The sequence below is a fragment of the Pinus tabuliformis genome, chromosome 2_2 (genome assembly GCF_031772625.1).
Source record: "Pinus tabuliformis cultivar Carrire ecotype Pingquan chromosome 2_2, CPIR1, whole genome shotgun sequence".
NCBI lineage: Eukaryota > Viridiplantae > Streptophyta > Pinopsida > Pinales > Pinaceae > Pinus > Pinus tabuliformis.
The window spans coordinates 680,908,748-681,052,926 of record NC_142300.1 but is presented as its reverse complement, the minus strand read 5'-3'; positions in this window follow the sequence as shown (position 1 = coordinate 681,052,926).

The following is a 144,179-nucleotide window of genomic DNA, read 5'->3' as shown; positions in this document are numbered from 1 at the left end:
ACAAGTTTTCTAATTATGTATTTTTTTATTTTTCATATATATCGTCTCAAAACTAACAGTAAAATTTTCAAAATGCAGATGTTGGTCCACAGCGTCCAGCCAACCTCCGGCCTTTTGATAGACTACATCCAGCTGCACCGGTACCGGCCCCACAGGACGCGGCTGCAGAAGTACTAGCTGAGTTGGAGCATGATCTAGAGCGTCTCACGGCAGATATACCTGAGACTACTATGGATGACATTCCTACCCGGCTTCAGCGCTTCGTAGTCGCGGTCCCTGGACCGTTTAGGAGATTTTTGCGTAAGGTAGCCCGCGCAGTGGTGTCATACAGAGAGCACCACCAGTGATTGACTAGTCACTTTTGTAGTCACATGTGACATTTTGACTTTTTGTACTATCATTTTGCCGATCATAAGGTGTTTTCAACCTATGATCGAAGACGATGTATATATTTTTTGACACACTTCTATATATATCACTATTACCGGCTTATCTTGTTTAACATATGTGATGAAATGTTTTTAAATTTACTTGCATGATTATCGTAAATGTCTGTCCAACATTCGAGAAGCAATTGCATCTGCTAATGTATTCAAAGACCTTGGAATATGTTGATATTCAATGTAATCAAATTCACGTTCCAAGAGACGCACTCTCAAAAACAACCTTAATAACACAGGATTCCTAATGGCATAAACTCTATTAAGCTGTAATACAACAAGTTCAGAATCTAACCTCACTATCAAACGTCGAATTCCAAATGAAATAGATTCGGATAATAATTCAATCACTGCACTGTATTCTGCAATGTTGTTCGTTGTTTGACCGAGGCTTACCCCATGCATAGAAACTAACTCGTCAGAGGGCGAATAGATAACCCAAGCTGCGGAAGAGATGTTCCGTGTACTACGACAAGCACCATCAGCAAATCCAATGTATGTTTGGAGAGGCGTCGACATCTGCAATATCAAGAGTAAAACCAAGATAAGCCAGAATAACGACGAAAAACCACACTCTCTAAGCTAAGCACACTGACTAAACTAACACACTTGCTAGCTAGAAAGAAAATCTAACCTATCTAAAAATTTCTCCATACCCATCATTTAAGCATAATACCTCTTTAGGTAAAGTCCATTTCTGGGTTTACCCAAAGAGTCCCCATCAAAGTCAACTAGCTCATAAGCCCCTTTTGCTAGCTTTCGCTTTACAATGTAGGGCCCATGCCACATGGGAACGAATTTTCCGGCACCTAGCTTATCGTTAGCTTGATCATATAATAGTACTAGGTCTCCTTCCGAAAAACTTCGAGGGGTTACATTTCTATCATACTGAGCTTTCATTCGTTTCGCGTGAGTCTCGATTGCCAATGTAGCGTCACGTCGAGTCTCATCTAATTTAGCCAAGTACAATAAACGTTTCTCCTCTTCGGAAGTAGCTGGAAGTAATTCGACAGCCATTTGAAGTGATGGGATTTCGCATTCAATGGGTAACACAGCTTCTAAGCCATAAACTAGCTGGAAAGGAGTGAACCCTGTTGAATTTTTCACTGAGGTTCGGTATGCCCATAGCGCTGAAAATAACATGTTGTGCCAATTCGACCGATGAACACCAATGGTTCGTCGGATCATGATAACTAGAACTTTGTTGATAGACTCAACCAAACCGTTGGCTTGCGGATAATAAGGAGTAGAGCTATCGTGGCGCAAACCAAGCTGGCTTGTAAGCTCAGTCATCATGACGTTTCGAAAATGGCTCCCATGGTCAGTAATGATTGCTTGTGGGACACCAAACCTAGTTATGATATGATTGAATACGAAAACTGCAGCTGTTTTGCCGCTTGCGTCGAATGTAGGCATCGCCTCGGCCCACTTAGTAAAATAATCAACCGCAAGGATGATATACGCATGCCCCCCGGCCGAGTGAGGGTTACAAGTAATAAAGTCGATACCCCATTTGGCGAATGGACCAACGGCAATTATAGGGTGGAGAGGAGCAGGTGGAGCGCGCATCTTGCGATCAAACACTTGACAGTTGTGGCACTTCCTGACTGCAATGATACAATCTTTAAACATAGACGGCCAGAAATAGCCAGCGCGCAACACCTTCTGAGCTGTGGCATACCCAGACATATGACCGCCACATGCTCCAGAGTGACAATCATTCAAAACCCTCTCAGCCTCTTCGTGAGTTAAACAACGTCGAAAAACTAAGTCTGCCCCCCGGCGATAAAGTGTATCTCCAATAATTTTGTATGGCTGGGATTGAAACCGAATTTTTCGACGTTCCGCTTTGGAAGCTTCAGGCCGAAAGGTTTGGGTTTGGAGATAAATGATTATATCCCCGTACCACGGATCTACAGTACTGATAAGAAACAAAGATTCGTCCGCAATGGACTCCTCTGCCACAGTCTCTGTGTCAGCACTCGGGAAATCACACATCAATTCCGCAAAAACTAAGGATTTCTTAGACTTGGACTTCTCGAACTCCAAGTCGAACTCTTGCAGGATGACAATCCATTTAGAGTACTTGCCCCCTAGCAGTTGTTTTGTCAAAATATAAATCATAGGGTTGCAATCCGAAATAACTGTAGTTTTGCGGAGAAGAATGTAGTGACGAAAACGCTGGACAGCTTGAACGGCTGCCAGGGCCAATTTCTCCACATGCGAATATTTTAGCTCAGTGGGATTCAAGGTCCTACTAAGATAATATATCACATGCTCCGCTCCGAATTCATCTTCTTGAACTAACACCATTCCAATGGTGGAATGCGAAGCTGCGAGGTATAAGAAGTAGTCTTGGTTGTAGTTGGGAGGATGCAATAACGGTGCATGGGTCAACGCGTGTTTAAGTGCATCAAAAGATTGTTGGGCAATCTCGTCCCAAAAGAATTGTGCATTCTGTTTCAACAACCGTGTAAAACCTTTAGTGACCTCGGCGTAGTTTGGGATGAATCGGCGTAAAAAGTTCGCTTTCCCTTGCAAACTTTGGAGTTGGCGCAAACTCGAAGGAGGAGGCAATTTGATGATAGCCTCGACTTTCGAGGGATCGACGCGAATGCCGGCTTTTGAAACAACAAATCCCAGCAATCGACCTGTTTCTATACAGAAAACACACTTGTGGGGATTCAACCGAATTCGATAATGCCTACACCTCATAAAGATTGCTCGTAGGTGGACAAGGTGATCAGCTCGATGTAAAGAATGAGCAGGCAAATCATCGAGATAGGGTTGCACAATGTGCTTGATGTCATGAAATGCATAAGACATCGCCCGTTGAAAAGTGGCCCCGGCATTCTTAAGCCCAAAAGGTAACTTGCAATAAGCAAATGTCCCCCATGGACAAATGAATGCCGTTTTTGGTTGGTCGGCAGGTAGAATATTGATTTGATTATAGCCCGAGAAACCATCCATGAAGGAAAACATTTCACTTCCGGCACAATCATCAATAATTTGATCGATATAAGGCGTAGGATAGTTGTCTTTTGGACAAGCTCGATTTATATCCCTATAGTCGATACAGATTCTTATTGTTCCTTGTTTCTTATTGACCGGAACAATATTCGATACCCAATCCGTTAACGGGATCGGATAAATGAAACCTGCTTTCAACAGCTTTTCGACTTCTGCTTTAATCGCAGCCGCTTTTCGAGGGTGAATTTGACGCAACCGTTGCCGGACGGGTTTAGCATCCGGGTAGGTCTTTATTTCATGAACAACAATGGCAGGATCAATTCCCGGCATTTCCTCGTAAGACCAGGCAAACACGTCGCGGAATTCTTGGAATAGGGCCTTGTAAGTTTGGATTTCTTCTTCAGTACATGCGGCACCTATATGAATGTTTTCCTCGATTCCGGGCTTCACTGAAATATCAATGGGAATAGTACGAGAAATATTCCCTAAATTCAACTCTGAATCAGAATGTTTCGTTGGATCCTGAGCGTCTTTGACATATTCAGCGGTAAAGATAGATGAAAAATCATTTTCAAATGCATCATCCTTAGGTAAAAACGAAGATCTGTGATGGAGATCCTCCCATGGTAGATCATCTACACTTAGGATTTCGCGAAGTTGTTCGTCAGATGACACGACTTCGGGAAACGTTATCCGTTCTAAGGGTGAGGTGAAAAGTGACTCTTCACTGACCACATTCATTTGGTCGACTTCGGTTGAATGAAAGTCAGTAAAAGACATGAGAGCTTCATAAGCAATTTCATATGGACTCAAAGGCATAACATCACCGAGTGAGTCTATCTCAGAGTCAGATGGGACGAACCAAGGATCATCATAAATAATGTTTTCTGATGTAATCATATGAATGGTTGCAAACGAAGGATCTGCGCTGAGTGGAGGGAGAGGAAAAGTTCCCAGTAAACCGGAATCCTTAACTAAACCTACACCAACGTCCCTATAAGGGATTGTCGTCTTACCAACATGCTGGATACTCTCTGAAGAGGCTGGGTCGGATGAAAAGTATGTCAGCTGATCAATAGTCACGATCTTACCGTTATGTGGAAACTTAATTACTCTGAAGACCGATGAAACGACCGCTGTCATAGCATATGACCAACTTCGACCCAAAAGAAGGTTGTAGTCTAGAGGGGCATCAACCACTTCCACATCCAGACTAACGGTTTTACCTTCAACCCCTATAGGCAATTCTTGTAGAATACCAAACGGACGGAACCCACGGCCATCAAAGGCCTTAAGGATGGTGGGGGATTGGTTCAACGAAGGAGAACCAAGCGATCTCCAACATTGAATCGACATAATACACGTAGAAGCTCCCTCATCAATCACAGTCCGATGAATAGGCCTGTTTTTGACTATCACTGGAATTTGGAAAGCCATTTGATGGGGGAGACGTGGCGTACTATTTTCTAGATCAAAGATCATTAGGTTCGGGTCCTGAACATCGACAGCTCCGATAGCCGACAAAAGCAATTTCCGTTGTGCTGGGCATGATTGCAGCACTTCGAGTGCCGACATTGCTGAAGGTGAAACAGCTAAGTCCTCAACAATGTTGTAATTCTGGGCTGCTCTCGCATGTGGATTGAAAGCAGACCTTCGAAGTACACCCTTGGCGGGCGGCTTAATCACTAAGTCTGGGTTAGGTTTTTCGATCTGTAGTGGATCGGAACCAGGAGCTGAGGTTGATGGGTTAGAGTGAGAAGATTCTGCTTCCTTGCCATCAACAGGAGCCTTACTACCATAATCTTGCGATCGAGTCGCAATCCTCACATGAGACATCATCAAAATGGGTTCTTCACTGGCATTCGAAGAAGAACCTATCATCTTATTCTCCTGCTCTGGAAATGGATTCTTTAACACAGCAGGAGTGGGAGAACCTTTGACTATTTTTACAACCTCGGCCCGATGAGGGCAATCTCTCGTAAAATGATCCTCTTCACAAATAAGACAAGGATATCGAGGTTTGCTTTTTTCGTCATTGGTTTCCGACTTTTCATTTTTCTCCTTTGGAGCCTTGTCTGCTTTAGCCTTCTTCTTTCCTTTCTTCTTTCCACCGTTTTTTGGTTTGGCCGTAGATGACTCTACAGCGTGAATGTCGGCGGTGAGTTCAGGAGAAGACTCTCCTGTCGGAGAATCAGGCAAAGTGATAATTGGAGTAGTTGAAGCCTTGGAAGACTTCTTCTTGCTCTTCGTAGTCACGATACCAATCATACCATCAGCGGCATGAGATCCCGAAGGAGCAGCAGCGATTTGATTCGACTTTGGAAGATCCGGAATCTTCTCGTGTAACGTACCCGACTGAGTGTAAACTAAGTCAAGGTATTGTGCCTGAGCAATGACTTGCTCCTCAGTAACTACTCCGGCCTTAGCTACATCTTCAGTAATCTTCGGTAATAATGATTTGACAAACCATTCAGCTAAGATTTGGTCCGGGATAAAAACTTTCACTAATCTCCTTCGACGTCTCCACTCATGAATGTGATCAGAAATATACGTGGACGTCGATTGTTTTAGTGAAGTTAATAACTCCGTGCCGTTATCGTATCTGACCGGCAACTGAAAGTGAGTTAAGAACGAGGTAGCTAACTGGCTAAAGTTGTAAAAAGAGGCCCGTGGTAACTCAATGTACCACTTGGCCGCGAGACCAATGAGTGTACGCTGGAAAAGACGTAAGCGGATGGAATCATCTGAGATAGAATTCGAAGCACACCAGAGGTGGTAAGTCATCACATGATTGGACGGATCCTCTCCAGACTTACCTTCGAACTTGGGTATATCGCTGGGCAACTTATTTGGCATTGGCGGCCAGAACTGAAGATATTGAATTGGATCGTTCGTTAGGCGCGTCAAGTCGGGTAAATCCAAAGTTGCAATAAACGGTAACTGCCGGTTAGGATCTCTAAAACTCTGGGTCACAATACCAGCCCCAGGAGGAGGATATCCAGGATAACTAGGAACAGGAGTCGCATTTGGGATATTATATCCTCCTGGAAAACCAGGATTAACCGGACCGTACTGGGGTTGTTGAGGTTGTTGATAAGTGTACCCAGGATACGGTTGATACTGGTAAACCGGTTGTTGGACAGCTTGCCCAGGTTGGTACTGTCCCTGGTACGGAGGTTGAAAAAATTGAGGTTGAGTAGTCACAACCGTACTTGTACCAGGCTGACCTACAGGCATCTGGACCGTGGTTTGAATCGTAGATCCAGACAACGGTAAAGATGTCTGAGGTGTGGTAACAGGGACAGTAGAAACTGGAGCCGTCGATACTCCAGAAGTAAGTATGGTAGATGTAGCGGTAGTTGCAGCAGCCGTTTGAGATGGAGTACTAGGTGCAATTGACGGCTGAGTAACTACCGAAGCTACAGAAGTTTGAACATTTGGCTGGACAGGTTGCGGTTGCTGGGTTGGACCAGAAACTACGGGTTGTCCAGCTTGAGGAATCATCTGTACACTTGGCTGCAACACCTGTTGACCCTGTGATGGATCCCACACTAACATTCCAGGGTACTGACCCGTAACAGGTTGAGGGTACTGAGATCCATAACCAGATTGAGGGTAGGATTGATAATTGTAAGGTGCAGTTCCCATACTTGGAACATATGACTGACCTTGAGGCGGTTGATAACCTTGACTTGAGTATTGACCTTGAGGTTGATAACCTTGAGGTAAATACTGATACTGGGGTTGACCTTGACCTTGAGGTTGGTACCCTTGAGGTTGATAACTTTGGGGTTGATACCCTTGAGGTTGCCATCCTTGAGGTTGCCATCCTTGAGGTTGATATTGATACTGAGGTTGACCTTGGGGTACATATTGAGGCTGAGGTTGACCTTGAGGCAAGTATTACACGATAGGTACATACTGACTTTGAGGTTGCCCCCTAGACACGATTTGTGTACCTTGAGGTTGCCCCCCAGGCGTTAACTGCGGTTGCCCCCCAGGCGGTAATTGGCCACCTTGAGGTTGGGAAACGGGAACTGAACCTGACATCATGTAAATGTCTCCTACACCCAATGGTATATTACCACTGTTTCCAGCAAATAACCCATGATCAACGGGTTGAGGAGATGCCCCCGCAAAGGTACCAGAAAGTGACTGATACCCAGTGGGAACAGAAGGACCGCCGTGTAAAAAAGATTCAGGACTTTGTGTAAACACGGACGACTGACCAGACATATTTACAGGAGTATGAATACCTCCAGGTGGAAAAGGAGTACGAGGTGTAGAAAAACCGACTGAGTTGTCTAAAAAATTGGTTAACGCAAGGTACCAAGAAGTACTTCTAGGAGGACTGTAAAAGATGGATTCACGCTCCCTTAGATCAATAGTAAGTTGACCTTCAAGGTGAGAGACACCTATATCTTCTTCTGGAGCAAGTTCTTCTATAGCAATCAAACCAGAAGGTAGATTTTCGGTGATAATTCTTTCTATTCTCGGTGAATCAGGGACACTAGAAGTTGGAGTAACAGGTTCGGAAATTTCAGGTTCTTCGCCTGTTTCACTGGCAGATGAAAAACTACCAGCAAGCTCGGAAACTGTAATAGTTTCGGGATTGTAACCTGTTTCTAAACTTTGGTAATCTGGATGGACTACCAAGGAAGATTCTCCTTCTTCAGGTGAACCTACTCTACTGTCACTAGGAGGAGTTACAAGGACCTTTAAACCTTCTAAATTACCCGGGTCGTCTCGAGGAGGTGATCCCCTAAGTCTACGGGATCTTCTCAACAATTCGGCCACAGAAACAACTTCAGGAGACTGGCCCCGAAGTCTACGGGACTGTCTCGGTAATTCCGCCACAATTAAAGATTTTTAACTACAACACACGAAAACAAAGTAAAAATTTCAAATCAAACCACCTAAATTCTTCTAAAGAAGCAAACAAATTTGAAGCACATGCCTAAAGAATCTAGAGCGTCAAACCAAACACAAACAGTAGTCTTCTGGACCAAAAGCGCTAGTTGGTGATTAGGCCCAACCTCGCAGGATTCAGTACAGAAATGGCGGGTGGAACAGTTACCCCGGCAACCTGCTTAATGAATAGACCGGCACAAGTTCCTCCACTTTAACCGTCTCGAAGTGAAGTGAACCCCCCGGAAAATCCAAGTGAGTATAACCGACGTCTGCTCCAGGTACAGTGGGACCTTCCCTCCACCGTCACCTCGGTAGAACCCTAAAGATTATGGTCACTAAAGTTACCAATCACAACAATTACACCTGGGGGAACAGTCTAAACTCCGACAGCACGCAAGGGCAGAGTAACAAGCTCAATCCCCTTACCAGCTCCTTGACAATAATCCAAGGTTTACCGATAAGTGACCCCTGGCTCCTCGACAATGGTTAATCCGAGGTTTACCGTTTGTAATACGTACTGTCTGGCGTCGTTCCCAACGAGGGGGGAATGATCCCCTCACTGGTTCGGACACGAGCTCGTGCTTCTCCTTTAAGAGGAGATTTCCCAGAGTATAACTGAAACAATTGGATTTAATCTACTCAAGATAAACTATCTGTTCGGTTTTGTAGTCTTGGAGAGTTAAGTACTCACCTACTCCAAGACCCTAGCCTAAGCTATGTTGGTGTTTCAGAGCCCTAGAAAAATAAAAATTACTAGATTGATTTTAATTTAAGCGTTACTTTTAAGGTTGTTTCTTAAGTCAAAAGGTGATGGAAGTGAAACCAGTGGTGTGTTGACTCGACTCGAAACCACTACAAAATGCACCTAGGATGATTTACCCACTACTTTACTTTTTCGATGAATTGCTTAACTAAAAAGTTGAGAGAATGCAATCTTTATAAAAGCAACTTCTTAATTGAAGACAATCAAAGAAACAATTCGTTTGTCTTTTCCAAGCATAAAAAACATGACCGCTCTTTACATGCACGAAAAAACTCGTTTTCTCTTTCAAAAACAAAAAGCTACTTGAAACAAGACTTTTAAAGAAGATGTTTTTGTATTTTTCTTTTAATAAAGCAAATAAATCTAATATAACCAAAAATCAATCTTAACAACTATTAAAATCTACAAAAATTCACTCATAAGCAAACTAAAAGGTAAATTTACTCTAAGCAATCTTAACGAGGCCAAAACCAACAATGATTATTCTAAGGTGTTTTACTTGATCACAATCAAATCAAGGACTAGCTTATTGCAGAACCAAAAACTAGCCAAAACAAAACTCTAATCTTTTTGTTCTTTTGTAAAATGGAAATCAACACTTTATAAACAAGTAATTCGAAATTTGACCCAAAACAACTCAAATGGCAAGCTGCTCACACAAGGAGACTTTACGACAGGCCCGAATTCTAAGAAGGCTGACTAACCAGAGAGATCTAAGGCTGGACAACTTTCTACCGTCAAAGTCACTACAGGACCTATTGAAAAATCAAACCCTAGGCCTAAACTTCGTTGAAATCCACTAAAACACTCAAAGCTCACAAAACAAGTTCAGGTGAAAATTTTTGACAGGGTACTAAAGGATCTGGGCAGAAAACACTAAGAAAAATCAAAATCTAAAAGCAATTAAAGCAAAAAAATGGAATTTTCCTAAATTTTACAGGAAGACGCAGGCAACCCGTTATAACAGGTGCGGGCCCGCTCTGTGCAAACGGCAACAGCGCGTCCAAAGACGCACTGTGCAGTACTCATAGGGTGCGTCCTTCTGGAAAAGTTAAGAAAAACCAAATCTAACTAAATCTAAAGCTAAGCCACCCAAATACTAATTCTCACAGTCAAAAACCAGAAAATAAAAATGATTTTCACAGAGCAAAGTTCACACAAAGGAAAAGACTTTCTCATTAATGGATTCCCCAGCGGAGTCGCCAATTTGTCGTGGAGGAAAAAGTCGTTTGTGCGGACACAACTGACCTCCCTAGGAGTCTAAACTCTCTAGCGACAAACAAGACAAAATGGAGTGATCTTTCTCTAAATATACCTTTTAAAACATGAAAACTACAAGTGTTTAGGCTTACCGTATTCCAAAACGCTGTTGTTGTAGTCCGTCCTTGCCGATCCGGATGAGCTCCTCCTTCAAGTCAATTCCTGCAACCACAAACAATCAAACAATTACCAAGCACTTGCATTTCATATAATAAAACATATATTCAACATGCAGACTAAGGAACACATGAAATAACTCATTAACACAAGCTATTGAGAAAAATAAACTAGTTTGTATTAATAACGAAACAAAGAAACTCTTACAACCTGGCCTTGGTGTTGTGCAAGTTCCTCCCAGGGTCCATCAAGGGTTTTCCTCTACTTTGACAAAGCTCACCCACTTCCAAGGAGAATCAAGCAAAGACAATCTCTCCTCACAAGGTTCTAAATGGGAGTCCTAATTCCTGCAGCATTTACCCAAAGAAAATGTATAGCTCCAACCTCCACTCCCTTTGGCTCAATGTCTTTATTTATAGTGCTGTAAAGAGGTTATTCAGGTCCACCATCAATGGGATAATCCCCCTCTTTGGGTGGGATAGCTCCCTTATTGATGGGATAAGTTCCTCCTTAATAGGGATACATGAACCAACTGGAGGCGTATCCATTTCATCAAACCGACCTCTAGAAAGTTCTAGAAGTAACCACAAGTAACTTTTTTAAGATGAAACTCGCGCATTTTGCCTTTTACAGAAGGACGCACCTGTCCCTTAACATACAGAGCGTCCAAGGACGCAACTTTTGTGAACATTGTGAGCGTCCCCGCAGGTAAGGCTAGAGAGAACCTGCGACCCCAGAGATAAACACATTTTTGACAAGACTTTCTCTCTTCTTTGAGTTTGAGATGGATAGAAGAGGCATAAGACTTGCCTAAGAGGGTAGCATGACTGTTGATTTGAGCCATACTAACTGTAAGTAGTCATGGTGACATTTTTTAGTGTAACAACCCGGACTTATCATAACCATAACAAGCACCAAATCCTTGTCATGGTTAAAGAAGTGATTCTTGGAAATAGTAATTGTTGTGGAACCTAACGTGACATCAGGAAGACCATATTGGGACTTGAAGAGGGAGTTGTGGTCGACCCATATATTAGTGGAAGCCATTACAGATATACCATCTCTGTCCTGTGGTTCTTTCAATTGCACGCTGCCATTTCCCTCCAACACCTGAACATTGCCCATCGTGTTGGGCATGCAATTACTAATTTTCAAGCCATCAATAATAACATTGTTCATATTGTCAATGCATATGCAGGGCCCATTACCGCTATCCTGCAAATGCCTGGGCCAATATCAAAGGCTCGATGGGTTCTTTGTGGTAGCAGAATGATTGGCAAGATGGCAGGGCATTGTAATGACAAAGTTTATGTTGAGCTTATTGCTATATCGACATTGGCATGAGAGGGAAGAACACAGTTGTCATTGAAATGATAATACTTATCAGATTCCTTAGTCGTGATGCGCTTCAACCATTTCACTTTTGGCATCTAAACAATTAACATCCGCGTTTAACTGAAGTAATAACCCATATGCGTCATAGCAAGCCAAGGAACAAAATCCTTATACAAGTCAATAGCTAATACAATTCGATCCCCATGAATGGAGGGTTCAATTATAGGCAAAGAGAATGTGAATGCAGTCCAAGAATCCTTCGGAGTGAAAGTAGGTAAATGGTGCAAGAATCCATTGCATGGTGCAGGTAGGTAAATACAAGTTCAAAGGTTGTATAAGACATGATCGAATTAATATTTATACTTGCAAATACAAACATTAATTAATTATGTTTTAATCATGTTAAAACGAGGAAGGTAACAAATATTCACAATAGTTAATCATTTAACCGAACAACAACATGAGAGAAATGAATGAAAATAAGAAAAATTGGAAGACCAACATCCCCCCATGCTAACCATCTTGCATGTACTCATGCATGGAAATATGGTACTGTCACTTCCTCGCAAAAAACAAAATTAGAAACATTTATAGGTATTCAAAATGAGGTTCCTACAATTTTGTGTGATCACACTTCCTCGGCTATTTAAATCTTGCTCTAAAAACAAAGTGTCTGTTGGAATCTTTATTTTCTTAGATTGATTTCAAAAAAACCTAAAATGAAAACTGCCATAGAAAACTAAATTTCACGGATGGTGTCATTACTTGAATAAAATAGCTAACCTTTAAAATTTCCAAAAGAATATCTCGGAGGCATCCCTTATCAAAAGTTTCACTTTTAATATCCTTGTTCTAAATATGAGTGACCTGATTTAAAAAAAAAACAATAGTGTTAAAAGTGTACATAGAAATACCTTCCCATAGTGATCATTTTACCATTATCCATGTATAGTTGAAGCTCCTATGACTTGGGCATAGTGAATTACCTGTACTAAGGGTCCCACGTCCATAAAAATTATTCCAAAAAGATAGAACTCCAAGGCATAGCAGTAGAAGGATTTTAAATTAATTCTCAAAGAGATTGATAATGAGTTAAGGGAAAGCAAAAACAACCAAGTAAATCATAGTCTAAAATTAACTTTAATACCACAGGCATGGCCCTGTTGCCAGCAGGTGTCCATAGCCTCGACAGGGGTATCTTTCAACCTTATGAAATGCTTTTGTCGCACCTATTAGATATAGATTAAGAGTCGTTTACAAAAATTTTACTTTTTCTCTTTTTAGAATTTAATTGAAGGCAGTTGTCCTAGCTTGGTAACTGGCTATCGACAATGCCATTCATGAGAACTAACAAGAATGAACAAGCCATCTCACGATGAGACCTCGCGTCTTCTAGTTTTTCAACTGAAAGCCATTTAACCAAATAGAAACATCAGAGAAATGAATGAAAATAAGACAAATTGGAAGCCCAACATCCCCCCATGCTGACCATCTTGCATGTCCTCATGCAAGGAAATATGGTACCGTCGCTTCCTCACAAAAAACAAAATTAGAAACATTTATAGGTATTGAAAATGATGTTCCTGCAATTTTGCGTGATCACACTTCCTCCGCTAGTTAAATCTTTCTCTAAAAACAGAGTGTCTGTTGGACTCCTTATTTGCTTAGACTAATTTCAAGAAAACCTAAAATGAAAACTTCCATAGAAAACTAAATTGCACGAATGGTGTTATTACTTGAATAAAATAGCTAACTTTTAAAATTTCCAAAAGAATATCTTGGAGGCATCCCTTATCAAAAGTTTCACTTTTGATATCCTTGTTGTAAATATGAGTGACCTGATTTAAAAAAAAAAAAAAACATAGTGTTAAAAGCGGACATAGAAATACCTTCCCACAGTGATCATTTTACCATTATCCATGTATAGTTGAAGCTCCTCTGAGTTGGGCACAGTGAATTACCTGTACTAAGGGTCCCACGTCCATAAAAATTATTCCAAAAAGATAGAACTCCAAGGCATAGTAGCAGAAGGATTTTAATGTCATTCTCAAAGAGATTGATAATGAGTCATGGGAAAGCAAAACCAACCAAGTAAATCATAGTCTAAAATTAACTTTAATACCACAGGCATGGCCCTGCTGCCAGTAGGTGTCCATAGCCTCGACAGGGGTACCTTTCAACCTTATGAAATGCTTTTGTCACACCTATTAGATATAGATTAAGAGTCATTTACAAACGTTTTACTTTTTCTCTTTTTAGAAGTTAATTGAAGGTCGTTGTCCTAGCCTGGTAACCGACTATCGACAATGCCATTCATGAGAACTAACAAGAATGAACAAGTCAGCTTGCGATGAGACCTCTTGTCTTCTAGTTTTTCAACTGAAAGCCATTTAACCAAATAGCAACATGAGAGAAATGAATGAAAATAAGACAAATTGGAAGCCCAACATCCCCCCATGCTGACCATCTTGCATGTCCTCATGCAAGGAAAATGGTACCATTGCTTCCTCACAAAAAACAAAATTAGAAACATTTATAGGTATTCAAAATGATGTTCCTGCAATTTTGTGTGATCACACTTCTTCTGCTAGTTAAATCTTTCTCTAAAAACAGAGTGTCTTTTGGACTTCTTATTTGCTTAAACTGATTTCAAGAAAACCTAAAATGAAAACGGCCATAGAAAACTAAATTGCACAGATGGTGTTATTACTTGAATAAAATAGCTAACTTTTAAAATTTCCAAAAGAATATCTTGGAGGCATCCCTTATCAAAAGTTTATCTTTTGATATCCTTGTTGTAAATATGAGTGACCTGATTTAAAAAAAAAAAAACATAGTGTTAAAAGTGGACATAGAAATACCTTCCCACAGTGATCATTTTACCATTATCCATGTATAGTTGAAGCTCCTCTGACCCAGGCATATTGAATTACCTGTACTAAGGGTCCCACGTCCATAAAAATTATTCCAAAAAGAAAGAACTCCAAAGCATAGCAACAAAAGGATTTTAAAGACATTCTCAAAGAGATTGATAATGTGTTATGAAACCAGCTCAAGAAAAGATAGAAAAGATAGATCAATGCCTTAGAATTTAGCCTCTTTGGGGGGGAAACCTCCTTTACATTGCATAAATGAACAATTCTTGGATCATACAAATGAAAAGACCTCCTTTATATATATAGGAGTCGAAGGGGTCATAGCATAATCAGAGCCGACATAATAATAATAATGTAAGGGCACAATAATAACAATAGTGGGCTTCTACGGGGCACAATAGTAACAATATGGGCACTACATGGGTACATCAATATAATAAGTGGGTTGTACTAATAATAATAAGGGGTTACACTAGTAGTATAGGGGCCTAACATGCCCCTCTCCTTCAAAAAGCGTTGTCCTCAACGCTTGAGTAATTCTTGATGCTTCCATATAAAATTCTCGTCCTCCCATGTGGAATGTTCAATGAGTAAGTTCTTCCACTTGATGAGATACTCTGAAATTGATCGATTTCGTAGCTGTTGGGTTCTTGTTTCTGTGACTGCTCCAGGTTCCAATATGATTTTTCCTTCCTCTTCAATTTTTGGCAATATTGTTTGAATTAGGATCTTTTGCAATTTTTGAATAAGTGGCCATAATTCTTCATCTTTCCTCCATTCATCGCTTGCTTCATTTATCCAATCTAGTTGGATAATAGAAATAACACAAAACAATGCTTCCACATCCTCATCCTTGAAGAGTCTTCCCATTCGGTAAGGTCGCCATTTTTTAAGTGCATGTAGTATTGCCAACATTTCCTTCTCATAAATAGATTTCTTTAGATGTAGCAGTAAAAATACCCCATCACCTACATCAAAACATTTTTCACTATGATGCTGATCTACCTGTTGTCTCATTTGATTTTGCACCAAAGTGGTGTTATCCTTTAAAAGCTGGAGAACTTGTTGTTGATGCTCAATGTGATCTTTCACTTCTTGAACTTTTTCCTTCTTGATATGTCCTTCTATATTTAGAGTTTGAGGAGTGGTAATTTCTTCCAATCCTTTACAAGATCGGATTCATTTCTTGATGTTCGATGTGATCTTTCACTTCTTGAACATTTTTCTTCTTGATATGTCCTTCTAGCTTGATAGTTTGAGGAGTGGTAATTCTGACAAATGAGTTATAAGATATGGTTGGATTCATTTCTTCTTTCTTGATGTGATCTTTCACTTCTTTCACCTTTTTCTTCTTGATATGTCCTTCTATCTTGAGAGTTTTAGGAGTGGTCATTCTTGCTAATAGTTTACAAGATATGGTCTGATTCATTTCTTCTTTCACTGGGGTTGAGTCCTGCCATATATCCTCTTCTTTCAATGTTTCTTGATCCTTTTCTTCCTCCTCTTCATACTCTATGTAAAATAATTTCTTCTCAGCACACTTATGACCTTTAGTGCATTTTCTATCGCAATTGTAACAAAGCCCTTTTTCTCTTTTTTCTTCCAATTGTTGTGGTGTAACCCTTGTAGGTTGTGGAAGGCTAGGAGAAATAACACTTCCATCTTTATAGTTGTGAGGGGTAGACTTCCTTGTTTCCATAATTTTACTTTCCAATATGTCACAAAGCCCTTTTACTCTTTCCAATTGTTGTGGTGTTGCTCTAAAGAAGGTGTTTCTCTTTGTATCCTCATAATGTGCTATCATTTCCTCCGTGAGAATTGACCACGTAACAAGTTGTTTACGAGAAAAAAGCCCTTTATACCATAAAAATTGATCTGGTTCTAAATATGAAGATGCAATACATACCTTTTGTAACAGTGGTACACCATGTAGATCAAAATATTGTTCCATCTGAAGTATCCAATTTACCGGATCCTTGCCATCAAACTTGAACCTCATCTTGCTTTTTCTTGATTTTAAGACCTCGATATTGAAACGAATGTAACTCTGTAATTGTAGATATTTAAGTTCTGAAATTGCTATCTTTAGTAGCCCTCTGTGTCCTCTTTCCAATGCCACCAGTCTGATCCAAATTGGGTTCTCCAAGAACGCGTTATGCACAATCTCCCAAGATGACCTGATTATAAACTTTTCCAAAAGAGCAAACTTGTATGAAGTTCCACGTGTAAACTTCTCGATCTTTGGTTCTGAAAAATATATACAAGAAACTATAGTTTGTCATCTTTCTGTACCTTCTTACAAAATTTTAATCTGATCCCCAGAGAGAAAGTTATGACGATTTTTCCCAGGTCACTTGTTTTGAATGTAATTCAGGAGTCTGCAAAAATACCAACTTCCTCAGATCATATCTCCACAAATATCACGCGAAAAGCTCTGAAATTTGGACCCACGATTCAGAACAATTTCTTCTCAAATGGGTTTTTTTTGTGACTTCTGAAACATAACAGAAAAAATGTTATAGTGAAAATTCCACGATGACCTGTTTGGAGCAGCGAAACCCTAGAATCCAAAGCTCTGATACCAAATGTTATGGAACCAGCTTAAGAAAAGATAGAAAAGACGGATCAACACCTTAGAATTCAGCCTCTTCGAGGGGGAAACCTCCTTTACATTACATAAATGAACAATTCTTGGATCATACAAATGAAAAGACCTCCTTTCTGTATATAGGAGTCTAACGGGTCATAGCATAATCAGAGATGACATAATAATAATAATGTAAGGGCACAATAATAACAATCATGGGCTTCTACGGGGCACAATAGTAACAATATGGGCACTACATGGGTACATCAATATAATAAGTGGGTTTTACTAATAATAATAAGGGGTTACACTAGTAGTATAGGGGCCTAACAAATGAGTTTAGGGAAAGCAAAAACAACCAATTAAATCATAGTCTAAAATTAACTTTAATATCACAGGCATGGCCCTGCTGCCAGCAGGCATCCATAGCCTCTACAGGGGTACCTATTAATCTTATGAATTGCTTTTGTCGCACCTATGAGATATAGATTAAGAGTCATTTACAAAAATTTTACTTTTTCTCTTTTTAGAAGTTAATTGAAGGTCGTTGTCCTAGCTTGGTAACTAGCTATCAACAGTGCCATTCACGAGAACTAACAAGAATGAACAATATGTCTCGCGATGAGACCTCTCGTCTTCCAGTTTTTCAACTAAAATCCATTTAAGAAAATAACAACATGAGAGAAATGAATGAAAATAAGACAAATTAGAAGCCTAACATCCCCCCATGCTGATCATCTTGGATGTCCTCATGCAAGGAAATATGGTACTGTCGCTTCCTCGCAGAAAACAAAATTAGAAACATTTATAGGTATTCAAAATGATGTTCCTGAAATTTTGTGTGATCACACTTCCTCCGCTAGTTAAATCTTGCTCTAAAAACAGAGCGTCTGTTGTACTTTTTATTTGCTTAGACTGATTTCGAGAAAACCTAAAATGAAAACTGCCATAGAAAACTAAATTGCACAGATGGTGTTATTACTTGAATAAAATAGCTAACTTTTAAAATTTCCAAAAGAATATCTCGAAGGCATCCCTTGTCAAAAGTTTCACTTTTAATATCCTTGTTGTAAATATGAGTGACCTGATTTTACAAAAAAAAAAAAAAAAAAAAAAACCGTAGTTTTAAAGGTGGACATATAAATACCTTCCCATGGTGATCATTTTACAATTATCCATGTATAGTTGAAGCTCCTCTGACCTCGACACAGTGAATTACCTGTATTAAGGGTCCCACATCCATAAAAGCTATTCCAAAAATATAGAACTCCAAGGCATAGAAATAGAAGGATTTTAAAGTCATTCTCAAAGAGATTGATAATGAGTTCAGGGAAAGCAAAAACAACCAAGTAAATCATAGTATTAAATATACTTTAATACCATAGGCATGGCCATGCTGCCAGCAGGCATCCATAGCCTCGACAGGGATACCTTTTAACCTTATGAAATGATTTTGTCACACCTATTAGATAAAGATTAGGAGTCGTTTACAAACATTTCACTTTTTCTCTTTTTGGAAGTTAATTGAAGGTCATTGTCCTATCTTGGTAATCGGCTATCGACAGTGCCATTCATGAGAACTAACAAGAATGAACAAGCTGGCTCGTGATGAGACCTCTCATCTTCCAGTTTTTCAACTGAAAGCCATTACCCTGGCTTGGTGACCAACACGGTAATGTCATTCTCCTTAGGACCCATGATCATAGTAGGTTGGCTCGCAATGAGACCTCCTATCCCTCAATTAATTAGTTTATCTTTTTAGAAAAAAACTCTGATTATTATTAACCTTAGATGGGTTACTTAATAGGTGGGGAAGAAAAATACTCCTTAAGAGTGCAAGATGGCATGAAAAGTTTTTAATTACTATTATTTACTGGTTGGTCATGCTACCCTAAGAACTTATTTAGAAAACATTTTGGATAATGACTAAAAATATTCCTTTAGTTGATCATGCCAGGGTTCTTTATGAAAGCTTATTATAGTTTTGTAGGCGTGGTCGATCATGGGAGGTTTTTCATTGATCCCTTCGAATAGGACTTAAAAAAATGTTATGAATAATAGTTTCTAAGGATAAGAGAAAAGTATTACATGTAACTTATAACAATATCCTTGACTGACATGTTAATCCATAATAAAGGTCACTTTAAAATATGAGGTATTAAGTGTAAGTTCTTCTGACAAGTCTTACCATGAGAGTGCATGATAATATAAATTTCGAAAGTTGTGCTTTTAGGGAATCACAAGTTCAAGAATGTTGTTATGCATCTTTATTCATTATTATGCTATTATCCTAACCTATTTTTAAAGAAAGAAATATCACCTTTAAGTGAAGGCATACTTCTAATGAAGCCATGTGTGTAACAAAACGCTGATTATACTGACACTTAGTTTTAAAGAATAGACTTCAAGACATACTAAAGCATGAGAAACCAATTGCTTCAGTTCACATGGTACTAAGGGTTTCCGAAGGATGAGGAAATAAGATGGCTTGATGACTACTCGAAACCACGATTCAATGCAATCCACATATTTATGATTCTCCAACTGATGCAAGTCTTCCACAATTTGACAGTCACTTTCCTGGAGGCACAAAGAATTTGGTGAAAGGCAGAAGATAAATTCCTCAAATTCAAGGTAAAATATTTGATTTTCAGATTGACAAGAATGTTTAAGAGAGATTCTAGGATTTTGAGTTTCAACAACATTTTCAGAACAAGTTCCAATGGAAGATTGCTCCTTTGCTGGTCTTTGAATTATATCTTCTCAGGGTGAATGCTTTATAGTAATGGGGGAAGTTTCCAAATTCATTATCTTTCCAAACTTGGAAGATGTATCATTTTGTTCAATGTGAAGAATAGGTGTTTGAAACTGTTGTTCAACTTGATGGTTTAGATTAGGGTTTATGATATGGTTTGGGCTAGGGTTTTCGTCAATGCATGGAGTAAGCTTTGGATTTGGATTGGGTTTAGGGTTTGGGCTAGAGTTAGTTCTAGGTTTTGAATTAGAGCTAAGGTTAGGTCTAGGGTATGGACTAGGACTAGGGTATGGATTAGGGTTTGAATGAGAGCTAGGGTATGGGTAAGGATAAGGATTTGGGTAAGGATTAGGATAAGGGGTAGGGTATGGATTAAGGCTAGGGTAAGGTTTCACATGTGGTTAGGACCATGGAGGAGGATAACTTAATAGTGCATTGGAAAGAAATTGTGGTTGTTGTTGGTGCTCAAATGATTGAATATGCATGGGAGATTTCCCTAGAGATAAGTATCCAAATGATTCTTGAGGCCATGGAGATATATGGCTCGAGGATGAAGGCCAAGGAAAGGGCCACTACGACCATGAAGTAGGATATTCGATTGGAGGAGGATTAAAAGTTTTCCATGAAATTGTAGGATTATAAACATGTTGAGAAACATCCTCAAGAAAATAAGCATTATTCCAAGTATCAAATTATAAGGGGTTTTGAGTTATACCCAGTAGTCGATTTGATTCCTTACTTGATTTCCTGAGTACCTATAGTAATCTTGGTAGTGATGGGAAACATTCTGTTAGATGATCCTCTTCACAAATTTTTCAAAATTTTAGGCTATTAAGTGGACACTTTCCAAGGAAGTGTTTCTTTCTACATTTGATGCAAAAGATAAGTGGTGGGCTTTCATCCTGCTCGTGTTCTTCTTACAAATAATCGAATTTCGAAATCAAAGATTTAATAATATCATTCTTATGTTCAATCAAAATATTAAAGTTTTCAATTGTTAATTCTTCATTAGATGAATTATATGTCTCTGTAGCAGCGTAAAAATTCCTCAGTAGATGATTCCTCAAAATACCATTTTCCTGTTTTTAGCAAGCCAACGGGTACATTCTTTAGCACATGAATTGTGTGTGTGTGTGTATATATATATAGGGTGGGACGTTCTTACAACATTATAAAAAATGAGAAACCTGAAAGCAACAGTACAGGAACAAAATAAATTCAAAGAGCATAAAATTGCAAGAGAAACTAGGTGAAGGATAAAAATAAATGCATTAGGTCACCAAGGTCAATCCCCTAAGCACCTACCCAAAAACGATGTCAAAATGTTGGGCACAGTATAGGGTCTATAAATGTACCAACATTTAATTTGTCAATCCATATATTTTGTGAATTTCGAGAGGCAGCATTAGTAATGCCAAAGAGAGCCCTTGGCAACTTGCAAAAATAATTCTAGTCTATCTTTTGCATTAATCTCGAAAATAAATGAAATCCTGCACTAAAAGAGAATTTGAGAAAACATCAATCCAGGAAATAAAAATCATGTGGGAAATAAAAGGTGATCATGTATTATTTAACAATGCGAAAGGAAATTATAAGTACGAGCAACCAGAAGGGAAATTAGAACTGGAAACCTAGCATGCTGGCACAATATCAAGAAGACTATAAATGCTTGAATAAATTCAAGATGAAATCAGAAACCATTTTTCCTACACTAATTCTACTGCATCTACCTCTATGTAAAATTAACCTGAAAGCATAACAAATAAATTTACTGTGTAAATAACTTATGAAAGAAATTATAGATTCTCTCGCCTTCCTTGTCCTTAAAGAATAAATCTTGCAAAACTATCTAGAAGTTTAAATGAAATAAACATGATCATTTGCAACATAATGCAGCTTCCTTTTCATGAATTTCGGCTCTATGGTATACAAGAATCACAACTTTAGATAACATAAATTATATGTGATTGCTACTTCCTGAGTGATACTCGGGTTGTGCAACATAGTTGATTAAAATTTAAATACATTCGATGGCTATGATCTCACCATTCCATAATCATTCAAATCCATTAGGTGAAACCGATTACGGTCCAGAGCACAAAACCTGTTAGATATTAGACCAAAGCAAAGGATTCAAATTTCATATTAAAACTTGTAGAGCCATAGTGTTATAACACAAGTCGATCTTATAAATTAAAATGTTCTAAAGGGACACAATCCTTATTTTATATAAATAAATATTTCAAATGCGAGAACAATTTCTAAGGCAGAAAACGAAATCAATGTTGCAGTCGAAAGGAAAACATTACAGCAAATTAAATCACATCAGTTTGGAGGAGGAAAGAGGCTGAAAATAATTAATTAAACTTACACAATAAATAATAATCTAAATGCTAATTAATTTAAGAAACAAAGAGTGGTGGAGAGCTAATCTGGCAGCCAACCCTACCAATTCACACCCTCGATTAACCTAGTTCACACAGCAGTCAAAATCATTAGATGCAGTAAATAAAAAGATAGAACATAGATGAAAATTGTTTCAATTAATTCGTGAAAACATTGTCTTTTACATCAAGCAGAAAACATTCAACTCTAGAAATACAAGAGGAGCGATCCACTTGTGATAAATTCGTGATGCTACATTGGGACAACTCCTCTTCCCTTATGTGCGCTCCCTTCGTGCGCACTGCCTCTAGCTCGATTGATTTCCTAATTCCTGTCTGTCTAATTTATGTTTGATCCACTCGATTTCTTATATAGACATCAAATTAGAAACTGGGCCTTCTAATTCAGCCAGTTAAAATATAGAAGATTATTATTTTTAACAATTTACTGGAATAAGAATTAGGTTTGCAACTAAATATTGAAAGAGGGAATGATTCTGGTGAATCGTTCCTCTTTTCCTAGAGTAGATGTTGAAGTGTGATTTTTCTTAATCAATTTCCTCATTGCATGAGATGCTCACAAGTTGGCATCATAGATTCGGCACATATCTCCTTCGATCTAATTCATATTGACCCGGACTTATCATAACCATAATGAGCATCGAATTCTTGTCATGGTTAAAGAAGTGATTAGTGGAAATAGTAACTGTTGTGGAACCTAGTATGACATCAAGAAGACCATCTTGGAACTTGAAGAGGGAGTTGTGGTCGACCCATATATTAGTTGAAGCCGTTACAGATCTACCATCTTCATCTTGTGGTTCCATCAATTGCACACCACCATTACCCTCCGACACTTGAACATTGCCCGCTACGTTGAGCACACAATTATTAATTTTCAAGCCATGAATAACAATGTTGTTCACTCCCCCTTTTTCATCAAGGGCAAAGGGTTATGCTCCCCCTGAGTACATGCTGAATTATTTGATCTGCTAAAGGGAGTTGTCTATGCTCCCCCTAACTGTAAGTAAGGTCTGCAAAAAGATGTTCTACAAGAAGAACATGACTCTATACATCATAAATGACCTTCCTATCACCAAAGATTCATACATACATCCATCTCCCAACCAAGTGGGGATATACCAAGATTGAATCATCCACCCAACCAAGTGGGGATATACCAAAAGAGATAACATTACATCATTCATCCCATGCATAGTGGGGAAACCAAAATAGGTCGTTACATGACCGTGATAATAAAAGATATACATGACATAGAGACAAAATATCTAAACAAGACTATGATAGTCATCAATAACTATCATCAACAGCATCTATCAATCATCATCCGAACATCATCAGGACCAGCAACCATGATCTCCTTCTGCATATGTTCCACCTGAAACAAAAACTGTTGTGAAAGTTTACCAAGATCTTTTAAGATAATGACAACTATGCATTATTAGAAGTATATGCTCCCCGTGAACCTGTTCTATATGGTCTCTATCAGACTCATATCAGACTCTTTTCATCTTGAGTTTGGCCCACTATTTTTCTTCAAACCAACATATATGCGTCTGTATCCACAGAAACTAGCGTACAACCACTTTTCTCTGAAATAGATAAGTGTCAATAGCAAGATGATGCATCAACTATTCCCTACTTCTATTTGAGGTATTCAAATGTATCCCTTGGCAGTGGTTTGGTGAATATATTAGCAACCTGTTCCTTGGAGGGAACATACTCCAATTTGACCTTTTGTTCAAGCACTTGTTCCCGGAGAAAATAATATTTGATAAGTATGTGCTTGGTCTTTGAATGCATGACTAGATTCTTTGAAATATTGATTGCACTTGTATTATCACATAAAAAGGAGATTGGTGGAGTACAAGTGATTTGAATGTCTTGCAATGTTTGCATCATCCAAAGGAACTTTGTTTCTTGCTGTAGATAATGCAATTGAACTTTGTTTCTTGCTGAACCAAGATACTAATCTGGAACCCATAAAGAATGCACCACCACTCATGCTTTTTCTGTCATCCATGCTTCTTGCCCAATTTGCCTCTATATATGCATGAAGTGTGAGATCTGTATCTGTAGAATAGCATAAGCCATAGTTTTGTGTTCCTTGAAGATATTTGAAAATCCTTTTAACTGCCTGAAGTTGTGCTTCTTTTGGATTTTTCTGGAACCTTCCAACTATTCCCACTGAATGCATGATGTCTGGTTGGGTACCTGTCAGATAGAGCAGACTACCAATCATGGATCTATAGGTTGGTTGATGTACTAATACTGATTCATCATTTTCACTGAGGCTGCATCCTGTTACCATAGGGGTACATACTAGTTTCGAATCTTCCATGACATATTTTTTCAAGATATGCTTGAGGTACTTGGTTTGTGATAAAAAGATACCGTATTTGTCTTGTTGGACTTGTAAACCAAGAAAATATGTGAGCTCACCAAGTAGGGACATTTCAAATTCTTTCTGCATCACTAAAGCAAAGTTTTGACTCATGGCTTCTTCGTTGCTACCAAAGATGATATCATCAACAAACATAACAACTATTAGCAATTTATCATTGTGAATGTTTCTGTATAGATTGCTATCTGTTGATCCTTTTGAAAAACCTTGCTAATGGAAGTATTTTTCCAAACGATAATACCAAGCCCTTGGAGCCTGTTTAAGACCATAGAGAGCCTTTCTGAGTCTGCATACAAGTTTTGGATCATTTCCAAGGATAAATCCATCTAGTTGCTCAATATACACTTCTTCTTCTAAGTCTCCATTTAGAAAGGCAGATTTCACATCCATTTGATATACTTTGAACTTTTGAAAGCTAGAAATAGCAAGGAACATTCTTATGTCTTCAAGTTTGGCAACCGATGCAAAAGTTTCTTCAAAGTCTATACCTTCTTATTGAGCATACCCTTTACAAACAAGTCTAGCCTTGTTTCTAATAACATCTCCATTTTCATTCAGATTGTTTTTTAATATCCATTTGGTCCCTATGACATTCTTATCATTAGGTCTAGGAAACAATTCCCAAGTGTTATTCTTTTCAATCTTCTCAAGTTCTTCATTCATGGCCTTGACCCAACATTCATCTTTGCATGCTTCACTTATATTTCATGGCTCGAAAGAGGAGAGTAATGCTAGATAGCTTGAAGCTTCTGTAAGAGTTCTTCTTGATTGTACACCTACCTCTTTCTGCCCCAAAATTTGAGTCTCTAGATGGTTCTTTTGGACGTACCTAGATGGAGTCTTTTCTTCTACCCTTATCTGTTCTTCTGGTGCCTCATAAGTTTCTACTTCAGCATTAGTTTGATTTGATGTTGAAGTATAGTCCTCATCATCTTCAAATTCTTCAGTTTTTATTTGCCTTGGATTGTTTCCTGCTTCAGCAACCACCACATCAGTACTTTCAAAAAAAATTCCAAGTCTTTTATTGTAACAGTTATATCCTTTACTTCGAGAAGATTAACCAAGGAGAATTCCTTCATATGCTCTAGGTTCAAACTTGCCAAGCTTTTCATCAGTCCTTTTGATGTAACATTTGCTTCCAAAAACTTTGAAGTATTTTATAGTAGAGTCGTACCATACCAAAGTTCATGAGGAATTTGAGTGTTGTTGAGAATAGTAATGGCAGCAAATGCAGCTTCACCCCAGAAGGTTGTAGGAGTTCCAGACTCATCAAGCATAGCATGAGCCATTTGTTGAACCATTCTATTCATCCTTTCTACCACTCCATTTTGCTGAGGTGTCCTTGCAGTGGAGAATTCCCTTATTATTCCATGTTCTTCACAAAAATTGAAAAATTCATCCGAGGTAAATTCCCCTCCTCGATCAGACCTAAGGCATTTGATTTTGTGATCTGATTCATTTTCTACCAAGGCTTTGAAATATTTGAACTTTTCGAAAGCTTCGTCTTTATGCTTCAGAAGTCCTATCCAACACATCCTGGAAAAGTCGTCAATGAAAAATATAAAGTATTCTTCTCCATGAGGTGAATTTTTCCTTAATGGACCATATAAATTAGTATGGAAAAGTTCAAGTGGCTTACTAGCTAATCCTTCCTTCTCAGGAAAATGTGTTCTAGTTTGCTTACCAAACTGACATGATTTGCATATTGTATTGTCTGGAATTCTGATGTCAAGAAGATCGTGAACATCCTGATATTTGCATGCTTTCCTTATTTGAGGGAAGCTTAGATGCCCCAATCTTCTGTGCCATAGGAAATTTTCATCATTTTTTCTTAGATAGCGTTATTGTTGTCCTCCCTTGAGTACGTATAAATTATTTTGAGTTCTTATGCTTTTGATCACTGTTTCTCCTATATGAAGCTCACTAACAATACATCTATTTGATCGAAATACTACCTCATTTCCTTGATCACACATTTGACTAACACTCAATAGATTATTCTTTAATCCATCAACATACATAACATTTCTAGCTTGGACCTTTTCTTTTAAAAGAACAAAGCCTTTACCTTTTATGAGTGCAGGAGTGCCATTTCCAAATGAGACCTTATTTTCCTTTTCTAAGGCACTATATGACTGAAGTTTTTCTTTATGTTTTGAGCATCCACTGTCGATGTACCACTGATTTTCCTATCGTTTCGCATATAAGGCTATACCACATATTTTTGTTTGTGGTTCTTTCTTTCTCCATGTTTTGGGACCCAATGAAGCTTGCTCCTTTTGTCAAAACTTACTTTTTCATTCATAATCTTCATGATCGAAGTTGTTACAAATAGAGCATTCTATTTCATTTTCAAGAGCATAAAATTTATTATAGGTCCTCTTCATGATTCCAGTCACACTCCTTTGATTCTGTGCTTCTCTAGTCATGATGGTCTTATAGGCAACACATTGAGCAGCTTTGTGTCCAAAGTTATGACATGAGAAACATTGTCCATTAAAGAAATTCCTGCAATTATCAAATCTACCAACCAGGTGATTGAAGTTTCCATTGACATTCATTCTTGAGGCAAATTGAGAATGATTTACTTGCAGTTGGTTGTAGCTTCTATTCATCCTTGAAGTAGATTGACCCTGATTTACTTGGTGATCCGCTTTATACCTTTGCTGATTATTGTCAACCTGTTCACTTCTCCTTGTTGCATCAAGATAACTTTTGGAGGTGGATGCCTTCTGTCCTTGAGATGCTTGTTCAGTATATCCAAGACTTGTCTTGATTAGGGGAGAACATTGTACTTTGATAATCTCATCTAAAGTTTCAGATCCTTTAGCAAATCTAAGATTAAGAACTTTTGTTTTCTCAATATATTTTCTAAGTCCCACAATTTCACATTCTAAGTTTTCATTATGTTTTTCCCTTTCAGTAAGTTGGAATGTCAGAGTATCTACAATCATACTCTTCTCTTCTAAACAGATTTTAAGTTTAGAAATTTCTTCATAGATACCATCTTCATCTATAGCATCCAAGAAATCATCATCTTCAAAAGCCATCAAAAGTCTATAATCATTACCATGTTCATCTTCATCACTATTTGAAAATCCATCGTTGTCTTCATGTGTATAATAGCTCTTCTTACTTACGTTCTATTTTCTGTTCCATTTAACTGGTTCCTTACCTTTATTAAACTTATCTTTATGAGGACATTTGGCTGCATAGTGAACAACTCTTCCACAAGCAAAGCATTTGAATGGTAGCTTACCTCTGAATCCTCCAAAACCACGTTGAAGGTTCTTGACAAAGTTTGATTCTTCCTCTTCTTCTGACGTATGTCCTGACTCATTATATTCTCCTTTTTCTAAAGCTTTGAATGCAACTTCTCTCATATCTGATGGACACCCTTTTATCATTTCAAAAGCAGTTAGGATTCTGTGTAGCTGTGACATAGTAATACTTTGAAGATTCTACTTTTCTTCTATGGCAGAAACTTTTGATTCAAACTTAGAAGAAAAAGATCTTAGAACCTTTTCAACTAAAGTAACTTCTTTTATCTCTTCACCCAAGTTTTTCATGCGATTAACAATCTCATCTATATGTAAGAAATAATTAGCCACACTTTCATCATTGTGCATTTTGAGAGTTACATATTGAATTCTGAGAGATTGTAGTTTTGCACGATTTACCTGATCGTCTCCTTCATAGCTTAGAATGATCTTGTCACATATTTCTTTGGCAGTTTTGAGCTGCATCACCTTGATGAATTCTGATTGTGATAGATTCCCCAATAGAGTATTGACAGCCTTTGCATTTGTTTCATATTGCTTTTTACCAACCATATATATAGGAGTTGCTGATGGAAATGTGTATCCTCCTTCCATGATATCCCAAACTTTTGTACCAAGAGATTGAAAGCAGGTTTTGGTTCTTACCTTCCAATAGAAAAAGTTGCTCCCATCAAAGATTGGTGGCCTGATGGATGCCTCTTTTTCGTAGTTGCTCATGATAATAGATCTTCCTTCAAGCGATCAAACTTCTTCTGAAGGATCGGCTCTAATACCAATTGCTGGAAATAATACTGAGAGGGGGGGTGGATCAGTATTATCAATTTAACAATCTTTCATTTCCATAAACAAAATTATATATGCTACTTCTGTTAATTCAACTTGCATATATACGCAACCATGTTTAGAGAAAACTGCATATATCTTGCAGACTTCTAATTTAGTTAGCTGATCTTAATCTGTGTATCAGAACCATAAAAACAGTAATCAAGTGTAGTAAATAGTATAGGAAATCACACACATGAACACAAGATATAAGGTGGAAACCGGATGTGGGTGAAAACCACCTGCTGCAATTCGTCTCTATCTTCTTTTAATAAGAAACTTCCTTTTACAATATTTTTGTACTAGTGCAGTCTTATACCAGTACACAAGCTTCTACCTACATAAGGCTGCAACCTTCTCTCATCTCTAGCTTCTCCTGGAAGGGAGATACAACTCCCTTAGCTCTTGTACTAGTTTATGTACTAGTACGTAGGTGCTGACCTACAGAAAGGCTACAACCTTCTCTTTTCTTCCAGGGACCACGTTTCATAAATTTTCAGACTAGATCCATCAATAACATCAATCAAACATCAAATATATCTGAATCAACCAATCTCCTTTGTACCAATCAAATACTGAATCAAACAATCACTTCTCTGAATGCTGTAATCAGAATACAGTAACAATAACTAGAAACCAATCCTGAACCTAGAACGCTGCAGCAATAAATAGAAGTAACTAAAACATATTTTATGAGATGTATGCTACTTCAATATGTAGAAACTGCATGCATACACTTCTATATTAAGGAAAACCTACGTATACGCTGATTTTGAATTATTGAACAAGCGTGTATACGCGTCGTTGCTATGGTGAACCTGCATACAGATCTGTAAAAGATAATTTACCCTTTTCAACTATTCAGACATCAATTATACCTAGATCATCAGATTTACAGATCAAGTCATGCACCAAATATAAAAGATCAAAATCACACAAAGATACTTCTCTTCAAGCCTTAAGATTTTGACCCATCATTCCTATCCTTCTTTTAGCGCTCAGGTTCTTCCTTGATTCAAATCCAGCTATGCACCATAACCCAATGACCATTATTGTAGATCTTGATCTTCATAAGATATTCAATCCTTTAGTGCCTTTGCCTAATGATCTCCTTCCCCTTTTATAGTCTTAGGCCTTGCTCAATACCATGGTCTAAAACCACTTAGAACCAATACCTGGGTCTAAATACCTGGGTTCAACACTTCAGACAAGATACCATGGTCCAAAACCATGGGTCCAAATACCAAGTTTTCCAAATTATATGTGCTTTTCTGTGCTTGAAAGTGCGTGTATACTCATACACGCCTTTTGGTCTGTGAATCTGCGTGTATACACGGCTTGGTCAACGGGAACCTACGTATATATCTTTTTCCTTCATTCAGAGAGCCTGAACTATGATCTGTCATCTAAGTGAGTTGCCATCAAGGACAACACCTGTGTCATAGTGTCAAACCTGTGTCATAATGCCAACAGTTCACATTTTCGATGCATATCCAGGGCCCATTACCGCTATCGTGCAAATGCCTGGGCCAATATGAAAGGATCAATGGGTTCTTTGTGGTAGCATAATCTATTGGCAAGGTGGCAGGGTGTTGTGATGATAGATTTTATGTTGAGCTTATTTTTGGATTGACATCGACATGAGAAGGAAGAACACAATTGTCATTGAAATGATAATACTTATCAGATTCCTTATTCATGACCACGATGCTCTTTAGCCATTTAACCATTGGCATCCAAACAATTAACATTTGCGTCTGACTAAGGTAATAGCCCATATGCGCCATAGAAAGCTAGGGGAAAAAATCCTTATACAAGTCAACAAATGATACAATTCAATCCTCGTGAATTGAGGGTTTGAGTATAGGCACATAGAATGTGAATGCAATCTAGGAATCCTTCGGAGTGTAAGCAGGTAAATGGTGCAGGTATCCATTGCATGGTTCAGGGAGGTAAGTGCAATGGTGCAGGTAGGTAAATACAGGTTCAGAGGTAGTATAAGACATGATCGAATTAATGTTTATAACTACAACGTACAAACCTTAATTACTAATGTTTTAATCATGTTAAAACAAGGAAGGTAACAAATTTTTGCAATAGTTAATCATTTAACCAAACAACAACATGAGAGAAATGAATGAAAATAAGACAAATTGGAAGCCCAACACTCATCCACTCAAATACCTCTTATCATCTCATCCACTCAAAGTCCAATGGCAGGACAAAAACCACGAGTACAACCATGGAATAATCTCGATGCTGTAACAATGGTAGCTCCTCTTCACTTTCTTCCCAAGCATCCTGAAAGATGGTTGCCAAAATTTTATCCTAACGATGGACTACCAGTTGTGGAACATATTCATAATTATATGATGGCCACAAATTTAAATGGATTTAATGAAGATTGTGTAGTCATATTATTTCCATATACACTTACAAGATCAAGTGGATCCTGGTATTTTTTGTTACCCTCTCGCTCCATAACTAGCTGGGATATGTTCGAAGAATAATTCCTTGCTAAGTTTGGAGATGATAGAGCTATTGCATCACTCATCAATGAATTGTCCAATCTAATGGTTAGGAAAGAGGAAAAGGTTAAATATTTTAACTCCAAATTCAACGAACTACTCAATAAAATTCCAACTATGTCAGCTCGTGTTTTTGATGTTCAAACTGAGTAGTACATATCTTCCCCTCCTTCCAATATAGTAATCTTTGTAGATAGAACAAATTTGGCCACATTAGCCAAGAACATGAAGGAAACTTTGTTTGTAGAGAAACACATAATTTCTCTTGAAAATAAGACCTCTCAGGAAGATAAAAAATCTAGAAAAGTTACTTTCAGAGATGACTCTAAAAAGAAAGCCCCAAAATATCCTTTTCATCTTGAAGGCCTTCAGAAAGTACTAAAAAAGGGGGGGGGGGTGGGCGCCCTTGTCCCTACCCCCTAGGGGGTGTTAGGTTCCTATACCAATAGGTGTCATTTTTCATGATTGACTGTGGAAATGCCAAATATGTCATCCTTTCCGTGTTGCAAAGGTTCCATATTTCCAAGAAAATAAAAAATTTAAAAAATGTAAAGAGGGTATGCCCTAAAATAAAAATCAAAGGGCAAAAAGAAGAATGAATTGGCCAAGAGAAAAATAAAAGAAATGAACCCCAATCAAAAGGCTAGGAAAGTGTGCTAGCTCAAATGCCACTACTATTCCATTTTTGAAGAATTTCAAGTCATGCAAATCAGTAATTTTGTCACAGTTAAGGGAAGGCCAAACAGCTTAATCTTGGCCTCTCTAGGTTTAAATTTCTTGTTTTAGAGATAGAGAATAAAAATATGTCCAAACTATTTAATCTTGGAAGATCACTAGATAGGTAGAGAAACAAGGGTGCTCAATTGCTTAATCTGAGCCCCTGGAAGAAATAAGGATAGATTTAGATAGGAGGACAGCCAAAAGAAAAGAAGAAAATCAGGGTTTGCTAGTCCAAATGCACCCAAGAATAAAGAAGAAAAATGTTAGGCAAAGTAGGTAGGGTAGGCAATTTTGATGTTGCAGGATGATGACCTGTGATAAATTTTGTCTCTCAAAGTGTTGAATTTACTACCATGACAAGTGCAAAACAGATTCCCTTGGAGCGGCTCAAGCGAGGCATGACTAACTCCCCTTCATCCTTTCCCCAAATCATTTACTAATTTCCCCCAGAGATATTAAGATCTGCTTAATATCACTGAATTACTCATCTCATTCCATAAACATTTGCCTAATTAAGAATCTGTTTTACTTAGGGGCTAGCCATCTTTCTTTTATAAACTCTTTTTTCCCTTTAAAGCCTAAGTTTCCTAAACATTATACTTAGTGCTTTCCTTTCAAAATTCATATTAACTTCTAACTTTATTATATAAATCCCCCTTTATTTTCCTCCCCGTATTAAAAATATGACAAAAATCCCATATTTAATATATCCCCGCCTTGGTTAAAATATAACCATAAGTGTGTTTTTCAGGAATTACTAAGTTTATTTGAAACTTAGTAAGAACCCTCCTCCGATCCGATATCACTCCATTTAACCCTCCTCTGATCCGATATAACTCCATTTAACCCTCATCCGATCCGATATCGCTCAATTTAACATTTCCCGATGTGATATCGCAATCAGAAATTGCAAGTGTTGGCCTTCCTCTGTTTTTCTTGTCCCGATGAATTCCCCCGATCCGATCCCCCGATGCGATATCGCTATCGCATCATCGCATCATCGCTTCGCCGCTTTATCGCATATCGCTTGTCCCTTCGCCGATGCAATATCGCGATTGCCCTATCCACTATCTGATTAACCCCCACATCCAACGATTTATATTGATATCGCATCGCCCCATTATCACAATCGCATATATCGCTGTTTCATATTGCAATCGCTTATCGCGCAAAGTTAAGCCTTCGTCCCTTACCATCACAAAGTCTTCCCTAATGTGATATCGCTATCGCTTCATCGCAAAGTCACCTATCACATATGATCCTAACCCCTTACCCTTCGCCGATGCGATATTGCGACTTCTCCTCAGCCGTCTGATCCGCCCTTGCATGATCCAACGGCCCTCATTCATCCATTTCTATTTTATCCAACAGGATCGCTCCCGCCCTTCTAGTCATGAATCTCCCACCTAGAGTCACTTTTTCCCATTAAAGGGCTAAAAACGTTATTTTCTTATATTTCCACTCAGCGCCCGCGCGCGCTCCATGCGCAAAGGAACCAAGTCGCTTCTTCATCCTTTTTGACTGCCTCTGACCAGAAAAGCTCCAGACAATGAGCTCGCAGCCTCAGCACAAGTTACCATTGTACAGTCCTCCGCCATTATACAGTCCTCCTCCTCCTTTTTGATAGTATTCGAGCCAGCGCCGAAAGACTTCCTAGCCCACAGAAAAAGAAGCAAAGAGGACACGATAGCGGCCCTATTTTTGCCATACAGTAGTAAGCAAGGGCGTGTTACACTAAAAAATGTCACCTTGACTACTTACAGTTGGTATGGCTCAAAATCAACAGTCATGCTACCCTCTTAGGCAAGTCTTATGCCTCTGTTATCCATCTCAAACTCAAAGAAGAGAGAAAGTCTTGTAAAAACTATGTTTATCTCTGGGGTCGCAGGCTCTCTCTAGCCTTACCTGCGGGGACGCAGGCCATGTTCACAAAACCTGCGTCCATGGACGCTCTGTATGTTAAAGGACAGGTGCGTCCTCCTGTAAAAGGCAAAATGCGCAAGTTTTATCTTGAGAAAGTTACTTGTGGTTACTTCTAGAACATTCTAGAGGTCGGTTTGATGGAATGGATACGCCTCCAGTTGGTTCATGTATCTCTATTAAGAGGGGACTTATCCCATCAATAAGGGAACTATCCCACCCATAGAGGGGAATGATCCCATTGATAGTGGACCTGAATAACCTCTTTACAGCACTATAAATGAAGGCATTGAGCCGGAAGGAGGAGAGGTTGGAGCTATACATTTTCTTTGGGTAAATGCTGCAGGATTTAGGTCTTCCATTAGAACCTTTGTAAGGAGAGATTGTCTTTACATGATTCTACTTGGAAGTGGGTGAGCTTTGTCAAGGTAGAGGAAAACACTTGATGGACCCTGGGAGGAACTTGCACAACACCAAGGCCAGGTTGTAAGAGTTTCTTTGTTTCGTTATTAATACAAACTGGTTTATTTTTCTCAATAGCTTGTGTTAATGAGTTATTTCATGTGTTCCTTGGTCTGCATGTTGAATGTATGTTTTATTATATGAAATACAGGTGCTCGGTAATTGTTTGATTGTTTGTGGTTGCAGGAATTGACTTGAAGGAGGAGCTCATCCGAATTGGCAAAGACGAACTACAACAACAGCGTTTTGGAATAAGGTAAGCCTAAACACTTGTACTTTTCATGTCATAAAAGGTATATTTAGAGAAAGATCATTCCATTTTGTCTTGTTTGTCGCTAGAGAGTGTAAACTCCTAGGGAGGTCAGTTGTGTCAGCCCAAATGACTTTTTCCGCCACGACAAATTGGCGACTCCATTAATGGATAAGTCTTTTCCTTTATATGAACTTTGCTTTGTGAAAATCATTTTTATTTTCTGATTTTTGATTGTGAGAAATAGTATTTGGGTGGTTTAGCTGTAGATTTAGTTGGCTTTAGTTTTTCTTCCTTTTTCCAGAAGGACGCAGTCTCTGTGTGCTGCACAGTGCGTCCTTGGACGCGTTGTTGTCGACTGCACAGTGCGGGGCCGCACCTGTGACAATGGGTGGCCTGCATCTTCCTGTAAAAGTTAAGAAAATTCCATTTTGCTTTAAATTACTTTTAGATTTTGTTTTTTCTTAGTATTTTCTACCCAGATCCTTTAGTACCCTGTCAAGAATTCTCACCTGAACTGGTTTTGTGAGCTTTGAGTGTTTTAGTGGATTTCAACGAAGTTTAGACCTAGGGTTTGATTTTTGAATAGGTTCTGTAGTGACTTTGAGCTTAGAAAGTTGTCCAGCCTTAGATATCTCTGGTTAGTCAACCTTCTTAGAAGTCGAGCCTATCGTAAAGTCTCCTTGTTTGAGCAACTTGTCATTTGAGTTGTTTTGGGTCAAATTTCGCATTGCTTGTTTTTAAAGTATTGATTTCCATTTTCAAAAAAGAACAAAAAGATTAGAATTTTGTTTTGACTAGTTTTTGGTTCTGCGATAAGCTAGTCCTTGATTCGTTCATAATCAAGTAAAACACCTTAGAATAATCATTGTTAGTTTTGGCCTTGTTAGAATTGCTTAGAATAAATTTATTTTTAGTTTGCTTATGAGTACATTTTCATAGATTTTGATAGTTGTCAAAGATTGCTTTTTGGTTATATTAGTTCTATTTGCTTTATTAAAAGAAAAATACAAAAACATCTTCTTTAAAAGTCTTGTTTCAAGTAGCTTTTTGTTTTTCAAAGAAGAAAAGAGTTTTTTCGTGCATGTAAAGAGAAGTTATGTTTTTATGCTTGGAAAAGAAAATCGAATAGTTTCTTTGATTGTCTTCAATTAAGAAGTTGCTTTTATAAAGATTGCATTCTCTCAACTTTTTAGTTAAAACAATTCATCGAAAAAGCAAAAGTAGTGGATAAATCATCCTAGGTGCATTTTGTAGTGGTTTCGAGTCGAGTCAACACACCACTAGTTTCACTTCCATCACCTTTTGACTTAAAGAACAACCTTAAAAGTAACGCTTAAATTAAAATTTATCTAGTAACTTTTATTTTCTAGGGTCTTGGAGTAGGTGAGTACTTAACTCTCCAAGACTACAAAACCAAACAGTTAGTCTATCTTGAGTAGAACAAATCCAATTGTTTCAGTTACATTCTGGGAAAGCTCCTCTTAAAGGAGAAGCACGAGCTCGTGTCCGAACCAGTGAGGGGATCATTCCTCCCTCGTTCGGAACGACGCCAGGCAGTACATATTAAAAACGGTAAACCTCAGATTAACCATTTTCGAGGAGCCAGGGGTCACTTATCGGTAAACCTTGGATTACTGTCAAGGAGCCGGTAAGGGGATTGGAGCTTGTTACTCTGCCCTTGCATGCTGTCGGAGTTTAGACTGTTCCCCCAGGTGTAATTGTTGTTATTGGTAACCTTAGTGGCCATAATATCTAGGATTCTACCCAAGGTGACGGTGGAGGGAAGGTCCCACTGTACCTGGAGCAGACGTCGGCTATACTCACTTGGATTTTCTGGGGGGTACGCTTCACTTCGAGACGGTTAAAGTGGAGGTACTTGGTCCAGTCTATTCATTAAGCAGGTTGTCGGCGTAACTGTTCCACCCGCCATTTCTGTACTGAATCCTGCGAGGTTGGGCCTAATCACCAACTAGCGCTTTTGGTCCGGAAGATACTGTTTGTGTGTGCTTTGACACTCTAGATTATTTAGGCGTATGCTTCAAATTTGTTTGGTTCTTTAGAAGACTTAGGTGGTTTGATTTGCAATTTTTTACTTTGTTTTCGTGTGTTGTAGTTAAAATCATTAATTGTGGCGGAATTACCGAGACGGTCCCGTCGCATTGCGGGCCAGTCTCCTGAAGTTGTTTCTGTGGCCGACTTGTTGAGAAGATCCCGTGAACTTCGGGGTTCACCTCCTCGAGACGACCCCAGTGTTTTAGAAGGTTTAAAGGTCCTTGTATCACCTAGTGGCAGTAAAGTAGGTTCACCAGAAGAAGGCGAGTTTGCCTTGGTAGTCCATCCAGATTACCAAAGTTTAGAAACAGGTTACAATCCCGAAGCTGTTACAGTTTCCGAGCTTACTGGTAGTTTTTCATCTGCCAGTGAAACAGGCGAAGAACCTGAAATTTCCGAACCTGTTACTCCAACTCCTAGTGTCCCTGGTTCACCAAAAATAGAAAGAATTATCACCGAAAATCTTCCTGTTGGGTTAATTGCTATAGAAGAACTTGTTCCAGAGGAAGAAATAGGCGTTTCTGATTCTGAAGATCTAATTACCCTTGATTTGAGGGAGCGTGAATCCATCTTTTACAGTCCTCCTAGAAGTGAACCTTGGTACCTTGCTTTAACCCATTTTTTAGACAACGCAGTAGGTTTTTCCACACCTCGTACTCCTTCTCCACCCGGAGGCATACATAATCCTGTAAATATGTCTGGTCCGTCATCTGTGTTTACGCAAAGTCCTGAATCATTTTTACATGGTGGTCCTTCTGTTCCTGCTGGGTATCAATCAGTTTCTGGTACTTTTTCAGGAGCATCTCCTCGACCCATTGAGCATGGGTTATTCGTTGGAAACAGTGGTAATGTTCCATTGGGTGTAGGTGAAGTTTATATGATGTCAGGTTCAACTCCCGTTAACCAACCTCAAGGTGGCCAATTACCGCCTGGGGGGCAACCTTCGTTAATGCCTGGGGGGCAACCTCAAGGTACTTCATTCGCGTCTGGGGGGCAACCTCAAGGGTATCAACCCCAAGGGTATCAACCCCAGCCTCAATATGTACCCCAAAGTCAACCTCAGTATCAATATCAACCTCAAGGATGGCAACCTCAAGGATGGCAACCTCAAGGATGGCAACCTCAAGGGTATCAACCCCATGAGTATCAACCTCAAGGATGGCAACCTCAAGGTCAAGGTCAACCCCAGTACTCGTATTTACCTCAAGGTTATCAACCTGCGGGTCAATACCCTGGTCAAAGTTATCAACCACCTCAAGGGCAATCATATGGGACTGCACCTTACAGTTATCAACCCTATCCTCAATACGGCTATGGATCTCAGTATCCTCAATCTGTTACGAGTCAGTACCCTGGATTGTTAACCTGGGATCCTTCACAGGGTCAACAGATGTTGCAGCCAAGTATACAGTCGGCACCTCAAGCAGGACAACCTGCAGTTCCTGGTCCATCCCAGCAACCGCAACCTGTCCAGTCAAGTGTTCAGACCCCTGTAACTTCGGTAGTTACTCAGCCGCCAATTGCACCTAGTACTCCACCTCACACGGCTGCAGCAACTACCGCTACATCTACCATGGTTACTTCTGGAGTATCGGCAGCTCCGGTTTCTACAGTCCCTGTAACCACTCCTCAGACATCTGTACCGTTGTCTGGATCTACGGTCCAAACCACAGTCCAGATGCCTGTAGGACCGCCTGGTACAAGTACGGTTGTTACTTCTCAACCTCAATTTGTTCAACCTCCGTACCAGGGACCGTATCGACCTGGGCCAGCTGCCCAACAACCGGCTTACCAGTATCAACCGTATCCTGGGTACACTTATCATCAACCTCAACAACCCCAGTACGGTCCGGTTAATCCTGGTTTTCCAGGAGGATATAATATCCCAAATGCAATTCCTGTTCCTAGTTATCCTGGATATCCTCCTCCTGGGGCTGGTCTTGTGACTCAGAATTTTAGAGATCCTAACCGTCAGTTACCGTTTATTGCAACTTTAGATTTACCCGACTTGACGCGCCTAACAAATGATCCAATTCAATATCAACCGTTCTGGCCGCCAATGCCAAATAAGTTGCCCAGCGATATACCCAAGTTCGAAGGTAAGTCTGGAGAGGATCCATCCAATCACGTGATGACTTACCACCTCTGGTGTGCATCAAACTCCATCTCAGATGATTCCACCCGCTTACGTCTTTTCCAGCGTACACTCATTGGTCTCGCGGCCAAGTGGTACATTGAGTTGCCACGGGCCTCTTTTTACAACTTTAGCCAGTTAGCTACCTCGTTCTTAACTCATTTTCAGTTACCAGTCAGATATGATAATGGTACGGAATTATTAACTTCGCTAAAACAATCGACATCCACCTACATTTCTGATCACATCCATGAGTGGAGACGTCGAAGAAGATTAGTAAAAGTTTTTATCCCGGACCAAATCTTAGCTGAATGGTTTGTAAAATCATTACTACCACGAATTACTGAAGATGTAGCTAAGGCCGGAGTAGTTACTGAGGAGCAAGTCATTGCTCAAGCACAGTACCTTGACTTAGTTTATACTCAGTCGGGTACGTTACACGAGAAAATACCGGATCTTCCCAAGTCAAACCAAATCGCTGCTGCTCCTTCGGGATCTCATGCCGTTGATGGTATGATTGGTATCGTGACTACGAAGAGCAAGAAGAAGTCTTCCAAGGCTTCAACTACTCCAATTATCACTTTGCCTGATTCTCCGACAGGAGAGTCTTCTCCCGAACTGACTGCCGACATTCACGCCGTAGAGTCATCTACGGCCAAACCAAAAAACGGTGGAAAGAAGAAAGGAAAGAAGAAGACCAAAGCAGATAAGGCTCCAAAGGAGAAAGTAGAAAAATCGGAAACCAATGACGAAAAACGCAAACCTCGTTATCCTTGTCTCATTTGTGAAGAAGATCATTTTACGAGAGACTGCCCTCATCGGGCCGAGGTAGTGAAAATCGTTAAAGGTTCTTCCACTCCTGCTGTGTTAAAGAATCCATTTCCCGAGCAGGAAAATAAGATGATAGGTTCTTCTTCAAATGCCAGTGAAGAACCCATTTTGATGATGTCTCATGTCAGGATTGCGACTCGATCGCAAGATTATGGTAGTAAGGCTCCTGTTGATGGTAAAGAAGCAGAATCTTCTCACTCTAACCCATCAACCTCAACTCCTGGTTCCGATCCACTACAGATCGAGAAACCTAACCCAGACTTAGTGATTAAGCCGCCCGCCAAGGGTGTACTTCGAAGGTCTGCTTTCAATCCACATGCGAGAGCAGCCCAGAATTACAATATTGTTGAAGACTTAGCTGTTTCACCTTCAGCAATGTCGGCACTCGAAGTGCTGCAATCATGTCCAGCACAACGAAAATTGCTTTTGTCGGCTATTGGAGCTGTCGATGTTCAGGACCCGAACCTAATGATCTTTGATCTAGAAAATAGTACACCGCGTCTCCCCCATCAAATGGCTTTCCAAATCCCAGTGATAGTCAAAAACAGGCCTATTCATCGGACTGTGATTGATGAGGGAGCTTCTACGTGTATTATGTCAATTCAATGTTGGAGATCGCTTGGTTCTCCTTCATTGAACCAATCCCCCACCATCCTTAAGGCCTTTGATGGCCGTGGGTTCCGTCCGTTTGGTATTCTACAAGAATTGCCTATAGGGGTCGAAGGTAAAACCGTTAATCTGGATGTGGAAGTGGTTGATGCCCCTCTAGATTACAACCTTCTTTTGGGTCGAAGTTGGTCATATGCTATGACAGCGGTCGTTTCATCGGTCTTCAGAGTCATTAAATTTCCACATAACGGTAAGATCGTGACTATTGATCAGCTGACATACTTTTCATCCGACCCATCCTCTTCAGAAACTATCCAACATGTTGGTAAAATGACAATCCCTTACAAGGACATTGGTGTAGGTTTAGTCAAAGATTCCGGTTTGCTGGGAACTTTTCCTCTCCCTCCACTCAATGTAGATCCTTCATTTGCAACGATTCATATGATCACGTCAGAAAACATTATTCACAATGATCCTTGGTATGTTCCCTCTGACTCTGAGCTAGATTCACTCGGTGATGTTATGCCGTTGAGTCCGTATGAAATTGCTTATGAAGCTCTTATGTCTTTTACTGATTTTCATTCAACCGAACCCGACCAAATGAATGTGGTCAGTGAAGAGTCACTTTTCACCTCACCTTTAGAACGGATAACGTTTCCCGAAGAAGTCTCATCTGACGAACGACTTCGCGAAATCCTAAGTGTAGATGATCTACCATGGGGAGATCTCCATCACAGATCTTCGTTTTTACCTAAGGGTGATGCATTTGAAAATGATTTTTCATCTATCTTTACCGCTGATTATGTCAAAGACGCTCAGGATCCAACGAAACATTCTGATTCAGAGCTGAATTTAGGGAATATTTCTCGTACTGTTCCCATTGATATATCAGTGAAGCCCGGAATTGAGGAGAACATTCATATAGGTGCCGCTTGTACTGAAGAAGAAATCCAAACTTACAAGGCCCTATTCCAAGAATTCCGCGACGTGTTTGCCTGGTCCTACGAAGAAATGCCAGGAATCGATCCTGCCATTGTTGTTCATGAAATAAAAACCTACCCGGATGCTAAACCCATTCGGCAACGGTTGCGTCAGATTCACCCTCGAAAAGCAGCTGCAATCAAAGCAGAAGTCGAAAAGCTGTTGAAAGCAGGTTTCATTTATCCGATCCCGTTAACGGATTGGGTATCGAATATTGTTCCCGTCAATAAAAAACAAGGAACAATAAGAATCTGTATCGATTATAGGGATATCAATCGAGCTTGTCCAAAAGACAACTATCCTACGCCTTATATCGATCAAATAATTGATGATTGTGCCGGAAGTGAGATGTTTTCCTTCATGGATGGTTTCTCCGGTTATAATCAAATCAATATTCTACCTGCCGATCAACCAAAAACGGCATTCATTTGTCCATGGGGGACATTTGCTTATTGCAAATTACCTTTTGGCCTTAAGAATGCTGGCGCTACTTTTCAAAGGGCCATGTCTTATGCGTTTCATGACATCAAGCACATTGTGCAACCCTATCTCGATGATTTTCCTGCTCATTCTTTACGTCGAGCTGATCACCTTGTCCATTTACGAGCAATCTTTATGAGGTGTAGGCATTATCGAATTCGGTTGAATCCCCACAAGTGTGTTTTCTGTATAGAAACAGGTCGATTGTTGGGGTTTGTTGTTTCCAAAACCGGCATTCGCGTCGATCCCTCGAAAGTCGAGGCTATCATCCAATTGCCTCCTCCTTCGAGTTTGCGCCAACTCCAAAGTTTGCAAGGGAAAGCGAACTTTTTACGCCGATTCATCCCTAACTACGCCGAGGTCACTAAAGGTTTTACACGGTTGTTGAAACAGAACGTACAATTCTTTTGGGACGAGATTGCCCAACAATCTTTTGATGCACTGAAACACGCGTTGACCCATGCACCGTTATTGCATCCTCCCAACTACAACCAGGACTACTTCTTATACCTCGCCGCTTCGCATTCCACCATTGGAATGGTGTTAGTTCAAGAAGATGAATTCAAGGCAGAGCATGTGATATATTATCTTAGCAGAACCTTAAATCCAACTGAGTTAAAATATTCACATGTGGAGAAATTGGCCCTGGCAGCCGTTCAAGCTGTCCAGCGTTTCCGTCACTACATTCTTCTCCGCAAAACTACTGTTGTTTCAGATTGCAACCCTATGATTTATATATTGACAAAACAACTGCTAGGGGGCAAGTACTCTAAATGGATTGTCATCCTGCAAGAGTTCGACTTGGAATTTGAAAAGTCCAAGTCTAAGAAATCTTTAGTCTTTGCGGAATTGATGTGTGATTTCCCAAGTGCTGACACAGAGACTGTGGCAGAGGAGTCCATTGCGGACGAATCTTTGTTTCTTATTAGCACTGTAGATCCGTGGTATGGGGATATAATCATCTATCTCCAAACCTAAACCTTTCGGCCTGAAGCTTCCAAGGAAGACCGTCGAAAAATTCGGTTTCAATCCCAGCAATACAGAATTATTGGAGATACACTTTATCGCCTGGGGGCAGACTTAGTTTTTCGACGTTGTTTAACTCACGAAGAGGCTGAGAGAGTTTTGAATGATTGTCACTCTGGAGCATGTGGCGGTCATATGTCTGGGTATGCCACAGCTCAGAAGGTGTTGCGCGCTGGCTATTTCTGGCCGTCTATGTTTAAAGATTGTATCCTTGCCGTCAGAAAATGCCACAACTGTCAAGTGTTTGATCGCAAGATGCGCGCTCCACCTGCTCCTCTCCACCCTATAATTGTCGTTGGTCCATTCGCCAAATGGGGCATTGACTTTATTACTTGTAACCCTCACTCGGCCGGGGGGCATGCGTATATCATCCTTGCGGTTGATTATTTTACTAAGTGGGCCGAGGCGATGCCTACATTCGACGCAAGCGGCAAGACAGCTGCACTTTTCGTATTCAATCATATCATAACTAGGTTCGGTGTCCCACAAGCAATCATTACTGACCATGGGAGCCACTTTCGAAACGTCATGATGACTGAGCTTACAAGCCAGCTTGGTTTGCGCCACGATAGCTCTACACCTTATTATCCGCAAGCCAACGGTTTGGTTGAATCAATCAACAAAGTTCTAGTCGTCATGATTCGACGGATCATTGGTATCCATCGAACGAATTGGCATAACATGTTATTTTCAGCGCTATGGGCATATCGAACTTCAGTGAAAAATTCAACAGGTTTCACCCCTTTTCAGCTAGTTTATGGCTTAGAAGCTGTGTTACCTATTGAATGCGAAATCCCATCACTTCAAATGGCTGTCGAATTACTTCCAGCTACTTCCGAAGAGGAGAAACGGTTGTTATACTTGGCTAAATTAGATGAGACTCGGCGTGACGCTACTTTAGCTATCGAGACTCACGCAAAACGAATGAAAGCCCAGTACGATAAAAATGTAACTCCTAGAAGTTTTTCAGAAGGAGACCTAGTACTATTATATGATCAAGCAAACGATAAGCTAGGTGCTGGAAAATTCGTTCCCATGTGGCATGGGCCCTACATTGTAAAGCGAAAGCTAGCAAAAGGGGCTTATGAGTTAGTTGATTTTGATGGGGACTCTTTGGGCAAACCCAGAAATGGACTTTACCTAAAGAGGTATTATGCTTAAAATGATGGATGGAGAAATTTTTAGATAGGTTAGATTTCCTTTCTAGCTAGCAAGTGTGTTAGTTTAGTCAGTGTGCTTAGTTTAGCGAGTGTGGTTTTCGTCATTATCCTGGCTCATCTTGGTTTTACTCTTGATATTGTAGATGTCGACGCCTCTCCAAACATACATTGGATTTGCTGATGGTGCTTGTCGTAGTACACGGAATATCTCTTCCGCAGCTTGGGTTATCTATTCACCCTCTGACGAGTTAGTTTCTATGCATGGGGTAAGCCTCGGTCAAACAACAAATAACATTGCAGAATACAGTGCAGTGGTTGAATTATTATCCGAATCTATTTCATTTGGAATTCGACGTTTGATTGTGAGGTTAGATTCTGAACTTGTTGTATTACAGCTTAATAGAATTTATGCCATTAGAAATCCTGTGTTGTTAAGGTTGTTTTTGAGAGTGCGTCTCTTGGAACGTGAATTTGATTACATTGAATATCAACATATTCCAAGGTCCCTGAATACATTAGCAGATGCAATTGCTTCTCGAGTGTTGGACAGACATTTATAATAATCATGCAAGTAAATTTAAAGACATTTCATCATACATGTTAAACAAGATAAGCCGGTAATAGTGATATATAGATATAAATAGAAGTGTGTCCAAAAATATATACATCGTCTTCGATCATAGGTTTAACACACCTTATGATCGGCAAAATGATAGTACAAAAAGTCAAAAATGTCACATGTGACTACAAAAAGTGACTAGTCAATCACTGGTGGTGCTCTCCATACGATATCACTGCGCGGGCTACCTTGCGCAGAAATCTCCTAAACGGTCCAGGAACCGCGACTACAAAACGTTGAAGCCTGATAGGAATGTCGTCCATAGAAGTCTCAGGTATGTCTACCGTAAGACGATCTAGGTCATGCTCCAACTCAGCTAGTACGTCCGCAGCCGCGTCCTGTGGGGCCGGTGCCGGTGCAGCTGGATGTCGTCTGTCGTAAGGCCGGAGATTGGCTGGACGCTGTGGTCCAACATCTGCATTTTTAAAATTTTACTGTTAGTTTGAGACGATATATATATGAAAAATAAAAAATACATAATTAGAAAACTTGTGAAAATAAAAGTACCTCTGTCGTCCCATTGTTCTCCCTGTGGAAGAACCATGTCCGGATCACCTCTGAAATCCATTCCGGCATATGGAAAGTCTTGTATCACAAAAAGCTGGCCCTCTAGCCAGTCGAAGTAACTGTCCGAGAATCGAACCACTGCAGCACCCTCGTCAGGATGCCGGGCCATCACCGCAACCCATCGAACAAGCTTTGGCTCCTGAGGACCCAAGTCATCAACAGTGAGTTGCTGAGGGATCAACATAGGAACTCTCTCCAAGGCAAAGCTCACAACTATAGGCCCATATCCAAAAGTCTTTAGTCGTCCGTTCTTTGCCTTGGTCAGTTGGCTCTTCATATGAGCCGACACAGCTTCGTACCAGTTGAAGATGGTGCCTTGGTAACAGTCAACTGCCATCCGCATTTGGGATCCGGAGGCAATGTGCAAGGCGGCCGCACCACAAATCCTGGTGACCGTAAATGCAATAACTCTAAGTTCCGCCAGAGCGATGTGCTTTATCTCCACACCTTTTTTATGGCGAGTCCCTGGTGGCAAGCCAGTGAGAAAGTATACATCAGAGGGCTCTATCTCGAGTTGGTGCCCTCCAATGTAAAAACATTGATCCTGAACGTTCCATCGCTCAACCAGCCATTCCAAAAATCTTACCTGGCCCCTCATGCCCGGTATGGTCCAATATTTGTACAATCCACATGTTCTTAGGGCATCCAGAGAGGGTTGGTGGTTAATCGCAGCTTCATCGTCCTCTACGTGCTCTCTCTCTCTCCAGTCTAACATGTTTAAGGCCCTGCACATCAAAAGAATCAATTAGAAATTAATTTGAGCAAATTTGGTGGTTTTTTGAGAGAGTTGGGGTTTTGAAATGCGCCCTTTGCGGAGGACGCACCCCGGCTTTGTAGCACAGGGCGTCCGGACGCAGCTTGCCTGAAGGTGGGCTGCGTCCCCCGACCTTTTTCCCGTGTGAGAAAAAGTCGGGGGACGCAGGTCACCCGAAGGGCACCTGCGTCCGCCGAGGGGCGCATTTTGAACCTAAAACCCCCCCAAAAAATGAAACAGGGACCAAAACCAAAAAACTAAACGGATAGAAATGAAGAGTGGGATGTGTAAAATACCTCGGTGAAGCGGCGTTCGATTCCGACGGTCAGATTTTCCGCAGCAGCCACGGGAAGTTTCTTGTCAAAAGCTCCTTTTTCAACCTCCAAAGTCAAACGGTAAAAATGATATGGTAAAAGGTCTTTTTATAGGTTTTTTGGGTGAATTAGTTCATTTTTTACCATGAAAAGATGTTTTTCGATGAATTTTTGCCTATTTTAAGCAGGTATGAGTAATGTGTCGCTTTTGTGCAGGACAAAGGGATTTTGAGGGAAATTGTAATTTTCACGAATAAAAATATCAGAGTCATCTTTTAAGCCCTTTTCTGACTCCTTAAACATGAAAAGATCGCCGAGTGTTTCTTTTTCACTCGTTAAAATGGAATTAAAAGACGGTCCCCTTTAGCTCTTTTCTGACCGTAAAATCAAGAAAAGATTGCCGGGTTTTTGTCGTTTCAAACTCGATAAGGAACTAAAACGACGTGTCTTTGATCGCTTTTTACTTTTCAGGTCAACGACACTATTATGAAAGTACTCCTTGGTCGCAAGATCAAGCGGTTCCCCCAGGTATTATTTTATACTTTTTCGGGCTTGAGGGACACAAACTTACGAAAAAGTTCAACGTGGAGTCTCCTTAAGTTTTTCAGACTCTCTAAAATTGAAGAACGCCGAGTTTCTCCTATACTGGACTCGTTAAACTTTTACAGTAAAGGACCTGTTCAATTACAAACGGGAACGAACCACTCCTTCCTAGGGTTCGAATTTAAACTAGGTTGGACTCGTCCGAAGGATGAGCTTATAATCAAGCATATGTTATCCTCCTCAAGCTTGTTAAAAAATAAAGAGGTACTTGCCAGAAATGGTGGGGGAAAAGAGAGAAGAATGAACCTATTTGTCACCTTTTGTCTCAAACGAAACTTTATCACCACTCTTGGACACGACACTTTTTACATTTCATCTGGGTTGGGAAATCTTTTACCTCACAGTTGACTAAATCACTTTGAAAATCTTTAACCGGGTTCAGGGGTTAACTTTGAGTTATTCGTCACCAAACCATTTGTCGTGTCGTTATGTGTTCAAGAGGTCTGCAAACAAAACTTTCATCTGCAAAATACTTATCATCCATTTGACCATCCCTGAGTCAATCCTTACAGCAACATTTCTTCAACTTGAACAATGATTTCGTGTTGCGGGCTTGCCTGCAACGAGTCGCTTTCTATCGACATCGACACATTATCTAGAAAGATGACTTAGGAATCAACAGTACCTTGGAGTCTGCATGCATCAATGGCAGGTTTCTCGCCTTTGACGACAGTTTACATCATTGACTTTCGATCAAAGGATTCCGTGAAGTGTTCGACATCAAAACATCTATTCACATTTCACGGGTTGTGCTTGGTACTTTGAGAACCATTGACATTACTGGTGGTCTCTCTCATGCTTGTTAACAGTTTACATCATCGACTGGTAATCAAGTGGTTTCTAACATGTTCGACATCGAATCATTTTAATCACATGTTTAGAATCGTACCAATTCGGGAAGTAGAAGTGAAGACCCTGGATCTAGTTTCTACCATCCAGGCTGCGAGGAGTTTTGTATTCATTATCTATGTAGACTAATCATAAACAGATGGCTGCGTCCATACTGTGTCTACAAGAAGTCTATAAAAATGATGTACTGCAAGATCATTCCTGTATCAGAATAGTTAGTCCATTAGTTAAAGTTTTGAATCTGAGTATGGGAATGCCTACCTCAGTGATGATATAATCTTATACATGTATTTTGTGTTGAAAATTGCAGGTTCCAACCAGGGCATCCACAAGTCAATCCTTGAAATGATAAAGCGCTTCACCCTTCCTAGAATTATAAAACACCAATCTATTCCAGGCTTCACACTTTAGGGGGCAATCTGTTACACTAAAAAATGTCACCTTGACTACTTACAGTTGGTATGGCTCAAAATCAACAGTCATGCTACCCTCTTAGGCAAGTCTTATGCCTCTGTTATCCATCTCAAACTTAAAGAAGAGAGAAAGTCTTGTAAAAACTATGTTTATCTCTGGGGTCGCAGGCTCTCTCTAGCCTTACCTGCGGGGACGCAGGCCATGTTCACAAAACCTGCGTCCATGGACGCTCTGTATGTTAAAGGACAGGTGCGTCCTCCTGTAAAAGGCAAAATGCGCAAGTTTTATCTTGAGAAAGTTACTTGTGGTTACTTCTAGAACATTCTAGAGGTCGGTTTGATGGAATGGATACGCCTCCAGTTGGTTCATGTATCTCTATTAAGAGGGGACTTATCCCATCAATAAGGGAACTATCCCACCCATAGAGGGGAATGATCCCATTGATAGTGGACCTGAATAACCTCTTTACAGCACTATAAATGAAGGCATTGAGCCAGAAGGAGGAGAGGTTGGAGCTATACATTTTCTTTGGGTAAATGCTGCAGGATTTAGGTCTTCCATTAGAACCTTTGTAAGGAGAGATTGTCTTTACATGATTCTACTTGGAAGTGGGTGAGCTTTGTCAAGGTAGAGGAAAACACTTGATGGACCCTGGGAGGAACTTGCACAACACCAAGGCCAGGTTGTAAGAGTTTCTTTGTTTCGTTATTAATACAAACTGGTTTATTTTTCTCAATAGCTTGTGTTAAAGAGTTATTTCATGTGTTCCTTGGTCTGCATGTTGAATGTATGTTTTATTATATGAAATACAGGTGCTCGGTAATTGTTTGATTGTTTGTGGTTGCAGGAATTGACTTGAAGGAGGAGCTCATCCGAATTGGCAAAGACGAACTACAACAACAGCGTTTTGGAATAAGGTAAGCCTAAACACTTGTACTTTTCATGTCATAAAAGGTATATTTAGAGAAAGATCATTCCATTTTGTCTTGTTTGTCGCTAGAGAGTGTAAACTCCTAGGGAGGTCAGTTGTGTCAGCCCAAATGACTTTTTCCACCACGACAGGGCGGTTCAACGAAAAAGAGTATCAGTGGAGAATTAAAAGCCAAAACAGTGGAGCATTAAAGAGGATCCAAACAAGTCAAACAGTATCAGTGGAGAATTAAAAGCTATTAAAATCTAAATCAAATCAGAGTTAATGAACAACAGAGCCGACTAAGAGGAGCAGATCAAAGATAAAGGTGCAGTTATTACAGACAGTCGGCACAAAGCTATGAAGGACGCCTATAAGCTAAATTTTGAAGGAGCTGCCTCCAGCGCAGCATAAGCTATATATTTTTTCCTTGCTTGTAAATTACTTTAGGTTAGCTTAGATATCATCTCGAATCTTTTATGAGATATTGTTGGTACATGTTTTGTCTTATAAATACCTCCCCGAGCATGTATTAAGGGTTGGTTGGTTTATATTTCATTTTGGACTTGCGCTGTAAATTTTGAGAACTTTTCTGAATAAAGTTTGCTGGAATGCTTTGCTGATGAACTGGCTGGTTGTGGATTTGATGGCAGAAGAACATATTACAAAATTCTCGCATTACCTTATGGATCAATAAGTGTTTCCAACTCTTGTGTTAATACTTTTGTGTTTTTATATCATCTAAGTATCATATTCTAAATTGCAGGAAAAAAGAATAGCCTAGAATTTACTTCGTTGTACTCTGTGCTCAATTTCTGTGATTTTTTATGTTTTCTTCAGGACTAGCATAGGCAAGAATTCTTGATTGCTCTTGTCTCCCTGGTTCTTGCACTCTGAATGTTGTTTAGGAATTCTTAATTGCTCCTAGATAATATTCATTCACTTTCCCTCTGTTAGCATAATGAAATATTCTTAGTTGCCTTTCATTCCCTGACCCCATTCCATCTGACTTTAGTTTACAAATTGTTCCATGTTTAGCTATCTTGCTCTGTAGTTCCCTCTTTACCAAAGAAATCACACCCAGCAATTCATATTCATTGACTCCATTAACCCAATGGTCTGAAACTTCTCACACTCTGCATGCCACCTCTATTTGAAGACATCATCCAACCAAACCAAAACTTAAAACAAAACTCTGCACTTCATAACTAGCCTAAAATTTCACCAAAACAAAGCTAAACTATAAAGAGAGAGCCCTCTTTGGATAGAGGTAGGCTAGGACCTGCATCTAAAAGATTGGTTAGTGGTTACCTCGGCCGTATCCCTTATGAGCCAGGGGACAACCTGAGTGATAACATCATTAGAGACTTCATTGGGGAAGAACGAATTTTTCCAATCCTCAGAAAATTCCAAAAAACAAGTTCAGAAGCTGGCTCCAAAGAAGAAAACTCGTTACACCAGATCTAATCCAGATCTAGACCCACTAGCTGTTTTTGAAAATCCCAATTTAATCCCAAAGATCCTTAGGAAATAGGAGAAACAAGAAGATATTGCTGATTCAAGTCCTGAAACAATTCAGCAAAGATATATTCCAACCCCCGCTAAAGTTTCATTCCATCCTCATATTGTTCCAACTTCTCCTAGTTCTTCATCCACTTCTCAAAGCACCTTTTCTACACCTCCATCCATTACACATACTCCTACTATTATCTCCATTGTTCCCATCTTTCCATTTTTTCTTGTTGTTCCATTTATCCCTGTAAATATGGCGAATCGCTATGCCCCTTTACAGCTTCCTGCAAATCCAGGGGCTATGCCTCAAGATTATCAAACCAAAATCACATATTTTGATGGTTCTGGCTCTTACACAGCCCTGCAACACACTAAGAAAATGCAGGACTATTTTGAGAATTATGAAATAGATGATGATGATGTAAGAATGAAGATTTGTGTCCAAAGTTTAACAGGTGATGTAAGGCCTTGGTTTAGAGCTCTCCCTGCAAATTCCATAGTTGATCCAAATGCCCTTTACCAAACATTTCTCAACAGATGGGGAAAAAAGAAAGATCCACTACATATTTTATCTGAATATGACACTATAAAAAGAGGCCCACAAGAAGTTGTCCTAGACTATTGTGCTAAATTCAACAATGTTTACAATGCCATCCCGCAAAACCTTAGACCTCCACTAGATCTAGCTTTGATCAAATTCCCTGATGGATTTGATTCTGACATGGCATATCAATTGAGGGAAAGAGCCCCTCAAACCTTAGTAGACATGCAGAATATAGTTGTCAGTGTAGAGGCAAACCTGATTGCTAAGAGAAATAGAGCAAGACCTGAAAGAAGAACTACTTTTAAAGAAGAACCTTCAACATTGGAAAAAAAATTGGATGAAATCATCAAGGGCATGCACAAACTTGGAGATAGAGTGGAAACTGTTGAAAGAAAATCATCATGGGAAGGACAACAAAGTAATACTATCAGAAACCCAAACTTTAGAAAAAATCAAAACCCAAATGTTGGAAGGGTTGGCCCCGACCAGGATATTAGACCTCGCTTTCAAGAAAACTATGCGGAAGCATCAACATCTAGTGAACCAACGGATGACTCTCACATCAACTTGATGGATTTAAACAGTGAGCAACAAATTTTGCTGACCCAAGAAGACCAAGATGATCATGATATCAATCAATTCCAAACCAAATCCGGAGAGTCATTTGACTTTAGAGAAGGCTATGATGTAGCAGCATATGAGGTTCACAAGAAATACAAATTGAGAAGTAGAACCATAGATATTCCTGAACCTATCAAACTGAAAGATACTAAACAACCAAAGAAGATAAAAGACAAAGTTGTTCTCACAGAACCTTATGACAAAATAGATCCAAAACTAAAAGAAGTTACTGTGGAAGACGTATCAGACATGCAGACCTTTAAGAATTGGTCATTTATATCCTCTTCCTTAAAAGAGAATTTAAACAACGCCCCTCAAAATACTTCCGAAACAGAAATACCTCAAGATAACATTCAAGATCAAGAGATAATTACTGAAAATGCAATTGAAAAGGAAAAATATGCTAGTCACAACACAAAAACTCAATCGGAAAAACCGTTCGATTTAGAAGCAGAATTTGGTAAGTTGAAAATATCTATTCCTCTCTCTGAGCTTGATAAACATGATGTATATAGACAGCAAATCAAAAGGTCACTGCAAATGCCAGAGAATAGGGATGTTTTTAATGTCTTAGATGATCAACCTGAATTACTTTTTGGTCCTGAAGTCAATGGTAAAACAACAAATGGAGGGGTTCTACCATTTTATGTCAGTTTAAACATCCATGACAAAGTGTTACACAATGCAATGTTTGATTCAGGAGCTTCCCACAACCTAATACCAAAGTTTGTAATGGAAAAACTAAACCTAGATATCACTAGACCCTACAAAGATTTGTTTTCATTTGATTCCAGCCAAGTCAGGTGTCTAGGCCTAATCAAAGATTTATGTGTGTCGTTGGTCCAGTACCCAACCAAAACAATTTTGATGGATGTGGTGGTAGTTGATATTCCACCCAAGTATGGTATGCTTTTATCAAGATCTTGGGGAGCCAAAGTCCAAGGATCTTTGCAATTAGACCTATCCTATGCCACTATTTCAGTCTTTGGGCAACCAAAGAGATTGTACTGAGAAACACTGATGAAATATGTGGTAAGAAGTCAGGAAAAGCCCCAAAAATTTCCTATCTATTATATCCATTCTGATATGGATTCATTCATCTTGTTTAATGCTGATATGTGTTCTCCGACTAATGATAAACCTTTGGCTTTAGAGCAAAAAATCAGCATAAATGAAGAATCGGTTGCCCAAAACCTAGGAACTATTGAAATAATTGATGTAACCGCATACAAGGCGAACTACGTGAAACAGAAAATTCAAATATGCCCACTAAGAAAATGATTACAACTCCCAGTACTGACCACAAGCAAGAAATCTTATGGTACTTAGAATTTGATGGGTCAGTGAACAAACTAGGAGCAGGGGCAGGGGTATGGATACACAACACACAAAATGACCATGCTGAGGGTCATGCATATAGGTTAAATTTCAGATGTACAAACAATATGGCAGAGTATGAAGCCCTTCTGTTAGGTCTCAAACTCATCGGAGGTCTAGGGGCAACAAAAGTTTAAATTCTAGGAGACTCAGATTTGATTATACAACAAATGAAGGGAAATTTTGTCACAAATGATAATAGGTTGAGAGCTTATAGAGGGGCAGCCATTGAAATACTCAATACCTTCTCAGAATCTCAACTTACCAAAATCTCAAGAAAACACAATTTACATGCACATAGTTTGGCAACTTTTGCCAGCACTTGCAAGCTACCATTCGAGCCCAATCACCACTTCACTGCCGAAATCAAACACAGGCCTGTAGTCCCAGATAACATCAAAAATTGGCAAGTCTTCGAAAATGACACACAGATCAACAATTTCCTCACTTTGAAAGAGGAATTCTCAGATATAAACATTGATACAAGCACCATGGATGAACAACAAAAAATGGACAAAAGTGAGCAAAGTATATCAGCTGAAACAACAAATCTGATTTTGCACCCAACCACTTTTGATAACAAAAATGTACAAGAGCTCAAACAAATGAATTTTGATGAAAGTGCTGAAGCAGAAGCTGAAGTAATTGAGCTAAAAGACAATTTTCTACCCACAGGCTTAACTCCATTGGAAGACATATTTGAGTCAAATGATATCCCTAGAAAGCCAAAGATGCAACCCTTAAATGCTGCGATTGAAGACCGTAATATTGGAACCACTGAAAACCCCAAAATGATAAAATTGTCCAAAACTTTGCCACCCAATAAGAAGCCAAAATACATTGACTTGTTTAAAGAGTTCCAAGATGTTTTTGCCTGGAGTTATGAGGACCTCAAATCCCATGATACTTCGGCCATCCAACATACTATACCTTTGAAACCAAATCAAAAGCCTTTGAAACAAAAATTAAGAAGAATCAATCCTATGCTTCTCCCCTTGATTGAGAAAGAAGTGAAGAGAATTTTTGAAGCAGGAATTATTTCACCCATCAGATTTTCAGAATGGGTATCCAACTTAGTGCCCACAAGGAAGAAAACAGGTGAGATTACATTGTGTGTTGACTTAAGAAATTTGAACAAAGTCTCTCTCAAAGACCATTACCCTTTACCCAAGATGAACCATATTTTACAAAGGGTAGTGGGGTCTTCCAGAATTTCACTGTTAGATGGCTTCTCAGGATTTAATTAGATCTTAGTTCACCTGGATGATCAAGACAAGATTGCCTTTACAACACCGTGGGGAACCTTTAAATATGTCAAAATGCCTTTTGGACTCAAAAATGCAGGGGCTACATTTCAGAGAGCAATGGACATAGCCTTTGCCAAAGAAATCCATGATTTCTTAGTATTTTATCTTGATGATCTTACTCCTTTTTCAAAATCTGACCAAGAACATTTAAAACATCTGAGGCAAGTGTTCTTAACTTGCAGAAAATACGACATACCTTTGAACCCCAAGAAATCATTGTTTGGCCTAGAGGAAGGCAAACTTCTAGGTCACATCATTTCAAAAGATGGCATTAGGATTGACCCGGACAGAATTCAAGCTATCCTCCAAGTCCCTCGTCTAAGAAACATCAAAGAACTGCAAGCTTTTCTAGGGAAGATCAATTTCTTGAGAAGATTCATTCCCAACTTAGCTGAGCTCATAAGATTGTTAAACAATATGCTGAAGAAATATTCTAAAGTTAAATGGACCATGGAAGCCAAACAAGCCTTTGAGGACATCAAAACAGCCCTAACAAAAACACCAGTCCTCACTAGCCCGAAATTTGATAGAGATTTCATTGTTTTTTCCTTTGCTTCTGAACATACAATTGTTGGTGTCCTATTGCAAAAAGATGACAAAGGATGTGAAAAGCCCATTGCTTTCTTCAGTAGAGCCCTTAGAGATGCTCCCTTAAAGTATCAAATCATGGAAAAACAAGCATATGCCCTTGTAAAAGCCATCAAAGATTTCAAAGTTTACATTTTATACTCCCATGTGATAGCTTATGTACCAAACACTGTTGTTAAAGATATTTTAACTCAAGAAGGAATTGAAGGCAAAAGGGGCAAATGGATTGCCAACACTCTAGAGTATGACATTGAAATCAAGCCCACTAAACTGATAAAAGGACAAGGATTAGCCAAATTGATGACTAAAACCAATTTTCAAGCCCTTGACATTAATGAACTGGACAATGAACAGGAGATGGCGACTCCACAGATCAATCAAGCCTTTTTACAATCACCCTGGTATGCTGATATATGTTTTGTATTGTTAAACCTGCATGCTCCTCCAGAGTTGTCTATGACAAAAAAGAGATTTTTAAAAATGAAAGCATCAAAGTTTTGTATTTTAGACAGTGCCCTGTTTTGGAAAAATCATGAAGGAATTTTGCTTAATTATCTAACATTGAATGAAACTGATAATGTTATGAAGGAGTTTCATGCAGGGGACTGTGGTGGACACTTGTATTGGAAATCAACTGTTGACAAGATTTTAAGGGCTGGATTCTATTGGCCCACCCTCTTTGCTGATGTGAAGAAATTTGTTGTTTCATGCCACAAGTGCCAAATCTTTAAAGGCAAAAGAAAGCTGTTGCCCTTACCCCTTAAACCTATTTCAACTGAAACATCATTTCAACAATGGGGTTTAGACTTCATTAGTGAAATCCATCCCTCCTCTTCCGGCCAGCACAAATGGATTTTGACTGCCACATACTACTTTACATGTGGATAGAAGCCATACCTTGTAGGTGAGCCAATGACTCAATCATCATGCAATTCCTAGAAACCAACATCTTGTCTAGATTTGGCTGTCCCGAAAAAATTATCACAGACAATGTTGCCGCCTTTAAATCCAAGAGAATGATCAATTTTTTCCACAAATACCACATTACCTTAGGTCATTCCACAGCCTATTACCCTCAAGGTAATGGCCTAGCTGAGTCATCCAACAAAAGTTTGATCAATATCATCAAGAAAGTCTTGGAGGAGAATAAAAATAATTGGCACAAAAAGCTCGTAAATGCGCTATGGGAAAACAGATTGACCACCAAAAGATCCATTGGAACAAGTCCATATGAATTAGTTTATGGCATGGAGGCAAGATTCCCTTCATCTTTGGGAATCCCAGTGATCAAGCTACTGCAAGAAATACAAGAAGAACCTAATGATATTCAGAGAAGGATCAATCAAACTATTCACTTGCAGCAGACAAGAGAGGATGTATATCAGAGAACTCAGATTTTACAAGAAAAACTGAAGAAGATGTTTGATAAAAGAACCAAAGCAGAGGATTTATTCATTGGGGATAAAGTGTTAAAATGGGATTCTATAAGAGAGGATAAAGGGAAACATGGCAAATTTGAGTTCCTATGGAAAGGGCCATTTATCATTCAAGTTGTACAAGGCAATAACACCTATTTTCTGAAGAGTTTGGATGGCACAGAAGCTGAAGATGGCCTTGTCAATGGGAGAATTCTCAAACACTATTTTGATCCCTTTTGATGAATATAACACAACTGTATATTGTATTATACATTAATATTTGTATTTTCAGCATTTTTATTTTGCAGCAGTTAGATAAGGAAACAATGCAGCAAATTTTGAAGGAAGAACCGAAGGGATGCACCATCCTGATCTCTTTTTTGAATTTATCTCAAAGGAAGTGCTTGATAAAATATGAAGATGTTGGTAAGCACTCAGAAAGAACCAGAAAGAAGCAGAGTTGTAATTTCATAGCAACTCAGCTCAAAAAGGTGTTGCATACAAGTTGCAAAGATTTAGATCAATGGTCTCTGAAACAAGATTTTTTCAGATTACAGCAAAAGTTAAAAAATAAGGCGATCTCACCTGCTGTTCTTGGCTTTTCATTTGGAAAAGCCATCCCCAAGTGGAGCCACTGTTAGGTTCCTATACCAATAGGTGTCATTTTTCATGATTGACAGTGGAAATGCCAAATATGTCATCCTTTCCATGTTGCAAAGGTTCCATATTTCCAAGAAAATAAAAAATTTAAAAAATGTAAAGAGGGTATGCCCTAAAAGAAAAATCAAAGGGCAAAAAGAAGAATGAATTGGCCAAGAGAAAAATAAAAGAAATGAACCCCAATCAAAAGGCCAGGAAAGTGTGCTAGCTCAAATGCCACTACTATTCCATTTTTGAAGAATTTCAAGTCATGCAAATCAGTAATTTTGACACAGTTAAGGGAAGGCCAAACAACTTAATCTTGGCCTCTCTAGGTTTAAATTTCTTGTTTTAGAGATAGAGAATAAAAATCTGTCCAAACTGTTTAATCTTGGCAGTTCACTAGATAGGTAGAGCAACAAGGGTGCTCAACTGCTTAATCTGAGCCCTTGGAAGAAATAAGGATAGATTTAGATAGGAGGACAGCCAAAAGAAAAGAAGAAAATTAGGGTTTGCTAGTCCAAATGCACCCAAGAAGAAAGAAGAAAAAATGTTACGCAAAGTAGGTAGGGAAGGCAGTTTTGATGTTGCAGAATGATGACTTGTGATAAATTTTGTCTCTCAAAGTGTTGAATTTACTACCATCACAAGTGTAAAATAGATTCCCTTGGAGCAGCTCAAGCGAGGCATGACTAAATCCCCTTCATCCTTTCCCCAAATCATTTACTAATTTCCCCCAGAGATATTAAGATCTGCTTAATATCACCGAATTACTCATCTCATTCCATAAACATTTGCCTAAGTAAGAATATATTTACTTAGGGGCTGACCATTTTTCTTTTATAAACTCTTTTTTCCCTTTAAAGCCTCAGTTTCCTAAACATTATACTTAGCTCTTTCCTTTCAAAATTCATATTAACTTCTAACTTTATTATATAAATCCCGCTTTATTTTCCTCCCCGTATTAAAAATATGACAAAAATCCCATATTTAATATATCCCCGCCTTGGTTAAAATATAACCATAAGTGTGTTTTTCGGGAATTACTAAGTTTATTTGAAGCTTAGTAAGAACCCTCCTTCGATCCGATATCGCTCCATTTAACCCTCCTCCGATTCGATATCACTCCATTTAACATTCCCCGATGCAATATCGCAATCGGAAATCGCAAGTGTTGGCCTTCCTCTGTTTTTCTTGTCCCGATGAATTCCCCCGATCCGATCCCCCGATGCGATATCGCTATCGCATCATTGCATCATCGCTTCGCCACTTTATCACATATCGCTTGTCCCTTTGCCAACGCGATATTGCGATTGCCACCCACCGTCCGATTAACCCCCGCATCCAACAGTTTATATTGATATCGCATCACCCCATTATCGCATCAACCCAATATCACAATCGCATATATCGTTGTTTCATATCACAATCGCTTATTACGCAGAGTTAAGCCTTCGTCCCTTACCATCGCAAAGTCTTCCCCGATGCGATATCGTTATCGCTTCATCGCAAAGTCACCTATCACATATTCTCCTAACCCCTTGCCCTTCGCCGATGCGATATTGCAACTTCTCCTCAACCGTCCAATCTGCCCTTGCATGATCCAATAGCGCTCATTCATCCATTTCTATTTTATCCAACAGGATCTATCCCGCCCTTCAATTCATGAATCTCCCGCCTAAAGTCACTTTTTCCCATTAAAGGGGTAAAAAGGTTATTTTCTTATATTTCCACTCAGCGGCCGCGCGCGCTCTAGGTGCAAAGGAACCAAGTCGCTTCTTCATCCTTTTCGACCGCCTCTGACCAGAAAAGCTCCGGACAGCGAGCTCGCAGCCTCAGCACAAGTTACCATTGTACAGTCCTCCGCCATTGTACAGTACTCCTCCTCCTTTTTGACATTATTCGAGCCAGTGCCAAAATACTTCCTAGCCCACAGAAAAAGAAGCAAAGAGGACACAATAGCAATCCTATTTTTGCCATACATTAGTAAGCAAGGGCAGTTCAGTGAAAAAGAGTATCAGTGGAGAATTAAAAGCCAAATTAGTGGAGAATTAAAAGCCAAATCGGTGGAGCATTAAAGAGTATCCAAACAAGTCAAAGAGTATCAGTGGAAAATTAAAAGCTATTAAAAGCTAAATCAAATCAAATTTAATGAACAGCGGAGCCGACTAAGAGGAGAAGATCAAATATCAAGGGGAAGTTATTACAGACAGTCGGCACAGAGCTATGAAGGACGCCTATAAGCTAATTTTTGAAGGATCTGCCTCCAGCATAGCATAAGCTAGATATTTTTTCCTTGCTTGTAAATTACGTTAGGTTAGCTTAGATATTATCTCAGATCTTTTATGAGATATTGTTGGTACACATTTTGTCGTATAAATACCTCCTTGAGCGATGTATTAAGGGTTGGTTGGTTGATATATCATTCTGGACTTGCGCTGTAAATTTTGAGAACTTTTCTGAATAAAGTTTGCTGGAATGCTTTGTTGATGAACTGGCTGGTTGTTGATTTGATGAGAGAAGAACATATTATAGAATTCTCGCGTTACCTCATGGATCAATAAGTGTTTCCAACTCTTGTGTTATTACTTCTATGTTTTTATATCATCTAAGTATCATATTCTAAATTGCAGGAAAAAAGAATAGCCCAGAATTTACTTTGCTGTACTCTGTGCTCAATTTCTGTGATTTTTTATGTTTTCTTCAGGACTAGCATAGGCAAGAATTCTTGATTGCTCTTGTCTCCCTGGTTCTTGCACTGTGAATGCTGTTTAGGAATTCTTAACTGCTCCTAGATAATATTCATTCACTTTCCCTCTGTTAGCATAATTAAAGATACTTAGTTTCCTTTCATTCCCTGACCCCATTCCATCTGACTTCAACTTACAGATTGTTCCATGTTTAGCTATCCTGCTCTGTAGTTCCCTCTTTACCAAAGAAATCACACCCAACAATTCACATTCATTGACTCCATTAACCCAATGGTCTGAAACTTCTCACACTCTGCATGCCACCCCTATTTAAAGAGATCATCCAACCAAACCAAAACTTAAAACAAAACTCTGCACTTCATAACTAGCCTAAAATTTCACCAAAACAAAGCTAAACTATAAAGAGAGAGCCCTCTCTGGATGTAGGTAGGCTAGGACCTGCATCTAAAAGATTGGTTAGTGGTTACCTCGGTCATATCCCTTAGGAGCCAGGGGACAACCTGAGTGATAACAGGGGGTTCGGTGGGGTGTTAGAAAAATATATATTACGGAGCAATGGAACACATAAAATATTGCAGAAATATAAACACAGAAAATGCACAAAACAAGAGAGACATAGATATACATGGTTCACCCAGTTTGGGCTACGTCCACCCCGAACAGCCAGTCCTTCCTTTTCTATTATCCAGCAAAATGAAGAGACACAACCTACAGCAAAACCGCTGTAATATCCTCTGTTTTCTCTCACAGTCTCACCTCTCTGTTTCTCGCTCACAGAATACACATCTATCTCACAGCCTCAAATACACTACCCTCATACAAGGAGAGGGGTTTCCTTCTAGGGCAAAAAACCCTAAACTAAACATAAGTTCTACCGTCAGATCATCTGCCTAATGAATGGCCTAGATTGACTAGAAATTACTATACTTTTACAAGGCAATTTTACAGTTGTTTTTAGCTTCGGGGGCGCTGCCCCCGAAACCCCCCGCCAGGGGGGGGCTCCGAAAAGTTGTTGCCGCCCCCCCCGGACCCCCCTTGCAGCGAATATTTTACGGGTGGTGTTGCCGCCCCATTTTGAACTTGGGTCCAATGTGGCGGTACTATAGAAGATAATCAGGCTCCACACCCAACAATCTCCCACTTGGAGACTGATTGTAGCAACTCCACCGCTGCTCCATTTGCTGGACAATGACTCCTCTTTGGACCTGGCTGTTTCTCATCTTCATCGTCATCCTTGAAGACCAACTAAAACTGAGCATATTCTCAGTTTCTCCCTGGTTACAACTTTTGTTAGCATATCTACAGGGTTCTGGCTAGTGTGTATCTTTTCCAGCTTCAACTCTCCATCTTCCAACACTGATCGTATGAAATGGTACTTGAGATGTATGTGTTTAGTTCTGCAATGAAATGTTGAGTTCTTTGCAAGATGAATGGCACTTTGACTATCACTGTATAACGTGCCCATATCATGCTCCTTACCCAATTCACCCATAAACCTTTGTAACCAAATCATTTCTTTACTAGCCTCTGTAGCAGCAACATACTCTGCTTCTGTTGTTGAAAGTGCAACAACACTTTGGATTTTTGAAACCCAACTGACAGCTGTTCCACCAACAGTAAATACATATCCTGTAGTGCTCCTCCTGTTATCTCTGTCACCTACCATATCTGCATCAACATATCCTTGTAGGGATATGTTTGAACCACCAAAACATAATGCTTGATTTGTGGTACCTTTCAAATACTTGAGAATCCATTTCACTGCCATCCAATGTTCCTTTCCTGGATTGTTCATGTACCTGCTTACAACTCCCACTGCATGTGCAATATCAGGCCTTGTGCAGACCATTTCATACATTAAGCTTCCAATTGTTGATGCATATGGAACTTTAGACATATAATCCATGTCTTCTTGAGTCTTTGGGCACATTTCCTTGCTAAGTTTGAAATGGCTAGCAAAAGGTGTACTAGCTGGTTTTGCATTTTGCATGTTAAATATTTTCAACACCTTTTGTATGTACTCATTCTGAGACAATGTTAATTTACGATTTTTCCTGTCTCTAGTTATTCTCATACCAAGGATTTGTTTTGCATCACCCAAATCCTTCATTGCAAATGAATTTGCCAATTTTCTTTTGAGCACATTTATTTCCTGCATGTTAGATCCTGCAACAAGCATATCATCTACATACAATAACAATATAATATAGCTGCCATCATTTTTCTTTTTTAGATAAACACAATGATCATAGTGACATCTAGTATAACCTTGTTTAGACATAAACTTGTCAAATTTTAGATACCACTGCCTTGGAGCTTGCTTTAAGCCATACAAGCTCTTCTTCAACCTGCACACTAGTTTCTCCTTCCCTTTCACCTCATATCCTTGTGGCTGCTGCATATATATCTCTTCCTCTAAATCCCCATGGAGAAAGGTTGTCTTTACATCTAACTGCTCAAGATGTAAATCTTCAGCTACTACAAGACTTAAAATAGTTCTGATTGAAGTCATTTTAACAACAGGAGAAAATATTTCATCAAAATCAATACCTTTCTTTTGTGCAAACCCCTTCACCACAAGTCTAGCTTTGTACCTTTGTTTTCCTCCATCTTCTTCCTTCATCCTGTAAACCCATTTATTCTTCAATGTAGTTTTTCCTGCAGGCAACCTGACTAAATCCCAAGTCTGGTTATGCATTAAGGAGTCCATCTCTTCTTCCATGGCTACCTCCCACTTCTTCCTGCTTTCAACCTGCATTGCTTCTTCCTAACATTCGGGTTCACCAGAATCAGTCAACAATAAATAATATAATGAAGGAGAATATTGTTCAGGGGGTCTACTTATCCTGGTAGATCTTCTAACACCACTTTCAGGTGTTTGAGGTGCCTGTTGTTGCTGTGGTGGTTGCTGTTGTTGTGGTTGTTGATTATTATTATTTTCAGGCACCTTTACTTTTTCAGTAATTTCATCAAGAACTGCGTATTCCTTGTTTTAATTTTCTTTCTTCTTTTCCTGCAACTGATTCTTATACAAGACCTTTTCATTGAATATTACATCTCTGCTCCTAATGATTTTGTGATTTTCATAATCATATAAGCGATAACCAAAATCATTAACACCATATCCAATAAAGGTACATTTCATTGACTTTGCCTCAAGCTTTGTTCTATTTTCTTTATCAATATGGACAAAGGCCTCACAACCAAAAGGCTTTAAAATAGAGTAGTTTACCTTTTTACCTGTCCATGCTTCCTCTGGAACACCACCATCCAAGGAACTTGAAGGTCCTCTGTTTATTAGATAAACAGCAGTATCTACAGCATCTGCCCAAAACTGTAAAGGCAATCTTGCATGCAATCTCATGCACCTTGCACGCTCCATGATTGTTTTGTTCATCCTTTCTGACACACCATTTTCTTGTGGTGTTCTTGGAACTGTCTTCTCTCTGCGAATTCCATGCTCTGAACAGTACCTATCAAAATTTTTGCTGCAATATTCACCTCCATTGTCTAATCTAAGACACTTCAATTTCTTTCCTGTCTCAATCTCAACCAAAGCTTTCCATTTCTTGAAAGTATCAAATACATCAGATTTATTCTTAATACAATAAATCCAAGTTTTTCTAGTTGCATCATCAATAAAGGTAACATAATAACGAGAGCCACCGAGAGATGATACCTGAGCAGGTCCCCATACGTCTGTATGCACAAGCTCTAATTTTTCGTTCTTCTTTTCTTTCCCAACTCTGAGAAATCTGACTCTCTTATGTTTTCCATAAATGCAGTTCTCACAGAAGTCCAAATCAACATTCTTCAAACCTGGCAACAAATTCCTTGAGTGAAGAATCTTCATCCCTTTTTCACTCATGTGTCCGAGCCTATGATGCCATAATGCTGCATCTGCTCCTTTGGAAGTCAAAGCATTAACAGAGTTAGAAATACCATTGCATAAATACAATGTACCAACCTTTTCGCCTTTTGCTATTACCAGGGCTCCTTTGGTGACCTTCCAAGCTTTATCTGTGAAAGTTTTCACACAACCTTCACTGCCTAACTACCCGGTTGAAATCAGATTTTTCTTTAGATCTGGAACATGCCTTACCTCCTTTAATAGCCATTGGTTTCCATTCTGTTGTTTTACAAGAACCTTACCCATTCCAACAATTTTAGAGGGTTTATCATCACCCAGACGAACTTGTCCAAAATCTCCTTGAACATAGTCATGAAAGTATTTCTTATCAGGTGTGGCATGGAATGAGGCCCCTGAATCTACCACCCAGGAATCAGTAATATTTTCGAAAGAAAGAATCAAAGCATCTTGTAACACCTCACCTGTCACATTTGCTTCATGATTGTTTTCTTGCTGTGCATCTCCTTCTTTTCCCTTCCGAGATCTACAGTCTTTCTTTAGGTGTCCTTTCTTTCCACATTTCCAGCACACTATCCCCGATCTGGACTTGGATCTGCCTTTCCTTGATTTACTGCGATATCCTGAGCTCTTTCCTCTTTCCATTTTTCTTCCTCTAGACTCTGCACTCAAAGCATTTCCCGATGTCTCACCGGAGCTTTTCCGTCGCATTTCCTCGCTAAGGATAGCACCGACAACATCATCAAACTTTAAAGTACTAGATCCAGAAACGGAGTTACTAATGGCCATTACCAAACCATTCCAACTTTCTGGTAATGAGCACAAGAATAACAGAGCTCTAATTTCATCATCAATGTTTGCCCCTACAGAACTTAACTGACTTGTAACTGTATTAAAATCATTTAAATGGTCTGCAATAGATCCACCTTCCGACATCTTCATATTAAATAACCGTTTCATAAGAAATACCTTGTTTGAGGCCGAGGGTTTTTCATATAGTTTTGACAACGTCTCCATCAAACCCGTTGTCGTGGTTTCCTTCGAAATGTTGAAGGTGACTGACGCAGCAAGGCACAACCGTATTGTTCCGAGTGCCTTTCTATCGAGAAGGTTCCATTCTTCATCTTTCATACCCATCGGCATCTTTGTTTTTCCGCCCAATGGTAGGTATAGATCTTTCTGATACAGATAATCTTCCATCTGCATCTTCCATAGTGAGAAGTTTTGGTTGTTAAATTTCTCGACCCTAAACTTACCATCTTCCGCCATTGCTCCCACTCGAACTAGGAACCCTTCTTTCCTGCGAGTTTATCAGCCAAATAGACCTTCGTCTCTGATACCAGTTGTTAGAAAATTATATATTACGAAGCAATGGAACACATAAAATATTGCAGAAATATAAACACAGAAAACGCACAAAACAAGAGAGACATAGATATACGTGGTTCACCCAGTTTGGGCTACGTCCACCTCGAACAGCCAGTCCTTCCTTTTCTATTATCCAGCAAAATGAAGAGACACAACCTACAGCAAAACCGCTGTAATATCCTCTGTTTTCTCTCACAGTCTCACCTATCTGTTTCTCGCTCACAGAATACACATCTATCTCACAGCCTCAAGTACACTACCCTCATACAAAGAGAGGGGTTGCCTTCTAGGGCAAAAAACCCTAAACTAAACATAAGTTCTACCGTCAGATCATCTGCATAATGAATGGCCCAGATTGACTAGAAATTACTATACTTTTACAAGGCAATTTTACAGCCATTTTTAGCTTCGGGGGCGCTACCCCCGAAACCTCCCCGCCAGGGGGGGGCTCCCAAAAGTCGCTGCCACCCCCCCGGACCCCCCTTGCAGCAAATATTTTACAGGCGGCGTTGCCGCCCCATTTTGAACTGGGGTCCAATGTGGCAGTACTATAGAAGATAATTAGGCTCCACACCCAACAGGGGGAGCATCCCCCCCCGGCTGGGGGGTCAGGGGGCCAGTGGTCCCCCTGCAGGGGTTTCAAGGGCAACGCCCCTGAAGCTAAAAATAGATGTAAAATTTCCTTGTAAAAGTACAATAATTTCTAGTCAATCTGGGCCATTCATTAGGCAGATGATCTGATGATAGAATTATGTTTAATTTAGGGTTTGTCACGCTAGAATGAAACCCCTCACTATATATGAGGGAATTGTATTGCATCTGTGTATATCTATATTCTGAGTGAGGAAGAGAGAGGAGATTGAGAGCAAAGAGGGAGTTACAACGGATCTATTATAGGTTGTATCTCTTTAGTTTGCTGGATAATATAAAAATAAGGACTGGTTGTTTCTTCGTGGATGTATCCCAAACAGGGTGAACCACGTATATCTGTGTCTCTCTTGTTTTATGTGTTTTCTGTGTTTATATTTATGCAATATCTTATGTGTTCCATTTCTCTATAATATATAATTTTATAATAACTGGTATTAGAGCCGAAGGTCTATTTGGTTGATAAACTCGCAGGAAAGAGAAGGGTTCCTCATTCGAGTGGGAGCAATGACGGAAGATGGTAGGTTTACGGTCAAAAAATTCAACGGCCAAAACTACCAGCTGTGGAAGATGCAGATGGAAGATTATATATATCATAGAGATTTGTACCTACCATTGAGCAGAAAGACAAAGAAGCCAACGAGTATGACAGACACAGAATGGAATATCCTCGACAGAAAGGCACTTGGAACAATACTGTTGTGCCTAGTGGCATCGGTAGCGTTTAATATTTCAAAGGAAACAACAACAGAGGGTTTAATGTCAACATTGGCCAAACTATATGAAAATCCCTCGGCCTCAAATAAGGTATTCCTTGTGAAGCATTTATTTAATATGAAGATGTTAGAAGGTGGATCTGTTGTAGACCATTTAAATGATTTTAGTACAGTTACAAGCCAGTTAAGTTTTGTAGGGGTAACTTTTGATGATGAAGTTAGGGCTTTGTTATTTCCGTGCTCATTGCTAGAAAGTTGAAATGGTTTAGTTATGGACATCAATAACTCTGTCTCTGGATCTAGTACTTTAAAGTTTGATGATGTTTTCGGTGCAATCCTTAGCGAGGAAATGCGACAGAAAAGCTCCGGTGAGACATCAAGTAATGCCTTGACTATAGAGACTATGGGAAGAAAAATAGAAAGAGGAAAGAGCTTAGGATATCATAGTAAGTAAATAAAAGTTAGATCCAAGTCTAGATCGGGGATAGTGTGCTGGAAATGCAGGAAGAAAGGACACCTGAAGAAAGACTACAAGTCTCGGAAGGGAAAAGAAGGAGACGCACAATAAGAAGCTAATCATGAAGCGAATGTAACAGGTGATGTGTTGCAAGATACTTTGATTCTTTCATTAGAAAATATTATTGATGCCTGGGTGGTAGATTCAGGGGCCTCATTTCATGCCACACTTTATAGGAAACATTTTTATGATTATGTTCAAGGATATTTTGGACAGGTTCGATTGGGTGATGATAAACCCTGTAAAATCATTGGAATGGGTACAGTTTTCGTAAAATAGAAAAATGGAAATCAATGGCTATTGAAGGAGGTAAGTCAGTTCCAAATCTGAAGAAAAATCTGATTTCAACAAGGCAGTTGGGAGGTGAAGGTTGTGTAACTACTTTCACAAACAAAAGCTAGAAGGTCACTAAAGGATCCCTGGTAATATAAAAAGGAGGAAAGGTTGGTACATTGTATTTATGCAATGGTATTTCTAATTTGGTTAATGCTTTAACCTCTACAGGAGAAGATACCGAATTATGGCACCATAGGCTCAGGCACATGAGTGAGAAGGGGATGCAAGTTCTTCACTCAAGAAAATGTTTGCCAGGTTTGAAGCGCGTTGATTTAAAATTCTATGAGAATTGTGTTTATGGAAAACAGAAGAGATTCATATTCCTTAGAGTTGGGAAAGAAAATAAGAGCGAAGAGTTAAAGCTTGTGCATACAGATGTATGGGGACCTGCTCAGGTATCATCTCTTGGTGGCTCTCGTTATTATGTTACTTTTACTGATGATGCAACCAGAGAAACTTGGATTTATTTTATTTGAAATGAATCTGATGTATTTGATACTTTCAAGAAATGGAAAGCTTTGGTTGAAAATGAGACAGAAAAAGGTTGAAGTGTCTCAGATTAGAAAATGGAGGTGAATTTCGCAGCAAAGAGTTTGAGAGGTACTGTTCAGAGAATGCAATTCATAGAGAGAAGACAATTCCAAGAACACCACAAGAAAATGGCGTGTCAGAAAGGATGAACAGGACAATCATGGAGCGTGCAAGGTGCATGAGATTGCATGTAGGTTTGCCTTTACAATTTTGGGTAGATGTTGTAGATACTACTGTTTATCTAATAAATAGAGGGCCTTCAGGTTCCTTGGATGGTGGTATTCCAAAGGAAGCATGGACAGGTAAAAAGGTAAACTACTCTTTTTTAAATAATTTTGGTTGTGAAGCCTTTGTCCACATTAATAAAGAAAATAGAACAAATCTTGAGGCAAAATCAAAGAAATGTACCTTTATTGGATATGGTGTTAATGATTTTGGTTATCGCTTTTATGATTACAAAAAACACAAAATCATTAGGAGCAAAGATGTCATATTCAATGAAAAGGTTTTGTATAAGGATCAGCCGCAGGAAAAGAAACATGAAAAAGAAAACAGAGAATACACAGTGCTTGACGAGATCACAGAAAAAAGTGATGGTTCCTGAAAATCATGATGATCAATAGCCAAAACAATAACCACAACAGCAAAAAGCACTTCAAACACCTGAAAGTGGTGTTAGAAGATCTACCAGGATGAGTAGACCCCCTGAACGATACTATCCTTCATTATATTATGTATTGTTGACTGATTCTAGTGAACCAGAATGTTATGAAGAAGCATTGTAGGTAGAAACCAGGAAGAAGTGAGAGCAAGCCATGAAAGAAGAGCTGGACTCCTTAGCACATAACCAAACTTGGGACTTAGTCAGGTTTCCTGCAGGTAAAGTAGCATTGCAGAATAAATGGGTTTACAAGTTTAAGGAAGAATATGGAGGTAGAAAAAGGTATAAAGCTAGACTTGTGGTGAAAGGGTTTGCACAAAAAAAGAGTATAGAATTTGATGAGATATTTTCTCCTATTGTGAAAATGACTTCAATTGGAACTATTCTAAGTCTAGTAGTAGCTAAAGATTTGCATCTTGAGCAGTTAGATGTAAAGACAACCTTTATCCATGGGGATTTGGAGGAAGAGATATATATGCAGCAGCCACAAGGATATGAGGTAAAAGGGAAGGAGAAACTAGTGTGCAAGTTGAAGAAGAGCTTGTATGGCATAAAATAGGCTCCAAGGCAGTGGTATCTAAAATTTGACTGGTTTATGTCTGAACAAGGTTATACTAGATGTCACTCTGATCTTTGTCTTTATCTCAAAAGGAAAAATGATGGCAGGTATATTATATTGTTATTGTATGTAGATCACATGCTTGTTGCAAGTTCTAACATGCAGGAGATAAATGTGCTAAAAATAAAATTGGCAAACTCATTTGCAGTGAAGGATTTGGGTGCTGCAAAAAAAATCCTTGGTATGAGAATAACTAGAGACAGGAAGAATCGCAAATTAACATTGTCTCAAAGTGAGTACACAGAAAAGGTGTCGAAAAGGTTTAATATGCAGAATGCAAAACTAGTTAGTATACCTTTGGCTAGCCATTTCAAATTAAGTAAGGAGGAGTGTCCCAAGACTCAGGAGGAAATGGCTCATATGTCTAAAGTTCAATATGCATCAGCAGTTGGAAGCTTAATGTATGCAATGGTCTGCACAAGGCCTGATATTGCACATGTAGTGGGAGTTGTAAGTAGGTACATGAACAATCCAAGAAAAGAAAATTGGATGGCAGTGAAGTGGATTCTCAGGTATTTGAGAGGTACTACAAATCAAGCATTATGCTTTGGTGGTTCAAACATTGCTCTACAGGGATATGTTGATGCATATATGGTGGGCGATAGAGATAATAGGAGGAGCACTATATGATATGTGTTTACTGTAGGTGGAACAACTGTCAGTTGGGTCTTGAAACTGCAAAGTGTTGTTGCACTCTCAACAACAAAAGCAAAGTATGTTGCTACTACAAAGGCTAGTAAAGAAATGATTTGGTTACAAATGTTTCTGGATGAATTGGTTAAGAAGTAGGAGTTGGGCAGGTTATATAGTGACAGTCAGAGTGTCATACATCTTGCAAAGAGCTCTGCATTTCATTCCAAGACTAAGCATATATATTTCAAGTATCATTTCATACGGTCAGTGTTGGAAGATGGACAGTTGAGGTTGGGAAAGATACACACTATCCAGAATCCTATAGATATGTTAACAAAAGTTATAACCAGGGAGAAACTGAGAATCTGCTCAGTTTCATTTTGTCTTCAAGTATGATGAAGAAGATGAGAAATATCCAGGTCCCAAGTGGAGTCATTATCTAGCAAATGGAGTAGCGGTGGAGTTGCTATGATCAGTCTCCAAGTGGGAGATTGTTGGGGGTGGATCCTGATTATCTTTATTATTCAAAGGTATCACCGCATTAGACCCTAGGAAGATTGTACACCCCTCCATTGCGGAGGGTGGAGGGGGGGGGGGGGGGGGGGGGGACTTGTAGGCCCCGTAGGGGTTCGGGGGGAGGGGCATCCCCCACGGTTGGGGGGCCCAGGGGCCAGCGGTCCCCCGGTGGGGGTTTCAGAGGCAACGCCCCCGAAGCTAAAAGCAGATGTAAAATTGGCTTGTAAAAGTATAATAATTTCTAGTCAATCTGGGCCATTCATTAAGCGGATGATCTGATGGTAGAAGTTATGTTTAATTTAGGTTTTTTTGCCCTAGAAAGAAGCCCTTCTCTATATATGAGGGAATTGTAGTGTGTCTATGTATACCTGTATTCTGAGTGAGGAAGAGAGAGGAGATTGAGAGCGGAGAGGGAGTTATAGCAAATCTGCTGTAGGTTGTATTTCTTCAGTTTGCTGGATAATATAAAAAGAAGGATTGGCTGTTTCTCCATGGATGTAGCCCAAACTGGGTGAACCACATATATATGTGTCTCTCTTGTTTTATTTGTTTTTTGTGTTTATATTTCTACAATATCTTATGTGTTCCATTGCTCCGTAATATATAATTTTCTACCACATAGTAATCTTTGTAGATAGAAAAATTTGGCCACATTAGCCAAGAACATGAAGGAAACCTTGTCTGTAGATAAACACATAATTTCTCTTGAAAAGAAGACCTCTCAGGAAGACAAAAAATCTAGAAAAGTTACTTTCAAAATTGACTCTAGAAAGAAAGCCCCAAAATATCCTTTTGATCTTGAAGGCCTTCAAAAAGTACTAAAAACCATGTCTAACAAACTGTTTAAAATGAAGAAACAAGTTGTTGAATCCTCTTTTGCCAAAAAACCTTTAAGGTCTTTTAGGAGGAATCAGTCTTCTACTTCTTAGCCACCAAATACTATATCTTACACTGAGTCTGATTTAGAAGAAGAGGAAGAGGAAAACACAATGATCGACGAATAAACTGAAGAAGAATAAGTAGTCGAACTAAATGGGATGTGGGAATTTATCCTTCCAAACAAAGAAGAACAAGAAGCTTTTCCCATTAGCACCAGAAGAAAAGGGTCTGCTAATACGACTCAGTCAAATCAAAAGCAGAAAACTCCAATTCTTGCTGCTATGGAAAAAGAAATTAGCAAAAATTCTTCTCCTAAGGCTTCACGACCAAATCCATCCTCATCAAATCTTCCATCTACATCAAAGACCTTGGTAGTTATTGATACCATGGAGTATAACATTGTGGAAGACATGAAGAAGACTAGGGCCAATATTTCACGACATGAACTTAGCAAAATGAAACAAAAACATAAAATACTACTTAGAGAACTGAATTTGAAGGTGATAATGGGTCGCTAGCATTCAATAATAATAATATTATTGGAAACTATTCGATTGAGTCATTTTTAGGGAAATTTAAAGCAAATGAAGCTCCCTTTCTGGATAATGTTGTCACCTCACAGATTGAAAATTTCTCACAGAGAGATGCTTCCAAGTGTAAAATTTTGTAAATAAACCTATAGTTAATACTTTATTTTGGACTTTATACTTTGATGGTGCGGGAGCGGGTTGCATTTAATTGGCCGAGAAGGAGAAAAAACCATGTTAGCTTGCAGATTAGAATTCAAATGTACAAATAACATCGCAGAGTACGAGGCATTGGTTCAAGAATTATACAAAGAAATTGGCCTCGAAATCAAATATCTGTAGGTTCTTGGAGATTAAAAAATTGTCATTAAATACGTAAGAAATATTATCCACTGTCTTTCTGGACATCTTAAGCATTATCAATCATTAGTCCAAGTTCCTTCATCACATTTTTTGGCATTTAATATTTCTCCTGTAACTATAATGAAAAAATTCCAGTGTCGATCTGTTAGCTAATGTTGCATCAAAACTCATACCATCTAAGGATTATAGTCTTAATAAGTTTTCTATTCAGTTAATCTTTATGCCATCCATTCCTAACAATGTCACTAATTGGAGATTCTTCAACGATGATTCTGAAATTGTAAATTTTTTAACAACATAGGGCTCACATGATGTCCAAATCATGATTGAAAATGAGCACGAACTTTAGTTAAAGAAGAAGGCTGATGAAAATCCAATACCTAAATCTATATTCAAATCAGAAGATCTTTATGATCTCAAAGACAGATTTAAGAAGGTAACTAATGCTAAAATCCAAAGATCAACCCTAATATTTTAATTAGTGAACCTCGAAAATGATGATAGGCTTCAAAACATTAATCTAGGTCTCTGTCTATCCTCTGATGAAGGATCATCATTCATTCAATTGTTGAAGAAATACAAATGTATCTTTTCCTAGGACTATTTTAATCTCAAAACTTATGATACTTCTGTCATACAACACACCATTCTTGTGATCTCGAATGATAAACCAGTGCATCAGAAACTAATGAAAATTCACCTGAACCTTGAAAGTCAAATCAAATCAAAGCTAAATAAAATCTTTAAGGAAAAAATCATATTTCCTGTTAGGCATTTGAAATAGGTGTCCAATTTAGTGCCTATTAAAAAAGATAATGGTGACATTTGTATATGTATAGATTTCATAAATTTAAATAAATCATGTCAGAAAGACAATTTTCCATTGCCAACCATGGAAAAATTGTTGCAGTCAATAGCTAGTTCTGAACTCATGTCTTTCCTTGATGGGTTTTCAGAATATAACCAAATCTTGGTCCATCTAGATGATAGATTGAAAACCACGTTCATAACTATTTGGGGACATATGCTTATCATAAAATTCCTTTTGGTTTGATTAATGCAGGTGCCACATTTCAAAGAGTTATGGATATAACCTTTAAAGGACTTATTAACAAATCAATTATTTTTTACCTGGATGATATCACTGTCTATTCCAGGAAGAGAAGCAACGATTTGAACAATATCAAGCTGATCTTTGAACAATGTAAAAAATATGGGATCCCGCTCAATCCAAAGAAGTATTATTTTGCCTTAATTGAAGGTAAGCTTTTAGGATTTATCATATCAAAAAAGAGTATTTATATTGATCCAAAAAGGATTAAGGAAATTGAAAAAATTCCCTTACCCCATAATAAGAAATCAATGTAGTCTTTCTTTGGTCAAATAATTTTTGTAAAAATATTTGTCCCTGACTTTTCACAGATAGTTTTACCTTTACATTATATGATTAAGAAAAATTTAGTTTTCAAGTGGGGTCACAATGAAAGAGAAGCATTTGATCTAATCAAACAAGCTATTGTCAATGCTCCCTCCTTGACAACTCCCAATTTTTCCAATCATTTTGTTTTATACACATTTGCATCAGAAACATCATATGCTTCCATTTTGACACAACTCAATGATCAACAGATAGAAGCACCAATCTCGTTTTTTAGTTCAAATCTACAATGTGCCGAATTAAATTACTCTGCTATGGAAAAACATGCCTTTCTTTTTAATTCAATAAAGAATTTTAAACCATTTCTCCTAAAAACTCACACCAAAATCATAGTTCCATTCCCAACAGTAAGGAAATTACTAGTGCAAAGGGAAGTAGGATAAAAAACGGTCAACTAGGTAATTGCACTACAAGAATATGATGTCGAAATTAGACCAGCTACAATTGTTAGAGGTCAAGGTTTTTACAGAATGTTAGCTGGAGCATCAACTTACCAGTAGAAGAAGATTCAAGTGATGATATACAAATATCTGAGGTAAGCCTCAACGATATTGAATCTCAATATGTTGATCTCATCTTTTATTTAAAAAAATGGATATGCCCCTATGCAATGCAGTTACAAAAGAAAAAGAGCTTTGAGATTGAAATCAAAGCAATACAAAATTGTCAATGATGTTTTTTTAGGAAAAATAATGGCTCTGTTTTGCTAAGGTGCCTTGCAAAATATGAGGCAGAAATGGTTTTGCAAGAACTCCATGATGGACTAGATGGTGGAAATATTGGAGGAGAAACAACAACACATAAAATCCTACATGCTGGCTATTACTGGCCAACCTTGTTCAAGGATGCACACAGATATGTAAGTAAATGAAAAACCTGTCAAACTGTTGCTGGAAGACAAAGGAAACATGCATTGCCATTACATCCAGTCAACATTAAACAACCTTTTGAGAAATGGGGACTGAACATAATAGGTGACATTGTTCCTCACTCTTCAAAGAAACATAGATACATCCTTACAACAACTAATTACTTTACTAAATGGGCGGAAGTAATTCCACTAAAGCTAACCAATTCTAAGAACATTATCAAATTTATTGATCAATTTATCATTACCAAATTTGGTCTACCAACTGCCCTGATGTTTGACAAGGCATCTTATTTCACAGGCAACACTATGACAGAATTCACTCTCAAAAGAGGTTTCAAACTTAAGTATTCTACTAACTATTATCCTCAAAGAAATGGTTTAGTATAATCAACCAATAAAAACCTCATTAGGATCATTAAACAAAATATTGATTAGAGTCAAATAAACTGGCACAAATATTTAACATTTTCTCTATGGGTAGATAGGATAACACATAAGGCCTTAATAGGCACTTCTCCATTTAATTTGGTCTATGTGAAAGAATTTGTCCTTCCTACAAATATAGTTATTCCCTCTCTAGCCCTAGTTCAATTTATTGAAGGAACTCCTCCTTCTTCCTTGCAATTAAGGCAATCACAAATCCTCAAACTTGAAGAAGAAAGAGAGAAAGCCAAAATCGTACATGCCCATCATCAATAGTTAGTTAAATATTCCTTTGATGCAAATTCTATAAGTCCAAAATCATGTCAACTTGGAGACCTTGTATTGAATTGGGCTAAAGCACACAAGGAAAAATGTATGCATACCAAATTCCAAAGAATGTGGCTTGGACCATTTCAAAATACATAACGAATCGACCCATCAACGTTTCTATTTCAAGATTTATCAGGCAAGAAAGATTCTCTACCCGTGAATGGGAAGATTCTGAAGAAACATTTTTCATAGGAGATAACCTCTTCTATCCCCTGTACATTATCGCCTTTACTTTTCCTAGGAAAATAAAACCTAAATAGTATTTACTATTGGCCTTACAATAAAAAATCTCATGAAATATTTTGATTCTTTACTTTTATAAGTAAATATTGTTAAGGAAATAATTATAACATTTGAAAATTAATTAGGTTCTATGTCTCTGAAAATTTTTTATTTCCACCAAAATTATTTATTCTTTGAGAAACCTCCAACTTTATAAATAAAATTTTGTTTTATTATTAGTCAAGAAAAGTATCTTTAACAAAGTAAAGACTCTTCGCAGATAAGCATTTTCAACTCTATAACTATCATCCAGCACTCTTAAGGAGTTAATGATTCTCCCCATCCAATAAAATTTTCTATTTTTAGAGTGTAATTCTGAAATATGTTGAAACTTAAAAGATAAGAGGTCTCATCAAGAGCCTACTTACCATGTTCATAGGGAAATAATAGGCTGGAATTACCAATACTGCATACTAAAACATGTTAATGGGTTGATATTATTTTAATCAAAAGACAAGGAGTCTCATTATGAGCCAGCTTGTTCAGTTGAATTACAACCAATGAATGGCATTGTCAGTATTTGGCTACCAAACCAAGACAATGACTTTTAAGTAATAAAAAGAAAAAAGAGGAGAATAAGTACATGATTTTGAATTTATCTCTAAAAACTACACTCTTATCTCGATGGGACACTGAATCATTCTTGGTTAAAAGGTAACCCTGTCAAGGCTATGGACGTCTGGTGGCAGCAGAGACTCTACCTGTGACAAATGAGTACATCTAAAAGTTGATTTGCAAAATCCCCATACTTGTTACACTAAAAAATGTCACCTTGACTACTTACAGTTAGTATGGCTCAAAATCAACAGTCATGCTACCCTCTTAGGCAAGTCTTATGCCTCTGTTATCCATCTCAAACTCAAAGAAGAGAGAAAGTCTTGTAAAAACTATGTTTATCTCTGGGGTCGCAGGTTCTCTCTAGCCTTACCTGCGGGGACGCAGGCCATGTTCACAAAATCTGCGTCCATGGACGCTCTGTAAATCAAAGGACAGGTGCGTCCTCCTGTAAAAGGCAAAATGCGCAAGTTTTATCTTGAGAAAGTTACTTGTGGTTACTTCTAGAACATTCTAGAGGTCGGTTTGATGGAATGGATACGCCTCCAGTTGGTTCATGTATCTCTATTAAGAGGGGACCTATCCCATCAATAAGGGAACTATCCCACCCATAAAGGGGAATGATCCCATTGATAGTGGACCTGAATAACCTCTTTACAGCACTATAAATAAAGGCATTGAGCCAAGAGGAGGAGAGGTTGGAGCTATACATTTTCTTTGGGTAAATGCTGCAGGATTTAGGACTTCCATTAGAACCTTTGTGAGGAGAGATTGTCTTTACATGATTCTACTTGGAAGTGGGTGAGCTTTGTCAAGGTAGAGGAAAACACTTGATGGACCCTGGGAGGAACTTGCACAACACCAAGGCCAGGTTGTAAGAGTTTCTTTGTTTCGTTATTAATACAAACTGGTTTATTTTTCTCAATAGCTTGTGTTAAATGAGTTATTTCATGTGTTCCTTGGTCTGCATGTTGAATATATCTTTTATTATATGAAATACAGGTGCTTGGTAATTGTTTGATTGTTTGTGGTTGCAGGAATTGACTTGAAGGAGGAGCTCATCTGGATCGTCAAGAACGGATTACAACAACAGCGTTTTGGAATAAGGTAAGCCTAAACACTTGTACTTTTATGTTGTAAAAGGTATATTTAGAGAAAGAGCATTCCATTTGTCTTGTTTGTCGCTAGAGAGTGTAAACTCCTAGGGAGGTCAGTTGTGTCAGCCCAAATGACTTTTTCCGCCACGACAAATTGGCGACTCCACTGGGGACTCAAGTGTTCAGACCCCTGTAACTTCGGTAGTTACTCAGCCGCCAATTGCACCTGGTACTCCACCTCACACGGCTGCAGCAACTACCGCTACATCTACCATGGTTACTTCTGGAGTATCGGCAGCTCCAGTTTCTACAGTCCCTGTAACCACTCCTCAGACATCTGTACCGTTGTCTGGATCTACAGTCCAAACCACAGTCCAGATGCCTGTAGGACCGCCTGGTACAAGTACGGTTGTTACTTCTCAACCTCAATTTGTTCAACCTCCGTACCAGGGACCGTATCGACCTGGGCCAGCTGCCCAACAACCGGCTTACCAGTATCAACCGTATCCTGGGTACACTTATCAACAACCTCAACAACCCCAGTACGGTCCGGTTAATCCTGGTTTTCCAGGAGGATATAATATCCCAAATGCGATTCCTGTTCCTAGTTATCCTGGATATCCTCCTCCTGGGGCTGGTCTTGTGACTCAGACTTTTAGAGATCCTAACCGTCAGTTACCATTTATTGCAACTTTAGATTTACCCGACTTGACGCGCCTAACAAATGATCCAATTCAATATCAACCGTACTGGCCGCCAATGCCAAATAAGTTGCCCAGCGACATACCTAAGTTTGAAGGTAAGTCTGGAGAGGATCCATCCAATCACGTGATGACTTACCACCTCTGATGTGCATCAAACTCCATCTCAGATGATTCCACTCGCTTACGTCTTTTCCAGCGTACACTCATTGGTCTCGCAGCCAAGTGGTACATTGAGTTACCACGGGCCTTTTTTTACAACTTTAGCCAGTTAGCTGCCTCGTTCTTAACTCATTTTCAGTTACCAGTCAGATATGATAATGGTACAGAATTATTGACTTCGCTAAAACAATCGACATCCACGTACATTTCTGATCACATCCATGAGTGGAGACGTCGAAGGAGATTAGTGAAAGTTTTTATCCCGGACCAAATCTTAGCTGAATGGTTTGTAAAATCATTACTACCACGAATTACTGAAGATGTAGCTAAGGCCGGAGTAGTTACTGAGGAGCAAGTCATTGCTCAAGCACAGTACCTTGACTTAGTTTATACTCAGTCGGGTACGTTACACGAGAAAATACCGGATCTTCCCAAGTCCAACCAAATCGCTGCTGCTCCTTCGGGATCTCATGCCGCTGATGGTATGATTGGTATCGTGACTACAAAGAGCAAAAAGAAGTCTTCCAAGGCTTCAACTACTCCAATTATCACTTTGCCTGATTCTCCGACAGGAGAGTCTTCTCCCGAACTGACTGCCGATATTCATGCCGTAGAGTCATCTACGGCCAAACCAAAAAACGGTGGAAAGAAGAAAGGGAAAAAGAAGACCAAAGCAGATAAGGCTCCAAAGGAGAAAGTAGAAAAATCGGAAACCAATGACGAAAAACGCAAACCTCGTTATCCTTGTCTCATTTGTGAAGAAGATCATTTTACGAGAGACTGCCCTCATCGGGCCGAGGTAGTAAAAATCGTTAAAGGTTCTTCCACTCCTGCTGTGTTAAAGAATCCATTTCCCGAGCAGGAAAATAAGATGATAGGTTCTTCTTCAAATGCCAGTGAAGAACCCATTTTGATGATGTCTCATGTCAGGATTGCGACTCGATCGCAAGATTATGGTAGTAAGGCTCCTGTTGATGGTAAAGAAGCAGAATCTTCTCACTCTAACCCATCAACCTCAACTCCTGGTTCCGATCCACTACAGATCGAGAAACCTAACCCGGACTTAGTGATTAAGCCGCCCGCCAAGGGTGTACTTCGAAGGTCTGCTTTCAATCCGCATGCGAGAGCAGCCCAGAATTACAATATTGTTGAAGACTTAGCTGTTTCACCTTCAGCAATGTCGGCACTCGAAGTGCTACAATCATGTCCAGCACAACGAAAATTGCTTTTGTCGGCTATTGGAGCTGTCGATGTTCAGGACCCGAACCTAATGATCTTTGATCTAGAAAATAGTACACCGCGTCTCCCCCATCAAATGGCTTTCCAAATCCCAGTGATAGTCAAAAACAGGCCTATTCATCGGACTGTGATTGATGAGGGAGCTTCTACGTGTATTATGTCAATTCAATGTTGGAGATCTCTTGGTTCTCCTTCATTGAACCAATCCCCCACCATCCTTAAGGCCTTTGATGGCCGTGGGTTCCGTCCGTTTGGTATTCTACAAGAATTGCCTATAGGGGTTGAAGGTAAAACCGTTAATCTGGATGTTGAAGTGGTTGATGCCCCTCTAGATTACAACCTTCTCTTGGGTCGAAGTTGGTCATATGCTATGACAGCGGTCGTTTCATCGGTCTTCAGAGTCATTAAATTTCCACATAACGGTAAAATCGTGACTATTGATCAGCTGACATACTTTTCATCCGACCCATCCTCTTCAGAAACTATCCAACATGTTGGTAAAATGTCAATCCCTTACAAGGACATTGGTGTAGGTTTAGTCAAAGATTCCGGTTTGCTGGGAACTTTTCCTCTCCCTCCACTCAATGTAGATCCTTCATTTGCGACGATTCATATGATCACGTCAGAAAACATTATTCACGCTGATCCTTGGTATGTCCCCTCTGACTCTGAGCTAGACTCACTCGGTGATGTTATGCCGTTGAGTCCATATGAAATCGCTTATGAAGCTCTTATGTCTTTTACTGATTTTCATTCAACCGAACCCGACCAAATGAATGTGGTCAGTGAAGAGTCACTTTTCACCTCGCCTTTAGAACGGATCACGTTTCCCGAAGAAGTCTCATCTGACGAACGGCTTCGCGAAATCCTAAGTGTAGATGATCTACCATGGGAAGATCTCCATCACAGATCTTCGTTTTTACCTAAGGGTGATGCATTTGAAAATGATTTTTCATCTATCTTTACCGCTGATTATGTCAAAGACGCTCAGGATCCAACGAAACATTCTGATTCCGAGCTGAATTTAGGGAATATTTCTCGTACTGTTCCCATTGATATATCAGTGAAACCCGGAATTGAGGAGAACATTCATATAGGTGCCGCTTGTACTAAAGAAGAAATCCAAACTTACAAGGCCCTATTCCAAGAATTCCGCGACGTGTTTGCCTGGTCCTACGAAGAAATGCCAGGAATCGATCCTGCAATTGTTGTTCATGAAATCAAAACCTACCCGGATGCTAAACCCATTCGGCAACGGTTGCGTCAGATCCACCCTCGAAAAGCAGCTGCAATCAAAGCCGAAGTCGAAAAGCTGTTGAAAGCAGGTTTCATTTATCCGATCCCGTTAACGGATTGGGTATCGAATATTGTTCCCGTCAATAAAAAACAAGGAACAATAAGAATCTGTATCGATTATAGGGATATCAATCGAGCTTGTCCAAAAGACAACTATCCTACGCCTTATATCGATCAAATAATTGATGATTGTGCCGGAAGTGAGATGTTTTCCTTCATGGATGGTTTCTCCGGTTATAATCAAATCAACATTCTACCTGCCGATCAACCAAAAACGGCATTCATTTGTCCATGGGGGACATTTGCTTATTGCAAATTACCTTTTGGCCTTAAGAATGCTGGCGCTACTTTTCAAAGGGCCATGTCTTATGCATTTCATGACATCAAGCACATTGTGCAGCCCTATCTCGATGATTTGCCTGCTCATTCTTTACGTCGAGCCGATCACCTTGTCCATTTACGAGCAATCTTTATGAGGTGTAGGCATTATCGAATTCGGTTGAATCCCCACAAGTGTGTTTTCTGTATAGAAACAGGTCGATTGTTGGGGTTTGTTGTTTCCAAAACCGGCATTCGCGTCGATCCCTCGAAAGTCGCGGCTATCATCCAATTGCCTCCTCCTTCGAGTTTGCGCCAACTCCAAAGTTTGCAAGGGAAAGCGAACTTTTTACGTCGATTCATCCCTAACTACGCCGAGGTCACTAAAGGTTTTACACGGTTGTTGAAACAGAACATACAATTCTTTTGGGACGAGATTGCCCAACAATCTTTTGATGCATTGAAGCACGCGTTAACCCATGCACCGTTATTGCATCCTCCCAACTACAACCAGGACTACTTCTTATACCTCGCCGCTTCGCATTCCACCATTGGAATGGTGTTAGTTCAAGAGGACGAATTCAAGGCAGAGCATGTGATATATTATCTTAGCAGAACCTTAAATCCAACCGAGTTAAAATATTCACATGTGGAGAAATTGGCCCTGGCAGCCGTTCAAGCTGTCCAGCGTTTCCGTCACTACATTCTTCTCCGCAAAACTACTGTTGTTTCAGATTGCAACCCTATGATTTATATATTGACAAAACAACTGCTAGGGGGCAAGTACTCTAAATGGATTGTCATCCTGCAAGAGTTCGACTTGGAATTTGAAAAGTCCAAGTCTAAGAAATCTTTAGTCTTTGCGGAGTTGATGTGTGATTTCCCAAGTGCTGACACAGAGACTGTGGCAGAGGAGTCCATTGCGGACGAATCTTTGTTTCTCATTAGCACTGTAGATCCGTGGTATGGGGATATAATCATCTATCTCCAAACCCAAACCTTTCGGCCTGAAGCTTCCAAGGAAGACCGTCGAAAAATTCGGTTTCAATCCCAGCAGTACAGAATTATTGGAGATACACTTTATCGCCTGGGGGCAGACTTAGTTTTTCGACGTTGTTTAACTCACGAAGAGGCTGAGAGAGTTTTGAATGATTGTCACTCTGGAGCATGTGGCGGTCATATGTCTGGGTATGCCACAGCTCAAAAGGTGTTGCGCGCTGGCTATTTCTGGCCGTCTATGTTTAAAGATTGTATCCTTGCCGTCAGAAAATGCCACAACTGTCAAGTGTTTGATCGCAAGATGCGCGCTCCACCTGCTCCTCTCCACCCTATAATTGCCGCTGGTCCATTCGCCAAATGGGGCATTGACTTTATTACTTGTAACCCTCACTCGGCCGGGGGGCATGCGTATATCATCCTTGCGGTTGATTATTTTACTAAGTGGGCCGAGGCGATGCCTACATTCGACGCGAGCGGCAAGACAGCTGCACTTTTCGTATTCAATCATATCATAACTAGGTTCGGTGTCCCACAAGCAATCATTACTGACCATGGGAGCCACTTTCGAAACGTCATGATGACTGAGCTTACAAGCCAGCTTGGTTTGCGCCACGATAGCTCTACACCTTATTATCCGCAAGCCAACGGTTTGGTTGAATCAATCAACAAAGTTCTAGTCGTCATGATTCGACGGATCATTGGTATCCATCGAACAAATTGGCATAACATGTTATTTTCGGCGCTATGGGCATATCGAACTTCAGTGAAAAATTCAACCGGTTTCACCCCTTTTCAGCTAGTTTATGGCTTGGAAGCTGTGTTACCTATTGAATGCGAAATCCCATCACTTCAAATGGCTGTCGAATTACTTCCAGCTACTTCCGAAGAAGAGAAACGGTTGTTATACTTGGCTAAATTAGATGAGACTCGGCGTGACGCTACTTTAGCTATCGAGACTCACGCAAAACGAATGAAAGCCCAGTACGATAAAAATGTAACTCCTAGAAGTTTTTCAGAAGGAGACCTAGTACTATTATATGATCAAGCAAACGATAAGCTAGGTGCTGGAAAATTCTTTCCCATGTGGCATGGGCCCTACATTGTAAAGCGAAAGCTAGCAAAAGGGGCTTATGAGTTAGTTGATTTTGATGGGGACTCTTTGGGCAAACCCAGAAATGGACTTTACCTAAAGAGGTATTATGCTTAAAATGATGGATGGAGAAATTTTTAGATAGGTTAGATTTTCTTTCTAGCTAGCAGGTGTGTTAGTTCAGTTAGTGTGCTTAGTTTAGTAAGTGTGGTTTTCATCATTATCCTGGCTTATCTTGGTTTTACTCTTGATATTGTAGATGTCGACGCCTCTCCAAACATACATTGGATTTGCTGATGGTGCTTGTCGTAGTACACGGAATATCTCTTCCGCAGCTTGGGTTATCTATTCGCCCTCTGACGAGTTAGTTTCTATGCGTGGGGTAAGCCTTGGTCAAACAACGAATAACATTGCAGAATACAGTGCAGTGGTTGAATTATTATCCGAATCTATTTCATTTGGAATTCGACGTTTGATTGTGAGGTTAGATTCTGAACTTGTTGTATTACAGCTTAATAGAATTTATGCCATTAGAAATCCTGTGTTGTTAAGGTTGTTTTTGAGAGTGCGTCTCTTGGAACGTGAATTTGACTACATTGAATATCAACACATTCCAAGGTCCCTGAATACATTAGCAGATGCAATTGCTTCTCGAGTGTTGGACAGACATTTATAATAATCATGCAAGTAAATTTAAAGACATTTCATCATACATGTTAAACAAGATAAGCCGGTAATAGTGATATATAGATATAAATAGAAGTTTGTCCAAAAAATATATACATCGTCTTCGATCATAGGTTTAACACACCTTATGATCGGCAAAATGATAGTACAAAAAGTCAAAAATGTCACATGGGACTACAAAAGTGACTAGTCAATCACTGGTGATGCTCTGTATACGATATCACTGCGCGGGCTACCTTGCGCAGAAATCTCCTAAACGGTCCAGGAACCGCGACTACAAAACGTTGAAGCCTGATAGGAATATCGTCCATAGAAGTCTCAGGTATGTCTACCGTAAGACGATCTAGGTCATGCTCCAACTCAGCTAGTACGTCCGCAGCCGCGTCCTGTGGGGCCGGTGCCGGTGCAGCTGGATGTCGTCTGTCGTAAGGCCGGAGATTGGTTGGACGCTCTGGTCCAACATCTGCATTTTTAAAATTTTACTGTTATTTTGAGACGATACATATATGAAAAATAAAAAATACATAATTAGAAAACTTGTGAAAATGAAAGTACCTCTGTCATCCCACTGTTCTCCCTGTGGAAGAACCATGTCCGGATCACCTCTGAAATCCATTCCGGCATAAGGAAAATCCTGTATCACAAAAAGCTGGCCCTCTAGCCAGTCGAAGTAACTGTCCGAGAATCGAACCACTGTAGCACCCTCATCAGGATGCCGGGCCATCACCGCAACCCATCGAACCAGCTTTGGCTCCCGAGGACCCAAGTCATCAACAGTGAGTTGCTGAGGGATCAACATAGGAACTCTCTCCAAGGAAAAGCTCACGACTATAGGCCCATATCCAAAGGTCTTAAGTCGTCCGTTCTTTGCCTTGGTCAGTTGGCTCTTCATGTGAGCCGACACAGCTTCGCACCAGTTGAAGATGGTGCCTTGGTAACAGTCAACTGCCATCCGCATTTGGGATCCAGAAGCAATGTGCAAGGCGGCCGCGCCACAAATCCTGGTAACTGTAAATGCAATAGTTCTAAGTTCCGCCAAAGCGATGTGTTTTATCTCCACACCCTTTTTATGGCGAGTCCCTGGTCTGCACCACTCCTCGCGGAGATCATTAAGGGATTGGCCACCCGGCCTGGTCCCCGCAAGGTTGAGTTGCTCACCTCTGTTTGGCAAGCCAGTGAGAAAGTATACATCGGCGGGCTCTATCTCGAGCTGGTGCCCTCCAATGTAGAAACATTGATCCTGAACGTTCCATCGCTGAACCAGCCATTCCAATAATCTTACCTGGCCCCTCATGCCCGGTATGGTCCAATACTTATACAATCCACATGTTCGTAAAGCATCCAATGAGGGCTGGTGGTTAATTGCAGCCTCATCGTCGTCTACGTGCTCTCTCTCTCTCCAGTCTAGCATGTTTGAAGCCCTGCACACCAATAGAAACAATTAGAAATCAATTTGACTCATTTTGGTGGTTTTTTGATAGGTTTTGGGTTTTGAAATCCGCCCTCGGCGGAGGACGCACCCCGGCTTTACAGCACAGGGCGTCCGGACGCAGCTTGCCTGAAGGTGGGCTGCGTCCCCCGACCTTTTTCCCGTGTGAGAAAAAGTCGGGGGACGCAGGTCACCCGAAGGGCACCTGCGTCCGCCGAAGGGCGCATTTTAAACCTAAAAACCTCCCAAAAAATGAAACAGGGACAAAAAACAAGAAATTAAACGGATAGAAATGAAGAGGGGGATGTGTAAAATACCTCGGTGAAGCGGCGTTCAATTCCGACGGTCAGATTTTCCGCAGCAACCACGGGAAGTTTTCTTGCCAAAAGCTCCTTTTTCAAACTCCAAAGTCAAACGGTAAAAATGACATGGTAAAAGGTCTTTTTATAGGTTTTTTGGGTGAATTAGTTCATTTTTTACCATGAAAAGATGTTTTTCGATGAATTTTTGCCTATTTTAAGCAGGTATGAGTAATGTGTTGCTTTTGTGCAGGATAAAGGGATTTCAAGGGAAGTTGTAATTTTCACAAATTAAACTATCAGAGTCATCTTTTAAGCCCTTTTCTGACTCCGTAAAACATGAAAAGATCGCCGAGTGTTTCTTTTTCACTCGTTAAAATGGAATTAAAAGACGGTCCCCTTTTAGCTCTTTTCTGACCGTAAAATCAAGAAAAGATTGCCGGGTTTTTGTCGTTTCAAACTCGATAAGGAACTAAAACGACGTGTCTTTGATCGCTTTTTACTTTTCAGGTTAATGACACTATTATGAAAGTACTCCTTGGTCGCAAGATCAAGCGGTTCCCCCAGGTATTATTTTATACTTTTTCGGGCTTGAGGGACACAACTTACGAAAAAGTTCAACGTGGAGTCTTCTTAAGTTTTTCAGACTCTCTAAAATTGAAAAACACCGAGTTTCTCCTATACTGGACTCGTTAAACTTTCACAGTAAAGGACCTGTTCAATTACAAACGGGAACGAACCACTCCTTCCTAGGGTTCGAATTTAAACTAGGTTGGACTCGTCCGAAGGATGAGCTTATAACCAAGCACATGTTATCCTCCTCTAGCTTGTTAAAAATAAAGAGGTACTTGCCAGAAATGGTGGGGGAAAAGAGAGAAGAATGAACCTATTTGTCACCTTTTGTCTCAAACGAAACTTTATTACCACTCTTGGACACGACACTTTTTGCATTTCACCTGGGTTTGGAAATCTTTTACCTCACAGTTGACTAAATCACTTTGAAAATCTTTAACCGGGTTCACGGGTTAACTTTGAGTTATTCGTCACCAAACCATTTGTCGTGTCGTTATGTGTTCAAGAGGTCTGCAAGCAAAACTTTCATCTGCAAAATACTTATCATCCATTTGACCATCCCTGAGTCAGTCCTTACAGCAACATTTCTTCAACTTGAACAATGATTTCGTGTTGCGGGCTTGCCTGCAACGAGTCGCTTTCTATCGACATCGACACATTATCTAGAAAGATGACTTAGGAATCGACAGTACCTTGGAGTCTGCATGCATCAATGGCAGGTTTCTCGCCTTTGACGACAGTTTACATCATTGACTTTCGATCAAAGGATTCCGTGAAGTGTTTGACATCAAAGCATCTATTCACATTTCACGGGTTGTACTTGGTACTTTGAGAACCATTGACATTACTGGTGGTCTCTCTCACGCTTGTTAACAGTTCACATCATCGACTGGTAATCAAGTGGTTTCTAGCATGTTCGACATCGAATCATTTAATCACATGTTTAGAATCGTACCAATTCGGGAAGTAGAAGTGAAGACCCTGGATCTAGTTTTTACCATCCAGGCTGCGAGGAGTTTTGTATTCATTATCTATGTAGACTAACCGTAAACAGATGGCTGCGTCCATACTGTGTCTACAAAAAAGTCTATAAAAATGATGTACTGCAAGATCATTCCTGTACCAGAATAGTTAGTCCATTAGTTAAAGTTTTGAATCTGAGTATGGGAATGCCTACCTCAGTGATGATATAATCTTATACGTGTATTTTGTGTTGAAAATTGCAGGTTCCGACCAGGGCATCCACAAGTCAATCCTTGAAATGATAAAGCACTTCACCCTTCCTAGAATTATAAAACACCAATCTATTCCAGGCTTCGCACTTTAGGGGGCAATCTGTTACACTAAAAAATGTCACCTTGACTACTTACAGTTAGTATGGCTCAAAATCAACAGTCATGCTACCCTCTTAGGCAAGTCTTATGCCTCTGTTATCCATCTCAAACTCAAAGAAGAGAGAAAGTCTTGTAAAAACTATGTTTATCTCTGGGGTCGCAGGTTCTCTCTAGCCTTACCTGCGGGGACGCAGGCCATGTTCACAAAATCTGCGTCCATGGACGCTCTGTAAATCAAAGGACAGGTGCGTCCTCCTGTAAAAGGCAAAATGCGCAAGTTTTATCTTGAGAAAGTTACTTGTGGTTACTTCTAGAACATTCTAGAGGTCGGTTTGATGGAATGGATACGCCTCCAGTTGGTTCATGTATCTCTATTAAGAGGGGACCTATCCCATCAATAAGGGAACTATCCCACCCATAAAGGGGAATGATCCCATTGATAGTGGACCTGAATAACCTCTTTACAGCACTATAAATAAAGGCATTGAGCCAAGAGGAGGAGAGGTTGGAGCTATACATTTTCTTTGGGTAAATGCTGCAGGATTTAGGACTTCCATTAGAACCTTTGTGAGGAGAGATTGTCTTTACATGATTCTACTTGGAAGTGGGTGAGCTTTGTCAAGGTAGAGGAAAACACTTGATGGACCCTGGGAGGAACTTGCACAACACCAAGGCCAGGTTGTAAGAGTTTCTTTGTTTCGTTATTAATACAAACTGGTTTATTTTTCTCAATAGCTTGTGTTAAATGAGTTATTTCATGTGTTCCTTGGTCTGCATGTTGAATATATCTTTTATTATATGAAATACAGGTGCTTGGTAATTGTTTGATTGTTTGTGGTTGCAGGAATTGACTTGAAGGAGGAGCTCATCTGGATCGTCAAGAACGGATTACAACAACAGCGTTTTGGAATAAGGTAAGCCTAAACACTTGTACTTTTATGTTGTAAAAGGTATATTTAGAGAAAGAGCATTCCATTTGTCTTGTTTGTCGCTAGAGAGTGTAAACTCCTAGGGAGGTCAGTTGTGTCAGCCCAAATGACTTTTTCCGCCACGACAATACTTTATCTTTAAGTTAAGTAAAGACTGACATAGACAAAGAAATTTTCATTCTTACGAGGATATCAAATGAATTGTAATTAGGTGAGTCTGTTTTTTTATTCAAAGAAATGTTCCTTATTTTAAATTTCATGTAATTCCTATTGCCTGAACTATCTTTATTTGGAAAGTTTTTAGAAATTTCAAAATTATTAGAGATAGTTGGTTCTTCTAGTGAATCACCAATTCTTGTACTATTCAACAACCCCCCATTTGTTTTTTTTCCAAAGAAAAATGTGTAATTTCCATTAAGATTTTAAGAAAATTACAAGTTGTATGCCAGCATTTGAGAAATTCTTTTACTACTATCAGGTGGTGAGTCAGTTTAGATGTTCAGTTTATGGAAATATATTTACATATTCCTTCATTAAAATTGAAGGATCTGTTATGCTCCTATACCAATAGGTGTCATATTTCATGATTGACTGGTTAAAATCCCTAATATGTTCATCCTTTCCTTGCTGCAAAGGTTTTCCATATTTTGAAAATATCAAAAAATTAAAAGAGGGTATACCCTAAAAGAAAGATCAAAGGGTAAAAAGAATGAAATGGTCAAAAGAAAAATGAAAGAAATGAACCCCAATTAAAAAGGACTAGGAAAGTGTGCTAGTCCAAAATGCCACTACTATTCTATTTTTGCAAATAATCTCATTGTGTGCAGTTGGTTGACTCTTGCCACAATTGATGAATGGTCAAACAGCTTAATCTTGGCCACTTCATGTTTGAATTTCTTGTTTTAGGGATAGAGAATAAAATCTGTCCAAACTGTTCAATCTTGGCAGATAAATAGTTAGGTAGAGAAGCAAAGGAGCTCAACAATTAAATCTGAGCCCTTGGAAGAAATAAGGGCGGACTTAGATAGGATTCCCATGAAAAGAAAAGAAAATTTGTAAGGGTTTGCTAGTCCAAGTGCACCCATGGAACAAGAAGAAAAATGTTAGATATAATAGGTTGGGTAGGCAGTTTGGTGTTGCAGAAGCAGGCTTATGATTAATTTTTTTCTCAAAGATGTCCATCTTATTGATATCATAAGTACCATGGCAACTAATTGGTTACATATCAAGTAAGGCATGACTAAATTCCCTTCACACTTCTTCCTAAAACATTTACTAATTTCCCCCAGGGTGCTGAGATCTATTCAAAACTCCTAAATCATTCCACTTGATTTCACAAAAAAGCCTGAGTAAAACAACATTCTTGCTTTAGGCAAAGAAGCCACATTTCTGGTGTTAAACCCTTTTCATTTCCCTAAGCCTAAGTTTTTTGGACTCTATAACTTAGTGCTCTTTTTCAAACATATATCTCATACTAACCCTTTAAATTTATTATATAATCCCCATATAGTTTGTTACCCCCCGGTATTATGTAAACATATGAAAAATCCCCAAAAATTAGTATCCCGCCCCTGGTTAAATCTATAACCATAGCACTATATAAATGAGTGTTTAATGGTTCATCTAGAATTCATTAAAAACCTCCGGCGCGCAAGATGTGGTTAATTAACCATCTGGGTTAATTAACAAACACCCCGACAACCAATAGTAATCGCCCCGAGAAGTGTTAAATCATTGTTTATATTGCATGGGCCCCTCCGCCAGCTCCATTGAGCGCCAACCGTTGGATCCGGGCCCACTGATCGGACGGCTCACGATCATATTGTGAGGCCCTCCGCTGCTGATGTTTACCTCCCGGGGAGCCGACGGTATTGTTGTCGTACCTGGGACACGCAATGCCCTCCCGCCATGCTTGTGTCCCCTCCACCCAAAATCGCCTTGGCTCATAAGCGATGCGGGCCAAGACTGCTTACCACCCTCCTACTGACCCCGCCCGCTGACATCATTGCCATATCACCTCCACATCAGCATCCCGTACCCCCGCGTCACGACAAAACGTCACATCCCAATGATGTCATCCGACCGAAAAGCGCCAAAAAGCCCCGCGAAGCCAATTTTTGTTAAAAACTCGTGAAATTGTCATTTTTGTCCACTTTCATTCATTTTTTTCACAATACTGTTGCATGTAAACTACGTCCAAGAAACTACAGAAGCGTCCAATCCACCACCCAACCAAGTAAAGTCCAGCATCCTGCTCCGCAACTTGTCAGTCAACCTGTAAATTACACTCGTTCGCCTCCAAAATATAGGTATTTACCCCGTCTCACCTCCTGAACCTGTATTTTTAGTTTTCCTCTGTAAATTATACCTATAAGAGCCAAATTCAAACTGAAGCAGTCCATAATTGCTATACCAAGACATCTAGAACTACTCTTTTGCCCTTTTTTCCACAGAAACGTGACCTCTGGTTTAAAAACACTGAAAACTGAACATGGAAGCCCCTCTGGCCCTCAATTTAACACCCCTCAATGCACCTCATAAAGACCAGAATCAACTACCCTTGGCCGACAGATATTTCCAAATAAAAGACCCGTTTGGTTGCCAAAATCACCTTCATACTTTCTTCCTAAGCAGAAATAGTCATCTGAACAACTCTGATATCTACGAAATATGGGAATACAATCTACCAAGGTATTACCTTCCCTCAGTCAATATTTTCCCAAATATTATTCACCACTGTTGTTCCAATTGTGACCCTATTAGTAAAGTAGTTATGACCCCATCACAAACTGTTCTCTTTTACATAACTACTGAATCTATCAATGAGATGCTACACTTCCATCTAGTTCGGCCTCTTGCTCCTCTTTCCATGGAATTTTTGCTTGAGCAAGGCCCTCAACTATCCAGTGCAGAAATAACCCGGATTGCTAAGTTATTCATGAAACCAAATTGCCAACCCCAAGGCCCACCTCCTTATTTATATGTCTAGTTGAATGAGACTGGAAGAATTATTCTTGACATGATATCAGTGATCTTGGGATTTAGGTCCAGTGAATATGTGGATGAGATTGTCCTGGTTCTGTTATCCACCTTTAGTCTAGGATAGCCCACTGCTATTAAGTATGACTATGCCTCTTTCATTGCTGACAAAATCCATGCTCAATTTATGAATTTCGAAAGAGAAGGAGTGTTTAAATACACAACTTTCAGATACCATCTGTTGTTATATTATCACCTAGACAATTTTTTGTTTCCCATCAGGAAATTGGATTCCAAAGGAGAGAGGAGCTCTGTAATATTTTGGACCTCAGTCTTCCACAAGGTTGGTGAATCCCCTTATACCTACTATGAATTCATTGATGGGTTTGTACATCCTGCCTCCACTCTATTGATAGGAGCTCCTCCTCCTAGGCTCTTTGGTGACATAAAGAATATTTTACAACTCTCCAGAAACTACAATATAGGTGACTGGTACTTCTACCAGGATCACAATGAAATCAGGATATATGGCTGTGAACTATGCCCTTATAAGCTGCCCAAATATGTGCCCATGAGACTATTTGCACTGGAGTATTTCAGGCAACTTATCAATGCAGATTTAACTCACTTTTGCAATGTAAAGAAAAAGGCTCAGCTGAGAATAAAAGACCAGTTAGGCCCTTTTATCATTAACAAGAGGGAGGCATGGGAAGATCCTGATAAGATATTAGGGGAAGAACTTAAATTGAAGAAAAGCTTCTGGTGGGTGCCATATGACCCAAATAGCTTTATAAATGACAGAAAAGTAAGAAACCCACTGTCGACTTACATACATTGTAGGATACCTGAGGTAGAACAATATGCTAATCAAGATGAGTGGGTAGAGGGTACATTAATAGAATAACTTACTCAGCAAGAAAAGATGGAACAAGCTATGAAAAATTTAGAAAAGACCCTTGACCTGGACTCTTTTGGATAGGTATATTTCAAGCTGCCTCAGCAAACTAGAGTAAGTACTTCCTCTGTTGGAACTTCACAGCAACCTGTACAGGAAATCAGTGCCCCAGCTACAGGGTCTTCAAAGGGCAAGGAAGTAGCAGACACAGAGCAGCAAGCAATGACTGACCAGCAGGAGAAAATTCCTCCAGTACAAACTAAAGCACCAGAGATACTAGTGTTACAGACTCCTCTAAATGAGGAAGAGGGCAAGAAAAGAGACAAAGAAGAAGCCACACCCATCAGTGGACTTGCAGAACAGGCAGGTGCAAAAAGGCAAAGACTGAATCCTCTATCTAAAGAGGAAATCATTGAAGAAACAATAGAAAGCCTAAGAGGTGAGATGGCAACTAGCCCATAGACCTCCCTAGTGATAGACACATCAACCAGCTCACACAGGCAAGAGCTAGAAAGGTAGCATAGTGTGGAAGTTTCATCCACTAGGCCACCAAGTAAGCAGACCTCTGATATCAAAAGAACATTCACAAAGATAAAGGTTAGAAATGATCCATTGAGGCTGCAAATTTATAACCAATATCTTAATATGGCCCCCACAAAATAGCAAAGATTAATGTCAACATATGACATTAAAGAAGGGAAAATGATCATGAGTTACTTCAAGCCCAAGGTGCAGCAACCACAATCGGCAGCTGATTATATCAAGAAAAATCTGGAAGTCTTGGCCAAAGACATTCATCCAATAGACCAGATTGAGCTGCACAAAAATACCGGAGAGATGGTGTATTCCACGCTAGCTGATAAAGCAATGTTGGCTCATAAATTGCAAAATTCCTTAAATAATACCTCTGCTCAGTTGGACTTAGAGAAAGATTATTCTCTAGCAAAGGACAACAGAATAAAATCCTTGGAAGATATTATCATTGAATTAGGACATGATCCCAAAGATGCCAAAGGCATAAAATCACTAATGAGGAAAAAGGAACAGGACATTGCTGCCGTCAGAAAACAGCTCAAAATTCCTCCTTCTATGCATCCACAAGCAACAGATGTTGTACAGCAAAAATCCAAAGAAGACATGATGGACCTGCTCATGAGGTTGAACGAGAGATTGAGTGAGACAGAGCAGGCATTGGAGAAAGCACTACAAGAAAAGCAGGGAGAGTCGACCTCCCAACCACCTGAAGTAACTCCAATAGTCACAACTTCCCCTTCCACAGTTATAACCGCAGTGCCTCCTACTTTCCCAACATCAACAGCAGAAATCATCACAGGCACAACATCAATATCAACAGCACCAAGCAGCAGTACAACTATGACTACATAGCAATTAATAAAATCCATGGAGGAACTAAAATTCCAAGTATATGAATTGAAGCAAGTCAAAGAAAAACTGGCAAAAGTAGAGCAAAGCCATGATAAATCCAAGATGAATGTGGTAGAGAAACAAGGGAGGTCAAAGCATTGGAGAACAAGGTAAGAGCCTTAGAAAAGGATCTCTCTCTGCATAAGCCTCTGGCAGAAATTAGAGGAATTTTGTGGACCAACATCACTCAATCCCTTAGTGATGTGTGGAGATCTTTTTAAACCATTTATGAACAGATTGATTTGATAAGAGTAGCCCAAGTGGAAATTCAGAAAACAAGAGCCTTATTGGGACATATGCCTGAGCAAGCTAATAGGCTAACACATTTTTTGAATACCAAGACCAATGAAGAACTGGAAGCACTAGATATTCGAGACATAACAGGTACCATTTTGGACATCAAAAGAGTTCTAACCATGAGAACTCTAATGCAAAACTTGGACAGAAGATTCCAGGACATGGAGGTAGAGATTGATTCTTTCACAGAAAAATTTACAGTCCTGCATCAAAAAGGTTTGCCAAGTCCTTTGGGAAATAATGATCGTCTGATGAAGCACCAGGACTATGTACATAAACTAAATACATATGCTGTCGATCAAGCTAATGCATCTTCAAGTACTTCAGGAGAAAAAACACTTCCATCTGGTCAGACCCTTTATGACAGCCTGGAAAATCTATTCTACATAGAGCATGAGGTGAAGCATCTGTTCACCATCCCACCTAATTTCTTCAGGTACACAGAGGCTGACGAGACTTTAAGGAAGTTACAAAGACATAAAATACCAGGACCAGAGTGGTGGCAAAGCATGTTAGAGATCCTATAAATTTACCTTTGGTCAATGCAAAATTGTGCACCATCTGCTATAATATGGAGAACAGAAATCACGGTCCTGCGGGTCAAAGCGCATCACATCAGAGTTAAAGAAAGTCTAGCCAAACCAGAAAAATCAGCACAGAGGATCAGTAGAAGACAGTTGGGAACCGACTTGCAGCACCCACCTCCAGTACATCTCATAAATATGAATCAACCAATGCAGCATGAATTTAAAGCATCTATTTATTGTCTCCCTATTTTCGAGACTGTCTGTCTCTATCCATGTAAAAGAAGCATTAATTGTCAGTATATATTATTTCTATCAGATATTTTGTATGATATCTTGACATTTTTTGTATAAATACCCCCCCCAAATGAAGTATTTGGGGTTGGTCGATTTGGAAGCATTCTCAGACTTTGCTGTAATTCTAAAGTTTTGGAATAAAAGGTTGTTGGAACCATTTTTTGTCTGGCTTACGGAATGAGGAATTGATGCAGAGGACCATTTTATAGAATTCTCAAATAATCTTATCGATCAATAAGTCCCCTCTAACTTATGTTTTATAGTTTTTGTGTTTACTATATCATCTATGCTTCATGATCTAAATAATAGAGAAAAAGAATAACTCAGAATTTTCTTGATTGCACTCTGTGTTCAGTCCCTATTATTATTAATGTTTTCTTCAGAATTAGAATAAAAAGTGAATTCTTAATTGCTCCTATTTCCCCTGATTCTTCCATCTTGAATATTTGCTAAGTAATTTTTAACTGTTCCTTAGAAATAATCAGCCATTTTCCCTCTGTCAACATGTTGAAGGATTCTTAATTGCCCTTCACCCATTGACTCCATTCCGCCTTACTCCAACCTATGAATTGTTCCATATTTGAGTACCTTTCTCTCTAATAAATCCTCTGATAAAAAACCAAATCCTTTGACTCCATCATGCCCAATGGACTTAAACTCTTCAGTTTCACCTCATTGTTCTATTGAAACCCCATTCCTCTAACCAAACTCAAAACAAAACCTTTGTACTTCATAATTAACCTAATATACCTCTAAACAAAGCTAAATTATAAAGAGAGAGCCCTCATGTAGATTGGCTAGAACCTGTATCTAAAAGATTGGTCTATGGTTACCTCAGTCGTATTCCCTTTCTTACAACTTTGGGGAACAACCTGAGTGATAACAGGATCAAAATAACCATGACTGTATTTGCAATGTTAAAAGATTGTAGAGCAATAGTAAAAAGCAGTAATAAAAGCTAGGATGATCATATTGATTAGTCCTGTAGATAAACCGCCTCATCGATGAAAGGCTTGTGGTAGATCTGCAAAAAGTCTCCATCCCTGTACTCCTGGATTATCCACTATCCTCTAGTAAGTTGTGCGACCTCTTTGGAAAGAAGATTAGCGACTTCATTCCTTTCCCTATAGATATGAGAGTAGAAAAAAGACTCAAACTATGATTTTAATTCAATGGATTCTTCCACCAAGTCTCTAAGTGTGTGCATGTGACAGTTATAAGTTACATTTATCCAATTAATGATGAGTTGAGAGTCTCCATAAATTTGTATATTGTGGCAGTGTTTTTCCTTGGCAAAGAGGAGTAGGTGTCTAAGGCTATTTAGTTCTATGAAGTTGTTTGTACCTCTCCCTAGTCCCACTTTTATTTTGTAACTCACAGACTCGTTTAGGTGTAGGACAACTCCTCCACCACAACCCTCCGGTTGGGCCGAACCATCAAAGTATGCCCAAGGCTGGCCTCTATCCATTACTTTTGGGATTATTGTCTGAGGGGGATGTTGTGCTTGATCTTCGGGGATAGAGTTGTATGTGGCCAAGATGTGGTTGCAAATTGCTGCTCATAATATGTCTTTTTCCTAGAAGATTTTATGGTTCCAGATGATCCAGATGCCCCAATAGATAATGGGTCACAGATTTTTTAGCTTTTGACTGGTTGTTATAGGCCACCAGTTTTGCTAGGCCTCCTTTACATTTTGGTTGGTCCAGCGAAGAGGAATAGTGAGTGCTATGGTGGTTATTTTCCAGATGTCCACTGAGACAGATCAGTGGAGAAAAAGTTGGTCGATGTCCTCAATCGCCAATTTTCAGAGGCTAGATCTTGAAGGCCTATGTAGATTTTGTTTTGTAAAGTTTTGATCTATTTGGATTTTGTTTGATATGATAGACCAAAGGAGGAGTCACGCTTTGTGAGGGGCTTTCAGCTTCCAAATGGAACGCCACCACCAGCGGGCCATTTTCTCGAGCTTCGATGATGGCCTCGAACCCAGTCTTGGGGGTGTAGTTGTCGTTAGGTACCTTTGCCCAAATTAACATATCTTCTTTTGTTGTAAGCTTGATGTTTGCCTCTTCCAGAGCTCCCACAAACCTTAACCACTCCCTTCTCCATCTATCTATGATGCCCAAATTTTCAAAATCCCACCATTGTCTGTATGGATTCTTGGCCTGCCCATGGGATAAGTGTGAGCATCCAACATCTCTAAGTTCCTGCCTCATTTCATGTGGTAGTATATGGGTGTTGCCACTGCCTTCCCAGGCATCAGCCCCAATTCTAATTTGGGTGTCCTTCCCCACCTTTCAAGCCAGGCCTAGTTTGATGATGTTGACTGAGTGTGTGATGGCCTTCCATATGTTTGAGACCCCAACTTGGTAGTGAATAGGGCTACGTAACCAATCTGAGATTGTTTGTGGATAAATATATTTGTTGTAGATTACTTCTGTCCAGAGGCTATTTGAGGTAACTATTTGCCAGGCCAACTTAGCTCCCACAGCCTTTGTGAACTCTTGGGGCTCCTTTAGTCCCCAACCTCCCCATTTCCTTGGTTTTTTTATCCTCTCCCACTTGACCAATGCAAAAGTTTTGCTAGCTGTTTGGCCCCTCCAAAGGAATCTGCAACAGATCTATTTGATTCGGTGGTGAATGCCTTTTGGGATCCATGCCAGGGACATCCTGTAGACTGGAATGGCCTCAAGGACTGATTTGATAAAAGTGAGTCTGCTTTCCCTAGAGAGCCACCTCTGCTGCCAGATGTTTATGTGGGTTTCTATTTTTCTATCATCCATGCCCAATCTGCAATGCGGTACCCATTTGGCTTGAGTCTGAAACCCAAGTATTTTAGGCCATCCTCTAGCTCCTATCTCATAAATCCGAAGTATTGGGAGGTGAATATTTGCTCATTCTAGAGGCAGGAACTGAATATGATTGTTGATTTGACAAAGTTCGGCTCCATTCTAGTAGCTTTACAAAAGAGAGACAAGATTGCCTTGAAACTAGAGGATCCATTTAGAAAAATTAGAATATGATCAACAAAGAGAAGGTGAGAAATGGTGGTCCTGTCATTGATTTCCACTCCTCCCAGTGTGCCATTGTTTCTTATTGATGTTATGGGTCTGCTGAGTCCTTCCATTACTATAAGGAAGAGCATTGGGGAGAGAGGGCAACCCTATCTAAGGCCTCTTTCGGCATGGAAGAAATTGGAAGTTGCTTCATTGATCAGGACACTGAAGGAAGCTAAATTGAAGTAGCACCCCATCCACTTGATGAATTGGTCACGGAAACCAATGTGTGTGAGAATGAGCTGAAGATAAGTCCAGTTGACTCTATCGAAAGCTTTGGATAAGTCAATTTTGAGGATGGTCACTTTTTTTTATGAGGTTTTTATGGAGTGGAGCATTTGCTAGGTAGTACCTATAGCCTCTTGGATGTGGCGGTGCTTGAGAAAGGAAAATTGTTCCTTTGAGATCATCCTAGAGAGGATTGGTTTAAAATGGAGTGCAATTATCTTGGAGGTGATCTTGTAGATGCAGTTGCATAGGGAGATAGGTTTGAAGTCATCAAAGGATTGAGGTTTTTCCACCGAGGTCTATAAAGGTGGAGTTGAAGGCTTCAGAGATTGTTCCCGAGGTTCTACAGTTTTTGGCAACCAAAAAGAGGTCTTGGACGATGAGCACAAGGAAAGTGATGTAGAATTTAATGTGCCAACCATCTGGCCTAGGACACTTATCTTTGCCCAAACTTTTGAGGGTAGCCTCGAACTCATCCATGATGGTGGGTGAGTTCAACGTCTCTCTTTCTTCTTTCTCAACAAATCGAGGGATCGCTTCAACAACCCAGAGGATTTCTGCTATATTTGCAACTCTTGGTATTTTATATATGTTCGAGTAGTGTCGAACCCCTAGGTCTACTAGTTGAGTGAAAGTGTTGGCTTTTCTTCCATGTTGGTCATTTAGAGCCCAGATAGTGTTGATACCTCACCTTCCTCTGGTGAACCATTGAAAGAAATTTTTGTTTTCTTCGCCAGCTTTTAACCAAATAGCTCTACTCTTTAGGCGCCATGTTTCTTCCGCTCGTCTTAGGAGTTTTATTTTTTCCTTTTCTAGATTGATGAGTTGATCCTTTGTGTAGAGTGTAGAATAGCTTGTCACCCCCAAAGATTCGAGATGAGCCAGTTCTACCCCTATCTTGACCAGTTCCTCTTTTCTTTTTGTTTTTTGGTCTTTACCCAAGAAATTGTTTTCCTTTTGAGACAGTTTAGGTTGTTTGTGATGAATTTTCTAGGAGACAACCCAACTTCCCTGTTATAATGGCTCCAATTCCCTTTTACCAAATCATGGAAACCTTCTTCCTCGATCTAGGCAGCATTGAATTTGAAGGGGGACCCTAGCTTCCTAGCTGCATCTTCAATTTCTAGAAAAATCGGGGAGTGGTATGAATAGCCCCCAGAACCAACCCAATGCCTAATTCATCCAAGACTATTTAGGAGGGAAGAATTCATAAGGAACCAGTCTAGTCAATGGGCAAGGGCATTCTCCCCTATTCTACGGTTCCTCCAAGTGGGAATTTTATGGGCAGAGCATATGCTTATGAGGTCATTGTCGTCCAACATTTTTTAGAAAAATCCTATTAGGACATCAGATTGAGCCCTATGCCCCCATGATTCTACCAACCTGAGGGAGAAATTTAGATCTCCCCCAATAATTATGTTCTTTGACTGCATGAAGTCTAACTATAATAGGCTTCCCTAGTAGGCCTCTCTGTGATGGCAGGGGCCGTATATGTTGAAGATTATCAGAGTGATATGGGGGGAGTTTGAAGTGATTTATTCTCTAAGGAAACCCTACCCTACCCAGACATTTGTGATCTTGACTGAGGATTTTTTTGAAGGCAGGGCTAGTCCTCCCGAGTGACCTCTTGCATCTAAAAAGAAAAACTCCCAGTTGGGAAAGAAGGGTTTGAGTGTTTGTAATACCAAGGGTCCATCACCAAGAGTTTCTTATAGCATTACGAAGTCTAAGCTTTCAGCAAGACATAGTCTTTTTAGAGCTAATTTCTTATCAGGCCTGGCTAGACCCCTACAGTTGAAAGAGAGGCCTTTCATGGGTTCACTAAGCAGGGTTCCCCTTTTCTCTAAGGACATGATCTGTGGGAGTCTAAATACCAGAGGCCACCTCCAAGATGGCTATTTTAATAGCTTTGGAGATGTGGGATTGCCTTCCCCGTGGGGCTTTGGGGGGGAGAGGTGGGATTTTGTTCTCCTCTGATCCAAAGGCATGGAAGGGTGGAGGGATGGAGCACAGGTTGTAGTGGTGGGAGGATACGGATATTGAATCCCTGGGGGGCTCGCTTGGCTGGATGAGATGGCTGGTAGTGTGGGGGTGTTTATGATGGGGGTGGGAATGGATATCACCAGGTAGCAGGCTTGGCTCAGCTTGGGAAGGGGGGAGGCTATATTCAAAATTTGCATGTAAAGAATTATAAACATAATTTATGCATTCAATCAGAGTGTAAGAGTTAGAGGGAGAGGAGATACTAGTGAAGCCTGTACCTTCTCTGGAATGTACGCTAGTGATCGACACCTCTAGGTTCCAATTTTCCATCCCTGTTTGGGCTAGTGAAGCTGAGGGCTACTTGTCCGGTCCTTTCAGTTGTCTAGACTGTAGGTCTGTAATCTCTGCCATTCCCAAGTTCGTCTGAGTATTAGCCGCAAGATAGCTTCTTGGGGTCAATGGCCTTAGCCCTGTGACTGGTGGGTAGGACTTGTAGAGGTGACCAATTTCATGGCATCTCCTACATCTAAATGGTATGCCCTAATAGTCCAATTCCTACCAGCAGATTGTGGATCCCAACTGAAATTGATAACTTTCCACCAAATCGTCTCTAGTGTCCAAGTAAACTAGAATACGTGCCATCGCAAGTGTTATCACCCAAAAAATTTCAAAACATCATTGTGTCAACTTTTCTTTTGGTCCTTATTTCAAGGAGGTCTAAAAGTCATTTTAGTCTTGATGAAAGGTTAAGTGATAGGGTTTGAAGTCTTAAAATGTCATCTTTCATTTCCAAATAAAGTCCTTTAGGTTCACTTCATGGTAAAATATGTCACATTTTCCATTTATAAGTCATTCCATTAAGTTTAGGGTTAAATTTTTGCAATCACACAAGAATCCGCAATTTCGTAGCGTAGTTAGTTCAAAAAAGGTGATTTGCGCTACGAAAACAAGCTAATTTGGTAGCACACTATGAGGCAAAAACCCTGTTTTTCTGTTTTTAGTAGTCAACTTCCAAGGGGGTTCCTGAGGAATTGAAAACTCATTTTTGAAAAATGAAAGAGGTTTTTATTAAAAAAAATATTATCTAGAAAATCCTCCTCCATTTTTGTAACAGCTATCAGGGATCAAGAGATAGGAGCTTAGGAGTGCAGCCTTCTTTTTCAGGAAAAGCAGAGTTATTTTTATTGGTTAAGGAAGTGGCTGTTGCTCTCCACTCCCTCATTTTGTCACCTTTCTCTCCAAATTCGAATATGATTCCTTAAAAGAGCTACCCAAGCTCCTCTCTATCATTTACTTTTCAACCTTTGCATGTATCAGTCAACTATCACCTTTGAAAAGTTAACTTTGTGACAAATAGCTTGTTGTCCAAAAAGTTCTTTACAGCTGTCATATTTTTAAGAGGGTAGTTTGGGTTATAAAGGGAAATTTCCATGAATATGAAAGCATAAAAAGAAGGCTATGTGTTTAGATATGAGCCTATAGAGCTTTAATTGATCATGGACGACCTCAGCTGCAAGGGGATTTGTGTGTTTCTTGGACTGTTTTGAGCTGTTGGTTTCAAAAGGGATTTTCAGGCAAATGAAGATGATTTTTAAAAATATGAAGGATTTTTTTTCTAACCACATAACAAGGAACAAAAACCTCTTTCAAATTTATCCCAAGTGCTACCAATTTGGATATTTGAAGTTTCCTTTAAGACCTATTTTCAGAATTCAAAATTTTCCTATTTTATACATGATTTTATAATGCAGATTCCGAACAACTGAAGCTGGTTTTCAAAAACTTGAGACAGGTTCTTATAAACATTCTTATATATAAAAACCTCATCCATTTTAGTAACATATATCTGGGATCAAAAGATATAAGCTCTGTCTCAACAACTATTTTTCAGATAAAAACAGTGTAGAAAAAACCAACTATGAAGAAATGGAATAAAGGTTAAGAGCAACTAATAATGAAGTTGCTAGAATAAGGATGAGAGAAAGAAGGCATTCTATTGAGAGTGTAGATTTCAAGAGGATAAAGGCTCTTTGGGAAGTTGAAAAAGATTCCAAACCAGAAACAATCAGCAGTGAAGCTCAGTACTTTACTTGTACTATTCCTGCAATTAAAGAAGCCAGATTTGTAAGGATGATGAATGTTCATTTGAGAGCCACTAACAGGAGATTGAAGGCCTATAAATACGGTTAACAAAATATGAAGAGAGTCTACAGCAACCATGAAATAGGGTGATGAAAAAGGGCAGTGAATGATATATTTTAAATCAGTTTTGATAATTAAAAAGAAGGTCATTTGTGAAGAAGAACATCTTATAAGGTTAAGCTGTTTTCGCTTTTGGTGAAAATATCAATCCTTATGAAATTTTAGAAATCCCCAAACTGCATATTTTTGAAAATTGTGTTGAAAAAAAAGAGCATGCACAACAGTGTCGTAGCGCGCTATGAAACTGTTGAAGGTGAAATTTAGCACTTTACAGATGTATTTTGAAGGTAAGGCTTGATAAGTTTCAAGTTTTAATGATGTTGGTAGAAATATGGTCATAGATTAAATTTCAGATGGAAAAGATGCAGAAATAATGGTTCAAAGAAGTATTTTGCAGTGATATAAAGCTGCATTACAAAAACAGACTATTTTCGTAGCACAGTCATGTTTCATCCTTTTCTTCATCTGTTCGAGGTTCAATTTTTGTATATGTGGAAAAATTAAGTTTTAATGGATTTCTAACACTTGCCACATATGTGAAACAATCATCAATGCCAAAAAAACTGCTCAAGGAGAAGCGCAAAGGATTAATGGCTTAAAAGGAGGAACTCTGTTGCCTTGTTTTTAGGACAGTTAGGTCATGGATCAGCAGGGTTTGCAACAATGCTGGAAAAATCATAAAGCTCGAAGACATGGATTAGCATCTGTCAAAGAATGTACTTAAGTCATAGATAAGGTTGTTGAAAGCATGTTTTAGGAGTTTCATTCCTATTTGTATTAGGACTCTTAAAGACAGCTAGTTGTCAAGTTGTAATTAAGTAGTTTGTTTTATGAATAGATAGGTGTCAATGTTAGGAATTTGAATTCTCCTAAAGATGGATCATAGAATCCAAGGTTGTAAAAACTCTATATAAAGCATGAGAATCGAATTCCTCTAGGTTGGTAATTTGATTAGCAAAAGAAAGTTGTGTTATTGTAAGAAACTGTGGTTTTTCAAACTTAATACAGAGAACAGTTTGACTACTCAAGATTCATAAGGAGTTTATGTGTTTAGTGTTCTTATGGCATTTTTCAATTACTTATTTGTAGTGGTATGAGCTTGTGATATTTATAATTCATTGGGAAATGCTCTAACTTCCTTCACATGCTTGTAAACTGCGTTGATTCACTATGTTACTGTTTTACTTATAAACCTAAACTCTAAGTGCCTTGACTTCCATGTTTCGATGATCATGTTTTTTTGTTGAAGACTATCTTGACTCTATAGCCCAATAGATGTTTGCTAATCTTTGATTCAACCAGTCAACTAGTTATACATTTGTCCATTTTGTTCCTAGAGTTAGCCATGTAATCATTAATAAAAAATCTTAAACCTATTAAGAGAGCCCTCTTAGGTTGAGGAGGCTAAGCCTCAACCAAAAGATTGGTTTGAAAGAGTTACTCAGAATATACATGATTAGCAGCCTATCAGGGTCAGATTTCGTGATAACATTTTGGTGCGTCTGAAGGGACCTAAAGATTACTCATTCCCGAAATCAAGAAGCTGAACTTCTCAAGGTAGCAAGAGCTCAAGAAGTTGTTCGAGGCTGCATCTACCTTGGAAAATCCACACATCAAATAAAAAATTGGAAGGTGACTCCACTGCTAGAAGATCAGTACCTTGACGAAGTTTCAATATGAGTGTCATTGCAAGAATGAATGTGAGGTATGCCCCTATGAATAAGTCTCATATCCCTAGTTTTCCAAATCCTATGCCAAAGGTTGAATGGTTAGATGATCTTCCAATATTCAAAGATGAAAAGAAAGACAATGTTGCTCTTCATTTGGTTAGGTTCCATATGCATGTACACAATCTTAAGGTTTAGTTCCCTGAAGATTGTGTCATGAAGATGTTTATGACCACTTTAGAAGGAAAAGCATGGTCTTGGTACAAAGGCTTGGAAAATGGTTCATTATATTCGCTTGCTAATTTCCATGATGTATTCTATGAGATGTATAAAGAGTGCCATCCCTACTTATTGCTGGTCAATCATTAATGTAAACATTTTGTGAGTTTTATTCAATATTTGGAGGATTGTTATGATGATGATGAATTCATGGATGAAGAAATTTTAGAGGCTCTTTATAACAATACACTTTAACACCAAGAATAAAGGATAACATCCCATTAAATGCAACATGAAAATCAGCAGGGTTCACTTAAGAAAGGCATGTTACATCCTCTGAGATTAATGTAAAGATGCAGTAGACTTGCCAGTCTTTTGATCATAAAGAGTATGAAATCATTGCAAACACCAAGAAGAAATACTGGAAGATATCTTTTATAACCCTCAGGTAGAGGAAAAGGTTGATTTTTTATGTCATACTTTGCAGCAGCTTACTCAAAGAATAATCATAATAATGAGGAAAATTACATTGTTTGTGGGAATAATTCATAAAAGCAGTTGAATAGCACATCAAAGGAATCTTGTGTGGCTGAGAATCAGTTGTCTGAAGATATAGAATTTTATGATGATCATCAAACTAATCATGTCTCTTTTGACCCTATAGCTGATTACATGGAAAATATTTACTGTTCAGATTTCCAGTTATATTTTCATCTTGAAAATTAGTTACATCTCATGCTGCCTCAGTTATTTTAGTATCATGTTTATTTTTGCTTCAAGCACAGTCAAGAGATTCAAGTGTCAGGTCATATCAATGACTGGCTTCATTGGAAGTTTCATGTTCCTTGAGCTACAAATGGAGGTTGCAGCTGATAGGGTAGGTAGGAATGTACAAATAAGCTTAGGGTAGGTTGACTGAGCATTTTTAGTAGGTGCAGTTTGAGTCCCTCTTGCAGAAATCATTAAATCTTGGGGAGCAGATTGGGCAGAATTTCAGAATTTTATTCTAAAGGATGGATAGCAACACTGGAGCTACGAGTTCTTAGTTTACCACTAGGCATACTATCCCTAGTGGAGCCACTGTTATCACCCAAAATTTTTCAAAACATCATTGCGTCAAATCTGCTTTTGGTCATGATTTCAAGGAGGTCTAAAAGTCATTTTAGTCTTGATAAAAGGGTAAGTGATAGGGTTTGAAGTCTTAAAATGTCATCTTTCATTTCCAAATAAAGTCCTTTAGGTTCACTTCATGGTAAAATAGGTCACATTTTCCATTTAGAAGTCATTCCATTTAGATTAGGGTTAAATTTTTGCAATCACATAGGAATTTGCAGTTTTGTAGTGCAGCTAGTTCAAAAAAGGTGATTTGTGCTACGAAAACAAAAAAAATTCATAGCGCACTATGAGGCAAAAACCTTGTTTTTCTGTTTTTAGTAGTCAACTTCCAAGGGGGTTCTTGAGAAATTTAAAAATAATTTTTGAAAAATGAAAGAGGTTTTTCTTATAAACATTCTTATCTACAAAAGTCCTCCATTTTTGTAACAGCTATCAGGAATCAAGAGATAGGATCTTAGGACGTCAGCCTTTTTCAGGAAAAGCAAAGTTATTTTTATTGGTTGATGAAGTGGATGTTTCTTTCTACTCCCCCACTTTGTCACCTTTATCTCCACATTCAAATATCATTCCTTAAACAAGTCACCCAAGCTCCTCTCTGTCATTTACTTTTCAACCTTTGCATGTATCCGTCAGTTGTCACCTTTGAAAAGTTAACTTTGTGACAAACAACTCGCTGTCCAAAAAGTTCTTTACAACTGTCACATTTTTAAGAGGGTAGTTTGGGTTATAAAGGGAAATTTCCATGAAGATGAAAGCATAAAAACAAGGCTATGTGTTTGGATAGGAGCCTATAGAGCTTTAATTGATCATGGACGACCTCAGCTGCAAGGGGATTTGTGTGTTTCTTGGACTATTTTGAGCTATTGGTTTCAAAAGAAATTTTCAGGCAAATGAAGATTAGTTTCAAAAATATGGAGTTTTTTTCTAAGCACATAAAAAGGAAAAAAAACCTCTTTCAAATTTCTCCCAAATGCTACCAATTTGGAGAATCGAAGTTCCCTTTGAGACCTATTTTCAGAATTCAGAATTCTCTTGTTTTATACATGATTTTATAATGCATATTCTAGACAACTGAAGCTGGTTTTCAAAAGACTGAGAGAGGTTTTTCTTATAAACATTATTATATATAAAAACCTCCTCCATGTTTTTAACAACTATCAGGGATCAAAAGATATAAGCTCTGTCTCAACACTTATTTTATAGATTAAAAAAAGTGCAGAAAAATTGGCTATGAAGAAATGGAAGAAGGTTAAGAGGAGCTAATAATGAAATTTCTAGACTAAGGATGAGAGAAAGAAGGCATGCTATTGAGAAGACAAATTTCAAGAGGATAAAGGCTCTCTGGGAAGTTGAAAAAGTTTCCCAACCAGAAATAGTTAGCAGTGAAGCTCAATACTTTAGTTGGATTGTTCCTGCAATTAAAGAAGCAAGATTTGTAAGGATGATGAATGCTCAGTTGAGAACCACTAATAGGATATTGAAGAGAAATCTTGAAGACCTAGAAATATAGTTAACAAAATCTGAAGAGAGTCTACATCAACCATGAAACAGGGTGATGAAAAAGGGCAGTAAAGGATATATCTTAAATCAGTTTTGATAACTAAAAAGAAGGTCATTTGTGAAGAAGAACATCTTATAAGGTTAAGTCGTTTTGGTTTTTGGTGATCATATCAATCCTTACGAAATTTTAAAAATCTCCAAATTGTAGATTTTTGAAATCTATGTTGAAAAAAAAGAGCATGCACAGCAGTTTCGTAGCGCACTACGAAACTGCTGAAGGTGAACTTTAGCACTTTACAGATGTATTTTTAAGGTAAGGTCTGATAAGTTTCAAGTTTTGATGCTGCTAGTAGAGATATGAAGGTCATATATGAAATTTCAAATGGCAAAGATGCATAAAGAATGGTTCAAAGAAGTATTTCACAGTGATATAAAGATGCACTACAAAAACAGACTATTTTCCTAGCACAATCATGTTTCATCCTTTTCTTCATTTGTTCGAGGTTCCCTTTTTGTATAGGTGGAAAAATGAAGTTTTAATGGATTGTTAACACTTGCCATATATGTGAAACAATCATCAATTCCAACAAAATTGCTTGAAGATAAGCATAAAGGGTTAAGGGCTTAAAAGGAGGAACTTTGTCTCCTTGTTTTTAGGACAGTTAGGTCATGGATCAACAGGGTTTGCAACAATGTTGGAGACATCATAAAGCTCAAAGACATGGATTAGTAGCTGTCAAAGAATTTATTTAAGTCATAGATAAGGTTGTTGAAAGCATGTTTTAGGAGTTTCATTCCTATTTGTATTAGGACTCTTAAAGACAACTAGCTGTCAATTTGTAATTAAGTAGTTTTTTTTATGAATAGATAGGTGTCAATGTTAGGAATTTGAATTCTCCCAAAGATGGATCATAGAATCCAAGGTTGTAAAAACTCCATATAAATCATGAGAATCGAATTCCTCAGGGTTGGTAATTTGATTAGCAAAAGAAAGTTGTGTTATTGTAAGAAACTGTGGTTTTTCAAACTTAATACAGAGATCAATTTGACTACTCAAGATTCACAAGGAGTTTATGTGTTTGGTGTTCTTACGGCCTTTTTCAATTACTTATTGGTATTGGTATGAGCTTGTGATACTTATAATTCATTGGGAAATTCTCTAACTTCCTTCACATGCTTATAAACTGCGTTGATTCACTGTGTTACTATTTTACTTATAAACCTAAACTCTAAGTGCCTTGACTTCCATGTTTTGTTGACCATTTTGTTTTGTTGAAGACTATCTTAACTCCATAGCCCAATAGATGTTTGCTAATCTTTGATTCAACTAGTCAACCAGTTATACATTTTTCCATTTTATTCCTAGAGTTAACCATCTAATCATTAGTCAAAAATATTAAACCTATTGAGAGAGCCCTCTCAGGTTGAGGAGGCTAAGCCTCAACCAAAATATTGGTTTGAACAAGTTACTTAGAGTCTACTTGATCAAAAGCCTATCAGGGTCATATTTTGTGATAACAGCAAGGATGACTGTGTCCATATATGTTCTGTCATGGTCCAGATAGGTGCCAAGGTTGTCCCCAATGATTCTGAATATATCCTCAAACCAGAATTGCAGTGGGAGACTTGGTAGCTGAACCCATATTGGCCCTACTCCAATGCTCTCCTTCTCTAAGTCGAAGGGTGTTGTCCATCGCTTGAGGAGCATGAGAGTCATCTCTATGTGCTAATATCGAGTTAATATCCAGTTCACATCATCTGGATGGGCGAAGATTAGTGCGAACCATCCTCTTGCCATAGCCAACACCGCAGGAAGTTGCACCAGGATGTTCCCCCAGACATCCATTATCCATCATTTCAGGCAGCCCAGCAAGTAGTTCATTCCACACACTCGCCCCACTAGGATAGTGCTCTCTATTAGGGCTGCTTTGTCCATTCCAATGCCTTCACCAAAAACGAGCTTCCAGCCCCTTTCCCTTGTCTTAGGAAGCTTGGACTGCTTGGCATTCTTTGCCTTGAGAAGCTACTATTCTATATGGCTACATCCTACTCTCACTGGGTTGCTCTCCTGGTCTGAGTCCCTCAGCTCTTCCCTGTTTGGCTCATTGTTTACCAAGCCCTTGAAATAGCCCAAAGGCTGCACCTTGTTCCTTGGGTCGAGTTGCACATAGGCATCCTCTGGGTGTTTGGGCCTGCTAGGTTCACTATTTATTGTCCAGTGGGTCGTGTTCAGCTCAATGATGCTGAAATCCGGATCTTCAGAGTCAATGGCCGTGAAACCCTCTCTTTCTTGTAGGCCCTCAAAGTGTTGTTGTTGGCCACTCCAAACTAAGAGATCAGACAAAGACGGAATGGTGAGGAAAGGGGAGTTAGTGCCCTCGACAAGGCTGATAAATCCCTCGGTTACCACCTCTATCGGTTGGGATATTTCCAACCCTTGTAATGAAACTTCCGTGTCTACCATCCCTGGGTATTTTGGTTAACCTGTTCTTCCGGTGTAGAGGCAGTAGTCGGTCTAACCCCTTCTTGCACTTGTGGATGAGAGGCCACAAAGATCTTGGTTTTTGAGTAATTATCTAAGGTGTAGTCAATAAGCTCCTCCTCATAACCCTCGTCCATCCTCGACAAATTAATAATCTAATGGGGTTTAGGTAAAGAAAACACGAACCAACTGGCCCGAGTAACTGATGCATGTTGTGCTCTCACCTTCAAACCCTTAAACCGCGACGGGTAGCTTCCCGGTGACTTGTTGCCTTGTGTTTTGGGCACCCGTAACCACAGTGCAGTCTACGACGATGAGTGAAGGGGCCGAGGTTCTGACCGGGAGTCTCCAGGGCGAGTAAGAAGGGCAAGCTGATAGTCTTCGAGAAAGTTGGTTGACACCTGCTGTGTGCTGTGTCAAGGGGACCCCATGACTGTTCTGATGATATTTTGTTGAAAAACTTCCTCACCCCAACCTGAAACCTAGCACAGAATGTTGGAGAGATGATTTGAAACCAGACCTAGCTTCATCTTTTTTCTAATGGAATTCAATCAGATACACCCCATTTGTTATATAAATATTTATTATTGTATTAATAAATGGGAACCCTTTATTTTTTTCAAAAAACTAGAAAATAAGAGCTTTCCTTTTGAAACCATTCAAAATAAAACTTTGGAAAATATTAAGATATCAAACCAAGTCACTTTGTGACTAGGCATTCTCGCTTTATCACAAATCGCAGGATCCGAAGTAACAAAGGTTAGTCGTGAGGTAGAATCTATGAAATGTGATAAAAGGAACCCCTATGAAAGACCTAAGGTAGCATTTAATTTTTTATAAAAATTAAGGCCTAAGTTATTCCTTAAAATATTTATCGCAATCACATCACAGCTTTGATAAGGGAGAAAACACGCAAACCATAAGAAAATGCAAATGTGATGTGGTCTGGACCTGATGGAATATTAAAACCATTATAAACTTCAATCAGGTCCAACATATCGTAAATATATATTTTAATGGAATAATCATCCACATAAAGGAATTGTGCTCGAAAAAGTAAAAGGTATGTCACTCATCACAAATCGCAAAACACCAAGGAAACTTTGAATGGCTTTATTGATGAATGCAACGATATTGTGATTTGCGATAATGCGATTTTGTGATATTGCGATTGCGATAATCCAATTTTGTGATAATGCAGTTTTTTGATTCTATGATATTGTGATATTACGATATTCCAATTCATTGTAATCGCATGATCGACATCGATCATTTCATACACCAATTTAAAATGTCATTTAGAAACTTGTGATGCAATGTTTTGATGAGTCATAAAAGAAATCACATGTAGGCCTTAATGCATAGTTAATGAGGTTTAATTGTATTTATTATTTTAGCAACTTGTGAAGATAGATATTTGTTTTATCTGTGTTTGAAATAAAAGATTCATCCTTACATTCTTTCATAATTTACTGTGCTATTTTGTTTCCACTTGCATTTTTCACTTTGTGTTTTTATCCTGTTTTCTCCATTGCCCAAATTTTAGGGAATTTCCAAAGAAGACAACACTTCGCAAAAATGGTTAAGGAAGGAAAAAGGATTGTAGAAGCTATTGCATCTGAGGATTCAGACATGCCTCCACTCTTCTCTAATACTACATGCAATAAGGATGGCGGGACTACGACATGGGAGGAAATGTATAATTTATTGGAGGAAGAAAACCCAAAGGTCCTAGAAACCAAAGCAACAACAGATGCCAAGGAAAGTTCTGATGCTCCCTATTTTGAAGCAGCATGTTATTTCCTTCACAAGATAGTTACAAGGCTGAAAATACTACCATACATCGATATGGTAATATGGATTATTGATAATGTGGATATTTTAGATGGAACATTCAGAAATTCCAAGCATGAAGTCATGGGGTCATTCAAACCAGAAAATTTATGCCACATGTACCATCTTCCAGAGCCACAAAAGACCTATGATAAAGCCTTTATTGAGAATTTTTCCAAAGAAAATGAAGGCCTGATGGATGTTACGCAAAATTGGAGGTCTAGCTCCAAGAAGTTTAGGCGGGAGAAAACCGGTATGTACCCAATTGCACCTCTATCAGCCCCACATAATTTGCATCTACAGTGTTGTGTAGGCTATTTGGAAAATCTGATACCACCAAGTTTTCTATTAAATGGTTTCCATTGATTGATGTGGTTTTTAATTCTATAATCATGAACTGGAGTAATATTTTGTTGGACAACTTGGCTATGGCCATTAGAGAATATAGGAGAAATAGAATTATCTCCACTCGGGTTATCCCTCCCTTTTACATGAGTTCTTATATCATGGATTCTATATGTTGTTTTTCACATTTTCCAAACATGGGTTGGAAATGCACTTTAAAGGATCCTAATTCCATCCATGTTTATCATAAATTTTTGTGGGAATCACAGTTTAGCTCCCATTTTTATAAAATTTGTTATGGTGTTATGTTGCCAATTTACCAGACCATTTTTTATAAGAAATCCCCCAGACTATCAGAAGAAGCAAAGATAGACATCGGGCTGGTGGCAAGATGGTTTGGTGAGGAATTATTTACTTATATGAGTTTTTGAAAGTATTACAGCTCTGCATGTTCTTCCATATTATGTTCCTGATAAATTGTTGGCAAGAGAGATTGCTTATCAAATAGTGGGGGATGGTACAACCAAAACCCTGAAAGAACAAAAGAAATCCATCTGGTCAGCCTTCCTACTGTAATGTGGTGCTTTCACGTTACATGATATCGGGTATGCGACAAAAGAGATATTGAACATCATATCTCTAAATCTGGCTACCATGCCAGGCAAACTGTATGACCTAATAAGGTCACCAAGAGTTTCACTGCCTTGGTCAAAATCAAACAATTTATTCATGAGGATGATGAGTTTGATGATCTCTTTGAGCAATTTGAGACATTTTCAAAGGTTTTACATTTAGCATCAATAATACTGGACCCAATGGACCTCAACCACTTCCACATATATAGAAATAAAAGACTGGAAAATGTCCCTTTGGTCCTATTACAGATTGAGGAAATAAGAGAACCTACTCCAAGTGTAAGCCTGAAGGAAAGTTCCAAGCACCTTTCTGATGAGGAATCTCAAGAGAAGTCAGTTCAAGGTTCAGAATACTCTGAAAACTAACCTAAGAATAAGGAAGGAAGCCTTGAGGAAGACCCTAAATAGGACACAAAGAAAAATGTTGTAGAAACGACCGAAATGGCCTCAACAGAGGAGCACATGGAGATTGGCTCCACACAAGTTCAAACAAAAAATATCACAGTCATTGATCTGGATCAGGAATGGGAGAATTTTAATAAAAAGCTCCAAATAGAGACCAGTCTTGAAGGGACATCTGGATGTCAAACTCCACAACCTACTCAACAAGTTATAAACCCATAAACAATAATACAAGATATAACTACCCAAGATATAGAAATCACCCCAACATAACCAACTTCAGAAATTGTTTTAAAGGTTGAGGAAATACCCCCACTGGACATATTCTACATCCCAACACATTAGGCTATAGTAAAGAGGTAAAGGAAGAAAATGAAATTAGATGCGTCAGCAGTAGAAACTCTTGGAAGTGAAGCAATGGATGTAGTATGGAAATATAGCCCCAATGATCCATCAGAAAATCTTCCAAAGCTTTCACAATTTGCATGTGCCTATGCAACTGAAACAATTGATAAGGCAACAAAAGTTTGAATTTTTCTTAAATAAAAAGAAGAAAGAGTCCAGCTATTAGAACAAAAACTTGAACAAGAGATATAAAGAACCAATAGGCAAGCACATATACAAATGACACACCTTCAAAATGATTTTGAGAAAATGAGATTACAACATCAGACAGACATCACAGAGAAGGACTCACAGATTCATCAAATGTAAACTGCAATGAATAAATGCAAAGGCGAACCTCAAATAGAAGAATTCATTAAAGAGGCACTTGAACTAAACTCTCTTTTGTCACAACAACAGGAAATATTCCGCCAAAAAAATATCATTAATCAATCCCTATTGTGAAACAAGTGATAAATTAACCAATCAAGTGGTGGATCAGAGATTAGAATATGAAGAGCTAAATAAGAGGATTTCAGAGTTTATTTCTTGACAATAATATCAAGAAGGTAAAAAGGTCGATCTGCCAAAGATTGAGGAGTCCCATAAGGATATTTTATTCGTAGATTGGTACATACAATTAAAGCAAGTAGAAAGGGCATCATCAAGAGCAGCTGGTAAAACAAACAATATCATTGAGGTTGTCAACGAAAACCTCCACACTGCCAATCTTATCAAAGAATGCAGGCCAAAAGCTCTCCCAGACATCAAATAGTTAGAAAAACAATAGAAAGAGATTGACAAAACAAATGCAGAGGTAATCAAACCACTGTCTAAGCTTCACTGGGAAGCTTACTGGTAGTTTCTGGTAAAACCACACAGTCATTAGACTACTCTGCGTTGTCTAACAATTTCCACACAAAAGATGGTGCCACCTCTCTCTGATGTTGTATTTATGGGACAATTGAGATCTAGAATTTTCCAGCCACCCCAGGTGAAGCCAATGATAGACATCTGTGAACTCAAGGACCAAATCGCTAAATAGGACCATTCAATTTGAAGAAGCTTGTCATCATTTTTATATCTATTTAGTTTTATTTTACTTATTCTGAGGAAGTTTGTTTGAAACCTCCTCATCTTTTTATGTAATAATTTATTTTTGCTACATATATTGTATTATTTATACCTCTCTCATGCATTTAGAGAGGGATCCATAATTCTATCAAAAACACTTTGTAAAGGCGTGCACTTCTATACTTTTTTGACTGTTTTGATGAGATAATTGGAACAAGATCTTGATTTTCTTAGAGATTGAAGCATACTCTACTGAATTTTCACTTTTGTACTCTTAGAGTATAGTTAGTTGAAAAGAAGCATATCACTAGTAGAAAATGGTGAAATTAGTGACTAGGTGACTAAAAACCTTAGTCACCATAATTATTTCAAGTGAATTACTACTAAATTTGAGCAATTTTAAGTGACCAAACTAAAATGACTAAATTAAACAAGTAATTTAGTCTAGGGATAAAATATACGACTAGATAATAAGTGACTAAACTAAAAGAAACTAACTTAAATGACTAATTTAGTTTGGGATTAAAAAATATGACTAGATAATAAGTGACAAAACTACTTCATGATGAGACCACCATACAAGCCACCAAATTTCTATCATATCTATGAGGTAAACAACAATTTGTGGTTCAAGATATAGCTAATTTGGAACAAACTTAGCTTTAGAGCCTAGGATTTTTTTCCACCTCTAATGTTTATGGACAAAGAGATCAATTTCTAAAGAATGTGGGAGCCAAACTATCACATTTCCCATGTTGACTCCTTCTATTGGACATCATGGAAAATGTCCATAGATTAGTTATACTTACTAAAACAAACATTTGACTGGAAATGATCATTAATCCTACAACATCACTACTTCACTATACTTTTTTGACCACACAAAGCTTATTTTGATGTCTACCCTTCTTATTTCATGACAAGACTACCCTACAAGCCACCAAATTTATATCATATCCATGAGGTCAAAACCAATTTGTGGTTCAAGATATAACTAAGTTGGAAAAAACTTAGTTGTAGAAGCTATGTTATTTTTCCACCCCTAATGTTTATGAACAAAGAGATATCAATTTTCTAAAACATGTGAGAGCCAAAGTATTACGTCTTTTCCCATGTTGACTCCCTCTATTAAACATCATGAAAAATATACATAAATTAATTATCCTTATTAAACAAACATTTAATTAGAAATGATAATTAATCATTATACAAACTTGTTTTGATATCACCATAACATTTAATTAGAAATGATAATTAATCATTACACAAAACTTGTTTTGATATCACCATAATTCACTTTCGATAAATCAACCAAAATCCCCTCAAACAATATGTGTAACACAAAGAACTAACAATTTTCATAAATTAATAAATATTTATAATTAGAAATACCTACCATAAAAAATAAAATAAAAATTAACATTTTATTTAATGGAATTTAATTACCTTGAAAAACACATGAAACATTTAACAAGAGAATTTCATTTAAGTTCGATTCAAAGTTTCATGGATTTGCTTCTTTTAAATATCAAAATTGTTTATTTCCCTCCATTTGAAAGGTTTGTCATTGGGAAGAAGTAGAAAAATTATTTATTTCCCTCAATCTCGAAGGTTTATCCATGGGGAAGAAGGAGAGGAAGTGCGCGACTGGGCCATCGCACTTTGGCTTCAAAATTGACTGTTGTTTGCAATTTTTTGAAATTTTTACCAGTAAAATATAGTTTATTCCCAAATAAACACATCAAAAATGTCATAAAGACGATATACTCATGCCAGAAGCAGTGCCTCATGGATGAAAAATTCAGAAGGATCGAGGGTCGAGGCCACTTTCAGCTTTGCATGCCTGCTAGATTTGAGATTTATTTTCCTAGAGGGGCTCCCAACATCCCATAATGACTTGTGACTTGCGAGACAAGCATGCATCCTGTGAAATGCATTCTTCTAACAAAATCATTGTGTTCATGTTCCTCTTTGTGGTGGATTTCATGTGAACAGAGGAGATCAACTAGTGTTCATGTTCCTCTTTCTGGTGGACTTCATGTGAATAGAGGAGACCGACTAAGGACATTAATTTATCAATACAACTCTCATATTTGGTATGGATCCTTTTCTCATTCTCGGAATCCCACGTTTGCCATTGACCAGTGACAAACTCAAGAGTGATAGTGGTTTCCTTTGGAGTTCCTACTTCTTCTGATTTGTGCATTGATTTCTAAAATTTATTGGCATATATTCAACTACCTATTGTTTAAATTCCACATCAACAACATTGGAGCCTTTCACTATCACTAGGTATGCTTGTCTTGGTCCCCTCTAGGTTTGCAAGTATGATAAGTTTCTAGTGTGCTATTACAGTTTCAAGCCATAATTGCAAAAGTGGACCCTGTGTGATTTGGGTCAATAATTTTTTATGATTTGATGTGGGTTTGAGCTATGGAAAATTAGCCTTGTTGTTCTTTAGATGTGGGTGTGAGGTGGGGTGGACGAATTTGATGTGGTTATGAGCTGTGGTGAAAGAGAAGCTAGTCCTTTGTGTTTTTGGAGTCTCACAATTGAAATCCAAAAATAGCAGTGTTGCACAGAATGAGGATCCTCCTGTTTGATCCTCGTCCTCACAACAACAGCAGAGAGTGAAATCTTCTGGAATGAGTGCCTTGAAGGATTCTTCTACTTCCAAGAATAATCCAATGTATCAAAATTCAAGTAAGACACCTTCTCATGGCGTAGCAAAACATATGGGAAAGACCCACAATAAAAATAATAATAGCAGCAACTTTAGCATTCGCAGGGATGTAGATAGAGTAGTGTTGCTTGTGAATGATTTTCAGAGCCTAGCTCCCTCTCCTGGAAGTTCCCACCAATAGGCCCTCCAAAAATGGGGTCTACATCAAAAGGCACACCACCAGCAATCCATTAAATGACATGGAATTCAATCAGTTCAGTTCCATACCCCACTCGAGCCTAGAAGACCGAGATAAACGAAGCAAACTTTGTAGAAAACTCTGCAAGAAAATTGCATAAAGGTAGAGCCAATGGATGCTTATGACTTTCTTAATTTGGATCAAAGTAGGACAATGCAAGAAATGATTGAAATATACGATGGGAAGGGCAAGGAAGGGACAAGAGAACATGCCCATGGTAGAATACATGCACAGGGGGAATGAATATATACAAGTGCAGTCTCAGTCTACATTGAGGACAACCGCTAGTCGTGAAGCAGTGTTTGTAAAAATAAATGTGGAGCCACCCATGAGTGATGGCGAGGAACCTACAAAGGCTGAAGGAATCAAAACTGCTAGACTGAATGTAGCGGGTTTTAACTTGACCATCCTCATGCTTAGTTTTTACCTTTCAGTTGCAACTTCTTCAACAATGAATTGTTTCAAAGTTAACATTTATTTATTGTTAGGCACTAGTAGGTGCTATGTCAACACTATCCAATCGACACCTACTATTACAGTGAGTAGATCTTTATTCTTGTTTAATAGTAGATAAAATTGCAAGTATACTCTTTATTTTAACATTGAATTTCTAGAAACTAAATTGAATGTATTAGGCTCATTAACACACAATTCAATACTAGATAAGATTATAAGATTAGATAAGGTGGTTTTATTTATTTTCAATAAATGATCACAAGAGTAGCTCAATGGGGCTGAACAATACATCCAACAAACAAAAGGACAATGTGGGAGTGTGAAAGACATTTCCTAGAAGAAAAGTAGAAATAATTATAAGTACACGAAGGAATCTAAGTGCTAAAGTATTTGTTAAAGTGATAGAGACTAAGATCAGTGCAATGGAGTTGTAGATAATATAAGAGAATATTATGTTTAATGTCCAACTAAATACCAGAAGAGCTACTTAGTGGGATTCAAAAGTAGAATTAGTGCAAGTACATAATGGGAGTGCAAAAGAAACTCCTAATCCTAACATACAAAAAAAAAACAACCAAAATATAATCCTTAATACTCCAAAATAATATAGATAGAAAGAAAAACTCATGTCAAACATAAGATGTATACATTAGAAGCTCATTGGATGTCATTAGAGCTATAAGTAGGATCAGAGGAGGAAGAAGAAATAAACACAACATAAGAAATGGTTTTAGAAGAAATGGCTTCTAAAAACGTGTAAATGGCAAAGCTTTTTGCAAGAGGTATGTCTAGAGATGTGGGCCCATATCTTTGCCATTGTATATCTATCTACCTATATATATATATATATATATATATATATATATATATATATATATATATATATATATATATATATATATATATATATATATATATATATATATATATATATATATATATATATCTTTAGATCCTTCAAGTCAAGTCTTAGTACCTAGACTATCAATACAATAAATTTTTATGCAATGTGTGACTATAAAGAATAGAGGTGTAGGCAACACCTATATTCTCATCCCATATATGAGCTAAGTAACCTCACATGTGGATTTGGGATTCATCGAATACAGGATTTTAGTGTCAGATTCAGACACATTGACCCCCTGGAACAGGATAATTCAGACACATTATATATTATTTTATTATATATATATATATATATATATATATATATATATATATATATATATATATATATAGATATATATATATATATTAAAAATTAAATATTTCTTACACAAATCCTCATTCATGATACAAATTCATTGATTTCAAAAATAGATCTTCATCTAGATGTAAGTTTTATTTTTTAAAAAGTAAGTTAGTAACATTATAGCATGCATAGTACATACAAAATTCAAATACAATTGTAATTTGTGACATGTCACGTAAATGATAAATCATAAAATCTAAATTCATAAATGATAAATCATAATACATATTCAATTCATCAATGATCCAATAGGATAAAGTTAAGATAGTAAGATAAAGACACTGACAACTTTAGTTTTCTCATTAAGTCATCAAAATCAAAATGTGTTACAAAGGTAGTGCAATGCCAATGGAAAATAGAAATAGAAAATAAGAAACAACTACAATTATACAAGCCTCAAGGTAGTAGGTCATGACTCATGAGTTATCAATCCTCATAGTCATCATCAAAATCAACATCATTGTCCTCATCATCACGGTCACTATTGCTCTCCTTTGCTGCATCCTCCTCCCTTATATCGAAAGTCGCCTCTGCATTTGTTGGTGTGGAGGATGACCCCTCTACAATATCACTGTCATCAAATCTAATAGGCTCAAGCACTGGATCATTTAGATCCATGTTGGCCAATGCTAACTCAACACTGTTGTCCATAATCATATCATCAGGAAAGACATCCCACATCTTTGTCTTTCCCTTCAACCACTCTTCCCTCTACCTATAAATAAGACAAAGGTTGGTGTGTACATACGCCATTATCTGTGCCTTGGACTACTCAAGCCTGCTCTTCTTAACACTATTCAAATTCCCATATGTGCTCCAATTCCTCTCGCAACAAGAGGATGAAGTCACCTGATAGAGGAGCCTCATGGCTATCTGTTGTACAGGAGGGCTTGTCGCCCCATGATTTTCCCACCAAGAATAGGGTTTCTTAGCCCCCCTATCTCTAATCAAATCATATCTTACAAATAAACCAGTGCTAATGGGAAACTCTACAAAGTCATCCGCCACCTCATCAATCAATGCTCTATCCTAAAAAACTCGCCTGAATGCATCTTTCCTCCCCTGTGAGATTTCACCATCCATGTTAGGAGGGACTCTACAAGAAGGTGAACCATTCAACCACTCATGGTTGTAGTATTTTGGGTTCAATGAATGAGCTAAACAATGTAAAAGTGTGCAATTCCTATCCCACCTACTGACAAGAATATCCTGTATAGTACCATACAAGACCTCTAGTGATGTCTCATACTCAGGGCACTCACTCTGTAAAATAAGGCTCCTCACAGACTCAATCATAGAATCCCATCCCTCACAAACCTCTCCTAGGATGGATTAGTCTCTATTTGTAAATTGAATCAAAGAAATGATAGGGTTCGTGATCTGAATAAGTAGATCTACCCTCTCCCACCAAGCATCATCTAGCACTGTGTCCTTCACCCTCTTAGAGGTTACTTGATCTGTCTTTCTCCAAAAATACCAAAACTCTAAAATAACCATAGCCCCAAGAATTATCTTGACCTCCCTCAACCTCTTCAACACGATGCATGAAGAGGAAAACCATTTATTTGCAATCTTAAATAACTATAGATTGTTGCACTCCTTGTAAATAGTGAGGGAATTTGTATCATTTTGTACAAAGTTACAAATATGATGTGCATCCTCAATAGTGTTACCAATCCAAAGCACATCAGAAGCAATAGAGTTCAGTGTTAATTTCAATGAATGGAAAATGCAAGGTGTTCAAAACACTTGTGGATATTTAGCTTCCACAATCATGCCAACAACCTTTCAAATAGGTGCATTATCTATAATTATTTGCACATAAGAATAAACACCTATATCTTTAATAACTTTAATAAACAAGTCACCCTTATATTGTGCATCCTTGTATTCTCCAAGTGTATCCACTACTTTCAATAAAACTGGACCACTCAAGGAAGACACCATAAAGTTGATGAGTGGGTTCTATGCTAGATCTGTCCATCCATCAGAAACAATGCTAACCCTAGATGTTGGCCATGATGCTTCAATAGGGTCAAGCATTTTTTGCACCTCTTTTTTTGCCTTCGTCAACAATGTGGTTCTAAGATTCTCTGAACCATGAGGCACATACTCTGATGGATCCCCTTGAGTTAGAGCTCGGCACATCTCAATAAATAGAGGTTAGCATGCAACATTAAAGGATATGAAGTTTTGATATATAAAAAAATGCAATGGTGAGATCAAGCTCTTCTAGTTTCTCCTCTTGAAAAATCTTGTCCATTGGACTAAGTGAAAATGCCTTTCTTTTTGTTTCTTGTCCCCCACTAGAACTCTAAAATGGGAATTTGTTGTTGAATTTCTTAAAAAATGGAAGGGGTAATCATTCTTGGTTTTTTAATTTATTTTGCAGCCACATTTTCCATACCAACATTGAACTCTCTTTCCATTTATTTCCTCTTTTGTGAACGAACTTTTGTACAAGCTCCAACTCCACAACATGGTAAAGCCAACAAATGGCCTTTCACATGGTAATATGTGCTTGTGAAAGTACTATGGAAAAATTTGCATCTCCAAATCAAATTTCCTCCTCCCTTCACCTTGCTACTTAGCCCTTGCTCTCTTGTGACATATTTCCACAAGGGATATTTCTCATTGTTACATTGAGGAAGTCTTCCCTCAACATTACTTGCAATAGAGGGAATACTTGCAGCATACTCTCATGAAATTGGGCGAGGAGGGGCATATCCAATGGGTACATTCTTCCCCTTCCTTTTCCCCTTCCTTGCTTCCCTTGATTGAGCCATGAATATTGTAAAAAAAATAAACCAAAAATGCACAAATTTGTAAGAGAAATGCATATGGAAACTATTGCAATAAAAAAATAAAGAGGAAATGCACTTACTATTACTTGAATCTCCTTGAAAACACTCTCACACCCTTTTATCCTTGCTCCAAACCTCTCACAACAAACTTACTACAAAAGAGAGAAGTGAAAATGATAAAAAAGAACAACAATTTATCCTTCTTATGGCTGTGCGGGTCACTTTTTCCGGATTTGTGTCTAGAAATTGGGACATGATGTGTCCTATTGGGACACGATCCATATTTGATCCTATCCCAATTGGAGATTTCGTGTCCCGATTTCTAGACAAAAATTAGCATTAATCATGTCTGATTCACCGGATTCGGGACACGATGGCCTATTTCAACAAATCCGGTTTTAGAGTATATGAGAAATACTTTTCCAACTATAAATTCAACTCTCATAAAGTTATGTTTAATACTTCAGTATTTTCAAGTGTTTAATTAATATGTTTTTGATTTGCAAGGGTTTAATTCTTTTATCTCAAAATATGTTTATGAAGAAAGGAATTAGCATAGTTTTTGTGATTTTGTTATTTTAGACTACTTCATTTTTAAAGGCACTGTCTGACTAAGAAAATGGCAATCCTTATCCTTTTCATAAAATTTTTGATCTCATTGATAATGAATAGAAAATGATGAGTTTTCATTGATTATGTTTTTATATGAAAAATATTATGCAGGGTAAAAGTAAATATTAAAATTTATGTTAAGGGGAGTTTAACAATAAAACTATCATTAAAAAATTCCATGATGGGTAAGGGGACCTGTCAAATTTAACCCTTGATCGTACGTATGATCTGATTCATTTGGTTGAATTCATGAGATTGGATACTCTGTGCCTCCAATCATGGTGATTTTTCTAATGCTGAAATGTGTACAAGGTTGTCCACACTAATGGGTGATGCCCATACCCAAGCCCTCCATCTCTTTGAGCAACTTCAAAATACTTCTAGACAAGAAAAAAGAGGCGCTCAACCAAAGGAGATCTATCCAAGTGGGTCATAAATGTCAAGAAACTAGTCTATGGAAACGGGCCTCGCCCCTAATAAATATAGCCGTATCAGAGGTACTATCATCCATTAATCAAGCTTTCCAGTCGGATTATGTATTGGGGCATGGAGGGAATCCAAGCTATTGGTGGGGTTGGGAAGGCACAAGCAGGGGCCTAAAATGAGGATTCGAAGATAAAGCCCATGTTTCATTAGGCTATTTCCATCGTCAAATAGGACTGAATGGAGAAGTTGTTTGGTTGGTGCACCTCACACTACTTACGAATCATTTCTCTATTAGTGTAAGTTCAATCGAATATATGTTTATTTTTCTCTCTTGTCCTCCTTGACTTGTATTGCGAGGCTATATGTCCAGGATTCCATGGAGGAATATGAACCCAAAGGCATAAGTGATAATGGCTTCATCAAAGAAGACAGCAGATGCCTTTCTGACACAAAAATAAACCAAGAAAATAAGAGAGCAGTAATGCATTGATTACGACAAGGAAATCAAATATCCTAAGACCATAGGTGGCCACAAGGAATATTCTCTAGCACAGATGGATTATGATGATCTAATCATCCCTAAAAATGACAGAGACCCAAAAAGGACCTTGGATTCACTTGTACCTAGGCTTTTGAGATCCCAAAGTGAAGAAATTGGATGCTGGGGAAATGGACGTGGACTCAAATAAGAAAGATTGAGGCTTTGTGCCAGAGGAGAAGCTTCCAGAGGCCAAACCTACTCAAAAGGTAGCTAAGTTTATTTTGTCTTTATCTTTTAATTATAATAGTTATTGTTTCTTACCCATGAGGAACGTCTGTTGGCTTAGGTGTTGAGTCTGAATGGTAAATATTCTACCAAAATCACTTGGGGATTTCATGTTATGCCATCTAGGTGGTGCAGACCGTAGCGACAATGCAACCTATTGGTTGGGTTAAAATTTGCTGACCATAATAGTGAATCAATGTTAACTTGGGTGTCCTAGGTCGATCAATTGGGCTTCATATCATTCTCATTTGTTCACTACTTTAATTGTTAATTTGTTTTCAATCCTTCTTTCCTAGCCTTTTCCCATCATTGTAATTCGTTACGGCCCTATTAAAATTTTATGATTACCAATAGAGTGTACATTTTCTTGTGGTGTCATTAATTAAGGATGTTGTAAACACAATTTTCTTTTTAGATGTAAATTTTATTCTAATAGGGAACAAGTGGAAAACAAGCAATATAATGACTTGTTCCCTAAACTTTTTTCCTTTCTTGGCGTGGGAAAAGTTGATAGAGGATTGAATTGGCTATAGTTGATGTTGCTTTTGTGATTAACGATCTCAAGTTGAATGACATGTATTAATTGAAAGTGACTATAGTTGATGTTGTTTTTGTGATTGATGATCTAAAGTTGAATGGATGTATAGATTGAATGATGGAATCATAGATCAAATGACAATGGAATCTTGAAAGCTAAAATAAAAGTTGCTAGAATCAACCCAAAAAATGGAGTAAGTGCTTGACCATGATGCAATTAAATCTATGCGAAACTCTATTAATAGTGAATTCACTGGGGGTTTTTTGCTCCTAATGGAGAAATATGCCTGAGATAAAATCACTATAGGAGAGTTACTAGGAATCCACTCTTGAAATTCTCTTAACTTGCTTAGAATTCCAGGATGAGGTTCCTTCCATGGAGCACTCTTTGATGCTCCATAGACATAAACTGGTGCTAAAATTAGGTTATTACCTAGCCATCTTGGTCAAATATTTTCATATTTTCCCAAAACAACATACTTACCCTCGATACCTCGATCAATAAAATTGTTTGAAACCATGAATTTTATGTATAACATTTTTGAGACTCTTCAAAGAAACCTCAAGATCATTAAACAAATATTTTTGAAACTATTTATCTCATGTGAATGCAATAAGTAGATTTCCCATAAACACAAAGGAATCTACTTATTATTTCATCAAATCCTCCGTCCCATTGACATTATCCTTTCTTGTTACTAAAACAAATACATCTATGAACATGGGAGTTTTCTTTATTTCTATTTTCTTATGTTTTCTCCTGGTTCCATGTCATGGACCATAAACTATCTAAATGGACATTTTAGCATTCTTATAGATAGTGGCTACTCTACCCTCATTAATCTTTTCTCCCACCTGGGTCCACATTCCCATTATGCGTCCAAATAGGGCTAGCCTCCCTATCATCTTGCCCCCACCTTGGGTCAAACCTAGAATGATGCCCCAGAGGTCGAATCGATTAAAAGAAAAAGTGAAAGGCATAAATGGCCACATTTAACAGGGTATTGTACCTCAAAATGAAAAATATGGCTGGGACAAAATAATTAACACGTGGGCAAAAGCTGACACATGAGATCCACCCCATCCATGGTCATTACCCTGCTTCCATAGGTCTTAGATGGGCCTCCTCTACCATTTAGGAACCCATGATTGTCCCAAACCCTAGAGGGCAATGAACTTCCCTACCTCAAAGGGGGTAATCACTGCTATATTAAACACATCATGCTCTTGTCCTTTGAGCCCAGAGTAGTTAACTAAAGAAAAATTCATAAAAGGAAAAAGGCATATAAATAAAGGTGGAAAAATCAAGTTCGAGCACCCGATGTACCACGATTGCTCCCTCCTATATATTATATACCCAAGTATGGGATTCACCTTATCTAGCTACCCCTATGCCCCATTATGTGGCCCAGGCCTTCCCCTCTCATTCCCTATTCCATCTCACCTATTTGTCACTTTCCACCCCCATTAGAAGGATATACCTTGGACATACTATCCCCTTTAGTGGATGAAACCACCTAATAAGGTCCTTGGCTAACCCCCTTTGGAGTATAGGGACATTAGCACATGCCAAAGCCCACTATGGAAGGGCATGCCATTGTGAAACACCCACTTTGGTATCCATGATCTATAAGCTCCTTTACTCAATTATTTTAATGACAGTTTGTACTAGAAGCTTAGGGGATGCATTGGATCTTATGCAGGATTGTTGGTGGTTTCCATTTGGGTTTGGTCCCCCTATACGGGATCTCGACCTCCAGGGTTCCACGGGCACATGTAGGGTGTGCATAGAGATCCATGAGCCTCCGTAGCAGTAGAAAACACTCCACAGATCTTCATGGATGTTCAGAGACTACTATTGATCCACTTTTGGGATGATGGTGACACAATTGGTGCGCTATGCCCAGTAGGTCACCATAGGAGCCCCACACTCTTGACATGTGTCCCAGTACTTGTAAGATGTCATGGAAACATTCATTCCACCACCTGGACCATTGTAGAGGATTTACAGACATCTCTGATTCATATGGAGACCCATGGGGTCATTGATGTGCCCTCAGATGCACTGAGAGCACCATAGGTCTACTACATGGAGAACAAGGGGCCACCCCCTTATTCATTAGATTATGAGGAATTTATTCCTCAATATGGCACTTCAGGATGCTATTGAGCCTTTGGAGGGCCTTGCGGCATGCATACATCATTATTTGGCCCCTTATGAGGCTTATTTCTACATTATGAGCTAGTATGGTGGGCTTGTCACCATTAGGAGTTATTATTTGCACATTATTTTATCTTTAGGGGCCCATAGGCTAATTCGAATTACATTAGCAAGTAATATATTGATGTTAGATACATTCATTTTTGTCATCACTTGATTTGGGAAATCTCTAGCCTTATAGAATTTTTGCACCTTTTCCTTGGCGGATATTTGCCGGAGATGGATGAATTTTGATGTATGGATTTGGGTTATCTTTCTTGTCTTAGAGATTTGTTATGAAAATGAATTTCTGGTTGGATATACTCTATAAAATTGTAAGTGATTTTTATCATTGTTATTATTGTTTCCACATATGGCTAAAATTAGGACTAGTTGCTACATTATTGTAGTGTGGGATTGAGCTACGTTTTAGTTATTAAATGTATGGGCCAATGTTATTTGAATGAAATGTCCTAGCGATTATTTATCTTGAGAAGCTTGCATTATTTTCTTTAAAGTAGGAATTATTGAAAGTCACTTTTATTTTCTTACTATCTACATTGGATGAAGTTGACTTTCTGGGCCTTCTTGATCAATAATCCAAGTCCTCACTCATTAACATCCTTGACTCCATATCCCTAAGTGGATTAGGCATTGGTTCCATAAAAAGGGTGATCATCTCAACCATTATTTTACCACTTTTATCCTTTTTCCCAAGTCTAGACTCTAGCCCCATTAGGTCACCTAGGGCATCAATTTCTCAGCAATTGAGCCAAAGAAAAATTTTGATTTTCCCTAGGCTACTACGCTGATGGGTCCCCTCCCTCTCCAAATTTGAGGTGATTATGACAGTGGAATCTTTGGGAATATCAAGCCCTAGCTCTTGGACTAAATTTTTCCTAGGTATCGCCAAGGCTAGGCCCTAGTAGGATCAATTTCTCTTACAATATGGTGCACTTTATGGAGGTTTCTCTACTGGTGCACTTTTTGAAGGTTTCTCTGACACAGGAACTAGGTTAGAGGCACCGAAGTTGCAGCATTTTGTGTAGTAGTTCTGATAGATTTTGAAGGAATTGAACCAAACAAACCTATTTGTTATCTATTGGGACAATGCCTTACAAATTGATGCAGGGGTTTTTCCCTGAGATATTATGAATGGTGTTGGTTGTATATTGATTAGTTTTCTTTTACCATATGATGGAATTATGAATGCTATCGGTTTATGTTTCATGTGGAATTTTGAGTTTTTTGGTTGTGTTATATTCTTTCCACGACTAGCCCATTTTGTTAACCGGGGGTCAGAGGGGGGAAGGTCATAGGGGGTTTGAGGGGCACCCATAACCCCACTTTATGGGGTCTGGGCAACACCCTAGAAAATTTTGGTTTTGGACCCTATGTTAGGTTGGGCGGACCCACCTATGGTTTTGCGCATGATTTTCGCACATGTTTTTGGACGCGATGGTTTTTTGATCCATGGTATTGGATGCTTCGTTGCGTATAAATATGTATTGTAACATTGAAAGGAAAATAATGAAAAATCAAGCTGGTAATCCTAGTTTTTGTATCCAAGGGAAAATCTCTGTGTATATGTGTTTTATGTGTTATGCTCCGCATTGTTTATTTTTCTGTGTTTTAGAATTCATATGCAGGTAATTTCTTTACGGGGTTAAAGCCTACATTTGGTATCATATCTGTTTTGGCTTCAAGGGGATGCCTTTGTTGCTGATGGTTTTTTCTTGGGCCTGTGGTAAACCCTGTTTAGTGGGAGATCTGCGAGATCAATTCTGGTGGTGAAAGAAGATGGCGAGTAGTGTAAAGATAGAGATCGAGAAATTTAATGGTCAAAGTTTTGAGTTATGGAAACTCATGATGGAGGATTTGTTTGTGGCTAAAGATCAGTGGATCACGGTAGATCGGGTACTAAACCAACAGGAGTGTCTGATGAAGAATGGAAGAAGTTGGATCGGAAGGCAAAGAACACAATATGATTATGTTTCTTAGATTCAGTATTTTTGAATGTATCAGGGGAAGCTACGACGAAGGCTTTGTGGGACAAGTTAGGAACTTTGTACCAATCTAAGTCTTTGGTGAATAAACTGTTCCTGTGGAAAAATCTATATAACTTGAGGATGAAAGATGGAGACTCGGTGACAGAGTATTTGAATGCATTTAATACTGTGGTAAGTCAGTTAGCATCTGTTGATATTAAAATTTCAGATGAAGATAAGTGCATCAGTTTGTTGTGTTCTCTACTAGATTCATGGGATAGTTTGGTTATTGCAATAGGTAGCAATGCAACTACCTTGCAGTTTGATGAAATAGTCTCATCCTTGCTGACGGAGTAGATGAGACAGAAAAATATGGAGAGTTAGAATGGTGATGCCTTGTCTATACGAGGATGGTCCCAGAACAGAAACAAAAATAAGTCATTGAGTGGGAGATCTAAATCTAGAGGGAGATCTAAATCTCCAAGAAAATCTGTAAAGGTGGTGTGCTGGAAATGCGGAAAGGAAGGGCACTACAAAAGGGACTGTAAATCTAAAGCTCTTGATAAAGGAAAGGGATCTGATGATGCTCCTCCTGCAGAGGTAAAAACCACCTTAGATGAAGGTGGGGATGTATACTTGTCTTCTTCAAGTACACATGTAGATCGTGAGGCATGGTTGATTGACTTAGGTGCATCCTTTCACTTCACTCCCCATAGAGAGTGGTTCTACGAGTATGAGAAATATGATGGTGGTGATGTCTTCTTGGGGGATGACAGGAAGGCTAGAATCGTTGGTCATGGAAAAGTAAAATTGAAGTTGCAAGGTGGAAGGGTTAGAACACTTTCGGGTGTTCTGCATATTCCTGCATTAGCCAAAAATTTGATTTCTGTAAGCAAGCTAGATGATGCAGGTGTAAAAACAGTGTTCGAGAAGGATACCTACAAAATGGTTCGAGGAGCACTGGTATTGATGCGGGGAGTTCAGATTGGAACTCTGTACAAGCTGCAAGGTAGCATTGTTATTGATGGGTGCAATAGTTTTGTGGTTCCTGAAAGTGGAGCAGAAAATATAGTGGTATCTGGAGAGAAGACCATGTTTTGGCATCAAAGGCTTGGAAATATTGGAGAGAAAGGCCTTCGAATACTTCATGGTAAAGGTATGGTAGAAGGTATGAATAATAGCTCTCTAGATTTTGATTTCTATGAAAATTGTGAATATCGGAAGCAGAATCGTGTGTGTTTCCTCTCTGGTAGTAAGAGGGCAAAACAAATATTAGAGCTTGTGCATAGTGATGTGTTTAGACCTATGAAGGATCCATCACTAGGTAAGTCTGTGTACTATGTATCATTTATAGATGAATTCTCAAGGAATACATGGATATGTTTCCTTAAGAAGAAATTTGAAATCTTTGACAGTTTTAAAGAATTTAAGGCTCTCGTGGAAAATCAGAAAAAGAAGAAGATAAAGGTGTTGAGGACAAATAATGGTGGAGAGTTTTATAGCAACGAATTTGAAGAATTCTGTAAGAAGTGTGGTATAGCATGACAGAAGACTACTCCATATACACCTCAACAAAATGGAGTTGCAGAAAGAATGAACAAGATGTCGATGGAAAGGGCAAGAAGCATGCTTAGTGGTGCCGGGTTAGGACAGGAATTCTAGGCAGAGGCGGTGGATACTGCATGTTACCTGGTCAACAGGTCACCTTCATTAGCGTTAGAGGATAAGACACCACAAGAGGTATGGACTGGTAAGAAACCCTCTCTTTCACATCTGAGGGTATTTGGATGTGATGTGTATGTACATGTTCCAAAGGAGAAACGAACCAAGGTAGATAGTAAATCTGAAAAGTGCATCTTTATTGGGTATAAGGATAGTTTAAAGGGTTATAAGCTTTGGAACCCAGTAACAAGGAAGGTTATGTACAACCAAGATGTGGTGTTCAGAGAGGTGAAAGATGTTATTAAACATGAAGTCCAACCAAAGGAATCTGAGAAGATATTCTTTGAGCTAAAGGAGGAAGAATTAGACTCTACAGTAGAGGAGGAATCATAAGATGAAGAGACACAAACTCCATGTGTGAGAAGATCAGTTCGAGAAAGAAGGCAGCCATAAAGGTATATTCCATCTGCTTTCTATTCAAATTTTTCTTTATCTATTACTGATGATGATCCCAGAACTGTGAAGGAAGTAGTAGATTCAGAGGATGGAAAACTCTGGAAATAGGCCATGGTTGATGAAATGGCATCTTTGCACAAAAATGAGGCTTGGGATCTAGTGGAGTTTCTAGTTGGAAGGAAACCCATTGGAAGCAAATGGGTATTCAAGAAGAAGACAAATGTAGAAAGAAAAGTGGAGAAATACAAAGCTCGATTGGTAGCAAAAGGTTATTCCCAAGTGCCGGGAATTGATTCTGGTGATATTTTTTCTCCTGTTGTGCATGTAACTTCTATTAGATTACTTTTGTCTATTGCTGCTACTTTTGATTTTGAGGTAGAATAGATGGATGTGAAGACAATATTTCTTCATGGGGATCTAGAAGAGGAGATCTACATGAAGCAACCTGAAGGGTTTGCGATGAAGGGTAATAAAGAACTGGTATGCAAGTTAAAGAAGTCTTTGTATGGGATAAAACAGTCACCAAGGATGTGGTATCAGAAATTTGATACATTTATATGGGGACTTGGCTTCACCAGAAGCAAAGTAGATCACTATGTGTATTTTAAATTAATTGGTGACCGTGTTATTTATCTGGTCTTATATGTGGATGATATGTTGTTGGTTGGAAATGACAAAGAAGTTATCTAGGATTTGAAGACCTAATTGTCCACCAAATTTGACATGAAAGGTCTTGGTGTTGCAAACTATATTTTGGGCATGGAAATTAAAAGAGATTCGACAAAGAGGAAGCTCTGGTTAAACTAGAGGAAGTATGTTGAGACAATATTGCAGAGGTTTAATATGTAGGATAGTAAACTAGTGAAGGTTCCTATTCCTGTAGGTGTGAGGTTATCTGCTGAACAATGTCCCAAGACACAAGAAGAGGAAGAGGACATGTCCCGTGTTCCATAGAAAAGTGCAATCGGTAGCCTGATGTATGCAATGGTCTGTACTAGACCAAACATTACACACGCAGTGGGAGTATTGGGCAAGTTTATGTCAAAACCAGGAAAGGAGCATTGGACAGCAGTGAAGTGGGTTTTCAGGTATTTGTGTAGCACTAGTGATTATGGTTTGTGCTACCAAGGAAGACTAGGATTGGACAGAGTGTTGGATATTCGTGTCTTTGTTGATGCAGACTAGGCTAGAGATTTGGAATAGAGAAGATCTACAAGTGGGTATGTGTTTAACCTATTTGGAGGTGCAGTCAGTTGGATGAGTAAAAAAAAAATCTGTAGTGGCACTATCAACTACAGAGGCAGAATACATGGTAGCCACTCATGCAAGCAAGGAAGCAGTTTGGTTGCAGAGATTGTGTTCAAGTATGGAGTTAGTACAGGAAGCTATAAGGATAGACTGTGATAGCCAAAGTGCAATTTTCTTGGCAAAGAACCCTGCATATCATTCAAAGACAAAGCACATTGATGTTTAGTATCACTTTGTGAGGGATATGATAGAAGACAAAAAGGTGTTGCTGGTAAAGGTTGACACTTTGAAGAATACTACAGATGCATTTACAAAGTTCTCTTGGTGTAGAGAAACAATGGGCATTGTAGGGCTAGATAAATGACTAAGCTCCGTTGTGGCCCCCTATGGAAAGAAAACAACAAGTGGGAGAATGTTGGGTTGTGTTATATTCTTTCCACGACTAGCCCATGTAGTTAATCGGGGGTCAGAGAGGGGGAGGTCACAGGGGGTTTGAGGGGTACCCGTAACCCCACTTTATGGGGTTTGGGGCAACGCCCCAGAAAATTTTGGTTTTGGACCCTATGTTAGGTTGGGCGGACCCACATATGGTTTTGTGCATGATTTTCGTACATGTTTTTGGACACGATGGTTTTCGGTCCATGGTTTTGGACGCGATGGTTTTTCGGTCCATGGTATTGGATGCTTCGGCATGTATAAATATGTATTATAAAATTGAAAGGAGAATAATGAAAAATCAAGATGGTAGTCCCGGTTTTGGGATCCAGGGGAAAATCTCTGTGTATATGTGTTTTATGTGGTATGCTCTCACATTGTTTATTTTCTGTGTTTTAGAATTCATATGCAAGTAATTTCTATATGGGGTTAAAACTTACATGAATATTATCATTCATAATTTATCATGTATGTTTATAAGTTACTTACACTTGAATTTCCTTCACTTTGTGCATTTAACATTTTCATTCTTTTAGGCTTTTACATATTTAATTTGTAATAACAATTTATGTATCTTTAATTTTTTTTCCCGCCCCCATTGTGTCGTCCATTGTTTAATTCTAGGGTACCTTCTATCCATCAACAAAATCCCTTCTCCTTGCCCCCCTTCCCCTAAAACTTGGTGTAACATTGGTCAAGACAATTCTTCTCAGCAAACTCTACTTTATGTTTTTTTTGTGATTGGACTTACATGGAACAAATTGTGCTTGAAGCTCGGAACATACAAGACTTTTGTATCTTTTTGAAAACACCATTTGATATAATTATAGACACATTACCATATCCCTATTTGTTGTGGGGAAAAGTATCCGATGCGGATGACCCTAACCCTTTCTAGATGTGACAGTATCTAGCAACAACTGAATGATAAAGTTTTCATGTTCTTCTTTATGAGTATACAGATAGAATGGAAAGAGGGTCAACCAACCTGGTGTCTTGCGCTTGATTGATCCTTATCCTTCTTCCTTTGTATCCAGCTCCCAGCTCTTTGCTCTCCAAGCCGATCCAGCTACACACAAGACCTGCACAACAAGAGAGAGCAAACTAACAGATACAAGCACTCATAATCAAAGCATGGATTAGATTGCATCAAATACACATGTAAACACAAAGCATCTATGTAAAACAAGTGAATAGGAGAACATGCAAACTTTATTGATAGAAAGTAACAGGGTTCCAGAGGAAGTTACAACCAATGATGTTGGCTCCAATCCAGCAGCACCTCCTCGGCAGCAAGAACTCTCTTCTTGACCTCTAGTAAAACAATCACCCAATAATCCTGGCGGTATACCAACAGCACCTCCTTGCTTATACAAAATTCCAGCCTCCCTAGACCTCATAGAAGAGCTCTATATATAGGAGAGAAGAGGAAAGGATGAGTCAGCTTGAGGCTGGCAGATAGCTGACTAGTGTCTTCTCCATCTTCAGTTAATCTTCAGTTCCTGTGTCCACTTGGAGATCCTTGGTTACACATGGTGATCAAGTACCTCTTATTCATCACAGGGCGAATCTCATGAACCAAGTGTCAGTTTTGGAAGCTTCCTGGGCAATTGACACCTTGCAGGATGACTGTGCCACTTGGCCAATCTCGCCCAGCGCAGGTAGCCTTCATAGTTTTTGACTTCCAGCGCAGGTACAGAGTGGGACAGTTGCAATACAGCGCAGAAGCTCAGTTTAGCAGCTGACATGATCCAAAATAAGCCTGTTCTGAAGTGTTTTCAGGTGGAGAACTGATTGGAAGTGCTGTTGATTGATGACCTTGTTCTTTTAGGGGTAAGAACAACATGTTTAGGGACTGAGGATCCCTGTAATTATCGACATTCCTTGCTCCTTGACGCGAGGCACAAAAATGTCTATAACAGTTGCCCCCTAAAGTATGAGGCCGTTAATCGGGTGAAATGCTTTAGCTAGAGGGTCCGAAGTTCGTTCCAGTACCGGAGGAGAGTGCCCTGTAATACAATACAATACAATACATTATCTTTCATTCAATTTCATGGTCTGGCTGAGGCGGGCATTCCCATGCTCAGCTTTTATAAATACATTTTGATACATATGACAGACGATCGTCTGTGGACAGACTGATAATCTTCTGCTGAAATTATCATCCTTTGATAGGATGATCATCTGCTGCAATGATGTACATGGCAAATGTTTTTATATTTCCTGAATATATATCGCAGCCCGGATGGATGAAACTAGATCCGGGGTCTTCAAACTCGTTCGATCTTCACTCTAAGTACAAGTCGATCCATGTGAGAATTGCGTCGAAGTCGAACATGGAAAGACATCGCTTGATTACCGGCCAATAATGAAAACCGTTAACAAGCGCGAGAGGAATCACCAATAATGACAATGACCCTCAAGGTACTGCAGTACAATTCACGTGGCGTGAATAAAGGACTTGGCGTCGAACGCCACGCAAAATCTTCTGGTCGAAGGTCATTGAGGTATACCTGTCGCCGGAAGTGAGAAACTTGCCATTGAGGCATGCAAGCTTCAAAGTACTGATGGGGGTGTTCCTAGATCAACTTCTTGGATAATGAGCTGATGTCGACAAGAAGCGATCCGTCAAAGGAGGGCCTTAATGAATCCCACATCAATGACACGGAACGGAGCTAATGATTTAGTGGAGGTGGAAACAAACTGTGACATATGATTCAGGGTGGCGATCATGAAAATGGATGAAGGATGATGTATGGTAGTGGATGGGACACGGTTGACACTTTCTGAATGACCCCTCTTGAACATATAACGACACTGATGCGATGGATTGGTAGCATTACCCCAAATGGATGGTGTGGCGAGGACCATGGTGACGGGACCGGTGAATGAGACAACCCAACCCGATGTGATACGGAGGAAAAGTGTCATTTTCAAGAGTGACTTGCTACCTCTAAACTTTGATGTTCTCCCAATTTTTCCCCAGTCATTTCTGACCAGTACCTCTTTATTTTTGTCAAGCTTGAGGAGGATAACATATGCTTGTTCTATAACCTGCCCTTCGGGCAAGCCCATCGCTAAGATTTAACGAGCCTAGCGATAGGGAAACTCGTTCTCGTCTAAAGACAAGTTTGTCGCTATTTAAATCATTTTAACGAGTCTAACGACAAAGAAAACTCGGTCCTTTTCATTTTTAGAGAGTCTGAAAAGGTACAGAAAGTTAACTCCATAGTTCCTTTTTCGTCATCTAATCCCTTAAGTCCGAAAAAGTATAAAACAATACAGAAGGGATGGCTGTTCGATACTTTCACGAGCTGAACAAGACAAGCGCTCGATCTTTTTGTGCAATAATCCCTCAGGTCCAAAAAGATTAAAATCTAGAGGAGGGATAGCGTTCCGGTCTTTTAACGAGCTGGAAGGCCAAAACTCGGCAAACTTTTCATATTTTACGAGTCAGTGAAAAGAGCTCAAAGTAGACTCGTCTTTCGAGGAACGAGTGATAAACAGGGATAGCTACAGATTCCAGGTACAAATCGGAATTTTCCAATCACGGTAATGTCACAAGGGTGGCTAAGTGAAATCACTCTTTGCAGATGTTCCTCAAAAGGGGTAAACACACATGTGGGGGTGAACGATCGGTCAAATGATAGTGGAGGTGATGGATGAAAAACACGACCAAGGCTTTTAAAGGCTACAGTTTCACGATCGCAATGGTTGTTCACCAGTTCATTTTTTAAATGAGCTTGGACCCTGCCGGAAACTTTGCTCACACTTTTCTATTTTTTAACGAGCATAAATTCCGTGGTAAAACTGCTCGATTTATGGTCAAATTTACTTTTTTACTTTAATTAGCTTTTTCTCTTCTCAAATGTAGTACTTCATTATCAATTGCTGCAACAAATTTTGTTAGAAATGGATAATAATTGCATGAAAATGAGTGTATAACCCTAATTTTTAACTTCAAACGATGTAAAAAGTTATAAAAAGGGATTTTTACCTCTCATTTACCATTTCATTTGTATTTTGCTTGTTGGAGCTCTGGAGGTGCCTCTTCTTCCTTGATTTTCACCAGCTGATTCCGGGAGATTCTGTGGACGATTTTCGGCGCCGTTTGGACCAGGTAGGAGCTAAACCTTAGCCCTTCACTTTCATGGTTTACTTTTCCTGTTTTATGCTTGTTTTCCAGTGCTTCTGGGCCCCAGGGGTTCCATTAGGGCGCCCTGGCATCAGCGCAGGTTCCCCTTTCGAAACCTGCGCTGTATCCCAGTCAGCTATGAAGCAGACTGCGTTACAGAGCAGGGGGAAATCTCTCTGCCTGCGCTGGGCCTTTAATGACTGAGTTTGCATGCATTTTTTGATGTTTTTTCGCCAGATTTTCATCAAATTCAGGAACTTACTCATCCTCTTGTTTGTTTGCAGGGAAATTCTACCAAAATGTCCCTTACATGGCGAGAACGAGAACATGAAGGAGAGGACATGGTTGCTCTCCATGATCCAGTCACGGTGAACGCACTTCGGAACTGTGGACTGCTGAAGTTCTTCCGCATCTCTAGTATGAGAGCACAGATATCATTACTGCAGTATATGCTTGATGCTTGGGATCCTGTTAACCAAGTATTCCAGATTAGGGGGAAGGCCATCCCCTTGACCATAGAGGACATGTACTTCTTGACTGGATTGTCAAGGCGGGGTGCCCCCATTTCCTTGTCAGGTGCGGTCCGAGGGACCACTTCCACCAGGGATTACATTCGCCAGTATTGCAGGGAGGGTTCACAGCCGAGTAAAGACGGCAAGATCAACATCCGAGACATCACTGACAGGTCTCTCAGGTCCATTCTGTTCACCATTGGTAGGATGGCAGGCAGTGCAGCTTTGCATGTTGCCAACAGGTCTTACATGCAGTACGCTTTGGAGTGTCTCCAACCGAAAGTGTTTAACTGGTGTGATGCAGTACTAGTACAGATGAAAAGTCAATTGACCAAGGTAAAGGACGGAGGGCTGAAGAACTTTGGATTTGGTTCTATCTTGACTGCCTTTATCTTGGAGAAAGTCCCATTGATGCAACCTCAGTATATCATGCTTGATTTGCCTTCTCCGACCGAGCCACGTATGCAGAGGTGGGTTGATCATATGTCCCGGCATGCTGGTCAACCACATATTACTTTTACTGAGTCCTTCTTCAGGTGGTTCGAGCGCCAGGAGATGGCATTCTCTGAGTATCCATATGTGGGTATGGACTACCGAGGAGATCCGGACTTGGTGCTTCCGGATGGTGAGCAATGGGGCGCTATAGGTAAAATCTCTGACCATGTCACTGTTTATTGTTTTTATCATGATGTTATTGTTCAAAACTGATCGAACTCTTGGGTGCATGCAGATGTTGGTCCTGTTCGTCCAGTAGCTCGTCCACGGTCGCCAGTTGCTGCCCCAGCAGCAGAGCCTGCTAGGAGAGTGGTCATCCACGACCTTGGTGATTCCGAGATACTTGCAGCTGTGCAGGAGCAAGTGGAGAGCCTTACTCGTGGTCTTCCGGATGTACAGATTGACGAGTTACCTTTACAGTTGCAGCGACACACCATTGGTGTGCCTAGACGATGGACTCGTCTCTTGCGCATGATTGCACAGACCGTGACGTACTTTCATGAGCACCACTAGGCTAGGGTGCCCCCTAGCATCTTTTTGAGTTCTAGGTCACATGACCAATTTTGTTTTGACTTCAGCACATTATGTATGAACTATAAACAGTTTTATATATATTTTGATTTTCGGAGTTTATTCTGGTTTATTTGTGATCCACTTGCATAGCACCGATGCATCTCTTTTTATATATGTTGTAGATGTCTATCTAATACATAGTTTGCTAATGAATCTGTTAATGTGTTCAAGTTTCTGGAAATATGTTGGTATTGGATTGAATCAAACTCTCTTTCCAAAATCTTAACCCTTAGAAACATTCGATAAATAGCTGGATTGCGGACGGAATATATCCCACTGAGTTGTAGTACCACAAGCTGTGAGTCTAGCCTAACAATAAGTTGGCGTATACCATGGGCAATGGTATCAGAGAGGAGTTCAATCAACGCACTATACTCAGCGATATTGTTTGTTGATCGACCAATACACACACCTCTGAAACTCACTAACTCGCCGCTTGGATCAAAAATGGCCCAGGCTGCGGAGGACAAACCCCGCGTACTACGACTTGTACCGTCGGCATATCCCACATATGTTTCAGAATAATTCGACATCTGCAACAAACGAGAAGGGTGGATTACTTAACCGAAACAAACATTTTAGCGAAAAAAAAATACAACAAAAGCACTCAGGTTACTATTAAGCATAGTAACGCTTGAGGTACAACCCGTTACGGGGTTGCGCCAGTGGTATTCCGTCATAATCCATTAACTCGTAGGCTCCTTTTGCTAACACCCTTTTAACAATATAAGGACCCATCCATAAGGACTGAAATTTCCCTGCTCCTAATTTATCGGATTCTTGGTCGTAAAGCAAAACCAAGTCACCTTCAGAGAAGATGCGCGGTTTGACATTCTTGTCGAACTGTGCTTTGACTCGTTTCTTATGAGCCTCGTTCGCCAAAGCGGCGTCACGACGGTTTTCATCCAACTGGATCCATTCCAGGAAACGAGCCTCTTCTTCTGAGGTTCTGGGGAGGAGGTCAATTGCGAGTTTAAGAGACGAAATTTCGCACTGGATCGGTAAAACTGCCTCCAGACCATACACCAATTGGAATGGTGTGAATCCAGTGGCATTTTTTACCGAGGTTCGGTAAGCCCATAGTGCTGAATACAGGATTATATGCCATCTTCTCTTGTGAACCCCGATCATCCTCTGCAACATACGCTTCAGGACCTTGTTGATTGCTTCAACTTGTCCGTTGGCTTGTGGATAATATGGGGTAGAGCTGTCGTGAGATAGCCCTAGTTTGGCAGTTAATTCAACCATCATGTGATTGCGAAAATGCGATCCATGATCTGTCACTATAGCTTGCGGAACACCGAACCTGGCGACTACATGATTGAAAAAGAAAAGGGCAGCTGTTTCACCAGTGTTATCCAATGTAGGCATCGCCTCGGCCCATTTGGTAAAATAGTCAACAGCGACTATAATATACCCATGCCCCCCGGTCGAGGTGGGGTTACATTGCATGAAATCGATGCCCCACTTGGCGAAGGGCCCTACAGCAACTACTGGCTGCAAAGGTGCGGGTGGTCTTCTGGTTTTGCTATCAAAGATCTGACATGCATGGCAACTTCTGACAGCTATTATGCAATCTTTAAACATAGTTGGCCAGAAATATCCTGCTCGTAAGATTCTTTGTGCTGTTGCATATCCAGATTGATGCCCCCCGCATGCGCCTGAATGACAATCATTCAAGGCTTTTTCGGCCTCCTCATGGGTAAGGCACCTCCTCAGAACTGTATCGACACCTCGACGGTAAAGAGTATCACCGACGATCATGTAGCCTTTCGATTGGTATCGTATACGTTTCCGTTCTGAGTGTGAGGTATTAGACCTGAACTTTTGGGTTTGGAGATAAACTATGATATCTCCATACCACTCATCGCTTACTGATATCAGAAACAAATTTTCATCCACGATTGACTCTTCTGATGTATCATCGTTGGACGACGATGGGAGATCGCATAATAATTCCGCGAAAACTAGGGCTTTCTTTGATTTGGATTTTACAAAATCTAAATCAAACTCTTGAAGGATTGCTATCCATTTTGAATATTTGCCCCCAAGCAACTGTCGCGACAGTATATATGTCATGGGGTTGCAATCTGACAAAACAGTAATCTTCCTAAAGAGGACATAATGTCGAAACCTTTGAATCGCTTGAACAGCAGCAAGCGCTAGTTTTTCAACATAGGAATATTTACTTTCTGTATCATTTAAGTTCTTACTTAAATAATAAATAGGATGTTCAATTCCATCGACTTCTTGCACTAAGACCATCGCAATGGTCGTATCTGCTGCAGCAAGATACAGGTTAAAATCTCTTTGATAGTCCGGGGCGTACATTAATGATGCTCTTACTAGACTTTCTTTCAGAGCGTCAAAGGAAGCTTGCGCAACCTGGTCCCAGACAAAAGGTACATCCTTTTTCAAAAGACGAGTATAACCCTTGGCAAGTTCAGCGTAATTAGGAATGAACCTCCTCAGAAAGTTTGCTTTCCCTTGGAGTTTCTGAATCTGAAGCAAATTTGAAGGTGGAGGCAAATTAATGATTGCCTGAACCTTACAGGGGTCGAGACGAATCCCGTCCTTAGAAACCACAAATCCAAGTAGGCGACCAGAGCCGACGCAAAACACACACTTATGTGGATTGAGTCTTATCTTATAATGTCGGCAACGTAGAAATATTGCTCTCAAATGCCGCGGATGATCAGTCCGCTTTCGCGAATGAGCTGGAAGATCGTCGAGGTAAGGTTGAACGATGTTCTTGATGTCATGGAAGGCATAATTCATTGCCCTCTGAAATGTCGCCCCTGCGTTCTTTAAACCAAAGGGTAATTTTCGATAAGCGAATGTGCCCCACGGACAGATGAATGCAGTCTTAGACTGGTCCTGTGGGCGGATATTTATTTGATTATACCCGGAAAATCCATCCATAAAGGAAAAGATTTCACATCCGGCGCATTCATCAATTATCTGGTCGATGAAGGGTGTAGGGTAGTTGTCCTTTGGACAAGCTTTGTTTACATCCCTATAGTCGACGCACACTCTTATCGTCCCTTGTTTTTTCATAACAGGGACAATATTCGATACCCAATCGGTTAGAGGAACCGGGTAGATGAATCCAGCATGGAGAAGTTTTTCAACTTCTGCCTTAATGGCAGCGGCTTTCTTCGGATGTACCTGCCGAAGCCGTTGTCTTACTGGTTTGACATCAGGAAACATTTTAATTTCATGTTCAACTATGCTCGAGTCAATGCCTGGCATTTCATCATATGACCATGCAAAGACATCTCTAAATTCGCGAAAGAGAGCACTATATATTTCCAGTTCTGAAGGGGAACAACTTTTGCCGACATGAATATTCTCAACAACATCAGATTTTGTCGAGATATTTATGGCTATGGTTTCTTCAATATTGAATAGGTTTCTTTCTGAATCCACCGTATTTACAGTATTTGTTAGGAATTCAAACACTGAAGGGTGGTATAGGTCGTGATGAGTTTCTTCTTCACACTCTGGAAGAAGGGAACGATGGTGGTTATCATTCCATGGTGCCTCCTCAATCATCATTGATTGTAAGATCCCTTCGTCAGTCCCATGAACTCTTGACCAAGGATCTAATGGGGTAACATATTCTTCGGACCTATCTACCCAAATGCTTGACGAGCGTTCATTTGGGCTCGCCTCCCATGCCTGAAACATTGATTGCTACAATACTTCAATAGGGCTAGGTGGCAACACCACTTGATGATCCATGACGACTTTCGATGAAGATACCATGTTGCATGTTGCTACAAACGGGATATTCCCTTCATGGAACGGAGGTGGCAACGCGAAAGTTCCCATCATTGTGGGATATTTAAGCAAGCCTACTCCTATATCTTTTATTGAATGGTCGTTCCCATGGATTAGGGGAATGCTTCCAGTAACTTGTGAACCATTAGGGAGGAAACTCTGTTGGTCGACGATCGTAATCCCTCCTTCAAACGGGAATGCGATCTTCCTAAAATATGTCGACAATACAGCTGCCATGGCATATATCCATGGTCTTCCCAGTAGAACGTTATAGTCAAGATTGCCATCAATGACTTCAACATCAATTTCCACTGTTTTTCCTCCTAGTTCAACCTTAAAGTTGTTCAGGATACCGTACGGAGTGTACGATCTATCGTCAAATGCTTTCAATGTCGTCGAAGATCGCGACAATGTAGGAGATCCGAGAGTTTTCCAGCAGGACATCGACATGATACATGCCGATGCCCCCTCATCAATAATTGTTCTATGAACAGTTTTGTTGAGGGCTTTCACTTGTATAAGGAAAGCTAATTGCGCTGGTAACTGAGGATCATATCCTTTGTGATCAAACGATACAAGATTGGAATCTTTAGGATCCACTCCACCAATTGCTGATAACAATGCCTGCCTTTGGGATGGGAAATTTTGTAGTACCTCAAGAGTTGACATAGCAGATGGCGATTGGGCCAAATCCTCCACTATATTATAGTGTTGCGCCGCTCTGGCGCGAGGGTTGAATGTCGACTTGTGGACTACTCCCTTAGGCGGTTTTATTGTTAATTCATGCGTGAGGGGGGGTACAACTTCTGCCGAAGTTGTTGTCGAAGTACTGGGTTGATCTTTCCCTTTGTCATTCGACACCGGCGGATTCCCATAATCTTTATTCCTAGTCGATATCAAAGCATCACTTTGCTTAGAAACCGACAGCATAAGCACTTGAGACGGGGAAGCATTTCCACTATCAACCATATTTTGACCTGGGTTAGGAAACGGGTCAGTCAACACAGCTGAAGTCTGGGAACTTTTAAAGAACCTTTTTAACTCGGCTTTGAACGGACAGTTCTTTGTTGAATGATTTTCATCACATATTTGACATGGATAAAATTGTTTCTTTTGCCCAGGAGGGTTTGAAGAAGTTTTTCGAGGGGATGAACCACCTTGTTTCTTCTTCTTCCTTTTGTTTTGTTTCTTCTTGCTTCCTGGTTGATTGGAGTTTTTGTCTTTATCCGTAGATACAGCGTTAACTTCCGAAGCAAGAATCTCTTGATTTGCTTTTTGATTCGAAGTCTTACGGGCTTTCTTATTCGAATCCCTTGTTGACTTAGCGTTTGCAGTTCCAATCACGCCGTCACCGGCATGAGAGTCACTATTCGATCCAGGAGGAGGAGGGATTGAAAATTCTGGTCTGGGGGCATCAGGTATCTTATCATAGAGCGTGCCTGACTGAGTATACACTAAGTCCAAATACTGAGCACGAGCAATAACTTGCTCCTCTGTTACGACACCTCCCTTGGCCACATCTTCTGTAATTGCCGGCAGAAGCGACTTTATAAACCACTCAGCTAATAGCTGATCTGGAACATAGGTCTTCACCATTCTGCGACGATGACGCCACTCATGTATATGATCAGATATATGTGTGGCCGTTGTCTGCTTGAAATTGGTTAAAATCTCTGTTCCAGTTTCGTACCTTATAGGTAACTGAAAGTGTGTTAAGAAAGTCGTGGCTAGGGAGCTAAAATTGTCGAAAGAGGCTCTAGGTAATTCAATATACCATTTGGCCGCCGGACCAGTCAATGTCCTCTGGAAAAGGCGAAGCCTTATCGAATCATCATTCAAGGTATTCGACGAACACCACAGATGGAATGTCATCACATGATTCGACGGGTCTTCACCCGGATTTCCATTGAATTTAGGAATGTCCGAAGGAAGTTTGTGAGGAATCGCTGGCCACCAATGGGCATAGGCGATTGGATCGTTCGTTAATCGATGTAAATCTGGTAATTCTAATGTCGCCACGAATGGCAACTGCTGATTCAAGTTTGGCGAGGCGTACCCAGGATACGATGGAATTGCTTGAGCAGTAGGTCTTTGCATACCAGTATAATGCAACTGATGTTGATATGACTGATATGGTTGGTGGGCTTGGCCACTGTAAAGTGGTTGGTTTAACCCATTCTGAATATAGGGTTTCCCACTATTTGCAAAAATCTGTTGCTCAGATCCTTGGTATACCTGTTGAAACTGAGGTTGTTGGTATTGCACCATCCATGGTTGTGAAGCCATGTTTTTCTGTGCGACACTAACCGACGGACCAAGATGCGGGGTTATGGTCCCCGTTTGTATCTGTGTCGTCCCGGCAGTTGGCGATTGTGGTTGTGTTGCAGGGTCAATTGGCTGTTGCATTACAACTTGTGGTTGACATACAACAGGCATCGATTGAACTTGCGACACGGTTACAATTGCAGGCGTCGTCGGGATGCTAGACATAGGCATACATTATTGCATAGAATATACAACTCTTGGTTGCTAGGGTAACATAGGTACCCAACTATTCGTCGTTACTTCAGCTAAACTTGAATTTGGTTGAAAACTGCTGTATGGGTATCCTCCCGGAAGAGGAAGTGAAAGGGCATATTGCCCCCCATACGGTAACAATCCGGAACTCATGGGCATAGACTGCCTTTGAGGACTAGAAGGTCTAAACTGATTCCCAAAGGGATCAATTTGTCTAGTTTCAACATAAGAATTACCGGGTATTATACCGGCAGAACAAACTGGAACAGACCAAGTTGTCATAATAGTCCCTGGGTGGACTCCTTCTAGTTGATGAGAACTAGATGGGACGGATGGTATGCCGGCAAACATCGTTGGAATGGCAGCAGGAGCTTCTGCTATCGCTGTGTCATTTGGCACAGTCCTAGATGTCGACGGTTGTTCAGACATTTTGAGTCTATCCAATAAACTTCCTAACGATTCTTCAGGAACTTCCGGTGGCGATAGACAAACTTCTGATGCAGAAGGAAAAAGAGGGGTACCAACTCCAAAATGAATTAGAGTATTTGCTTGTTGGTCCTCTACGATTTCTTCTATTGCAATCAGACCAGGAGGAAGAGGCAGACCGTCAGGTCCGTAAAAGATTTCTGGTGCCGAAGAAGGGGTTGCTTCAACAGCGACAGTTGTTTGAGCAACAAGACTTTGTGGACCGGTTTCAGATGGAACTGGTTCAGTTAAACAAGTACTTGTTTTCAGACTAGGATCAATACAATTGTCCTTCTGTTGCCGTTGAACTTCTTCAATAGAGGCAGGGTTTCC